Source organism: Argopecten irradians, chromosome 5, assembly GCF_041381155.1.
Source record: "Argopecten irradians isolate NY chromosome 5, Ai_NY, whole genome shotgun sequence".
NCBI classification, from domain to species: domain Eukaryota; kingdom Metazoa; phylum Mollusca; class Bivalvia; order Pectinida; family Pectinidae; genus Argopecten; species Argopecten irradians.
The window spans coordinates 31145477-31289655 of record NC_091138.1 but is presented as its reverse complement, the minus strand read 5'-3'; the positions used below and the strand labels follow the sequence as shown (position 1 = coordinate 31289655).

The following is a 144179-nucleotide window of genomic DNA, read 5'->3' as shown; positions in this document are numbered from 1 at the left end:
AAATATTCAAAATCATTGAATAAATTCTTGAAAGACTGACAGCGAAAGTTTTGCGGGTCATTGCTATAAAGGGTAAAACTAGAAGTGTGAAATATTAAAAATTGTTGAATAAATTCTTGAAAGACTGACAGCGAAAATTTTAAAATGGTTATAATATTATTTCCTTGATTTTAGTTTAAATTGCGAAAATATTGACCCACGTAAGTAAATAAACATACGGTATATTGATGTTTTTTATTGGCACGGTCGTGTTTCCTCTAACCCTCTTGGAATAACAGGGACCTGGCACGAATTTCTAACCAACATTATTTATATATATTATAGTATAATATTTAAACAAATTTGCCTTCATTAATTTAACATAATTGAATATTTTCTTTTTTTTTCATATTTGATTCCATCACAAGGACATACAACATTTATTTGCGTATATATGTTATAGTATCTATAGTATAATTTATATATATATTTATATATATACAAAATATATATCAATGCTGAGGTTAGAAATTCGAGTCAGTTCCTGTGCATGGAATGTGATTGGGCAAAAGTCATCAAGCGCTTGGTCAAAAGTTTGTACTGATTAGGTAAACGTCTTCGATGATTTCTAAAGAAACACATCAAAGATATGATTGAAGAATATAATTCAAACAGTACATATGTCCCTTCTTATACAAATTTTTGGCCTCTTGGCGACTCTCAGTCAGAAGAGGCATTTATACAGTTTGAATTCTATATATCTCCCTCTGGATGACGGTTGTTTAGAAATAAAAGAATATAAAACATTTTGTATATGATTATAGACAAGAAAATTATATGTAGACCTAATCTGTTTCTAAATTCTTTTGTTTGCTCTATAAAATTGACTGAAATGAAAAATATTTTATTAACTCTTATTCTATTGTCTGGGTATAACATTAGATTAATGTTTTACTACTTCCGTTATTCTGGAGTCCAATGAGGACCTTATACCAAGTATTTATATCTTCTGATATTTACCTAAGCTTATAGATGCCATAGCTGAGCGAGTTATCCTTTCAGTTGTCTATTGAGAACCATACAGTTTGATGAATTGTTATGGAAATAATTCAAAGGTATAGACAAAATATATGGTGCCTTATAAACTTTAGTTACAGTACATGTTTGCACTGTAAAAGTCCTTGTTTTATACTTAATACATATATGTATGTGTGTGTGAAGATGAAAATATTCACATAAGTCACTTTATAATTATAAATATAACTAGAAATTGTCACCGGGACAATTTGACGGGCTTTTCACCTAAAAGCTAGTTCGTTCAAGGTCATTTATAAAACACTTGGTAGCGCTTAGTTTCAACGTACCAAAAGTCCAATGCCAGGTCTTAGGCCTTTCAGAACTTTACAATAAGTCATTTGAAGATTTTAGGATTGTTAGCCCGAGTGCCCTTTGGTATAGGTCAAGGTCAATCAAATTAACAAACTTGGTAGGCATTTATGTCAGCATGCTTTTTTGCTTAATATTAGGTCTCTAGGCCTTCTAGAAATTGAGAAGAAGATTTTTTAATGATTTTGTCGAAAAATTGCACTTTTGAACTTTGTCCCTTATTTCCAACCTGAAGTTGACGTTTTACAGAAAAGTTGTAACGAAATGAATTGTTTCATTTTTGATTCTACATAACATATCCAAAAATGAAAGTAATTGGCTCTGTGGTTAACGAGCTACGGCTGTCTCAATAAGCTGAATTTTTACAGGATTATTTTCAGAACTCTACAATCACACGCACTCTGTGACCTTGGATGAAGGGCAAGCTCGTTTATTTTTTCAAACCCGATAGTCAACTACCTAAGCTTACTGCATGCAAAACATGAAGCCTTTATACTATGTAGAACTTGACAAGAAGATTTTTTTCGTGATTTTCACCGAAAAGGGCGATTTTGCACTATGAGTCAATAAACAACCAGAAGTTGACATTTTAGAGAAAAATGTACGATTACAAAGTTTTTCAGTATGCTATTCTACATCACATATAAAAAAATAAAAGAAATTGGCTCAGTGGTTAACGAGTTATGGCTGTCTAGGCTAAACCGGAAGTGACGTCATTGCGGCCATATTTGAATTTGAATCAACACCATATTAACAAGAATTAGTCACGGTAATAAATGGAATATCTTGTGTGTGTTTGGGCTTGATCGGACTGGTGGAATCAGAGGAGATGTTTAAAATATAATTGTCGAAATTTGCAAAAAATTCTTAGTTAAATATTAATTACGTCATAAAAAATTAATTAGTTGACCAATTTTATTTTTGAAGACATCAAAACCTTCAAAATAACATCCTGAATCGATGTATTGAAAAAAGTTGGGGACAAAATGAATAATAAAAAAATTTTTAAATATAGTCATTTTTGGTAAACTTTGACCTAATAGCGAGCTTTTTAACGAGATATATTTTGTGGAAACATGTATTGAGTAAAAGTTAGATATTTCCATTTCCTACAATAAAATACCTTCAGATTTGAAATAGCTTTCATACTTTTCGAATTATAGCAGATTTTGTGTTTTTAGGTTTTACGTCATGGCGGCCATTTTGGAAATTTTGACCTACTTAATTTTGTTCATGGATCACCTTCTGATACACAGTTTTAACATACTGAAATCTTTTTTATCCTATGTCTTACCGTTTGACCGATAGAGCGTTCACAAAAACAGGAAGAAGAATAATAATAATAATAAGAACTAGAAATTGTCACCGGGACAATTTGACGGGCTTTTCACCTAAAAGCTACTCCGTTCAAGGTCATTCATAACACACTTGGTAGTGCTTATAAGTTTCAACATACCAAAAGTCTAATACCAGGTCTTAGGCCTTTCAGAACTTTACAATAAGTCATTTGAAGATTTTAGGATTGTTAGCCCGAGTGCCCTTTGATATAGGTCAAGGTCAATCACATTAACAAACTTGGTAGGCATTTATGTCAGCATGCTCCATGCTTAATATTAGGTCTCTAGGCCTTCTAGAAATTGAGGAGAAGATTTTTTAATGATTTTGTCAAAAAATTGCATTTTTGAACTTTGTCCCTTATTTCCAACCGGAAGTTGACGTTTAACAGAAAAATGATACAAAACTAATTGTTTCATTTTTGATTCTACATAACATATCCAAAAATGAAAGTAATTGGCTGTGTGGTTAACGAGCTACGGCTGTCTCAATGAGCTGAATTTTCACAGGATTATTTTCATAACTCTACAATCACACGCACTCTGTGACCTTGGATGACGGTCAAGCTCGTTTATTTTTTCAAACCCGATAGTCAACTACCTAAGCTTACTTCATGCTAATCATGAAGCCTCTATACTATGTAGAACTTGACAAGAAGATTTTTTTCGTGATTTTCACCGAAAATGGCGAATTTCCATTATGAGTCAATGATCATTCGGAAGTTGACATTTTAGAGAAAAATCTACAATTACAAAGTTTCTCAGTATGCTATTCTACATAACATACAAAAACATGAAAGGAATTGGCTCAGTGGTTAACGAGTTATGGATGTCTAGGTTAAACCGGAAGTGCCGTCATTGCGGCCATATTTGAATTTGAATCAACACCATATTAACAAGAATTGGTCACGGTGACAAGTGGAAGATTTGTAGTGCGTTTGGGCTTGATTGCACTGGTGGAATCAGAGGAGATGTTTAAAATATAATTGTCGAAATTTGAAAAAAAAATCTTAGTTAAATATTAATTACGTCATAAAAAATTATTTAGTGGACTAATTTTTAATTTGAAGACATCAAAGCCTTCAGAATGAGATACTGCATCGATGCAATGGAAAAAATTTGGAAAAAATTGAATAATAAAAAAAATTCTAAAAATAGTCACTTTTTTGTAAACTTTGACCTCTAGCGAGCTTTTTAACAAGACATATTTTGTGGAAACATGTCATGGGTAAAAGTTAGATATGTTCATTCCCTACAATAAAATACCTTCAGATTTGCAATAGCTTTCATATTTTTTGAGTTAAAGCAGTTTTTGTGGTTTTAAGGTTTTACGTCATGGCGGCCATTTTGGAATTTTTGACCTACTTAATTTTGTTCATGGAACACCTTCAGATGTTTGGTTAAAACATACTGAAATCATTTTTAACCTGTGTGTTACCGTTTGACCGAGAGAGCGTTCACAAAAACAGGAAGAAGAATAATAAGAATAATAATAATAAGAAGAATAAGAAACTTAACGAAAACAATAGGTCTTTTCACCAAAAAGTGAAAAGCCCTAATAAGAAACTTAACGAAAACAATAGGTCTTTTCACAAATAGTGAAAAGCCCTAAAAATCATAAATATCACCGCAAAACATTTAAAAATGAAATTGAAGACACCTGTTTGTAATTGGCTTCATGGTCTGACCATACGTATTCAAAATGTGTTTTGGCATTTTTTTCATTTTGAGCTCTTATTTGAGTTATTTCTGTAAAATTTAACCTTTCGCACCGTTAGTATTCCGATTCTAAAAATGCTGGTAATTTCTAGGGGTGAAAAACATATGAAATGCTTTTCTTGATTCGTCTTTATGGAAATTATGACACACAATATAAATTTAATATCAAATAAATATACTTTTGCATGTCGAAAACTAGATAGGTTGTTCATATAACATATCATCTTGAATTAGAGCTAAGTCGTATTATTTACTATAGTGTTTATAAAGGAAACTAATTGCTATTGAACCGTTAATCCCACTGTCACATTCCACAATATGCTATTGTGCATTATATAAGATTGGGCAAGAATCACGCGGTTGAACTTAATGTGAGGTCATTTACGACAATGTATAGTTACGCATGGACTCTCAGTTCTTTTGGTAATACCATACCACTTATGACAGATTCAATGCCCTATAATCCACCTGTACATAGGCTCAGCTGTAATTTCATGAAGATTTAAACTCATCCGAGCATGCTAAACCGTAATACTATATACAGTATTGTTACACAACTCAATGAAAATGGATGTTGTCATACATTTTTTGTATATACATGTAAGTCATATGATTTTTTTCCAGAAATACGAGATTTGAAAAATTATTTAAAAATCGGGATATTTACTATAAAACAAAGATTTAAATATCCCGATTTTTTGATAATTTTTCAAATCTCGTTTTTTCTGAAAAATAACATGTTTTACATATTCATCAGTCCATCCACAAAATACGAAAAATGTATGAAAAATCCATTTTCATTGAGTTGGCCCCCTGTTTTTGTTACTGTTATTTTTTATTCTTATAGCACTTATGAAAACTATAAGATCTACGAGAAAGCCTTATTTGTTATAATAAGAAATGTTGTATTGTAAGTGTAAGTAATCCCTGCATATATTTTCCTATCGTAAAAATAAAAAAAAAATAAAAATTGAAATCAGTGAAGTGGCACCATAAACCATCACCCATAGCAAAATTGTCACGTTGGTTTCTCAGAAAATCACGCTGGGTCATTAAGGGTGTGCCCGAACAACGCTATTGACAGTGCATTTTTGCCTCAAAGTACGGCGTATAAAACGTAACCCATTAAACCATGGATCAACTACAGGGGCGTGTTCCTTCGCAGACACGATCAGGACTGTCTTTAGAATGTTTTAATGCTCCACCCATACCGACAGTGACTTAAGTCAGTACATATATGCGGAATAACAATAGACACACACGTTTATATAAGCAACAGTGTAAACATTACGTTCCGGTTGAATGAACACACTTGCCTCTATTCTACCACACGTTAGGATATCCCAATGGTTAGGACGACTGATTTGAACATTTTCGTATTGTTTACTTATCTTATCCAACGTCAAGATCTGTCACAAGCAACCTTTGCCTTAATCTATGCACAGAAGACGTTAGTTGTAAAGTGAGGCATCACTAATTTATCATTGAAGAAGCACTAGGGTATCCGTTACAGGTGTTCCATATACCTGAGCATCAAACCTGTTACCAAATCGATTACTACGAAGTAAAATAGGCAGTCTAGTATATAGCCATATGACAAGGCCATTGTAATAATTGTCAAATATGCAAAAATCGTTTTAATGATTGTCATCACCGGAGTCCTTTGCTAAGAAAGAAATAATAGATCTTTGACACACCCATAAGAAAAAAAATTATTAGAGTGAAAGTAGGCTGTGAATATCATGCAATCTTTAAGCAAATTCATTTTTCATCAACATCAGAAAAAAATATCAACAAAAATAAAATATTACAAAATAAACTAAATATAATGTTTTATAACCAGGAAGCCATATCCAAATGCACACGTGATATTGACCCCACCCATATATATGTTAGCTTAATTAGATCGATGCAATTACACACCTTTTCTCGAATACAACTTGATTAAAGCATTTTGTCAACTTACCTGCAGTGCCAGAAGCCCTGACCATGACATTGTGGTCAGCATCAATGGAATGGTCTATATGTCCACACCCGTTACTAACACAAGGAAGAGAAATTCTGCCACCGACCCACACTCACCGTGGCTTAGTAAGACGTACGGGTGACTGCCTACGAAACTATATAGCATTAACTGGGTGTCAATGACAAGCATACCGCCCGGTGTCGGGGCAAATTGTGTCTAGGCGTGACAGAACCATGATTGACTGAATATCTATTACCGGGTGGTATATAACAATCGTATGCAACACACTTGGTTTGCACTCTTTCTATAATGTAATTCCCGAAGGTTGATGAGGTAGATTTACCAACTCCCCTTTTAACGCAGACATACGGAATCTGTAGCTGATATGCCATCAGACTTACAAGCATTCAACGATGGACATCTTATAACAATATATACTTTATTTTAGAGTATTTCCAGCCATTGGCATCTGATTATTATCACTCATTATTTCAGCACACACATGCAGATATGAAAGCATCAACGAAATGGTTTATCGTACGCTGATTGTTAGGTGAAAGGAGATATGTAGAAGTAAATGTTGACATCTGGCTGATTATTTGCTTTTAAGCCTTTCCTTTCTACACACTAACAGGTTAAATATAACTTCGTTCGTTTGGTCTATTTCTAAGTTTGACCCGTCTTTAAACTTGCCATTACGGACCACGTTGCATCACTGACGAATTTACTTGGCGCATCAACTTATTTCGACAAATGAAGTTCCATACAGCATTGATTAAAGGGTATATCATGATTTCAAAACTTCATGTATCATGGTCTTTATGAAAGAAATGTTATTGAATTGTGTACCCTTACTCCATTTAAGGGAAACATATTTAATTTTGATGCATTTGGTTGTATTTGATATATACATTGGGTTCGGGAGCAAGTTGTCAACTTATAGAAAGCCAATTTCCGATAAGCCACATATTAAGTATGGCAATATTGCTTCATTTTTGTTGCTGTTGTTTGATTTTTGTCATTGTATATGCCCTAATGTGATTTCATATCTACCGATGTGTACCCACACTATTATCTTTACTTACGGTTTGATGGATAGTATTATGGGTAAAGAATTGATTGACTTTATCAAATGTTAATGTCTTTCATAACATACAGGCGAAAAGGTCTGATATCTAAAACTTTCTACAAGTATAAGAATATTTTACTCAGCTTGCACGAGCGCATCTTGAATACTGTGCATCTGATTGATTCCTGTCTTCAAGAAAGACAGAGATGTATATATGTACAACGCCGTGCCACCAGAATTGTGTCAGAACTTTGGGATCTTAACAACAAGGAATGTCTTAAAAGCCTTAGTTTACCATCTTCAGAGTAAAGACGTGAAATAGCCGACACTTATTCAAGATCTACAATGGAACAATAAACAATATTCCAGATAAAGTCTTATAGCTGACACTTTTTCAAGATCTACAACGGAATATTAAACAATATTCCAGATAATGTTTTATAGCTGACACTTATTCAAGATCTACAACGGAATATTAAACAATATTCCAGATAAAGTCTTATAGCTGACACTTATTCAATATCTACAACGGAACAGTAAACAATATTCCAGATAAAGTCTTATAGCTGACACTTATTCAAGATCTACAACGGAATATTAAACAATATTCCAGATAAAGTCTTATAGCTGACACTTATTCAAGATCTACAACGGAACAGAAAACAATATTCCAGATAAAGTCTTATAGCTGACACTTATTCAAGATCTACAAAGGAACAGTAAACAATATTCCAGATAAAGTCTTATAGCTGACACTTATTCAATATCTACAACGGAACAGAAAACAATATTCCAGATAAAGTCTTATAGCCGACACTTATTCAAGATCTACAACGGAACAGTAAACAATATTCCAGATAAAGTCTTATAGCTGACACTTATTCAATATCTACAACGGAACAGAAAACAATATTCCAGATAAAGTCTTATAGCCGACACTTCTTCAAGATCTACAACGGAACAATAAACAATATTCCAGATAAAGTCTTATAGCTGACACTTATTCAAGATCTACAACGGAACAGTAAACAATATTCCAGATAAAGTCTTATAGCTGACACTTATTCAAGATCTACAACGGAACAATAAACAATATTCCAGATAAAGTCTTATAGCTGACACTTATTCAAGATCTGCAACGGAACAGTAAACAATATTTTAGATAAAGTCTTATAGCTGACACTTATTCAATATCTACAACGGAACAGAAAACAATATTCCAGATAAAGTCTTATAGCCGACACTTATTCAAGATCTACAACGGAACAGTAAACAATATTCCAGATAAAGTCTTATAGCTGACACTTATTCAAGATCTACAACGGAACAGTAAACAATATTCCAGATAAAGTCTTATAGCTGACACTTATTCAATATCTACAACGGAACAGAAAACAATATTCCAGATAAAGTCTTATAGCCGACACTTATTCAAGATCTACAACGGAACAGTAAACAATATTCCAGATAAAGTCTTATAGCTGACACTTATTCAAGATCTACAACGGAACAGTAAACAATATTCCAGATAAAGTCTTATAGCTGACACTTATTCAAGATCTACAAAGGAACAGTAAACAATATTCCAGATAAAGTCTTATAGCTGACACTTATTCAAGATCTACAACGGAACAGTAAACAATATTCCAGATAAAGTCTTATAGCTGACACTTATTCAATATCTACAACGGAACAGAAAACAATATTCCAGATAAAGTCTTATAGCCGACACTTATTCAAGATCTACAACGGAACAGTAAACAATATTCCAGATAAAGTCTTATAGCTGACACTTATTCAAGATCTACAACGGAACAGTAAACAATATTCCAGATAAAGTCTTATAGCTGACACTTATTCAAGATCTACAAAGGAACAGTAAACAATATTCCAGATAAAGTCTTATAGCTGACACTTATTCAATATCTACAACGGAACAGAAAACAATATTCCAGATAAAGTCTTATAGCCGACACTTATTCAAGATCTACAACGGAACAGTAAACAATATTCCAGATAAAGTCTTATAGCTGACACTTATTCAATATCTACAACGGAACAGAAAACAATATTCCAGATAAAGTCTTATAGCCGACACTTCTTCAAGATCTACAACGGAACAGTAAACAATATTCCAGATAAAGTCGTATAGCTGACACTTATTCAAGATCTACAACGGAACAGTAAACAATATTCCAGATAAAGTCTTATAGCTGACACTTATTCAAGATCTACAACGGAACAATAAACAATATTCCAGATAAAGTCTTATAGCTGACACTTATTCAAGATCTGCAACGGAACAGTAAACAATATTCCAGATAAAGTCTTATAGCTGACACTTATTCAAGATCTACAAAGGAACAGAAAACAATATTCCAGATAAAGTCGTATAGCCGACACTTATTCAAGATCTACAACGGAACAGTAAACAATATTCCAGATAAAGTCTTATAGCTGACACTTATTCAATATCTACAACGGAACAGAAAACAATATTCCAGATAAAGTCTTATAGCCGACACTTATTCAAGATCTACAACGGAACAGTAAACAATATTCCAGATAAAGTCTTATAGCTGACACTTATTCAAGATCTACAACGGAACAGTAAACAATATTCCAGATAAAGTCTTATAGCTGACACTTATTCAAGATCTACAACGGAACAATAAACAATATTCCAGATAAAGTCTTATAGCTGACACTTATTCAAGATCTGCAACGGAACAGTAAACAATATTCCAGATAAAGTCTTAAGACGAAATGATAAAAATACTAGAGGACATGGAAGCAAGCTAATACAAAAAAAAGTTTTAGAAACAGATAAAGGTGTGTGAAAATTCGTTTTCGAACCGTGTCATTGAAAACTGCATCAATCTATCATCTACGGTGATCAACGCGAAAACTTTGGACTCTTTCAAGTCACGACAGAATACAACCTGGAAAAGCACACTTCCCTAATTCAGTCTGTCCTGTTAAAACGCAGGAAATCGCAGAGTAACCATACCGTTACAACCAGCTACACAAGAAGAAGCGTCCATTGTATCTCAGTAATCTCCGACGAACGGTATGACCACCAACCATCAGAGAATGGTGAGTTTTAAAGACTGAAATTATATGTGGAGGAAAACTACAAGCGGATCAAAGAGATGCATATTTAATAAGACATCGTTACCCTTTAAGGATGACAAACATTTTTTTCTCATTTCGGTCTGTTGACCTGTTACATGAACAATGAAGCTTTCGCTATTATGTTATTTTTTCTAAGAGAACATGGTTATATTACTTTTGTACCTTTCATTTATTTTTTTTCTCTCAATTGTGATTGAAGATGTTGTTATTATGGCGGTAGAACAGCGACCGGTAAGAGTTAAAGTTGCTCCACTGCCGATAGAGAATAAATGATACCAATTATTTGTACAATAATTGGTGTTAATTATTTGTACAATAATTGGTGTTTAATGGTGTAAATATGTCTGATTAACACAAAAAATAATATACTTGTAAAATAGTTTATTTTGCTTTCGGTGCATGCACAATTAGTATTGCATTCCATATAGGACATAGTGCCACGGATTTTTTCGGGATGCAATTAATTATTTTTTTAAATTTTATCTTGAAGTAAAATAAAAAGATCAAACTTTTCAATGTTGGTAATGGTGTAAAATAAGTAACTTAACTAAATGAAGAAAATTCTTAATGGTCTGCTCTTGTTTTTGATAGAGAAAAAATACCATTTGTCAGTGTTGGAGCATCTTAAATCTTTGTATTCCTTCATGATTACAGTACATTACGATTTGTATGACAATCGATAACAGTATATGCATGAACCGCCATAAAAGGTTCGTACACCGCAATTTTATTTGCATATAATGTAACTCGGTGTGTTATCGCGTATACTATTTCACGTCTTCGTTAATGTCAACATATTCGTGAATATATGAATTGCGATCAAGGATTCATTCTGACATTCATGCATTCATATACATTTTCACATTCATTCAATTATGTGCGCAAAAATTTGAATTCACGTTCGCGCGATATTTCGTTTGAATCTCGCCTAAATTGAGTGGATTACAGTAGATATTAGAGTGATCTGACCATAATCCTTTATTGGTCACTATCAGATCCCCATTTAAAACAGTGCATCGTTGTATAGAATTATGATCTTTATTATTAATCAGTCACAAAACTATGGAATCAAAAGACTTAAATAACGGTACACTGTACTGTACATAACCTAGGGCGTCGCTCTCTGAAAATCGCTGAATGAAGTCTATGTAGGCCTATCATTGGCAAGATGTTTTCGTTTGAAATGCTTTTAATAATACTATGCTATAGTTCAGGGGTGGGTATAACGGCATTGATAGTAACCTCTGGAACTCCGAGTAAGCAATGAGAGCAGGCAACTACATTGTACGTACGCCTATATGATGCATTGAGGACGTGTATAATTCGTCACATTAAGCCACCAAAAATTCCTCATTTAGGACTTTCATAATTCAATTTTGGTTGTAATTGGAACATGTAATGGCTTCAGAATTTACTTTATCATCCTATCAAGATAATTATTCAATATATTTCAATAGATTGTGTATAGAATGCGTCGTAACTATTATCTTGTTGTTATTAAACGTTATAATTATACCGTTGAAATCATAAAGCAATTTTGTCATAAAAATAACCATGATCTGACCTGAATATGGATGAATGTTACATTGAGCAGACGACACTCTTTTGAAACACAAAGCAAATTATCTTGTAACATTTTAAAGTTATCCAAGTTATCTTTTAACCAGATACTCTACCTACACGTGTAAGATCAAAGAACAGCAATGGAGCGTAACGTAGGGTATCGTAGTGGAGCGGAATAACAAGTCTAATTTTAATTAGATTGAAAGAACAGTGCATGTGTATACCGAGTAGTTTATAGAGTTTACACATATGCAACTTAAATGACCCTTGCTTTGTAAACTTGTGACAAACACCTTATATAATGAACTTAACAGTTCTAAACAATACAAGTTATCAGTTTGTCATCTTTACACCGCGCTTCACCTTGAGCCCGAGACCAACTTCAACATATGTTACAATATATGGTTTCATAAGTGGTACACAATAATCCTGGTGCAGAAATCGGCCCAACACCGTCCTGCAGGCACAATAGCTTTAAACAGGCCGGTGAATAACAAAAGGAAAGGAATTTGAATAGTTTCAAGGTTCGGTAGTTGTGTATTTGTCTGGCTGGTCTGGGTGATCTTTTACTTTCTAGGGATCATGTCGGGTCAATCTGCAAGGAAACATGGCCGTATTTACAATGAATTACTTGTGTATGTAATGGATCTGTAACCCCTTGGACGCCTATCCATGAAATACCTTCCTGTGGAATCCAAGAAATAATTTGTGTCTGTATTAGCGATTATTTTTTTCGCGATGTTAATTAAAGTGTAACATTATGATTGTAATAAATTGACTGCATAAAAATCTTTATACCATGTATTTGCATTTCTGTTTTTTTTTAATTATTATTATTATTTTTACGAATCATCTTCGTGACCTTATGAAATCGCAAATATCTTCTCCGCGTAAAATAAGTCGATAATAGCATAGCTATTTATTTTATATCGCTCTGAATCAAACGCAGTGAAGATGTATGTACATGATATAATATATCGGGCGAGGCTGTGTTACGGTTTGCTGAACTAGCAGTCAATCAAGGTATGCGTTATTTCGGTGTGATAAAGATCCTATTTCTAAATGAAGGTTATAAGTTATATGAAGGATGTAAATTTGGGCTATTACTGGTATCGCTAGGACAGGGAGAAGTTATCATCAATACGCCAGGGACTTTCCAATGTAGCCATGCATGTCGAGAAAATCTCACAAAATCAACAGAGCGGAGCCGCGAAGCAATTATTGCATTGAACTGGGTTAAAAATACAAACGCCGCGCATGACTTTTAGAACATAACCATCCTCGATACTCCAGGGGTTCCGATCACTTGCGATCTCTACACCCCTGGACTATCTCATAGTGAAATTGAAGGCAGCTCAGTGGAAAACATTTGACCAATCACAGGCTAGCAAAAATTTCCTTTGAAGACTACAGAGAGAGCGACGCCTAACATCAAAGCCACACAGTCAACCACAGTGTACCGTTATACGGCTCTTTTGATGTTCATCAAAGGACTAAATTACCTGTTCTATTCTGTTGCCTCCAGTTTTACTATGAGATAGTCCAGGGGTGTAGAGATCGTAAGTGATCGGAACCCCTGGAATATCGAGGATGGAACATAACATAATGTAAAGAAATTCCTTCACTTAAAATCCTTCATCGGTAAGCATTTCAGAAGTTTAGGGTAAGGTTTTGGAATGATCCTTACTAGAAAAATGGATTGTAATGCTTCCCTATTGGGAAATTTATATAGGAAAGCATTACAGAAATTTAGGGAAGAAACTGGAATGTAATAATACTTCCTTAAAAAGAAGGGATATCACTTTGGGCCGTTTTACGGCCACTCAGTGATAAGCAAAATATTTTGCATGAAGATACATTAGGGTCAGCTGCATATTGTATGCTATTCAGAATATCCAATGTTTTCTGCGCTCATGGTAATTTCAGAGGTCAAAGGTCAAAGGGTGAAAATTCAAATTTTTATTGTCCTTATTACTTAAATATTAGAACAGAGATGACACTTTTTGCAGATGTTGCCTGTTAGTATTGGGTTTGTGAAGTTCAGCTAAGAAAACTGATGAAAAGTTCAAAAAGTAGATCACAGTGACCTAGTTAAGCATGTATTCAATTTTAGCATTAAAAACTTTAATATTTTTGCTGAAAACTAGGATTTTTCAAGATTTGATAGCCTACAATTCATGTTTAGTACTGCATAAGGATCTTGACATGACCTGCTTAAGATGATTACATCCTAGGTTCACAATGGCTAGATCACATGCATAGATTTGGTCATATTCAATGAATGGTATCATTTGTCCACTAAGCATATGCTGTTTTCCCATTCTTAAAGTAGAATTTTAAATTATTTAGACTTGTTTTATGATCTTAATTTCAAGCAACGCCTTAACTGAGGTAAGGTTTTAGAATTATGCCAAAGTTTTACCCCTCCTTTAGTTACGGAGTGCATCAACACCACCATGTTAAAGAATCTTCAGGAAATCTTTTATAGAGCAATTAGAAATATGTTGTCGAAGGTTCATGTTGTAAAATAATAGGCGACTAGTTTCAGATTATTGTAATTTGTAAGCGTTAGTATAATACTAAATTTTCAACGTTTGTAATTGAAAACTACCTGTTTCAAGTAGCACACATTAATTATCGAATCTATTTCGTATTAGAAAAATGTTGACAAAAAATGAGAACTAAACATACAAATCGACATTGATCTAGTTGATTGTGGGTCCACTGGTTATTTTACATAGATTGGTGACCGACTCGTGTGATATTCTCTTTTACATTTTTTAAACAATTTTTTGTTGTATTACGGTTGTTTGGCTATATAGATTTTTTTCTCATATACAGCTTATGAGAAATGTGTATACTACAGAAAAAACATATAGCATGTAGTATACGCTTGTTGTTTGGATTCTGAATTAAGTACAGTATAAACAAAATCCGTTGGGAGTAAATGGCAAGTGATTGTACAGCACTCACTATATTGACTATTTTTAGTTAATAATTGTTTTATCGATTGTCTCGCTGACTAATGTCAGTGTTCTGTCGGCGTCAATGTTATAAATTATTTGTGTTAAAGTGCTAGGGTAGGAAAGAAAAAGGGTACAGAGATAGAGTTTATTTTTCAATCATATAAAGGTTAAGATTGTTGAAAAAAACGAAATCGACAATAGTTTGATCATTGAAATTAAGGCTACCACAGAGTAAAATGTTAATATCATAGTCAGGGGACAGGTTTCTAAAACATAACTTATCCTTATCTGTTGGTAAGTTGGAAAATTAAAAAGAAATGTTCTGAAGTTTCATTAGATTTGTTACATGAACAAAGTACATCGTATAGGTGAGTTAAGGTTTAAGACCATTTTTAAACTAGTGATTTTTGTATGCTTATATATAACTTCTAAGGTGAACTTGAACATAACTTAGTTGATATACATGTAGTGTCTAAGCATCCTTCTTAGATATCACTGTTGACTCGTAGATTGTTGTGTTGCTTGTAAATATATAGTCAAAACATGCTAAAAATGTACATTTTTGTTTGTAAGTCCAGTTCAGTACATATTCATGTCATCAAATAACCATGCCATTATGTTTTCTGGTGTTTTTAGCATGTAGTAGGAGCGCTGGTTTGACCGGATTCGACTTTACATAGGCATACACATGGAGTCCTTTTTGAACTGTAATGCATTCTAAGACAGGCGTAGTAAAACTGGCGACAATAATAATAGAATAGAAAAGGGGACAGCTGGGATATGATTAGACTGGTCACCAAGCCCCAAGTTGCCTATACAGTGTAAGACAATCTCAGCAGATTTATAATACTGGATTATCTCCCCCTAGTTTGAAACTCGGGGTCTGGCCAAATCTGGACATCACTCCCCAGAATTTTGGTGAGTACAGAAATGCCAAGTTCGCTATTACATTACTATGACTGTGAGGAGTTGATAAAGTGATTAGGCCTGTGGTAGATTTTATAGCCCCTTACACACACAGATTGAGTGACCAGTGTCCTAGGCTCGGTTTTAATCGGAACAAGGACGTAAAGTACCATCAATCAATCAGGCTTGAGTGACCAGGCTCTAGAATCAGAAATATAGCGAAAAACAAAGCCAAACATATTAAGTACCAATGAGTTATATAAGTCAGACGGTAGGCAGGAATCTTTGAAGAGGTTAGTACATCGCTAGTATGGAGGTTGATAGAAAATGTTAGTTAGTTAAGAGGCCAGCTAGGGGCACTGACCATGAACAATCTGGTGGAATTAAATGATTTTGTGCTTTTGCCTTTTACTGATAAGCGTGTCTAATACAGATTCTAATTTTTGGGTGAAGGATAATTTTATCTACTATGTACGGCTGCCACAGAGGGTTGGGGTATAATCGTCGCACAAAAAAACCCCAAAAGGCACTCTGGCATTATGATTTTTCTTTTAGTCCACATACATCTGCCAACTTCTGTTCTGTCTTAATTGTCTAATGCTTTCTTTTATACGACCATCATTATTTCCACACACCTCTTTGGGCAAGTAATACCCCCCCCCCCCCCGTATTTTACGGATACCCAGTCGAATTTCTAACGTGAGGTGGTAAACCATTACCAAGCCACAACTGAAACGCTTGCTGATGTTACAAAATGTCTAAATAAATAGTTTGGACATTTTGCATCCTGAATGTCTTCTGGCCACAGGCATTTGATTCTATAGATACATGTATATGGATACCTCTTATATATGTAATACCGGGTCAGTATAACATACATAAGATGTATCGTGTATCTTGAGCCAAAAGCCTGCGCTCTTACAGTTCACCATGACCTCCATCAATATTACCAGAATTTTCACCACATGCTAGACTAGCTTCTGCACAGCTGTCCAACATAGTATAATTTTCCTCGGTTATCACATGTTCGCCTTGATCAAAGTTCAATTTTATGTCCAACGTAACTTACGTAAGCTAAAATAACGTATTACTGTTCTTATGTAAGTAAAAATTCCACATCTCACCTTTACTGCATCCTCCATAGTTCTCTGATAAATTTGGGGGAGTGTCGAAGTGCTATATCCTTATACTGGAAACCACAAAGCAAAAACTAGAGCGGACAGTGTGACTGGACTGTGGGTCGGCTTGTCAGTGGGGGTTGGGGGAGGTTGACCAGGCAGTATTACCTAAACTGGAATTCTAAACTTTAATCTTCAGATACTCCACCGCCGACAGAACATAAACGATGGATCTTTTTTTTCGGGAGACAATTGATTATTCTTAATGTTGTATCTGGAAGTAAAACAAGTTGCGCAAATTTTTCAATGATGGTAATGGAGTAAAGTAAGTAACTTTTGAAAATGAAGAAAAATATCGATTCGTTTGCTCCTGTTTTTGATATAGAAACAATTCTATTTGTCAGCGGTGTAACATCTTTAATAATATGAAATCATCTTACCTTGTACATGTATTTCCAAACTCTTGGAGATGCATCAGCTTTTTCCTCTTATTCTTTATATTGACCTTTCATGGAATATAAATTATTACTTTAGTTATCATTAAAAAACTATTTAAAGCTATGTTGTACTCCTATAATGTGGCAGAAATGGAATCAACCAGGATATTTAACTTTTCAAGATGAATGTAGACGGGTTCCTGAAGTAAATAAAACTATCGTTATTTGGAAATTTATAAAAACAAATACGTCCAAAGCAGTGTAACTAATGCTTTTATTCAGGAATGCTCTTTATCATATCTTATGTCACAATGCAATATGCAGATAAACTACAATGTACATGTAAATATCCAAAAACAGATAGACATATGATACCTTTTGTAGCCCGAGATACTCTGGCCCCGGCGCCAGACTTAGACATAATTTCTTAGACTTCAATTTCCCTCTTCGCCATCGTCATTTTTCGGATAATATATAAATTGCTTTAAATTTCCACGTCCTTTTATGAGTAGATAAATTATTCATTTGTTGAAAATTCAAAGGTAATTGGCGCTTCTCGGTGGTATTATTTTGTATGCAGTCTTAATTAGAGATGGTCTTACTCGATACCAAACGGTGTCGGCGAATTCCAAGTTTTCATATAGCAGTGCGCTCTGGGCCCTACACCAGACATCTATCTGTCATATTGTCTAAGACTAATGTCAAAGCCAGAGAATCTCGGGCTACCTTTTTGGTACAATGGATAGTTTCATGGAACTAAATCAAGAGCCTTTTGCAGAAAATTAATTAAACAAATTATTTCTAAAACATTAATGACCACCAATTACATCAAAAACAGAAAAGAGAATCCCAAGGAAAAAGTGAATCAAGTGACAGAAAACATGAAAGGAAAAAACCCCGATAAACCTGTTCTTGAAATTTCTTGTGTAATCGTATAAGAAAAAGCGTTCTGTACAATGAGATCGATAAAGCAAACTTACTTTTGAACAACAAAATATCCAATGTCTGTAAAATGTGACCGGGTGGGATGTGTTGCTTGGTGTCTTCGGCAGCATGGGAGGTCGTCTTTGCTATCTGTTTATGGGACGTTAATTAATCAAACAAACAAACACAAATACTTATCTTTTGTCCTTGCAACTGCTGCATGACTTGTAGTTTGGCCCTAAATGACCTCAGTTGTCTATGGGCCGTAAAACACAAACAGACAAACAAATACAGAGCTTCGTAACCAAGTCTTAGACTTATGTCCCAGACCCTACGAAGACAAGGGATCAGAAGACCGTGAAATAATAAGTTTTACACAGTACCTACATTGTGACAAAGATGCTATATAAGAGCCAAGTTATCTTTATTGTCTCAGAATCGGAAATTAGAACATGTGCATGGGATCATTTAGTTCATGTTAAAAACATTCAATGGAGTGGTCATGAAGATTAATTTACCTTTTTTAATGATGAAATGCATTCTTTTAAATGTGACATATCGCCTCATATTGAAGGTGGGGAATACCTACCCAATTTTAGGATGATGCACTCATCATTACACCAGGTAATCGAATTGTGAATAATCTAATATCGGAGTAGCAGGCAATATTTAAATATCGTAAAGTGATATATGTAAATTAAGAAGATAGAGGGAGATGTTTTTTATTATTATTATTTCCATTCAAAATAAAGATAAAACACATGTTATACGACAGATAGATTCAGAAAAGATGTTGGTATAATGTACACGTCATACATTTGTAGACCAGTCATGATCAAGGATTTAGTGAAGTAAGTTACTTAACACGTTATGTCGTTGTAATATTTACGCATAATCATTCATGTTCCTTCACCTTATGCACGAAATTTGTCACGGATTCTTTGTTCATGTCAAAATACCTAGCCAAACACAATTGTGTTTACTCACGAAACGAATATAAATTCCTTCAGGTTGAATGATCATGATGTTTCACAATGATGTATATTGGATTACAATGAGAAGTAGATTTTTTATCACCTGTTACTGTAGTTGTGATTCAAACATATTAAAAGATGTCAAAAGTTAGGCATGGATTAGTTTAAATCCAGGGGCAGATTCAGGTTTTGAGGTTAGATGGGGCGTGTGACCAAGCAAATCAGGCGAGGGGTCTGGGAACCGCCTAGGCCCCCAGAAGCTCTAGAATAAATGGTGCAAAATCCTGCATTCTGAGGATTTCATGAACACATTTTCCAGAAAATAATTGAAGCCATTTAATGATGTTTATTTATGGTTTTCGTGTCAAGTGTCATATTTTTTATTTGAAGTTTTGATTTAATTTTTTACTTACAGAATTGCAATATCAAAATCTTAATATTTATATGGACATAAAGCGAAGAAGGGTGGGGGTCTGGGGGCCGCCTAGGCCCCCAGAAGCCCTCGAATAAATGCTAATAAATCCTGCTTTCTGAGGACTTCATGTACACTTTTTCCAAAAAATAATTGAAGCCATGTAAAAATGTTCGTTTATTATTTTTGACGTCTAATGTCACATTTTGAATATAAAGTTACAGAATTGCACTGCCTAAAATCTATATATTTATAGAGGCACGAAGCAAAGAAAAGGATGGGGGTCTGGGGGCCGCCTAGAACGAATATACATACCCGGCCTACTATGCATTTACATATTATTTTTGTCCAAAACAAACATAAATACAATGCTTACTATCTACCGTACCGCTCACAAAACGTCAAAATCACATTTTGTGAACTTGCCGTATAAATTCCCTTCTGAAAGACCTTATGTATAATGTAAACAAATAATGCCTCGATGAGAATTTTATATTTTATGTGGTTCGTTTTTATTGCCTAGTAGGTAAGCTATATCAAACAAGTACGATAAAATGTAAAACAAACGTTTTATAATGGTTTACATAATCATCACTTTGCTCCATTTGCAGTAATAAGGAACAATTGTAGCTCTAAAGAAGACACCATTTTCAGTCTAAAATACTTTTGAGCTACAATATTGCAGCTAGGGGTCGCCTATTGAAGGTTTTTATAGGAATAATAAAAATGTATGTGAACTTTTTTAACGATATAAGCTTTTACTTTTATACATTATCTGTCAGATTAGATAATTTATTTTCACTAACATACACAATCTTCATAATTCGTGTATTGGACAATGACAGAAAAGTAGGCTAATGGTCTGTCTATGGCCAGACGCTGCCTGGAATTATTACTATCATCCTGTTTTCTAATAGGGAGCCTTTTGTCATGTGCATTAATTTTTTAACATCTTTTGTCCCATCTTATAACATTATCGGTAAGATATGTTTTTGTTGAAACAAAAAAGGAAGGCATCTGGCCATGGTGTGCACCCAGACCCATTGGTTCTCCATTTGGTTTGATTTTCCACTTTTTTCTTTACACACGTTTTCTTAGGACAAATAAAAAGCTTCTAGAAGCATTCGACGTCAGTAGTAATCTTGTAACTGGCGTTTTGAAAGTACGCACACATTTGTGAATTGATAGTCGGGTTTAATACAGGACTTTAATGCTGAATCAAAAATGTGTAATATGTCATTTACAACCTGGAGAACGAAGGGCATGGCATATAGTCAACCAGCGAAGACTCATGGCCAGCTACAATTCCTTATACCCACCCCCTCCCCCTTTTCTTTTATTTGCTAAGGATATCGAGATATAACCTGTCAATATTGAATATTAATGACAATAAATTATCTAATATATTGGGATTTTATCGTTTTTTTAGGAAAAAGTAAATACTTGAAGGGATTTACATTGTACCTTTTAAGCGATGGAGATAAAATCTGATGTTCATGCCGGGTACGCCGGGTCCGCCCCCCCTTGGATCCGCGCCTGAAATCAGCGTAAGATTTTGTTTAGAAAGTATTGAATGTTTTTTTTATACCGACACATATCTATTTTTCTATTTGTTGGAATCTCAAGAATGAGAATGAGCAACCATTGTTGTCTCCGGGAAATTTCAGAGCAGATAAAATCCGTCTTCTATCAATCAATCAATGGCGATGAATCGTCGAAAGCCAGTTCAGGCTTATGATTTAGATACATTAAGTTAGTTCATTATGACCTAGATATAGTTATATATTTCCATTCCAGTTGTGCTTAGGTACATCACAAACAATAATAATAATAATTCCTTCGGGAATAATAAAACAAACAACTCAGTGACAATGGATATATACAGTTAATATGGACAATAACTGATGTCTTATTGTGTGTATTTATCTTTACCGGTGTCTGTCATATACTGATATTCTGAAAAGAAAGTTACTTACTTTATATTGAAAATAAAGTTGGATCATTATAATTGACACTTAATTTTATACCTGAAACATGGTTATCATACATTATATCCTGTCAGGCGCGTATGTGGAAGTTTTTGTGATATACGCAAAATGTTAGGTCCCATTGATGTTTACGGTGATCTAATGTTATATGCGTACGCAACGGGCGGGCAGATACTCCCCTGCCTGCAATGTTGGGAAAAACTTACGAATGCTACTTTAACAAATGTTAAACTGTTGCATAAACATTGGGTTATTTTTACATTTAATTCAACTATTTAATGACGGCAAGATTGAAAAATAATAAATAATGTCATAATTACGCTGTACATTTCTGGCATATCTAAATGTTTATAATGAAATCAAATAAGTTCTCCTAGATTTGTGTGTAAACTTAATCAGTATTAACGAACAGGAAAATGGCGTGGATGCACGCGGGTACGGGACTCTATGGTTGCTTGCATTTGGCTACGCGCCTGTATACTAAGTTAGCTATCACTGCACGTAAGCTACAGAAAAATAGCAATATGATGCTTCATAGTTACCTCTATTTACACGCGGAATCTTTTGTTTGATATTTTAATTTTATCTTGTCATCGATCATTTACAGGTGTTTTTGCTTCTGAAAGGTAGTGTTTTAAACATCATATTACACGACAGTTAAGAAAGGTATATACCTTCTAAAGCGGTACAGGTGAAATACGCGCCATACGTTTTGTAGGTCAGTCCACAGGGACCTGGCACGAATTTTTAACCAACAGTATTTATACATATATTATAAATACTATACTATATATATTCATATCCTGTTGGTTAGAAATTCGTGCCTGGCTCCTATGGGTCAGTCTAGAATGTGTAAGTCACCACTTAACACGTAACAACACGTATATACGTAATTTCCTGTAATATACACACAATTAGGAAATTACTTTACAGTATATACAAGGAATTTGTCAAGGATTCAATACCTAGCCAAATACAATTGTGTTTACTCACGAAGCGAACATCTTTTTTGCGGTAGGGTGATTTTTACTAGAAAGAGGTGAAGTAAATTGTCATGACGAGCAGATGTAGCTGTTGTATTAACTATTTGATATGATTCAAACATTAAAAGGAATGTCAAAAGTTAGGCATGAGCGATAGTGTATGCTTTTGTTTAGGAGTTATGTCGTGTTTTATATTGACACAGGCTATATCCCTGTTCTTCTCTTTTTTTGGAATCTCAAAAATGGGAATGAGCAACTCTACAGGGAGCACAGAAAATTCAATCAAACAATCAATCAATCAATGGAATACGTAGATACAGTTAGTTAGTTCATTAACTTGGATAAATAAATTTCCATTCCAGCTGTGAAAAAAAAAAATCGATTAGGTACATCACAAACATTAATAATTTCCTTCGGGAAGAACAAAACTCCGTGACAATGGAGCTATAAAGTTAATTTGGACAATAACTGATGCTTTATTTTGAATACAGAGAGAGAATATATATGTCTATTTAACACAAATATGCATATAGAATAATTTGTTTTGCTTTTGTTGTCAGCGCAATCAGTATATAGTGTCATGGATTTTTTTTCGGGATTAATTAATCATTATATATACTTTTACAATAGTAAGCAGGAACTTTTCAATAGTGGTAACTTTTGTTACGGCAGAAAAATGTAAATTCGTCTGCTCCTATTTTTTAAATACAAACCAATTACCATTAACGGGTGTATTATCCTTGAAGTGAATTACCCGGTAGTCCTTTTATGTATGCAAGTGTGACTCATCAAGTTTTTTGAGTCGTGAGAATGTATACTATTTTTAAGATTGACATATTAAGTTGCATGTACTAAAGATATTGAATACGCTGGATGATGTTACGCACCAAAAAATAAAGTAATTTAAATAAATGTAGGCTATGGTGTTTTTGATAGTTCAGAACATCGCTCTAATATTTAGTATTCTTACTGGCAAACAATGGTCATCTGATGTGGGTCTCAATATATACCCGGTTTATAGCATATCGGCTCGGTTTTTAAATGACATCATCTGGTCGACGTTAGCTTGTGAATCCATTTGCCTTTTATACGTTGAGTTCTCCAAGGTGCCGTCCTATGGGCGTTGCTTTTCTTGTAATTGCACATCAGACATTTGTCCAATTTTTTATATCTAATATACAAATGTAACAAGAGGCCCAGAGGGCCTTTATCGCTCACCTGGTTTTTTTAGTATTTATCACAAATACTCTGACAATTAGAACAAGAGGCCCAAGGGCCTTACCGGTCATCTGACTATTAGCACAATACAACGTAGTCGTTTAAAAATTATAGCATATTTGACCCTTGTGATCTTGAATGAAGATCAAGGTCATTCATTTGAACAAACTTGGTAGCCCTTCATCCCAGCATGATACAGGCCCAATATCAGGTCTCTATAGGCCTCCTAGTTATTCTCAAGAAGTCGTTTAAAGATTTTAACCTATTTGACTCCTGTGACCTTGAATGAAGGTCATGGTCATTCATTTGAACAAACTTGGTAGCCCTTCATCTCAGCATGCTGCATGCCCAATATGAGTATCCCGGGCATTTCGGTTCTTGAGAAGAAGTCGTTTAATGATTTTAGCCTATTTGACCTCAGTGACCTTGAATGAAGATCAAGGTCATTGATTTGAACAAACTTGATAGCCCTTTATCCCAGCATGTCACAGGCCAAATATGAGTATCTTGGGCCTTTTGGTTCTTGAGAAGAAATCGTTTAAAGATTTAAGCCTACTTGACCCCTGTGACCTTGAATGAAGGTGATGGTCTTTCATTTGAACAAACTTTGTAGCCCTTCATCCCAGCATGCTACACGCCTAATATCAGTATCCTGGGCCTTTCGGTTCTTGAAAAGAAGTCGTTTAAAAATTCAAGCCTATATGACCCCTGTGACCTTGAATGATGATTAAGGTCATTGATTTGATAAATCTTGATAGCCCTTTATCCCAGCATGTCACAGGCCTAATATCAGGTCTCTAGGCCTCTTAGTTATTCACAAGAAGTTGTTTAATTTTTTTAGCCTATTTGACCCCTGTGACCTTGAATGAAGGTCAAGGTCATTTATTTGAACAAACTTGATAGCCCTTCATCCCAGCATGCTGCAGACTCAATATGAGTATCCTGGGCCTTTTGGTTCTTGAGAAGAAGTCATTTAAAGATTTTAGCCTATTTGACATCTGTGACCTTGAATGATTATCAAGGTCATTGTCTTGAACAAACTTAGTAGCCCTTCATCCCAGTATGCTACAGGCCAAAAATCAGTACCCTGGGCCTTCTGGGTCTTGAGAGAAGAAGTTGTTTAAAGATTTTAGCCTTTTTGACCCCTTCGACCTTGAATAAAGATCAAGGTCATTCATTTAATCACACTTGATAGCCCTTCATCCATGCATGTTACAGGTCTAATATCAGGTCTCCAGGCCTCTTAGTTATTCACAAGAAGTTGTTTAAAGGATTTTTAGCCTATTTGACCCCTGTGACCTTAAATGAAGGTCAAGATCATTGACTTGAACAAACTTAGTAGCCCTTCATCCTGGCATGCTACAGGCCAAATATCAGTACTCTGGGTTATTTTGATTCCCAAACCTATAAGGATGTTACCATTGCATTATGAGCCTAATCCCATGTTTAGTTGCAGAGAAGAAGTCATTTATATGGAAATAGTCAAATTGACCACTTTTGACCCCATCCCTCAGGCCCCTGGGGGTCAGCCCCATCATTTGTACAATTTTGAATCCCCACCCTATAAGGATGCTACCATTGCATTATGGGTGCTATCTCATGCTTGGTTTCAGAGAAGAAGTTGTTTATATGGAAATAGCCAAATTGACCCCTTTTGACCCCACCCCTCAGGCCCTGGGGGGTCAGCCCGATCATTTGTACAATTTTGAATCCCAACCCTATAAGGATGCTACCATTGCATTATGGGTGCTATCCCATGCTTGGTTTCAGAGAAGAAGTTGTTTATATGGAAATAGCCAAATTGATCCCTTTGACCCCGCCCCTCAGGCCCCACGGGGGTCAGCCCTATCTTTTGTACAATTTGAATCCCCACCCTATAACGATACTACCATTGCATTATGAGTGCTATCTCATGCTTAGCTTCAGAGAAGAAGTCATTTATATGGAAATAGCCAAATTGACCCCTTTTGGCCCCGCCACTCAGGCCCCATCATTTGTACAATTTCAGTTAGTAGCCCATAAGGATGCTACCAGTCACTTGTTGACGGATGCCGGACGCTGCGGTATCCCATAAGCTCACCTCGGTCCTTCAGACCAGGTGAGCTAACAAGAAACTCAGAGGGCCTGAATTGCTCACCTTGTTTAATGTCATAAATACAGGTTAATTTCAACCAAACTTATCACAAGTACATCTGGCCCAACCTTCAGCTGATTGAACTAGGCATCTGAACAATATATGAATAAGAATATCACACAAGAAGTCATCTACAATATTGTATATGAATATAGTCAAATTAAATTCCTCAGGCCCCCGGGTAGTCAGCCCAACCATTTGTACAATTTTGAACCCCCACCCAATAAGTATGCTACGTATACCGATGCAATATGAGTGTTATTCAGTGCTTACTTTCAGAAAAGTCATTTACATGGAAAAATTCAAATTGATTTCAATTGGCCTTGCTTTTCAGGCCCCCAAAGGTTGGCCTCACCATTTGTACAATTTTGAAATTCCCTCCCCATAAGGATGCTACCAATGCAATGAGTTTTATCCAATGCTTGGTTTCAGAGAAGTGTTTTATATTGAAATATAGGCAAATTGACATTTTTGGCCCACCTCCTAGGCCCCTGAAGCGGAACGTAGAGGGTCAGCTCCACCATTTGAGTTTGAGTGGCCATCCCAAAAGGATGCTATCGGGAAACTTTTGTTAAATTCCAACCAGCGGTTATGAATAAGTTGATTGTTTACGGTGAGACATCGCAGTATTCTTTAAAAGGACCAAATAATAAAAATTTTTGTAGGTTGTAAATTTGTTGATTTCTGTCTAAAAAAGATATGCCATGGAAATTAAACTCCCATGAAAGTGAATAATGGGGCAAAGGAAGGCTGAAGTCGGTAAAAATGGTGGTAATATACCCAGTATAATTTCTGATGATATAGAAAAATACAATTTCTTGTCAAAATCACTCTGCATGTGAAGAAATTAATTTATATTAAAGGAATCTTAAAATGTCCTCCCTGCTGGCTATGTCCGTGTTGGCATTTCCACACAGTCTCGCTTCCAAAGAATTATTTTTGAAATGTTCGAAATTTACATGGAACTTTTTTTGGTCAAAACCGGACAGTCGTTTTGATATGCAAGAACATTTGGAAGGCCAATGAACGCATTTAGACTGGTTTTCTTTCCCCGGCTATTCACTTTAACAATTTCCCAGGATAAAAGAAACATAATCACAAGAAACAATCAATTTAAGTCACATTTTAATTGCTTCTTAAATGCAACATTTTACAAGTACTTACAATATAATTTAAGAAATGTTTCCCAAAAGGGTAAGAGTATGAAAAAGTCTGTGTACTATAATATACACTTATATAGCTCATCTTGATTGTTGTTTTGATACAATTAATTCTCTCAAGTTGTCCTGGCTTTCCTTTAAATTCCTCTCTAAGTAAGATTTGTTTGTCTGAAACAGATCAAGCAGATTCGTGTTCATAAATACCCGCATCAAATACATCATTCACAATTTCATAAGATCTCAATCTCAATATTTTGCTGGTCCTGATCATGACCATAATGTCTCAGGTACATTACATTACTGAATACATACTTGAATAATTTGAAGAGTTTCCATGGCCAGGTTGATTAAGTTCAATAGAAACTTTAACAAGGTATGCCTATGCCTACTGATGTCCGTTTTACTTGTAACATAAGTTTGGACAAAAAAAATGTCTTTGTTCTTTATTTTATTTTTTCTTTCCCTCCTCCCTTTCTTTCAAAAAACCCAAACAATGTAATTATACTGATGAATGAAAGAATAGCAAAGTGAAAGATGTGCATGGAAGATAACTATATTCATATTTCACGATTATGTGATTATTGTAAAATTGATATATTGTTTGACAAAAAATAAAAAATTATAAGAAAATAGTTTGGACAAGAAATAAATTTAATCATTTAGATAAGAAGCATGTTCAGTTCAAAATTAAAATTAAAATGCATCAATATTGAAATACCAAAACAACATGGGTGAAATATTATTTACTGCATCCTCGATACTCCAGGGATTACTACCGCTGACGTTATATCCACCCCTGGACTATCTCATAGCAAAACTGGAGACAAAACAGGTAATTTAGCCCTTTGATGTACATCAAAAGAGCCGTATAACGGTACACTATGGTTGACTGTGTGGATTTGAAGTTTGGCGACACTCTTTCTGTAGTCTAGTAAGGAAATCTTTGCAGGCCTGTGATTGGTTCAGATTGTTTCTCCTGAACTGCCGCCAGTTTTACGATGAGATAGTCTAGGGGTGCATATAACAACTGGAGTATCGAGGATGAATTTACTGTAGATTAGCTAGATATATAGTCCCATCTCCTAGTAATTGTGAAATTATAGTTTGAAGTGATTTTTGAATCAGCGAAAGGTGAAACAAATCAACAGTAAATTGTACTTTTCATGTCATTTTGGTATCTCGAAAGTGAAGGACCCTTTCAAAACGTCTGGTAAAATTATTTACTTCTAAAACATTTCACCTAAATAACCAGATACAGTATAACATATTTATAACAGACACATTTACAACAAAGTCATGCTTAAAGTACTTTTTTTGTACTTCTCAACCCCATCAAGATTTCTATACAGTTATTTCTAGTTATAACAAACTAAGATGATATTGAAGTAATTTCATTGGTCCCCAGGGTTTCATTATGACCTTGTTTTACTTTACAAAACACTAAATATTATACCTCAGGAGATTTCATCTTACTGTATAAAACACTAAATATTATATACATTTTGAGATTTCATCTTACAGTATAAAACACTAAATATCTTATACCTTTAGAGATTTCATCTTACTGTATAAAACACTAAATATTATACCTCATGATATTTCATCTTACTGTATAAAACACTAAATATCTTATACCTTTAGAGATTTCATCTCACTGTATAAAACACTAAATATCATATACCTTTAGAGATTTCATCTTACTGTATAAAACACTAAATATTAGATACATTTAGAGATTTCATTTCACTGTATAAAACACTATAAATACTATATACCTCCAGAGATTTCATCTTACTGTATAAAATCTTAATATTATACCTCTAGAGATTTCATCTTGTCCTCTGAAGCCTTCACTTTAAGCTGTAAATTCTTTTGAATATCTGGAATTGACTGCAAAATGAACCTGTAAACAAAAAGAAATGTGTAGGTTTTACTTCCATCTTTCCTCAATATCATGCTGTTATTTAATGGATTCGTCAGTCTCTTTACACTACTAAACACCATGAGAGACGCCTATGAACCGGGAATAAAAACCATTTTTCTCAACAAATACTTGTATTATCTTGTCAAATGTAAAGTTTATTAAATTTCACAATGTTTATTACTTGCTTTAAGGAAGGAAGATTAAGAAGACATGTCTTAAATTTTCGTTCAAAAATATGACAGCTCATAAAATGATGTTCCGCTTCAGAATGTAAGACGGTAACCCTCGCATCCGCAAGCTACATCAAAGGCTGCACCAGGGAATATCAAAGGAAAATCAGTCGTTGCCCAACGTCATGGTCAGTGCACAAACACAAAAGCTCCTAGGTTGTACGTCCCCAAAACCCTTCATGACTACTAATAATACTACACTTCAATGGCTTCAGTTCAGAATTTCCCATCATATTCTAACAACTAATACATATCTTTGTAAAATTGGTCTTTCAAATAATCCTCACTGTATGTTATGTGCATTAGAAAGGGAGACAATCACACATCTTTTTTGGGAATGCTCTGAAGTTCAGAACTTTTTAGTCAATTTTGAAAATTTTTTGGATATTCTTTTTATTCCTTTTGCTATTAATAAAGAAACTATGCTTTTTGGGAAACTAGATCAAAATTGTATATATCATAGGATTGATAATGAAATTGTTCTTTATATTAAACATTATATTTACAAAACTAGATGCTTACATGGTTCATTAAATGTGACAGCTTTTTTAAACTCTATTAAAGAGTATTACTATGTTCAAAAGTATATAGCTTTTGGTAAAGGAGAAAAAGAAATTAATAGATTCAATAAAGATTGGCAAAAATGGTTAAAACTAGTGGAACTTGCAAACCCCTGACAGTTTGTCCATATTTTAAATTGAAATAAAATAGTTATTTATACATGTTTTTTTCCATGTGTCATGCTTGCACTATGTATACATTTGTATAGATCTGTGAAGTGATATCCATCTCTGTCCTTTATTTCCCCCTTTTCTATCTCTTACGTTAATTGTTTATTTACTAGTTTATATACCATCCCTCTTCATACCTTTATCCCCCTTTACCTCCTTCCCCCCTCCCCATCTGTTTTTTTTTCTCTTACCCCCTGCCCCCTTTTCATAAATAATAATAAATAACAATGTAATTTCTAGTGTATGAGAGGAAAATGCCAGAATGGAAGGAAATGGAAGTAATGTGCATGTATATGTGGCAAATGTAGTCTTTGTTAAAACATTGTTTGGAAAAAAAAAAAAAAAAAAAAGCCCAGTGTGACTTATCCTTCTCATATACGTCCTTGATATAAGTTTGGAGATAATTTACATGCGATTTCCTTTCATATACTTTAAACCAATGTTCTTTCGTGGCTACTAAATTTTGCGAATTTCATTTCAAAACAAGTTTGTGAAGATTAATATTTGCGGATTTAAAAATTGTTCGAAAATTACTATCAGAATCAATTAGGTAAATATCAATATGTAGAGATAAACTGGGAATTTTGGAATTTACTTCAATCACAAAATTTGTGAAAATAAATTGCACACAAAAGAATATTGGTTTACAGTACCTCATTTTCTCATGATACCTTACACATAATGGGTTTAGTACATGTAAATGGTTTGACATCTTATGAGTTAAAAAAAAAAATCATCAGTATATAGTTTGCACTTTTGATATTGGTTGAACACTAAAAATGTACATGAAAGTTTGTGGACTAAAATATATTGTCCTGAACAGATTGGTAATACTGATTATTATAAGACCTCAAGTGAGAATCCTGCATTCTGATTGGTCGAGAGATATTTGGTATTTTACACTATCACACGGCAGTTAGCATTATAACAATAGGAGACAATAGACACGTTCATAGCAATCCCCTAGCAAAGGGTGATGTGTATTTTTGACAGTGCAAAATATTAACCGCCAGAAAAAGATGCGCACTCGTTTCTTTTCACGACGCCATCTTTGTTTTTTGAAGCAACGCTTCAAAACGTATCCGGAGCTATAGCGTAATCGTTTTGCCAAATTAGTCTGTTTATTAATTAATTTTTTTTCAAATTAAGTGCGGAGCTTTCCGTTTACATCTTTTCGCTTACCATCCAAGCACTATATATATGTTGGTTTTTATTAATGCCGTCGGTGATTAGGTGAACGGAAAACATGCCATTACAAGTGTCTTCGTGACGTTGCTAATGTAAACAGACAACGGGACGAAACCAAAATTCATTGAGATTTACAAAAACGGTTAAATTCTAACAAACGCAGGAGACATGATGACAAGGATATTTCACAGAATGTTTATTGTGATTATTCATTTTACAATACAATGGTAATAAGCGCTTCTGAGTATAAGCTAATATGTGTTATTTTACTACCAACGGGGAGTTTTCGACTTGTGCTAAAACAAGTAAAATGTTTCAAGAATAGATAACTATTTTGTGTCAAGACTTTTGTTATATTAAAATAAATATTACCTACATTAGAGGGTGACAGTACCCAGTGTCACCCCTCGGAATATCACTGTCACCCTAGACTTCGCCTCGGGTGACAGTGATATCCTCACGGCGACACTGGGCGCTGTCACCCTCTAATGCAGGTAGTATTTATATAATAATACTGATGTATGTAAGGTATGTGGATGTATGTATAAAGTACCGTGTTTGACCCAATAAGTGCCCAGGGCATTTGAAACTAGTCTGTTAGACATTAAATGCTCGCTAAATACTTCCTAACCTTAATTTAGGCTATGAAATCATCCTCTACAACTGGCTTACGTAGCACTTTCACTCATTATCCTTGGGACTATTGCACGGAGATGGTTTACGCCCTTGGTGCATTGCAATACATACTTTCCTTTACTTCATCAGAACTTAAAATGTGAAATTACTTTGAAGTTCTTTGTTACATAAAAGTGTGTTTATTATCATATTGATACGATAAAATTGTTTCGTTGTTCAAAATAGTCGTCCGCTAGAACACCGTCCAGTCTCTGTGCACGTGGTGACTTACTTGTGTCATGCTTGAATGCCTTTCTGGGGTACATAAGATCTAGACCTCAGACTGATATTTTATAATGTGTTTCTTTTTTATTCTGTTTCTCTCACGCAAAGCTGTGTTATTTTATAAGTATTAATTAGAACTGCAGCAAATGCGGTCTATGGTCACAGGGTTTAGTAAGCGATAGTGCAATGTACACCTAGGATCTTGGATGATGTGAAATAAATAAAATATGTGGCCAGTACTAAAAGTTATCCGTTTCGTCACTTTCTTTTATTGACTATATAAACCTGAATTGCATTGTATTGATCCGGAAGTTTCCAAAGTCGATCAGATGTTTAGAATATCGTGACCGATGCAAGAGTTTGTATGATATGCCGCTTGAAATTTACACAAAACAAATGCATATAGCACTGTGAAATGTCACTGTTGTTAATGTATAGTAGATTATCGCTGACAAGTATATCTTAATATATGTTTTTGAAAGTTTGGTGTCACTAAATTACCATGGCGAAATCTATTAAACACTATAAGACACTGACTTCCGGTATCGCGTGCGCAGTTGGAATCTGCACATAGCGGTTGTACACAGACTCTACACCCGACAAGGAAAACAATAGTATGAGTACATTTGCACTAAAAATGAAAAGGTGCTAACAAAATGAAATTATTGCAATTCTATAAAGTTTTGTGTAGTTTTGGTCTTTATTTATGCCTGGGCAATTGAAATCGAGGCCTCAAAAAAGGGGAGGGGTGTTTATAGGGACATAAGCAATTATTGAGTCGAATACAGTAATACTTTTTCAAATAATAACAGAAAACACATGGGTCACATGTAAACTATGTTTGTGATAATTCCTATGAAAAGAAACATAAGGACAGAAATGCTACAAGTTTTATTATCTGACAATATTTATAAGTATTAATGAACTTACATTCTGCCGACACCCTCGTATGTACGTGTACTTGGCGGGAGAGACGTGATTTCCTGGTCCACCAGCTTTGAATGTTGCACAGTCCTTTTCAAGGTGTCTATTTGTGCATTAGACAGTTTAATCTGTTGTGTTGTGTTGATCATTTTCGTTTGGAGTTCTTGGAACGCCTTTAAAACAAATGTTAATATATATATGTACAATAATAATATCAGCTTTTAGTATTTGAAACAACTAAATCCACGTGTATAAATAACTTTTGGAACACCTCAGGTGGACATGTGCTAGTTATATATATAGACAATTCAGCTAGATGAATTGTCTATATGTATAGCTAGCACATGTCCACCTGAGGTCAGGTGTTCCATACGAGGAGTTCAGAGTGAATCACGATGTACAAAGTCAAACAATAAAGAACTTTGCAAACCCACATTCAAATTCCCTACCCAACCCTAAGACTGTATTCGACCCAATAAGCGTACAGTGCGCCTAAATATTTTATTTGAGGTAATTTGCAATGGAAGCCTCAAAAAGGAGTAGGGACACCTTTATATAGTGATGGGGACGATTATTGGGTCGAATATGGTATCAATGCTGTGTTTTCATGTTCAAATCAATATAGTGCCAATTCAAGCTTAAAATCTTTATATGATAAAGTTCCAATTCTGTGATTTTGTTATTTATTATACAAGAAAACTCAGACCGTAAAAAGGTGACCTTAATTTAAGTGGTGGTATAGAAATAATAATCCCCTAAAATATCCCCAAGCACATATATACTTTAGGTTTTTTTATATTTAATTGTTATTACATGTATATATAATTAGTTTAACCTCCTATTAACAGCCAGGGTAATTTAAGGACGTGCCAGGTTTGATCGTGGAGAAAAGCTGGTGTACCTGGAGAAAAATCACAGACCAGCGGTCAGTACCTAGCAACTGCCCCACATGGAATTCGAACTTGTAATCCCAAGGTGGAGGGCTTTTGGTCATATGCCGAGACATCTTAACCCCTCGGCCACTGCGGCCTCTCACATATTTATATAAATATATACAGATAAATTTTGTTTTCATTGTCTTCATCCTGTTGGGGATGTATTCCCTATTTGCATATTACAGTCCTCGCGGGTAGGTATTAATTGTGACATCAATGTTTGCAAACGTAATGTCATACTTTTCAGAGAAAATGATGCAAGTTTTGCTCGCAAAATAATGACGACACAATTGACACCTTCTGTGTCCATTGTGTCGACAGAGGTACTCTGTAATATTGCAAAAACATCTATTTTTATGTGATTCAAAGGTACTTTAAAAAGCCATGTCCAATAAAATATATAATAGAAAAAATGAACAAGTAAATTAACACAAACTAAAATTGTCAAATGACTTAATTTTGCAACAGTATAATCATGGATAAATCAAACTGACTCATCAAACAATCAATCAATATGCAAGGAAATGGCAATCAATTTCAAAAGTTTCACTCAATCAGTCGGGCGCAAAACTTTTTAACAGTATACTGATATATTATAATTACATATAATTTAATAAATAATACACTTACTAAAATGTACTGGGTGTACATTGGGAATTGGTTGTAAAATCATAATCGATACTCAGTAACGTTGAAGACAACCTACTAAATTATCAACTTTATAATTGCTTACTATCTACATATACTTTTTTTTCACATAAGGATTTTAGGAAGGTGAACTAAGAATATACCTGGTAAAGATGGTGTTTTGTTTGTTTTTTATGTAATTTAATGTATTGTGTATTATTATTCAAGATATTTTGACATAAATTTTACATCTTAAAGATTCAGAACACTTCAACAGTGTAAGAAAAGCATCATCAATTACAGTAAAACCCCCATAACTCAAACAGCAGGGGACCAGATCAATAGTTCGAGGAATACAGGGTATTTGACTCATCCGAGGATGGTCAAGATCTTCATCAACAGTTAAAATGTCTGGTCTCAAGCTATGGCAAACAATGCTTATCAATGATATTTTGATTACTGTGATTTTGAGCATTTTGAATTTTTATGAAAGTGGTTTTTGATAGTAGTATCAAGTTGAAAAAAAATATGTATTAGATTTACAAAAAGATGAACGTCTGAGGTAAAAATTTCTCAAGGGCTTAATACCTGTTCGTGGTTTAATACTATGTATTTGATGAAACAGTTATACATTTCTGTTCGAGGAATAAGGGGTCTTCGACGAATAGCTGTTCAATTGCAAGCTATCCGGTGTTTTATTACATATATTAATAAGGACATGGTCGGGACCAGGTTCCAGAATCCAGGTTCGAGTTATAGGGGTTATACTGTACATATCTCCCATTTAATAACCAATAATTACCTAGCTTTCATTATTGATATATAGTTTTTAGTAAGATCTGACAATCGATTGATTATCAATTCAAATTAAAAATCTGTCCAACACTACTTAAGACAGACGAAAACTAGAATTTCCTTTAAGAAATTTTGACATATAGTGATGCAGAATCATGAAAGCTAGCTAAATACAAGTACACTTGCAATTGGTTGGACTAGTATTGTGAATCCTTACATCAAACGTATTTCTGACCGAGTCCTGGTTCAGGACAATGTCAACCATGAAAGTCAAACATTTCAAAAACAGCTTCCCTCTACAAGCACTCTCAAAATTATCAAAAAGAAAAAACTTAAAAACAAGGACAAAATCATCTTGTGAGACACTTCATCGTCTTCTTACATCTACCAACTGGTAGTTGTTGTTTCTGAGCATGCCCTTGAAACAGCATATTAAATAAAAGTTTTGCCACGTTTGAGGGTCTTATATACACTGATTATAGGGACCAAGAACTGATATATGAAGTAAAAGGAATCAATATATCCTTACACCTTTTCACAATTCACTCATGAACGGTTAAATGTTGTGTCACTGTGTTGGTGACGTGAGTGATGTAATTCCACACCACCACTACATATAAATGTATATAGCTACATTTTGTAGCCTAAATTAGATTTAGGAATTATTCAAAATATGTATGGATACTGGCCAAATAAATAGCTCCTATATTGTATTGAATTGACATAAATAATAATACTGTTAATTATAATAAAACTTAATCAAACCAACATAATTAGATTGAAGGAAAGCAAGAATTTGGTTTTTTGATGCGACAATGTTGAACAGTATGAACTTCAAAAGTTTCTATTTTGTTAATGTAAAATATACCTGGGGATATTTTGTAGCCTGAAAAAAATGAAGAAATAAATTTATGAATGTTAATTTAAAGATTATGTCAGAAACTTTGGACTTCCTGATTGCATACATATGACACCAAAAAAATGCAAGTTTAAACCAAATGCTATATACAGCCATATATATAGAATAAATAAATGTAGTACATGTATGTCCTTGTGATGGAACAAAATATGAAAAAACAAATATTAAAACAATAAATTACCTTCCTTAGTGCTTTCGCAGCTACTGCTGCTCTTCAGAAACAAATAAACATCCCCCGAGGAGCTGTGGTAGCTGCGGAAGCATTAGGGAAGGCAGATTTGTTTTAATAGTTGTTTTTTCCATATTTTGTTCCATCACAAGGACATACTACATTTATTTATTCTATATATATATATGACTATATATATCGCTACAATCAATCATGCATGGCATCAAAATCTTTACAACAATAAAAAGTGCCGAGGCCACCAACAGGGGAACCTTTTGCATTAAATAAATATAAGGGTATGTTGTTGTTTCATTCAATGAACCGATGGAAGTGTACTATTTGAATTTCTTGCTGTGTCCGTACCATGACTTCAGGTAAAAATGACATGGCGCAGCACCATGCTAATCAGGGCTGTGGGAAACACTATGGTTTGTAAATGCCAAATAATGTTCTGAATACAGGTTCATTGCTTTCTTTCTGAAGAAATTTAAATACTTACCTCTAATTTCCCTATTGGGCCCCACCCCTGGGGTATTAGAGCCAAAATTTATACCAATTCTGTTCCCCTTCACCCAAGGATGTTTGTGGTCAAATTTGGTTTCAGTCCATACAGAACTCTATGACAAGACATGTAGTGATTTAAAGAATTTACCTCTATTTCCCCTATTGGGCCCCGCCCCTCCTGCCCCTGGGGGGTCAGAGCCAAAATTTATACAAATTCTGTTCCCCTTCCCCTATGGACATTTATGGGTAAATTTGGGTTACAATCCATGCAGAAGTTTATGGCTAGTAGTGAATTAAAAGAAATGTTGACAGACAGACGCCACACCCTTCGGGCCAGGTGATCAGCTAAAATTATGTCTGATTTCAGCTCTGAGCGAGTGCTTTACTTTTCTCATATATTATGTACTTTTATTGTTTTCATTTTTTTTAAAAACGAATCATGTACCCATCAGCATTGTATCCCATAAAATGGACCATATTACATGAACTTGCAAGCCTTTTACATGTGAATCAAAACATAATAATTTCAATAGATTCCAATACATTCCAGTACCCCATGAAGTACCCGCAAGAAAAGTCTCGTGCCTCCATGCAGGCAGCCATGTTTTAATTCTCATTATCAGCATGACGAAATTTGAAATTTTCTCTAAAGACAAAATGTGTCATCAGAATATACTTTGAAATTACTGTAAGTAGTTTTAGATAACTACATAAAGACAAGAACGACACAATAAATGTACTGGTCAAAATGATATACTTTTTGTTAGGGCTGCAACGATACACCAGTATTCCGATACGATACGTATCACGATACATGCCTCTTGATTCGATTATTTTCGATATGATACTTCTGTTTTGTGCAATCTTGTGTTTTAACAGTTGTTTTTTACATCAGGATTTTGAAATGTACAACTAATGCATTAATAAATCATACCTAAAAGAGAAAAAATAAAAAGTAGAGCATTTTTTATGTTTGATGTAAACAAACATCAATAACTCAAATTACAAAAAGGGTTAAAAAACCATAACATAAATAATCAATTAATAAAGAGAGATGAAAAACAATTAATGACTTAATGTAACTGTATTAAACCAAAAAAATAATAAAACTAGGTTCATATATTTTTATATACCTATACTTATTTAAAGTGAACAGTCGGGCAAGGATGGCTAAAGTCGGTAAAAATGGTGTGAATGTATCCAGTATAATTTCTTATGAAATGGAAAAATAAAATCTCTCGCCAAAATCTGTCTGCGTACAAAGAAATTAATTTAAAGTATAGGAATCCTAAAACGTCCTCCCATCTGACTATGTCCGTGGTTACATTTCCACGCAGCCTCGCTTTCAATGCTTTCAACTTTTCTTTATTTCAATGGTCAGAACTGGGAAACTAAGCAGAACTTGACCGTCGTATTAATATGTGAGAACTTTTGGAAGGCCAATGAACGCATTTAGACTGGTTATCTTTGCCCGACTATTCACTTTAAATTGATTGAACATGGTTCAAAATTGTACATAATAATCATTCTATTATGGACTTGTTCTCATAACAACTAGCCTAAAAGTACCAATAAAATATTTTTTTGACCTACTAATTAAATTATTACATTTGATTATATGTTTAGATGTTTAGAGAAAAAAAATCTTTGTGTTCATAAAATTTCTGTACAATTTTTTTTATACTTGTACAATTTATTGACATTTGCTATCATTAGTATATGATTAATATCATCAAATGTAATTAAATCCGGATTTGTTATACCTATCCGACTCCTTTATTATAATTGCCAATGCCAAAATGGCAGCCATTACGATTGCAAACTTTATGACTATACCTTCAGACAGTGTAGGCCTATTTAACACTGAAAACGTGCTTAATCATTACAATTATGAAAAGTGTTTGCTTTTGATGTGGTTCTTACTAGCTGTAGTCAAAACATTTCTTATAAAGTCTTTAAAAGTTGGTAGCTTGTTTCCAAAGTCGGCCTCGACCGGCTGGCTGACTTCTGCAACAGACACATGTGAATAGTGACACAAGCTCACTACAAGACTTAATAGGCTCAGAATGTTAATCAAAACAGGTGGGGAGATGATCAGAGTGTTTACACTTCTTTTTGGTGTGATCCCAGTGTCTGATTATCTTGGCTAAGATTTATTGCTACAAGCGGTAGTCTAAAGACTGCATTGTTTCGAACCGAAACGTGAAGGCTGTATCGTAAAATCGTATTGACATACAAATATCGCGATTCGATGTGTATCGCGATGAATCGTTTCAGCCCTACTGTGTGTGTGTTAATTGTCAAGCGCACCGTCACCCGTGATGTCAGGAAGCTTGGTGCCAAAGATGACGGGATATATACATGCACTTTTTTGATTCATGGCATGTTTCCAAGTTTTCAGCCTTCGAAAGAAAACAAGATCAAAAGGAAATTGAAAAATTCCAGTTGAATATTTCTTTCTGGCCTGTATATATGACGACTGTCAATATATTGCTAGACATAAATCAAAACATCCATCATTTCGCAGGTATTCGGCCTCATTGAAAGTCATGGGACTTGTTGAGAGGCATTGATGAGGCTCTGTGCTTGCGATGTCTGAATCAATAGTATTGAAGAACAGCATTTAATAAAAATCAATGATCCGGCTCAAGGACTATAAGTTAAAACAGTTTTTATCTCGTTCTGAGGTTGCAATCCTAACATAACATTTTTAACAAGTAGCTGCGCTCTAATGAGGCTTTGCCTTAAATTCATATTAACAATGTATGATTATTGACGGGTCGTATCGACCTAAATCACGTTCGAATTCGCCCAGAGTTGTTTCAAATCAATATTCTAATTTAGGGCGAACCATCAGTGTTTATTTCGATCACATTTCATGTGGTTTCAATCCTAAAATGAAAATCAAATTGGCCTTTCTATCCCCATTTCTCTGCGAAAAATTATAAGCAGAAATCACTTGCTTGTGGATCACTGAGGCTTGTTTCTCATGTTTACTGTTCAATGGAGATTGCACCGAGGTAAGTAAATAACGAAAGCTTTTCATTCTTAAACAAGAAAATGGCTTTTTTTCATTTTGATAAAACGAAGTCGAAGAAGAAGGTCAAGAAACAAACCTTTCGGAGTTCCATATCAACAGGCAGCGTGCCTTTAGCCATCTTGGAATTTTCTAAGTTATCGTCAACGTCACGACATGTTTTAAAACATTCGTAATTGTTAAGCGCACGTCTGATCATGAACTATACTAGAGCTTCTAAATTGAGAAACATAATATTCCGGATATTATTTCCTTCATTCATCACAACATAAATTAATTCATAGGTACACGTCTACGTGTAAATCTCCAGTGACATATTTTTTACACCAGAGACGATGAGGTACAGTCGTATCAGAAACATTTATTTTCGTTACTCGCTACTTTTAAACGCACAGACATTTGTGTACAGCACAAACTATCTAGATCTCTCCATTTTCAGGGTCAAAACTGGAAAAAATGATCTGAAATTTTGAGTTTTACTCAATGATATGCAAAATCTGTCAATTGATATGTTTCTTAAGCACATTAATCTCTGGGTCTATGTATTTTCATAACTGAAACATTCGGGTATTTCCGTGTTTCCCCGGATCTTGTCGATACTTTCCGTAGAATCAAGCGCTTTGCTGAAAATCTTTTGAAGCGTTTTCATTACACAGATTATCTGCCAATCAAATCGCGATATTTTCCTAGCAACTAAATAGCCCGGATGCTGCTTATGAAAATGGAGGACCGTGCTAGTATTACAATGTGAAAATAGGCACTATGGAAATATAAATTTGAAATAGTGATCCTAAGCGACAGTCTCCTATATTATTTCTGGGAGTTTTCAGCTGTCTGATATTTCAATGATATTGGCATTCCGGATATAGCTTGTTTGGATTTCAGACCTGAAACAATCCGTTCCGAGAAACGCTCAAAATGGCAATGGAAAGAGCAAAGGTATCTTATTTAATAACCTAGTTTAATTTGCATATGTCTCCAACTACCAATTCCATTTTCTTTCATCTTACTATCGACTTTGATAATTTTCTATTTGATGTGTTGCTATCGCCACCGATGCCCTAAGGTATTTATCATTAGGCCTAGTTACAACTTCGTAGCTATATATAGAAGTCGTTTACATTGCATTTTAGAGGATTGATTCTCTGACAAAGGTAAACAAACATATTGGATACAAGTTGAAAAGTTTAATTTGGTTAGAGGACTAGTTTCATCTAAGTTTAGTTATGATTCATCAAGCATATACAATGTATATATTGAGACTAAAATTTTAAGTAAGACATGACCAGATGTGTCAAAGTCTTGAAGTACTAATCATTGCATACACAACCCATAGCCAGGTTTGCCTGCACATGGGTATCCTAGCTCACTTCAATTATTCTCCTCTATTGAAACAAATAAGTTACAGCAAGATTTGGTCGTGGCATCAAATGAAATGAATGTGGAAAATGTGCATTGCCAACTGAGTTTTGAATCTGATTTAATGACTATAAGAAAGTTGTGTCTGAAATGGCTATAGGATGAACTTTCTTTCCAGATAATTCTTTGTTCTAAAATATTGTACTTTAGTATGCATGTAAGGTGTTTATAGTTCAAGAGCCAAGGTTGAAGGAGCTGTATTTTTTTTAATAAGTTGAAAATATGAATCTGGTTGCTCTCTTGTGCATATTCTCCAAGCTGTCATATGGTGATTACATATGTGGTCTTTTGGATTGGGGTCCTGATGATGATATACAAACTTTTCGTTTACTCATATTATTAATTTAATTCTTTATTTATTTCACGAGGATTACAAACTGCCCGAAGGCTACTAGATATTCTCCTCAACATATATCAAACAAAAAATATGTACAATTACACAAAAGACATACAAATGTCGCACACGCTCACACTCACACATACATACTTTAGAGAGAGAGAGAGATAGAGAAAGAGAGAGGGGGGGGACTGAGAGAGAGAGAGAGAGAGAGAGGAAGGGGGGGGGGGGTCAGAATCTGTTTGAATTTACTATATATTTAAATACATGGTCAAATAATGCTTTGTTCTCAATTTCGTTTAGAGTAAGCCAAATGAAATTATTTTGACAAGAACATTTGGCATGAGCTCTACAATGAGGTTTGAATTGATGTTTGGAGCGAATATATGACAAATAGTGCGGAGCATATTGGAACAGATTCTGTTATATTTTTGACAACGTAAAAAGAAATGAATTTCATCTTCGGAGGAGTTCATGCAAAGGTCACAGAATTTGTTATTGGTTAAGTTATAAGAATGTCTATGTTTGTTTAAAGCACTTAATCCCATTCTTATTCTAGTGTGATTAATTTTACCTTTCCCGTGTCCATATGTATATAAAAAGATTTTTTGTGAAGTGGATATATTTGACAGTGCAAGAGAGAAGGACTTAGTGAAGAGATATTTCTTAATGTGTCAGGTAGATTGTTCCAGTCGTGTATTGATTTTGGAAAGAAGGATTGATGATAGAAAGATTTTCTTGACAGGATAGGGAGAATAGTATTTGAATTTCTAAAGTTGTAGTTTTGTGTTCTATGAGTCTGAATTGGACAGATAGTTTTCAAATATGGTGGACACAGATCATGCTTAATTTTAAATAACATTTTTAGTCTGCAATTTTTTCGTCTATCACTTAGTTTTTCCCATCCCAATTCAACCAACAGTTTAGTATATTTGGTTACCTTATAACCACCTGTGCATATTAATGCCGCCCTACGCTGAACACTTTCAATAAGGTCAGACTCTTGCTGACGACAATTATCAAATAAAATATTGCCATATTCCATAACCGATCTTACAATAGTTTTATATAGTGTTTCTAGGCATGAACGCGGGATAATATAAGCTAATGCTTGTAAGATATTTAATATTCTGTTGGCTTTGGCTACAATTTCTGAGATGTGAGAATGCTAGCTAAGTTTACCAGATAGAAATATGCCCAGATGTTTATGGTTATTACATGTTTAATCGGAATGTTATTAAGTAGAAGGTTAGGTTTATTAAAGATGCTCCACCGCTGACAGAGAATGAATGATATTCATTATTTGAACAATAATTGGTGTTCAATCGTGTGTATGTATGTCTAATTAACACAAAAATAATATATATATCTTCATTTTGCCTTTGGTGCATACGCAATCTATACTTCATTCCATATAGAATATAGTGTGTTGGAATTTTTTCGGGATGCAATTAAATATTTTTCATATTTTTAACTTGACGTAGAATTAGAAGCTCCAACTTTTCAATGGTGGTAATGGTGTAAAGTAAGTAATTTTTGTAACTGAAGAAAAATACTAAATCGTCTGCTCCTGTTTTTGATAGTGAAAAAATACTATTTGTCGGCGGTGGAGCATCTTTAACAAATCTTGTTTTAGAGATAATTACAAATTCAGGTTTTTGTGCGTTGAATGTGACAAGCCATCGTTTTGCCCACTGAGACAGAGAAATTAAATCGTTGTTAAGTGTATTTACTGATTCGTTTACTAATGATTGTTCATTTTCAGAAACATATGAAGATGATGTAAAATTCCTTTTTTTTTTATATATATGTGTTACAATTATAGATCAGTTTATGTATTACGTATAACAAGAAAAAAATAAAATTAAGTTGATTGTCTGTTCAATCTTGGATATATGTGTAGTTAACTGTATTTATAGATGTGCAGAAATCTATCTTGAGCTATTGTGAATTCACTTTTGCTATTTTTCAGTATGTTGAAACTCCAGTGCAAAGTTGCAGTAAAACAAGGGGCCTTCCGGGCTTGCCCCCACTACCATCCACCATGAAGGAGCCCTCAGATCTATACAAGGTAATTGATCTTATAGCAGTTAGGACAATATTAAACAAAATATTTAATTGTAACAGCTGAAATGGAGAGAATTGTAGAGGCCAGACTGGGCTTAACTCTGGTCATACTAACACTAGGCGGATGTTATACCGATTGAGCTATCTGGTCACTGATATTTCCTGTTATACTCTTCCCTTCTTTTTTAAAGTATTCTCCTTCAATGACATATATGAAACCCTTAAAATCTCCTTCAAAGACGTATATAAGACCCTTCAATCTCTTTCAAAGACATATATATGTATGTAAGACCCTTACAGTGTCTTATATATGTCTTGTAAGGAGATTATATACCACTGTGGGTAATTTTTGGATGCCAATTCTGTAACAATTTGAACTTTATATCAGTAATTAAATAATATCAGGTGAAATATATAGATCTGAAAGTATACAGTTGACTATAAACTATACAGTTGACTATTGAATATTGATAATCCAGTCACTGGTTTCTCCAGCCACAATAGTCAGGGTTGCAAATTTTCTGGATTGTGAATTCCATCAATTTCAGAGTTTATAATCAAATCCATTCCCTACATTACTGTCTAGATTTTCACTTTTCTTGACTACAGGCATCTGTATTAAAATAAGTCTATTGTATTACTTATTTTAATTATCATACAACAAACATAATTTTAATTATCATACAACAAACATTATTATGTACAAAATGACATCAGTTTATTAAAATAAGATTTTGATCAGTTTTAACTTAATATGCAATATTATATGAAGTAAAATTTTGTGGTTTTTTTTTACCAGATTGTCCTTCGTAACAGTGAGCATCCACCAATTATGAAAGGAACATCTTGGACATTAGCTGCTCCATATAAGGAGCAGAAATACCACAGGACGCCGAGTGAATCAATAGCTAATAATTACACTCCGACAGCCAGTGACCTAAAACTACGAGATCTACCAAAGCTTAATAGATCCAAAACTAGAAGTAAGTCCTTCAATCAGAATTTAAATGCTAATTTAGGTTTTTAATTATACATTTAATAATTAAGCTCAGATACAAGAATTTTATTATTTAGATGCGCACTGTCAGATTTCTATCAATTCATTTAGACATATCAGCCATATCTAAACCTTTAACATCTGCTGAATGTGAAATTAGCTGCAGTATGTCTGTCGAGAAACATTAAGTAATTCCTTCACAACAACATGCATGTGAATATTTGGAACATTTTACTCGAGACAATACATGTTTTTAAATATGTTTTACAAAATTTAATGTTTCAGTTTCCAAAGGATCTATGGGGAGTCCTCGCTCCAATGCCATAGCTAGGGCTAAAACCATAGTGGAGGAAAGTAAAGGCAAAGAAGAAAATGGAGTAAATGGAGTGAATGGGTAAGTTTTGGTATTTTTGATAAGTCCTAAGATACAATAACATGTAAAAGAACAGCGCTGGTCGGTGGTTTTTATCCAGGTACTTATACTATCCTTAGCCATCAAAATCTGGAATGTTCTTTAAAATAAGCCTCATGACTGTTGATAGGACATTAGATTAATCAAACCAAAACAAATCTTCATTATACTAACCATGCAGTTATTAGAATCTGAAACAAAATGATTTTCCATAGGTCCTTTTCATGTTTATTACAAAATCAGGTCTCACAGAGTTGAAGTTTACTGTTTCCAGTGGTTCCTTAAATTTCATGATTATGTAGAATTACAGAATTGGATTAACCATTATTGTATGTGCATGTAAATTTAACTTAAGATATATCTATCCCTGTTAGCTTTAATCTAAATTTGAATGTGACATATTATGATAATACTTTGTGATTTCTGAATGGGATGCCAGTTCTATGTTTGAGACTTGCTTGTTAATAACTGAAATTGTATCAAAACGAATTTTAAATTTAAAAACCAATTTCTTATTTGCTTATTTAATAGTGAACATAAAAATGGAATGAATGGATATGAAGTATTGCCGGACATACAGGATCTACCTCCTAGTCGACCCATGACCCCAACAGAACAAATGGATATAATGTTGGCTATAGAGGAAGAAACTAGACAACAGACAGGGGAACCCACAGAGAGGGATGAAGCTGTAAGTTTGTAAAGATAAATATTATTTCTATTGGATAACATATCAGTGATGTACAGTTGAAATCTATAGAAAAGAGCAAATTTAAACTCTCATCACTTAATAATTTAATTCCGTATATTACACTTATTTCTATTGGTTAGATCTTTGAGGTTATTTTCCCATAGGCCGTAAGAGTTGTATGTAATATATTATGACGTCATAAATACAAAACATTTTCGCGGGGAATTTTATAAGCGGCACCGTCATTGGCCAAACTGAGTTATTGGATAAGACATTAATGCGCCACAATTCAATTTGTTTTATTGTAATAGTAAGTAAATTTACGGAAATTTATGCCTAATTAGTACCTGATTGAGTTATCTAAAATGATAAGCATTATTCTCAATATCTCATTTATGAAGCGTCTATGAAGAATGTCCTTCTGTTTTTTGTCTATACCCCCAAAAGATATTGAGAATAATGCTTAAATAAACAGTGCCTTGAATGGGTGGGTGGGACAAGGAAAATTAATGAAGATATTTAATCATTCATGTACACATATGGTGGCCCAGCAGTGTGAAGTCTTGAGATTCCACCACATTGACCACAGTTGTTAAGTTGTCCCAACATATTACCACAAGTCTTCCACCACTGAGTTGCATGTTTGAATCTCATGTGGGGCAGTTGCCAGTTACTGACCGATACTGGATGGTGATTTTCCTCTACCAATAAACAGGCATATCCTTAATTGATACTGACCGTTATAAGGACGTTAAACTAATTAAAAATTAAAAAATAACTAAAGACTAATTCACTTTAATGGTATAATTGCATCTGTTAATAGAAATACTTTATCATAAAGTATCTTGTAATAAAAATTTTATTTATCCTTTAGCTACTCTAGGGCTTGATAGAGGTTTATTAGCTCCCCTGGCCCTTGTGTCAAACTTAAAATGAAAAAGCAGAGGCATCATATGTCATCATCAGGACTTAAAGATGTGTAGAGACTGCCATATTATCCTGCCATTGCCAGTTCTTACTTCTAATAACTTTTGGTTGCTGCGACAATCAAGACCAGGGAAAGAGAGTTGCTAGTTAATGGCCCTCTGTGGACCTAATATGATGCAATATAAAAAAGACATCTGTACATGATGACTTTTTTTTTTTTGAAAGGAAAGAATGATGATACCCATTTAGAAATGGATACCTATGTTTGATAAATTCTGGTATTAATTGGTATTAATAAAATACATACTTAATTCCATAATTTGTTTGATAGATAATTAATTTTCTGGTATCATTTTAAGCTTGTAAAATCTCTGTAGACATTTAGTGTTTTTATTTCTTAAGAAAAGAGAGACAGGTATCTGTGTATACAAACACTATAGGAAGGATATACCGGTATACCATATCGTGTCCTAACAGAAAGACATTAAGCAGATTAGAGTAACTTATCACCTGTTTTAATCTGTTGATTGAACTTCAGTTCTGGTCTTTTTACCCTTTTGCCAAGTTTTGGATCCTGTCCAAAACGTGTTGTTATTCAACATGTATAGATGGCAAGAACTCAAGTCTTTACAAAAGTATGATCAATCAGTCTAGAAAGAAATCGTATTGAAATATAAACGGCTTGACTTAAATCTGGATTGCTTATATACAGAAAACATATTCACAATGAAAATTTCCAAAAAAAATTCATCATTGGAAATTTTGACACTTTTTACCTGGTTATTCCTGTTAGGTGATATTCAAAATTCCATCTGTAGTACCTGTTTTGGATCATCAACAATTAATTAACTTTATGCATATTATCATAACTTAATTTTTTTTAAGCCATATATCAATTATTGATACAGTTTTATCATATCAAAATAATGATTTTTATATTTCAAATGTCTGATAGTCTCTGGGCTGTGAATTTGAATCCCATGTAGGGCAGGTGCCAGGCCTATGGTCAGTGGTTTTTCTCTTGGTACTCTTGGCCCTTAAATGACCTTGGTTGTTTATTAATAGGACGTAAAACCAACAGCTTTTTATTTCTTTTTTTTTTTAAAAAAATCGCTTCTTTGTATTTAAGGAAATAAAAATGTCATTAATTTACTGTAGTTGCATTTAAAGATTCTCCACTGCTGACAAATGGTATTTTTTCACTATCAAAAACAGGATCAGATGATTTGGAATTTTTCTTCAGTTACAAAAGTTACTTACTTTACACCATTACCACCATTGAAAAGTTTGAGCTTCTAATTATTACTTCAAGATAAAAATATTAGAAATAATTAATTGCATCCCGAAAAAATTCTGTAGCACTATGTTCTATATAGAATGAAGTCCTGACTGCGCATGCACCGAAAGCAAAATAAATTATTTCATATTATTTTTTGTGTTAATTAGACATACATAAACATGATTAAACACCAATTATTGTACAAATAATGAGTATCGTGTATGGTCTGTCGGCGGTGGAGCATCTTTAACTGTCTACCTATGTTTATTATGTAGTTTAACAAATGTTTCGTTCTCCACTTATGTAACTGCAAAATTGGCTTTATCTCAGATATGATTTACATGTCCCGGTAGTTTAAATACAAATTGGGTGTAGATCAGCTAATCTGGGTGTTAACTCATTCGCTCCTGAAGACACATTTAGGCTCTTCTGAATCAAAGACTAGACCAGTCCATTATGAAATTTCAGGGGTGAATGAGTTAACACCGTCAAACTACCTAGACTAATCTGTACAAAAATCTGTACAATCAAATATACTAATACAAACATTTTACAACTAACTGATCTACCTGACAGTGTAGAAATTGGTACAATACATGAGTTTCAAAATGACATTGCAGGTGAAGTACAATTTATTGCCAATTTGTCCGATCACCAGGGGATTGTAACGTCACAAAAAGCACATCAAAATATGACATTACAATCACCGGAAGTTGGGACTAATTGATAATAAATCACATTTTACCCATATCGTTTTGCTGTCTTGAAACTGATGTATTAAACTGCCATGTACATATTTATGCAATCATATTGATTGTACTATGAATGCAAATGTAGAAACAATATAACTGTATGTACAACTAAATCGAATTACTGTACAAACTGATGAGTATGTTTTGTTTGTTTTAGCGGTACTACTACTACATAGAGAAGGGGATTCGTCGCGAGATGCTGGCGATGCCCCACCCTGACACCATGAAGAATATCTGCCAACTTGTACCTGGCCAATTATTGTCCAGTATAGAACTGAAAGGCATGGTAGAGGACCTGGCAAAGGAAGTCAACAGCGACTATGAGTTCAGCATTCGTAAGACCATAGGTCAGTTAATTAAACATAATATTAAAATTGATATAACTTACTGAGAAAATATGTCTTAAATGAAAACATTTATTGTGCACTTAGCAATGTTGTATTTTCCCTCATTTCTAATAGTTATTTTTAAACATTTTTTTGTATTTCTTTTATATACACATATGTTTTCATTGAAACCAAAAAATATGCTTTGATGGTAAGACTTTTCTATTTTGTTATCTTATTATTTTTTCTCCAGTGGACTATATCCTAAAAGATCCTACAGAAAAAGAGAGATTGCACATTGCATGGACCCCGAAACCATTTCAGAAAAGGTACCGTTCAATATTGATTTCTTTGTTATCCTGATACTTGTTATTGGGGCATTATGCAATGAAGTCGTTATTAATGACTTCATTACATAAGAGATTTTTGATTTTATCATCACATTTCGGCTTTTGTAGAATTTCAGCTTTTGTAGAATTTAACCTACTAGTAAAGTGTTCCATCTCAACATTTTACTGAAAGACCCATAACTCTGGTTCATATATAGGTTTGACATATTCAACACAGTAAGCATCCTGTCCATATACGTACCCCTTCCATTTCTTTATGCCTCAAGTTCACTTGCTTAGAATCTTAAAATTTTATGAAATGCAGAAGGAAAATATGAACATCATGAAGTTTCTGTTATTCATTGCTTTCATATTGATTTGTTATAGACTCTCTTTATGGAAATAAAAAATTGTGAAAGGTCTTAATTTTAGGAATGTGATGTTCTTTGTGTAAAAAATCTTGTGAAATATTTGTCCATTTATATATCCTGGCCATTTAGTTGGTCAAATATGTAGTATCTTATTCTTTCACTCATATCATATTGACCTCCAGTGATTTTGTAATGTGATTTTGTAATAATTCAATTTTGCTTGTTACGAGCATTTTCATTGGCTTAAAAATTTACTTTATCAGCCCATAAAGGAAAAAACAATGTCGCCTTTTGTGACATTGCTTCTGATTGGCTGAGATGACGGCGTAATGATTTCATAGACTAAAGAGTCCCTAAATGAATTTTGAATATTGAAGAAATTATCTTTAGTAAATTGAATTATAAGGATTAATTTGAATAAATTTTTTATGTTTTGGAGATATAACACAAAATGCTTGCTAAATGAATGCATGAGTTGTCATATTTGGAATTAGGATGTGCATAAAATTTTTTTTCTATTGTTATCTATAGAATCATCCGGGCACCAGTTCCATGGCACACGACCTACAAGGACATGAAGACTTATAACACAGAACATCTGTTTATCACGAATCCTATCATGTTGGAGCTTCAAAACGTCTGGTTTGATCAGTAAGTATGTCAACTATCAATGAAGGAATGTTATTTAGAAGGCAATTTAATTGGTCCTCAAACATTTATGATTGTATGACATTGTTTTTATTGAGCTTTTTTAATCCCAACAAAAATTTTCACAATTAATGTTTGAGTAAACTTAACACAAATACTCCAAATGCTCACAAAATTATTTTCTTTGTATGTAAAATTTTACTATAAGGATCACGTCTTTATAATCTGATTAAATCTATTTTGTTTTTAGTTCTCTAACCTCAATATAGACATATGTAATAAACAGCATTTTTTTGTTTGGATATTTAGAAATATGGAATATTTACTTGTTACTAAAGGTTTAGCCATCTGAGATTTGTGAACCTGAAGGAATTGAGAGAGGCAGACCTTCCGCTTCTACCTAATGAGTTTGAGTCTCTTGTAAAGAAACAGTGCTGGGAGGCACATGAAGTTCTTCGTAAAAGGTAATTGAATTAATGCTACTCTTCAGGCTTAGTATCAGGTGACGCAAATTTTTCTGATATAAACCAGCTAATTTTGATACGCCAATTCCAGGATACAAGGAACTCTTCTGGGTATGTGGAAGAAAATGTTGATTTGATCATGTGACCGCAAAAAAATTTAAGGCACATTTTTCCTTCTGGCGGTGACACTAATAGGCAGACAATACCAATGTCCAAATAAAGGTCATTGTCGATAATACTTACTCGTTAATGGAACAAAGTGTTTTTTTGTAGCTTCTTGATTTTCATTTCAAAACAAGGTCGCAACTATTAAATTTATTAGCAGAGTGAAAATTTTCCTCGCAAATTTTCTGGATTTTAATTTGATAACCTTTCTTAAATATACTATCATTGCAAAAACAGCAAAATGAAATAGCATGCAAAAGAAAGTTGCAAGGTTAACAGAATTCATATTTATTTATTCATCAAAAATTTCTTGGTAGTCTTAAATATGCCTGTTGTTTTGTTGGAATATTTGAAATTTGTGCACTGTTTATCAAATAGTTGTGACTGTTGTATGAACTTGTGGTGATAAGCTGGTCTTGTTTTCAGCTGGATACCAACTTGCGCCAAGATATTTGTGGACAAGAACGACCTTTGGCAGGACCTGGTGCCTCCCAACGACACAGACTCCACTCAGTTAGTGGAGGAGTTCTTTGCCTGTGTCGCAGCTCTCATGTCAATACAGCTACGCTCCATGGTCATCAATTCGCTCATCGACTTCCTCGAGTTTTTTGAAACTCACAAGGTAAACAAATATGTCTCTCTAGACCCTTTAAGTCCCCAACTGTTACTAAAGGGAACTTAAATGTTTTTTGAATTTTGTATGTCGGCCCTTTTCTTTTTCAAGGTATTATTTTATCTGTATGGCTTCTATTTCAAGAATCATATACTTTGGTTATGGGATATGTTGAAGTGAGCTGATTATTTAATAAAAGAAGCAATGCTTAGGTATGCCCATATAAAATGGTATGGGTTTGGTGTGGAGGTGACATAGGGGGTCACGAGGTTAATTGCCCATGTCCATCCTGATAGATTGCAAATAATTTTAAATAGATTGTTTATAACAAAATAGCTGCTTTGAAGAGAATTAATATAACCTGAATGCTAAATTCCTAAATCAATCGTCTATAACAAATATTGGCTGTAATTAGGAAAAAGTGATAGTCTGCTCAGTCTTATTATTTGTGGAGTTCACTTTATAAACAGTTGAATAACAGTTTCACAAAGCATATACATGTATTGGTTTTCATTGTACCGGTAATGAGAACATTCTCAATTGTCAAGTCGCAAATCACACCAAATTATTTCATGTGTATGCAGGAATATAGATATGTTATAATGTTTTATAGGGAGGGAATGATTTTGGTGACACTTTTGACGAGCTCCAGTACGTGATGGACCAAGTAATGATTATCAAACTGCGAGTTGATGAACCAAGGATTCAGTTTGATCCTCCATTTAGGGAGATTAGAGACATCATTCTCAGATGTTTCTCAGAAATCATTGCCAGTGGTGAAGGCCTCACTAGGGTAGGTTTATTTTAACTGATTTATTTTGACTTCAGAGAACAAGTTAATTTCATGTTACCATGTATAAAAACGTTTTTACAGGGATTTAGTTTTGTGATTTAGATAACGTTTTTCCACAATGACTGTATCTGTGCTGAATTAGCTTAATTTTCTATGTTGCTAATCACCCAAAAATACACACATTTTAATGTCATGCTAAAATAAGTAGGTTAACAGTTACCTTTTTTCATCAATGCCAAGCTAGTCATTGGAACCTATTTGAACAGATAAAAATGCATACTTCTGGCATGTAAGCTAGCCTATCTTAGATGTACCTTATCATCTCAACTTGTTTAGTGTGTTGGTTGTGGCCGTAGTTGCTCCACATATTATTACAAGCCCTCCACCTCTAGGTTGCAAGTTCAATCCCTTGTGGAGCAGTTGCCAGGTACTGACCACAGGTTGGTGGTTTTTCTCTGGGAACTCCACCATCAAACCTTGCACATCCTTACATAGCCCTGGCTGCTAATAGGATGTAAAAGTAAACAAACCAAAATAGAATCTTTGACAGTGATAGATTATGTCAAAATCTTTTTATCTTTAAGTTGTTGTGGATTCAGATTTCATTTTACAAAAGAAAAGCTGTCATGATTATTTGAAGTATGTTTGATGTGTTTTTGTGTTATTTAGGTGGAATGCGAGTTGTTCCCAGATATGCGTGCACAGAGACTGCTCCTGAGGAGTGTAAAGATTGAGGAAACGCTTGTCACAGACTATGTAGACAAGGCCATGGACATCTTCAAAATCAATACTACGGGACCACAGAAGTAAGTCATTGTCTAAACTTTCCGCTCCATACTTGTTCTTTACAGCTGGGGCATTATAAGAGAATGTTAAACAATGTGTTGGTGTTATATGGTGAGGACATGTTTTTAATTTGGCTTCAAAGTCAACTTATTCATGTATATACCAGTAGCTTGTGATAACCTCCATTCTGGTATTGACAAATTATATATCATTTTTCTCCCCGAGGGACCTTTTGGATTTCTCCTACATATGGCACAAAGAAGAAAGTACAATGATAGAATTGTTCATGCAATTGTTCCATATGATGGGATTGTACAACTCTTTCTGCTATTGAGAGTGTAATTTGACTTCATCATGTGTTCCTGTAATGGAATGGGGTTGGCATATAGTGTTGACTCTTATTCTATCAGGTCTTGATTTTGTGTTCCTTACTTTTTGCATCTGTCCAGTCATATTGCATGCCATTCCATTGTGTCCTGTTATATTAAATCCAGATTTCTTATAGTATAGGGGCATTTTATATATATGCCTTAGAGACATTTCTAGTTTAGGTTATGATGATGGTTCGGGAGATCATAAAATGACTTTTGTGGATGGTATTCATTTTTCTTTTTTTTTTTCTATTTTTACTAGATACCTGAACACCTACAAAAAGTACTCTGACCTGCTGGACAACAAGGCAGAACAGGACGTAGCATCCTTCCTTCGGGAAAAGCACTCCATTGAGGCTTTCAAAAAGGTATACCTACTTATTATGAAAGAATATTTTGTTTGAAGTGGGATAGATGCATTATCAAGTTATCTTTTTAGCATCTTATCATGTACTATAAACTAGTACGATAAATTTGTGAAAAGCAGAATAGTGATAATTTCTTTTATTTTGCCGCAGAAAATCATCAGTTTCCAGGACCTGAAGGATGAGATCAGCCTGCTGCGTATCACTGTGCCACTAAGCATGTTCTGTTTGGACTGTGTCAACCTCAACAATGATCTGGGCGCCCGGGCAATGAGGCTCAAAGAGAAATTGGTCACTCACCAAGTGGACGAGAACAGGGAGCTCAACAGAGGGTAGGTCGCCAATATCTGTCTCGAGAGCAGACGTTGACTATCAAAATGTCTTAGTTGTCTAGTGATGGGTGACTTGGCTAGATACCATAGGGTTAATATTGTGGTTTCGAGATCTAAAAATGATGTGGGTAAAGTATGATTTACCATTGATTATAGTCCCACCTTCTGGTGATTGTGATATCATTTTTTGACATGAATTTGAGACGTCATATTCGCAGGAAGGTGGGAAACAAGTCATTGACTGCTAGTAAGACACAGGTCTACTAGCTATTGACCGACATTATGAGACATTACTGGTAGGCTTGTGATTTAGAGTAGCTAGAGACAAATTGTCAAAGTATAGGATTATCAGTGAAGACTATAGTTATTATTATTTATTCATAACTAATTATATAGAATCAGCTTATAAAACTGAGATAAACTGGAGCACTTTAAAAAACAAAACAAAAAAACTTGTTGTACTTTTCTTCAATTCCCTTTCATTGTTTTCTATAAATGATGATTACAGAATCTGTAAGCGGTATGATGAGATGGCTGACAAGGTCAGTGAGATTCCAGAGACAACCAAAGAACTGGTGGATACCCAAGAGTACCTGAAAACGGTCAGTGCTATAACAGTTATAAACATATTGTTATCTGATAATATCTGTACATAAAATAATTATTGATGATTTATTGTAAAGATTAGTATAAATAGAGACGACTCATTTTTTTTTTCATTCCAATCAAAGATTCCAATGTTAAAAATAAATACTTTTCAATGAATACTTTTTAATCCTTTTTATGTCTCACTGATTTAAGTTAAAAACTTAGTTAGTTTGTAAATGATGTTTTTTGTTTGTTTTTGCTTTATTTTTTATTTTTTCTGAAGTTTGCATAATCATGATTTTCTTTATTTATCTAGTCGTCAGATGTAACCGTGTACAAACTGAAGGATGAGATAGAAGATGCTACAAGCCGTCTTATGTTCCTGTTAGACTATGCTATATTCCCATGTATGTACCTTTTGTCTAAATCATGTATACTCCAAGCTTCCATTGATTAAATGTTTATGAATTTCTTGATTTGAGTAAATTAAGTTGAGTATTTTTCCATATCATCAGGTTATTTAGTAACCCATAACTTTTAAAATTTCCTTATAATGATTAAAACAAGTCTTCATATCATGAACTTTTCTTGATTTCAGTCAACCCCAATCTTGATTTGATATCTTTTAAAATCTTCCCTTTCTATCTTTTTTTATCATGTTGAATAAGATATCTCAATATCTATAGATCTTGTTGATTTCACTATAAGTAAAGTATATAATAAACAAGTGTTGTTGTTGTTTGTTAATTACACTATAACCTTTTGTTTATGAAGTGGAGGATACCAAGTTGAACAGCCTTGTGTTCCTGTGGCCGGATCATATCAAGTCTGTGTTTGAGTTGTCTCAGTCGAGAATTGTCAACAAGAGGGACCACATTGAGGATGAGCTGAAGAGAAGAACTCAGGCCTATGAAGAAAAACTCAATGACATGGTTAAGGAAGTCGAGTCATTCAGGAAGAAGGAGGTACATAACATTTTTATTCCTATTACATCCTAATTATTTGTTAACCTTTCCAACCTAAAATCAAATATCCCGTATTAAGCCTTTATTTAATAAAGTTTTAAGGCTCATTAGCAGTTTATTTTAATTCAAGATTCGGAAAGTCTCTCCATACATTTAAATAAATTCTACTCAGACACTCAGATAACTCAGTGAGAGTGTGATTCTGTCGACTTTGAGTTCACAAGCAATTAGTTTGAGTGTATTCTGTATTTGCATATTACAGAGTTATTTGCCCTTGCTGGTAGGTATTAATTGTGACGCCAGTTTTTGTGAGCGAAACATTATAGAGTTTAGAGAAAACGATGTGGATTTCTCTCACAAAATTATGACATCCTAATGCATATATACCTACTCATAGGGGAGGTAACTCTGTAATCCGCAAAGACGTAAAATACCCTTCAATTGCAATCATGTATAGTAAATTAGCGTGTGCTTTGAAGCTCTGCATCTTATAAGATATATGTATATGTAAATGAAACATATATTGCTTTATGGGAAATGTGTTACTTACAGTTCTTAAGTGAGGAAGCCATGAGAACCAACACTGAACAGCTAGCAGCTCTCACTACCAACTTGGAATCTGCCCGCGAGGAGCTGGAAGGCATCAATGAGGAAGAACGTCTGCTCGAATGGGAGACCAGCGAATTCCCTCAACTGAAAACCATGTTCACCGCCAAGGAACCATATGAAAAACTATGGAACACTGCATACACCTTCCATCAGAAACACGAGAAGTGGCTTACTGGTAAAGTGATCTTGTCTGTTTTCAAAAATGAAGTATAATGTATAATTATCCTATAGGTTATAATTAAAAAAACTCAAAAAGTCTTCTGAATTTAATATGAGATTTTGCTAGCATTTTTATTTTGATATAGTTTACACAAGATTTGGATGCCTTGGTGGCCAGGCAGTCGAGGTGTTCTAACATTATATCACTATTCATATTTATATGGTTGCACTTTCATTGAGAATTTGCCACAAACTGTCCACAGTTACCATAAAATGTCCATAGGTTGAGTTTTCTCAAGTACCTCTGGTTTCACATCTTCCCCTAAAACTTGCATGTCCTTAAATGACTCTGGGACTTAGACATTAGGAAAAAAAATGGGAAGTGACTTAAGTTTTGACTAGTCAGTGGGTTTTTTTCCCAAGAAACTGGAGCCAGATCCACAAAAGCATTAACAGCAACATATGAAAATGTTCATATTTAATTTCCTGGGGAGTAAAACAACAGATATGGTCTGTGTTGACAGGTGCTTTCCAGGGCTTGAATGCCGAGGAGATTGAACAAGAGGTATCAGACATGTGGAGAACCATGTACAAGCTGACCAAATCATTCAATGACCAAGCTGGACCAAGGAGAATTGCTGACAACACGAAAAACAAGATTGATAAATTCAAACAGCATCTTCCTATTCTACAGACAATCTGTAACCCTGGTATACGTGATCGTCACTGGGAGTCGGTAAGTCGGTTCAGTTTTACCTTATATATACTCAATTTAATTTGTTCATCTTATACAACATAATAAGATTGTTTTATTAGTTGTTCTTTATGTTAAACAATTGCAACTGTTAAGATGTTAAACTTTTTAGTAATTTATAGTTAACTGTGCTGGTGAGTGGGAATTGATGATAATGTTTTTAGTTTCACAATTTGATGAAATTAAACCTCAAAAACAATAATGTAACCATTAATACATTTTTGTTGAATTGAAATATAATCAAATCAAATTATGATTTGAATGTCATAAAAAATGTTTTATTCAAGGACAATTTTGTGGATAAAACGTTTTTTTTTTTTTTTGCACAGATGAGCAAGATTGTTGGATTTGATCTGAAACCTCAGCCAGAAACTTCCCTCAGTAACATGCTGGAATATGGCCTCAGCAAACACCTCCAGAAGTAAGTGGCTTGGATTCCTTGAGTTTGGTAGATACGACTTTGTCTGGCAAACTCCTCCTGAACTACTTGACAGATTTTGATTATGTTTGGTAGACAGAACCATGACATAAAGAGAAGTTGAGTAAATTATGTAGGGTTCTGCAATATCCCCTTTTACTGGAGTTATTACAAAATGTGTGCAGCGAGGGATATTAGTCGTCCACTCAGGCGACAGTTCTAGTTTGTTCAGCCACAATTACCAATCAAATAAAATGTAACTTAAAGTGTATTATGAGAGAAATAAGTTGTTAAAGTCAATATTAAAGTTGCTTATCTATTTGTTACAGACTGGAGGAGATAGGAGCTGCCGCAGCTAAGGAACACTCTCTAGAAAAGGCTCTGGAGAAGATGAAGTTTGAGTGGAAGGACCAGTGCTTTGAGCTCATTCCGTACAGAGAAACAGTAAGATCTGCGATATCAAGACATTACTCAAGCTGTGCATATTTATTATGAAATGAGTGAATTTAAACAAAATATTCTCCAATATCTTGAAGCTTTAACCCTTTTATTATGATAACAGATATTTTGGTCAGTAAATAGTCCCTCAATAACGAACCAAATAGTGTAGAATCTGAAAATAATTCATTGGTGGAGTCTGAAATGTCTTAGTCCCAGGGATTCTGAAAATGCTTCATTGATGGATTGGTCTGAAAATCCCTCTTCTAAATATTGATATTTACCCTCAATTTCCTGCTCTTTTGATTTGTGGTATAAACTCTGTTTCAGTTGTTTTATGAAAGGCTACATAAGAACAACAATATTTATTTAATATTTAGACATTAATGTGTGTCTTTGTTTCCAGGGTGTGTGCATCCTCACCGCTCCAGATGAAATCCAGGTGCTACTTGACGACCATATCGTTAAATCCCAGACAATGAGGGGCTCACCTTTCATCAAGCCATTTGAGACTGAAATGAGAGAATGGGAGGAGAAACTTGTCACGATGCAAGACATCCTTGATGAGTGGCTGAAGGTATGGCAAGCGTTGTTCCATTAAAGTATAAATTTTGCTGCTTTCTTTTCTTTAAAGGTGTATTTAGATTTAGTGACAGAACCCAGCATAGATAAGTGCTAGATTTTGCAGTCATGACATTTGAACATTATACCATAAAAATGGTTATTTTTTGCGTTTCAGTTTTAATGCATTAAAGAATTAAATGAAAATACACAATACAACTATGAGAGGATATATTTCCATTTTGTCTTATCATTAAATGAATTAAAGAAAATGGCCGACATGAAAATTGGAATCCCTATACAATCAGTTATTAAGATTATCTCTTTATATTATGTTAAATTAATACTACGCATTTGGTTTCCAGTGCCAAGCCACTTGGCTCTATTTGGAGCCCATCTTCAGTTCTGAGGATATTCTGGCCCAGATGCCTGAAGAAGGCCGCAAATTTGGCATTGTGGACAATATTTGGAGAGATGTGATGGGTGAGGCTATCAAGGACAACCACTGTCTTGTAGCTACTGGCCAGAACAATATGTTGGGACGATTGCGAGAATCAAACCGTCTACTGGAAGAAATCCAGAAGGGACTGAATGCTTACCTGGAGAAAAAACGTCTTTACTTCCCAAGGTACATGGAATATCATTTAACAAAATTTAATGCTCTTAGTTTCTTTTCAAAGCAAAACAGATTTCATCCAAAGCATGAATAATTTAAATTAAGCAAGTTTGCCTTTTAGGCCATGAGTTATGTTTACTTAATGCTTATTAAATTTTGCTTGTGAAATGAGGATTGTTTTTTTTCTTGGATAAGAACCAATATCTTCTCTACTCTGATGGATTGATGTTGTATAGATCTGTTATAAATGACTTTATTTTTCTATGTCACATGTTTGTTTTTCTCTCCAGGTTTTTCTTCTTGTCCAATGACGAGTTGTTAGAAATCCTGTCCGAGACCAAGGATCCATTGAGAGTGCAGCCTCATTTGAAGAAATGTTTCGAGGGCATCAGTCGTTTGGACTTCTCAGAGACCCAAGAAATCCTTGGAATGATTTCATCAGAGAATGAAACTGTTCCCTTCAACACCAAAATCATCCCTGCAAAAGCAAAGGTATTGTTGCATTCAAATATGGATTGAACTAAATGAAGCATTCAGATTCTTTCTAGATCATCTGCCATGACTATTGTTCTGTGTCACAAATTCATTGTGATATCATTTATTAACTCATTATCCCCCTAAAGACCTGTTTGAACTCTTCTTATTCCAAGACTGGAATAGTCCATTATGAATCTTCATGGGTCAATGAGTTGGAATATTTTGTACCTGTATTGACATTTCCATTCTACAGGGTATGGTTGAGAAATGGTTGCTACAAGTTGAAGATGTCATGATTAGCAGTCTAAGGAAAGTCATCATAGAGTCTTTGGAGGCATACAAAACCACATCCAGAAATAATTGGGTGCTAGAGTGGGCAGGACAGGTGGTTATTTGTGTGTCGTCAATCTACTGGACATCAGAGGTGTCCGAGGCTATGTTGGAGCAAGGAGGACTGAAGGTAAGATTGTATCTTATGTCTATTTATCAGTGAAACTTTGTCAGAGAAATCTGTGCATCAGTGAAACTTTGTCAGTGAGAGAAAACCTGTTTATCAGTAAAACTTTTGTCAGTGAAAACCTGAATACATTAAATTGAGTTTTATTTTAATGATTTTGTGTACATGAATGAATGCTGTAACCATTTGTGATATCATGGTTAAGCTTTGTTTGCCTCTGTGTAAGTGTGGTTGTCAACATTCTGGATGCTTAATTTTGTTGTACTCTGCAACAAGCAGATGACATATGGTTATCACTATATTTAAGAGATTTTGATCAAACTTCCCACAATAATAAGTTTATATAACTGTATTGTTTACTTGATATTTGTTGGTTGTCTCAAACTTATTATTTCTGCATTACAGAAATATCATCTCAAATGTAACGATCAGATCGCTGACATTGTACAACTTGTGAGAGGCAAATTGGAGACAGGGCACAGAGTCACACTTGGTGCTCTCACTGTCATAGATGTACATGGTAAGACTTAAACAATATACTGTATAGCTGGTAATGTTTGCAGTGAGGATATTTTTGTGGTTTCTCAGAATGTTGGTGTGGTCACAGAAATTTTATATGGTAAAAAACATTCTAGTCCTGTCACTTAATGACATCTATACCAGTTTTATTATTAGTGTGATGTTTAAGTATGTTTATTATTAAAATGTTAAAATATTCAATCAAGTTAAATGTATTTTACAGAATTAATTCCTCTAGTATTTTGACTGTATACCTGTTGAAAATTCAACTTCTTTGTCAGAAATAACTAATGCTTCTTTTATTTTCTTTCAGCTCGAGATGTTGTGGCAAAGCTAGCCGAGGACAATGTTTCCAGCCCGAATGATTTTGATTGGCTGGCTCAGTTACGTTACTACTGGGATAAAGATGATGTGATCGTACGGATGATCACCACTGACACGGCCTACGGCTACGAGTACCTGGGCAACAGTGGGCGTCTTGTGATCACACCACTCACAGACAGATGTTACAGGTATGTATACTGAATTCACACGATTTCCACCTGTTCTTTGAATTTCTATAGGATTATATACAAAGTTTTTTTTATTCTGAGATATCATATGCAGTTTTGGTTAATCACACACAGTTAGTATATTAATCTGTCATCATTTTGAAAATATTTATTTCTTTAACTCAAATCATATTTACAGCATTGAACATGATCATCGGGCCAGATATTTGCTCTGATTTAAACAGCTTTGTCTGAAGAACGTAATGAGTAAAATGGAAAAGATGATAGTGAAATGATGTCAACAGTAGGGTCAAGAGCATGTTGACAAGATTCAATTTTACTATTATTTTGTCAACAACAGTTCAAAATCATTAAAGCAGATAAAATAAAGTGTTTCAAATATGGACATGACACTTGTGTTTCCAGAACATTAATGGGAGCTCTGAAGCTGAACCTTGGAGGTGCCCCAGAGGGACCAGCAGGAACAGGAAAAACAGAGACCTGCAAAGATTTGGCCAAAGCTGTGGCAAAACAGGTCAGTAGTTAGTATAACTGTACACTAATCCAGTAACTGTAGAATGATTTTAGTAAAGCTACGATAGGTAGACATTGTCAAGTGGTACAGTGGTAACATACATTTCCTTCATATGTACAGGTGTAATACTGGTTTATCCCTTGCAATACACTCATGTCGTCTGATGTTGTATTACATAAACTAGTAGCTAGGCTGGTTTTACTGTTTAAAAATGTAAATAATGAGATTTGTGTTGAAAATATCACATTATAATTTTTCTGTATGGAGAATTAATTTGCAGTCATGGTTTTCTTCTAACTTATTACAAAATGATGTGATAATATAATTGTAAAATCGTATTAGATTGTTGAGGTATGAGAGAAAAAAAACCCTTTTTCATATGTGGATATGAAGGATAGAGATATTCTACCCCCAGGATCACAAAATGTTGTAAATGATAAAAGAGTTTTTATGACAATTTTACTAACATTTTTCAGTGTGTGGTGTTCAACTGCTCTGATGGCTTGGACTTCAAAGCTATGGGGAAATTCTTCAAGGGTTTGGCCCAGGCTGGTGCATGGGCTTGCTTCGACGAGTTCAACCGTATTGAACTAGAGGTGTTGTCTGTAGTGGCTCAACAGATTGCCAGTATTCAGAATGCTATTGCTGCTCAACTGAAACGCTTCATATTTGAGGGAACTGAGCTATCACTGAATCCTACCTGTACAATGTTCATCACCATGAACCCTGGGTACGCTGGACGACAGGAGTTACCTGACAACCTGAAGGTGATTAGAAAAGACAATCAATAGTTTTATCATTGGTACAATTTTACGAATGTATTTGATTTTAGTTATTCTGCATTTGTTATTACTTTTGAGAACTTAAAGGTATTTGTGAATGAGGATTTGAGTGAGGTGAGAGAGAAATTTTTGTGTGAATTTTGTACAGAAGAACATGTAGTGCATTGAAATGTTTTGATTAAATTGGGTGTTTCGAGTCTATTCCTACATGACAGACAGTTGGTAAACATTTAAAATAAATTAATTCATCTTGGTGTTATATAAGTTTGAACAGTATGAACAGTATGTTGTCTGTAATAACTTTCATCTCATAATCTTTGATCAAAACTTGGTAAAGTTACTGAGTTGTAAATCATTTTATAAGTACATATCTCCACACATGTTAAGGATTTAGAAGACCAAGTCTATATTTTAATGTGAAACCTCTATTACAGGTGTTGTTCCGAACTGTGGCTATGATGGTCCCCGACTACGGAATGATTGGCGAGATCTCTTTATACTCCATGGGCTTTGTCAATGCTAGAAGGTAATCTCTCATACAAGAAAGAATTGTAATGAGTGTGCAAATTTTATTTTATTTTATTAATAAAATTGAAAAAAAATCTTATGGAGCAAAAATTTAAAAATTGAGATCACTTCCATGTCATGATATTAAGTAAATACTTCTGTCTATAACCTTCTAAAATTACTTCAAAATCGAAATGCATTTACTAGAATCATTGGTCAGCATTTGTGTTATTGCAATTTTCTGTAAATAATATAGCTTTAAATTAAAATTTGTTGTAAAATTGTGATTTTAAAACTAAAACCTTGACATCTTTTTCCAGTCTTGCCAACAAAATTGTGGCAACATACAAACTCTGTTCTGAGCAGTTGTCGTCTCAGCACCATTATGATTACGGAATGAGGGCTGTGAAATCTGTCCTCACCGCAGCTGGAAACCTAAAGCTAAAATACCTAGACCAGGATGAAGCCATTCTCCTTCTCAAAGCTATCATGGATGTTAATCTGCCCAAGTTTTTGGCCCAGGTCAGTTTCTACCTTAACAGCTTGGCTTTAGGCATCTCTTCTGTCATTTTTACATTTTTGCCATGCCTTTTGGCATTGAAAATGGGCCACTGTGCTAAAGTATGTATGGGCGAGATGTTTGACATTTTGCATGAACCATTGACAGCTGGTTAGCATATTCAAGTCATGCTAAATATAGGCTGCGAGTGCTGATGATTTCTTTTAATATCATACACTCTAGTTTTTCTTTTAACTACTTCAACCTAACAATTTCCTAAAAGACTATGAAAAATATGATGTTGCTGATTTTGCACTTTTTGGTAAAATTTTTCAAAATTGAAATGCCATACTATTTTGTTTACAGGACGTGCCCCTGTTTGAGGGTATTATTTCTGACTTGTTCCCCGGTGTTGAATGTCCAAAGCCTGATTACGGCCCCTTTATGGATGCTCTGAAAGAAAACACAGAGAAGATGAAGTTACAAACCGTCCCCTGGTTCTTGGAGAAGATTATACAGGTAACGCACATGAAATAACAGATAGAAAAAAAAACGATTAAGATGATAGAAAGAGATTGATTTTTCTTGTTATTATAAAGTTTTTAGTAAAAAGTGAAATTCTAATATTAAATTAAAATAAATGTGATATTTATATTTTGTAAGGATATGTTAATGTGTTTCGATTTTCCTCCTGCAACTTTGATATGTTTTTTTTTTGCTGGTTCAATAGAGATTTTAATTTGTAGATTGAATCCTAAGATTGACTTTACTTGTTTATCAAAATTTATACTTTTTTTTTTTTTTGTGGCTTTATTTCTGGGGTTTGCTCTGGTTCTAGTTTGATACTATCTGGATCTGAGAGCAAGTGGCTTGTAAAACTGAATTCATACTCGAGTATATTTCATTCCCAGATCTATGAAATGATCCTTGTGCGACACGGTTTGATGGTGGTTGGAGAGCCTCTTGGCGGAAAGACCAAAGGCTGGCAGGTTCTAGCCGGGGCCCTGTGTGACCTTCAAGCTATTGGGGCATTTGACGAGTTCAAAACAGTGTACAGAATTATCAACCCAAAGGCCATTACTATGGGCCAACTGTATGGCTGCTTTGACCCTGTGTCTCATGAATGGACAGACGGTAAAGCTCAGATTATTATAAATTTGGTGTCATTTTATGCTGTTTGTTAATTTATCTTCTTTTTTTTGTTTTTGATATCAATTGACAACTTATATCTTATTTATTTATCAGCACCAGTGTTTTGTTATTCAATATGGCTATGGACCTCATTCATTGTGAATATCTAGTTCTTGGCTTCAGCATGTTCACTGAGGAATGAAATGGTCTTTGCTGATGTGGTTGTGCCATTTAGAATGACACTGAATAATTTTCATTCAAAATAGTATTTGACATGTTCTCTAATGAAAAGTTCAGAGACATATCTTTGGTTTGATTTTCCACTAAAATTCAATAAAAAAACCCACACAAAAAAAAAACAAAAAAAACCCACAAAACAAAAAACAACCGACAACATTGAGTTAACTCACCAACTAAACTTAGCAATCATTTTGTATTTGTATCTATACAGGTGTTCTGGCCAACACCTTTAGAGAATATGCCAGTAATCCCAACACAGACAGGAAGTGGATTCTCTTTGACGGCCCCGTGGACGCTGTCTGGATCGAGAACATGAACACTGTACTGGATGATAACAAGAAGGTGAGACTTTAAACGACTGTGGTAATTAGTTCATATAATACATATAGGATCTTAAATGAGTGTTCATTTCATATGAGATTTTATGAAACAAGTGTGAGAAGTTTTTATTTTTTCGAGCCTTGGTGAGCAAAAATTAAAACTTCAGGACGAGTTTCATAAAATCTCATATGAAATGAACACAAATGTAAGATACTTTTTATCACATATGCCTATGCAAATGCCTACATAACAAAGAATTTCACGTCAGACTGTATTCCGAAAATCCAACAGATGCTGCTATTTTTTCCCGCCGTCCTTGTAATCCAGAGGTGACATCATTTTTCCCAACGTCATTTTATTTTTTCTGTCTGACGTCACAATGAATTTCCAGCCAATGAAAATCGCTCCAGGTCATATTACACTAGTGACATATGCAAAAATATAATACGGGTGAAATCACTTGATATCAGGCGGATTATGTGATAATATTAATTAAATATTATTATAATAAGTTTGATTTTTTTTCTGAGATTTTGCAATACAAGTCTCATAGGTTTGTGAAATGAAGTTTGATAAATCACACTAGTTCATCAAGACAACCACTTAATTTTTACAGCTAGGATTTCATTAAATTTTATATAATTTCTATCAGCCCTACATTTCCATTATCATCAACACAAAAGATGCATTTATAATTTATGTCATTCAGAAAATTTTATGCAAAGTATTGTCCGCACAAAATCACTGAATAGCAGGTAAATTTTGATTTAGTTCATTCACTCCTGAAGACACATTTAGACTCTTCTAAATCAAAGACTAGACCAGCCCATAATGAATTTTTAGGGGTGAATGAGTTAATCAAATGGTAACAATAAGATTTGTTAAATGATACTTTATTTTTATCTCTTAGAAATAATCTATTACCAATACAAGATTAACTAATAGTTGGTTTTGAACTTTCCCACAGTTGTGTCTGATGAGCGGAGAGATTATTCAGATGAGCAACAAGATGAACCTGATCTTTGAGCCTGCCGATCTGGAGCAAGCTTCCCCTGCCACTGTCAGTAGATGTGGTATGATCTACCTCGAGCCTCATCAGATGGGCTGGCGGCCTTTCAAGGACTCATACATGCAGCATGAACTTCCAGAAAAACTGTCGCAAGAAAACAAAGATCTTGTGAATGACTTGTTTGAATGGCTCATTGAGCCTTGTCTGTATTTCATCAACAAACAGTGTAAACTGTTTCTACAAACATCAGATATGCATCTAGTACAGTCACTGATGAGATTGTACACATGTCTGTTGGATGAAATTGCAGACTCAGTCAACAACCCGCCAGTAGAAGGAGAGGAAAATTCTCGGGACATTCTGTCCAATCAGCAGGTAATACTCCTTATCACATTGAGTAACAGGGGAAGTGATTTCATCGGGAGTTGTCGTTTAATGACTTGCTAATATATAACGCTTGCATTCTTTCATTAAATTTTAACTTTTGTTATGAATGTTAACTCAAAAGTTATTCAGAGTTTAGTTACTGGCTATCTGTATTAATTTTCAACTTACTCCGTGACTGTTTATAAATTACTCACTATCTTACTTTATTTCAGATTACTTCTGATTATTCACTCATTATTTGACTATATTTTAGAATACTGTGAGATTTTCACTCATTATTTGACTATATTTCACATAACTTCTTAATAATTCACTCATTATTTGACTATATTTTAGAATAGTGTGAGATTTTCACTCATTATTTGGCTATATTTCAGATAACTTTGTAATTATTTACTCATTATTTGACTATATTTTAGATTACCTTGTGACTATTTACCCATCATTTGACTATATTTCAGATTACCTTCTGGCTACAAGGTCTGTTTGTGTTTTCCCTGATCTGGACCGTTGGCGGCACCCTCACAGGGGACAGCAGAAAGAAGTTTGATCAGTACTTCAGAAACATCCTAAGTGGCACTGATGCAGACCATCCCAAACCAAAGAGCATCAAGATCACAAAGGTATATCTTCTCAGTGATCATTTGTTGTTAAGTCTGACAAAGAAATTGTTGAAATGCTTATAATGACATTGGCAGCAGAACGTAAGTATGTCTTTGTACTAATGTGTCTCAATTAGGGCACAGCCCACCATAGTCACAAGACAAACGTAACAAAGGTAAAGACATTATGTGATGTTTGATTTTAAACGGGTTGTTCTGTTTTCAGAGTAACATGATTCCAGAGAGGGCCACCATCTACGATTTCTGTTTTGAGAAGAAGGGCAGTGGAAACTGGGTCGACTGGCTGGACACCATTGACCGTGCTTCTATGACCATTCCTAATGATGCCAAGGTAGGCTTCTATTTTCTGAAGGCAGTGTTCTGGACCTCAAAATAAAACACAGGCCTTTTTATTTTCTGAAGGCAGTGTTCTGGACCTCAAAATAAAACACAGGCCTTTTTATTGTGTAATTTTATATAGAATTCAATCTAATAAGTGCCCCTGCCCATGTAAGTGCCTTTTCTATTTTAAGGGCACAAGTTCACTCGCCCTGATTCAAATAGACTAAAACTATGACATCAGTAGTCTATCTATATGATTTCTTTTGCAAGTTGACTAATTGTGCAAAATAAATTATGAAAAGTAATAGTCCAGATTTGGTCTTTTTAAACACCCTCATTTTTTAAGTACCCTGGGCACATAGTGGGTCGATATGATTTCTTTTGCAAGTTGACTAATTGTGCAAAATAAATTATGAAAAGTAATAGTCCAGATTTGGTATTCAATTTTTAAACACCCTCATTTTTTAAGTACCCTTTGCACATAGTGGGTCGAATATGGTATGAACACAAGAATATCAATGCAAAATACTATTAGAAAAGAATATTGACAGTATCATCTTTAACCATTAAACCATATTACTCTATTTCTAGGTGAGCGAGATTACTGTACCCACGTCTGAGACAGCACGGCAGTCATTTTTCCTCGAGACATATCTCAAGCACGAGCAAGCTATGCTGTTTATTGGTCCAACTGGTACTGGTAAATCTGCCATCACCAACAACTATCTCCTCAGTCTACCTAAAGATGTGTAAGTAAATGCAAATAACCATTCACAAATTAAGTGTATAAAATTTGATGTATTCTATATATTATGTATATTAAGCATACTGATCAGAGGAAAATAAGATTTATAATTTTGATTTTTTAAAGGAGTCAGTGACGTTTTCAAAGACTAAAATGTGTGAAATGTTGATTTGATTCTTTAACAATAGCCAATAACTTCTAGTTATAACTTATACTTTCTTCAGATGACCAACATTTTAGATTTATCAGCTAGGTTACATTGAATGAATCATGTTTTTAACTATATGAGGAAGACTTCTAAATCTTTCCTGTTGCTTAATTACAGGTACGTGGCTAACTGCATTAACTTCTCAGCTAGAACTTCAGCCAATCAGACACAGGATATTGTTATGTCTAAGCTTGACAGGTGGGTTTCATTGTGATTTTGTTTTTATTGAAGACATATAATATACTGCAAATCACTTATATTTTGTAAGTTATTCATTTTCATGTTAATTTAAACTAGAAATTCAAATCCCGTTTGATTATCCATTTGATGATGAAGTCTTAATACAACAATCATGTTGAATTCATCATTATCACCAAGACTTTTTGAGAAATTACACCGCTTCATGATTAAATTTGAAGCCAAAAACAAAGTTTTAACAAAAGCAACATTAATAAACAGTATCCATTATTAGAATAATCGTTATGTGTAAAGTTAAGTTTACTTTCTTAGCTAACGGTGCCACCAGGATCATGAAACAGTCTTAGACTGAAGTTTTTACTTAGACAATCAAAAATGGCGTAATTTTTTGTAACATCATTTATGATTGGCTATATAAGTCTAAACTTAAGACTATTTTAGACTTAAGATTGTTTCATGATCTTTGAGCTAGAACAATGACTTAGACTAACAGCCTTCAACTTGGTTAGGGACACATGAAATATAAAATTTGATTATTCATTGATCAGGCGAAGGAAAGGTGTTTTTGGTCCTCCTATGGGGAAGAAGTCAGTGGTGTTTGTTGATGACTTGAATATGCCTGGCAAGGAGAAGTATGGAGCACAGCCTCCTATTGAGTTACTACGACAATGGCTTGACCACGGTCATTGGTACGATAGGAAGGACACAACCAAAGTCTTCCTCACCGATGTGGTAAGACTCTCTCTTCAAAATTCACGCTGGATGATTTCATAAGATATCACTGTATATCAGGAAAATATGTTTTTGCATGTAACTTTTTTCGCAGATTTTTAACCCTGTGAATATTGCAAGAAAAAAACCAAGCAGTCATGATCTGGTTAATTAGATATTTTCCCTTTTTCACAGTTAACATTTTTATTGACAAGTATGACAAGTATTTTGATTATTTTTGGTATGCCTATTATATAAAAATTCTTGAAATCACAAATACTACATGTAAGAAAGATTTCAAGGACACATTTTGATATTTGACCACATTTTAAAGACGACTTCTACCATGTCACATTACTTTCACCGTGGTCTCAAAGTTATCTGTTTTCTTCAAAGCTGTTTGTGGCGGCCATGGGACCCCCTGGAGGAGGCCGTAATGACATCACCAGTCGGTTCACACGTCATCTAAATATCACATCAATCGATGAGTTTGATGACAACACTATGACCAGGATATTTACCAATATTACTGACTGGCATTTTGGACGAGGCTTTGATGGAGCTTTTGTCAGAAATGGCAAGGTTTGTATTTCAGTTAGTTGTGAATCTGTTTACAGATGTGTAAGTATCAGATGTTATCTATTGACATTTGAAAGGATCTATAAATCCAGTTATGATATACAGCCTTAGTAGTTAACAGAAGGAGTCATTGATGTGAATTAAACTCTTAATTACCTTGATAATGTCCATATTTGTTTTGTCATCATTGTCCTTTCTTGATAATCTTTCATCAAATCATATATTACTGTATAACATATGAATTTTTTTTTCTTTCGAACCACAAATATGAAAACAACAAATTGTGATTGATATATTTTTGTTCTTGTTGTTTCCACTGCTAAGCATATCATATTTCTACCCACAAAATTATTTGAGCACTCCAAACCACAAAAAAAAAGTACCCACAAATATTTCATGGTATACAGTATTCATAAAGATGCAAAATTTTAAATTCAGAAATATGTTTGTGAATAGATAAGCTTGCATACATATATTCAAAGGCTTAGTGCAAAATTTTGTGCCATGTAACAAGTGATTTTTTTGTGAGTTATATGATAATTAAGCTATCTTCACCCATTTATTAGAGAAGGAAGCACTCCTTAAATTACTTATTGGTAATTTTCTGGGTTTTTTTTTTACAGCTGGTTGTAGCAGCAACAATGGGCGTATATAAATCTGCTATTCAGAACTTCCTTCCAACACCATCTAAGAGTCACTACGTGTTCAACTTGCGAGATTTTGCTCGTGTGATTCGTGGAGTATTGTTAGTACCCCATACCAACATGGACGAGACTGATAAACTGTTCCGTCTGTGGATACATGAAGTGTACAGGGTGTTCTACGATCGTCTAATTGACAATGAAGATCGGTAAGGTGTATGATTGGATAATATCAACTCATAATCTGAAATTAAAAAAATATATATATACTTGATGGACACGATTTAGCATAATTTTATTATTCTGTTTGATATTTATATCATGTTCAGAAAGAAATTTATGTATATTTTAACTCCATTTTTTATGATTATCCTACTTATATTTCATTATTGAATATTATATTGTATATGTTCACATTAATAATATTGTATTTGTTCACATATATTCATAAAATTATCATAACTCTGTGTACTGTGTAAATATGATTTTGCAATATCCTGAAAAAAATGAATTTCTGTTCTAAGATAAGAAGTATATATTTTTTTTGTCAATTAAAAGACATGTGTTTTTACCACAGTGAGATGTTCTTCAACATTGTGAAGGAGCAGTGTTCCAACCATTTCAAGACCAATATTGACAAGCTCCTCGGCCATTTGTCACAGAGCGGAACAGTAAAAGATGACAACATCAGAAATCTCTTTTTCGGTGACTTCATGATTCAGGAAAACAAAATTTATGATGAGATCTCCGACTTCAAGCAGCTTTCATCCATGATGGAATAGTAAGTGTTAATGTAAACTCAATACATTATAAATGTATATGGGTGAATGAGTTAATTTGATTTTTTCAATGTTACTTAGGTATTGTTTATTGTAGTTTTTTCAGCAACAAAATATTGTTACAATACATGTATTTATTTCTTCATTGAAAAGTGATGAATTTCACTGAGAAGTTGAATCATAGAACAAGTATTTTAGAATACATCAAGAGGTTGGTTTTTTCCCTGCATGTTGTCATGGGATGTTATGTGGTATTGCATGGCATGTACTGTGTTTTCCCCCTATGAGTTCTACAACAATGAGATTTTTTAGTTCTGTAGCCATGTTATTGCCATAGTAATATGATTGTTAGCATTTGATTTAGAAACAAGCTTTGAATTCTGAGGTTTTTATTTCATTTTTATTCAATCTTTATTTTTAAATAATATTGTCTTTTTTGTTTGTATTAAATATTGTTTAAATTTGAAATCCTTTGTTCACAGATTTAATATTTTGGATTAAGGGGAAGCTGTAGATATAGTTTAAGATGAGATGCAATTAGTAAATTACTATTAGGTTCTTAGTTTTATGTCTACAATAGCTTGATAGGAAATTGGGAATTTATGTATTTTAGCTAGCTAAAATGAATGCTTTACCTGATATGAGAAGGTCAGCTTAAACTTGATGTAGTTAAGCATTTAACCAAATTTGCTACTTACAGAAACTTATCAGTTGAATCTTTCTGAGTGCTTTCAGCCGGAATTTAAGTGCTTTCATCAGGAAAATACTTTATTTAGATAGTTCTACCACTTCATATAAAATGATTTTGTGAAAAATACCCTGTATAAATAAGTGGAATTTTCCGTAGTATGCAAATTTCAATGTGATTATAATTTTATAGTAAATATGTGTTGAATACTGTATAGTTTGCAATTTACTGTTTTTGACCGATTTGTGGGGGTTTATTTTCACGAATTATCCTTCTAGCTTTTTAAAGTCCCATTTTTATGACAGACTCTAATACGCAAAACCATGATTTTGATAAATTTTGCCTGGTATTAAATTTCACGATTTTGGATGGTTCTGCATATTTAGCAAAATCAAAACCCTCATGAATATAAGCAACTATACAGTAATGCTTCAATGTGGAAACTGCTAAAATAATTGCCCACTAAGATATTGATATTTGCGGTATATTGTTGGTAATGAGATGTTGTTGTGCCACTGAATGCTTCACTGTGTCCCCATTTCACCGTCACTTTTACTTTGTGTAGTTATTTGGATGAGTACAACATGATCAGTAAGGCACCCATGCATCTTGTAATGTTCAAGTTTGCCATTGAACACATCTCCCGTGTAAGCAGAGTCCTGTTACAGGACAGTGGAAATGCTCTCTTAGTCGGTAAGTCACGTCAGGGCTTAAATTTTTTACTAATTCACCCCTGAATACACATTTAGACTTTTCAAAATCAAATTTAGACCAGTCAATTACAAAATTTCGGGGGGGGGGGAATGAGTCATACTTTCATTATATTATATATATTATGTGATGAAAAAAAATTGTGAGCAATTAATTTTCATATGATACTATGCTGTTAGCAATATTTTTGTGAGTAATGAATTTTCATGTGTTTTGTCAGCTGAAATTCAATTGATCAAAAACTTTTCAATCACAAGGTCATAAAAAACTTTTCAATCACAAGGTCATAAGAAGCCTCCATTTTATAACAGATATTATTATTATTGTAAGAAATCAATGCATACGATTCAAGGCAACTGATCAATAAATGAGATCATCAAGTCTCAAACCAATATCAGCTGTAACTGTTTAACTGGTAAAAAAGCTTCTACTTCGGAATGATTCAAGTCAACATCAAATCAGTTGAGTCAGTGTGGTGTATTCCTTAAGTTGATCAAATGACTTTTAATTAAGAACTTTTCATGAAGACAATTGTTTCTGTTTATGTGTCAAAAATATGCTTTAATTTGACTTTTGATATAAGAAGAAAATTTCACTTACAGTTGTAATCTAGAAGTGTGGTTTGTATGTGTTATTGATTATTGGTTATTGATGATTCATTGATTGGTTATTCAACAGGAATTGGAGGTAGCGGCAGACAGAGTGCAGCTAAACTTGCCACCTTCATGGCTGATTACGATATTTTTATGATTGAAATCACCAAGAATTACTCAAACAATGAGTGGAGAGAGGACATCAAAAAGGTGGGATCAAAATAAATGATAATATAACGCTTCTTAACTACAATTGTCTACGGTGATATTTCTATCATCATAGAAGGAATCAAATGTAACTGTGATATAAAAACTTCAAGTAATCTCAACTGTTTGAGGAATCCAATTGAAACACAACATATTTTTTATGTTTCATATTTACTAACTGTGAACAACTTTTGTGGCAACTAAATTCCGTGATTTCTGTTTCAAACCGTTTTCGTGAAAATCAAGTTTTGCAAATGTAAGATTGAATGGAATACCTTTGAATAGAAAAGTGCAAAACTTGTGGAAAAATCCATTCGTGAAAATCAAGTTTTGCAAATGTAAGATTGAATGGAATACCTTTGAATAGAAAAGTGCAAAACTTGTGGAAAAATCCATTCATGGAGACAAACTTTCGCAAATTTATCTTAATTGTAAAATTCGTGAAAATAAATCCAGATTTTCAAATGTGTTGCTATGGCAATTTATTATTGTTTTATTTTCTACTACCAGGTAAATAAGACTTCTTGCCTTATAATCATGATTGTTTCGCTGTTCCAGCTTCTGTTGAAGGCAGGTTGTGAGAACAAGCCCATCACTTTCCTGTTTGCCGACACACAAATCAAAGATGAGTCCTTCATGGAGGATATTAGTATGATCCTGAACACTGGAGATGTACCCAACCTGTTTGCTTCAGACGAGAAGGCCGAGCTCATAGAGAAAATGCAAGCTGTTGCTAGGACTGAGGTAAGTTGTGAAACCCAATTAAAAATAATCAATGCAAGCTTTGATTTATAACTTTTTGCATTTTTTTCCCAACGCTATGCTTTGAAAGCATCTGCAGGTTATTAAAATTTTCATTCTTTGTTATATAGGGAAAGAAGATGGATTCTACCCCTCTGGCCATGTATAACTACTTCATTGAGAAGGTGATGCAGAACTTGCATATCGTACTGGCAATGAGTCCAATTGGTGATGCTTTCAGAAACAGACTGAGGATGTTTCCCTCCCTCATCAATTGTTGTACCATAGATTGGTTCCAGGTATGTAGCTCTGTCTACAAGAATCCTGTTGACTGCAGAGGCTTTGCTACCAATAGTATGGTCAAAGGCTAAGGCATTGTTTAGCTAACAACAACAATGTTAAGTTGAAATCAGGAAAAGCATTTGATTGGTCAATAGTGGCATAATCTCATTTTTGATACAATCAAACCTATAGAGGAGCTACTGCTCAGGGTCAACATTTCTTAATTGGCATACATTAGAAAAAGTAATTGTACACTTGATCATGAAGGATGGTGTAATTGATTTTGGTTTGAGGGTAGAAAGGCATGAACATTAATTGTTGGTGGTCTATTCTAGCCCTGGCCGTCTGATGCCCTGGAAATGGTGGCTAATAAATTCCTGGAGGACGTTGAGCTAGAGGATCATATGCGCAAGGCATGTGTAGTCATGTGTAAACACTTCCATGAAAGTGTCCATCAATTATCAACAAGGTAATAAAACAAGCAAGAGGAAAGAAAATACACAATTCACACATTCCACACACAGACAATTTAGGACTACATTCCACACACAGACAAGTCAGGACTACATTCCACACACAGACAATTTAGGACTGTATTCCGCACAAAGACAATTCAGGTCTTCATTCCACACACAGACAATTCAGGTCTTCATTCCACACACAGACAAGTCAGGACTACATTCCACACACAGACAATTCAGGACTGTATTCCGCACAAAGACAATTCAGGTCTTCATTCCACACACAGACAATTCAGGATAACATTTCACACACAGACAAGTCAGGACTACATTCCACACACAGACAATTCAGGACTACATTCCACACACAGACAATTCAGGTCTTCATTCCACACACAGACAATTCAGGACTATATTCCACACAATGACAGATAATTCAGGTCTGTCCACACAAGGACATACAATTCAGGTTAAAAGTATGAAATCTGCTTACTTTCTTGAATAATTGAATGATTTTTTTCCACATCACATGATGTAAAGTTATAATGATAAACTGATAAGAAGTTCAGGCTTTGAGTTTTGGTAAAATCACTGCTCAAGTCTTTATTAAGCATATGCAGTAAATAAATGGAGAGTCTTTCTATATTTACTGTCAATCTTTGTTTCAGTTTCTTTGAGCAGTTGAGGAGACATAACTATGTAACCCCTACATCTTATCTAGAGTTGATCATGACATTTAAAGCTCTGCTGGGTCTGAAGCGTGACGAGATCAGCACCCTTCGTAACCGTTATCTTGTTGGTTTGGAGAAGCTTGACTTTGCTGCCTCACAGGTAGCCGTTATGCAACAGGAGCTGCGAGAACTGCAGCCTGAGCTCATTAAAACATCAGCAGAAACAGAAAAACTGATGATCAAAATTGAGCAGGATACAGTCGAAGTGGAAGCCAAGAAAGAGGTATATTTTCTTCCAAATTTGTTTTTCCTTTTCCGTCGCTTTAATTTTCATTAATTGATGTGTAGATACAAAAAATGATATAATTTAAGTTTTAGTGTCTCATGAATTTGATTAAATGCTGAGTTATAAAGTGAATTTTGGATTAATTGCCCACTGACAATAACTCATTCACCCCTGACATTTTATAATAGACTGGTCTGCTCTTTGATTTAGAAGAATCTAAATGCATCTTTAGGGGTGAATGAGTTAAAAATACAATGTATACAATGTATATGTTTATCCAATTGAATGACAATAACAAACTGCAGCGCATTTCTGAAAAGTTGATGACACAATGTCATCTGTGACATGGACTCTTAGTTATTGTTCTTCACCAACAAATTCGAAATTAATTCAACAGTAGATGAAAACCAATTTTAATCTCTGTCTTTCATTACAGGTTGTAGCTGCTGACGAGGCTGTAGCTAACGAAGCTGCGGCTGCTGCTCAGGCCATCAAGGACGAGTGTGAGAGTGAGTTAGCTGAAGCCATCCCAGCGCTGGAGGCCGCTATTTCTGCTCTGAACACACTCAAACCCTCAGATATCACATTAGTCAAGTCTATGAAGGTAAAGTTTTGAATTTGTCTTACATTCTGCACCAGTGCTGTGTTTTTAAATGGTCAAAATTCAAAGTAAACATTACTGATTTTCAACTGAATTTTATGGAATGTGGGCCAATTAATTTCACAAAGACCAAAATGAAAAAAAAAAGTTTAAACCATAGGCATTATAGATCTTTTATAATGACATCAGTCCTAAATATCAACATTTTTAGCTTTTGGTATTTATTACCTAATTGAAATGTTCCATTAAACCTGCTTCTATGTTCAATTGATCTTTCTTTGGGATGGAAAACAACTTGTTGAGAACTTTTAAACTTTTAGTTTCCAATGGTATGTTCTATTTGACAGAATCCACCTCCTCCAGTTAAGTTGGTGATGGAGTCAATCTGTGTCATGTTGGGCATGAAATCTGAGCGAAAACCTGACCCAAGTGGTTCAGGTAAAATGATTGAGGACTACTGGGGGCCATCTCAGAAGGTTCTCAGCGACTTCAAGTTCCTAGACAGGCTTAAAACCTACGACAAAGATAATATACCACCTGCTATTATCAAAAAGATCCGAGAAAAGTAAGCTGGCACTGTTTTATCTTGTAATAGCAATGAAAAGAAATATTTTAATAGCTAAAAATGCATGAGCAATTTCTAATTAGCTAAAAAGCTATGAGTAATATCAGAATAAAAAAAGAATAATATAATTGTATTAAAAAACACAAAATTAAATACTTTTAGGTTCTTAATTTGACAAATCAATCACTTTTTAGATAAATTACTGTGACAGATTTACTTGTACTTTAATTTGCATTTTTTTGACAAATTAGTTGCTAATTAGTATACTTTCTATAAATTCAGTAACCCGCAGGCTGAAATTTAATTGTACCAGAAATTAACCAGTCTTTAAAGAATGTATATGACCTATGTTTTTGTGTAGGTACATGACCAATCCAGACTTCGACCCTAACCTGATTAAGAACGCCTCAACGGCCTGTGAAGGCCTGTGTAAGTGGGTCAAGGCCATGGATATCTATGACAGAGTGGCCAAAGTTGTTGCTCCGAAGAAGATTAAGCTGCAGGGTGCTGAAGCAGAACTTGCTGTCCAGATGGACAAACTCAATGAGAAGCGTGCACAACTCAAACAGGTAACAGGAATCACCTTTCTTTTCAACATTAATTTTAACATACCGTATAGCTGGCTATTTTCAGTGGGATGATATTTTCACAATATCGCGGAACATTGATATGATCACAATGATAACCGGCTATAAAAAAAAACGTTTTATTTGAATTTCTTAAGAAAATTTTTGTTTGAAGTGTAATCATAAAGATATGATTCTGGTTTAAAGGTAACAGACAAGTTGCAAGCACTTAATGATGAATTTGAGGAGATGACCCAAAAGAAAAAGGACTTGGAGACAAATATTGATGTTTGTGAGAAAAAACTTGACCGTGCTGAGAAGCTGATCGGAGGTCTTGGAGGAGAAAAGGACAGATGGACGGAAGCTGCTCGCCTGTTGGGTGAAAAGTTCATCAATATCACTGGTGATGTCTTACTGTCATCAGGCGTGGTGGCCTATCTTGGTGCCTTTACTGTCTCCTTCAGAAATGTAAGATATATTAAATTTCTTTAAAAACCTAGTATATATGATGAGCCATTTAGAGTGCTTATAATAGTTCCCAGTATATAAAAGACTAATGGACTAGGTGCAATTTAAAATTGTTGGATATCTTCTGGTAAAAGATTGTAGTAGAGATAGACAGTAAAACATGGTAATAGCGAAGCTCAGGGGACCAACAAAATCACTTCGTTGTAAGCATTGTTCGTTATAGACATATTGCAGATATCATATAGGAACATTGAATGGGAATTCAAAATACTATGTTTTAACCATGTTAGCGTGTTCTGTGAAGGAAAAGAGTTCATAAGGCGTCATCCAAAAACCCAACTTTATTTTAGTTATTATTATAAGTCATTAAATCTATTCTTTGCCAACAGGAAATCATTAAAGATTGGCATGGTGCATCAAAGACCAATGAAATTCCTTGTTCTGAGATTTTCTCACTTAATGCAATTCTTGGAGATCCTGTCAAGATTCGAGCCTGGAATATCGCTGGTTTGCCAGTGGACTCTTTCAGTGTTGATAACGGTATTGTCGTCAACAACTCACGTAGATGGCCTCTGATGATTGATCCACAAGGTAAGTCTTACATTACATTGTATATGCCCGATACCCTCTAGCTGGTAATTTTGGTGGAGATAATATTGGTGTAATTTTATGGGACATCTGTTAAATCAAATCTTAGTTTTAAAAATCAAATAAAATGATATAAATGCTTTCAGCAGGATAGTGAAATATCTTAATTTACGCAGTACTGTAACATTCTTATTTTACCGATTAGTTGTTTTAATTTTTATGTAATTAGTGCTCTTCGTGCTGTCTTTGAATGGCTAATTCATGTACAGCACTAAATTTTGTAACCAGCATTTATATTCCTGCTAATAAATCATAATTTACAGTATAGTTATTTTTTGCATAACTGTGCAAAAACAAGTAAGTTTACAGTAATAGTTTTAATTTTTGATTTTTTTTCTAATTTTCTGATCATTTGCCCAAAAAGTATATAGGTTTTCTCAGCAAAATCCAACCAGTTTTGAACCTTATGAAGGCCACCTATGGTACTTGTTTAATATGATAACATTTATTGGCTGTTACAGGTCAGGCTAACAAATGGGTAAAGGCCATGGAGAAAGACAATAAACTTGGTATCATCAAATTGTCTGACGCCAATTATCTAAGGACCCTGGAGAATGCTATCCAGTTCGGCACCCCGATCCTTCTGGAGAACGTTGCTGAGGAACTGGATCCCATCCTGGACTCTATCTTACAGAAGCTAACATTTAAACAACAGGGTGTAGAGTATATCCGTCTTGGGGACAGTGTTATTGAATATTCACATGACTTCAAACTCTACATCACATCCAGACTCAGGAACCCACACTATCTGCCGGAAGTGTCTGTTAAGGTAAATAGCTGATTTAGATTATCCTGTAGGTGAATAATTAGCTCCAAACATATTGTTAAGGAGAGAAGATAAGGACGCAATATTGGGGCGAGTATCAGCAGGGATGTGAGTCTTCCCCTTTTCAGATTTCCTCTGATTGAACAATATTGATGAGTAATAAATCATGTCAGGTGCCATCCAGAACATCATAAAAAGGCCTTTTTAAACACAAGGAGGAGGGGTTCTTGTCATTAGTCGAAAGTTTCCATCCCTAATTTGATCAATCACATCCCTGTATCTATACCCTTGGAGTGTGGTGGTGAATGCATATATGGCCCAAGAGTTCTCACAAAGAAAGAAAATCAAAGAGCTCAATCTATGGGATGTCTGTAATTCTGATAGGTAACTATCTATCCTCTTTCCCATGGCCAAGTGAATAGGTGTTTTGTGATCATATAACGTACAGGTATAGAAAGTTGATGAGTTATTCCCTACCTCCTCTTCCATCTGCAAGTAACTGCAAGATCCTACAAGTGTCACCGTGTGGTGAGTTAATACCTGGCCAAGAGATGTCCATTTATTAGTTAAATTTTTTATGTTATGTTTTTTTAAACAAAATTGGTTTTGTCTTCAGCTGATATTTGATTTTGTGTACAGGTATGTCTGGTCAACTTCATGATCACACCTCAAGGTTTGGAGGACCAGCTTCTGGGTATTGTGGCAGCCAAGGAGAAACCACAGCTAGAGGAGAAAAAGAATGTTCTTATCCTCGAGAGTGCTCAAAATAAGAAACAGCTCAAGGAAATTGAAGACAAGATTCTAGAAGTTTTGTCATCTTCACAGGTAAACATTAAAAATAACTTATTTACCCCTGAAATATGATAATGGACTGGTCTGGTCTTTGATATAGAAGAGCCTAAACGTGTCATTAGTGGTGGTTATGAAAGTTTATTTGGTGTATTTGTATACGAAATGTAAATTCTGAATAAAAAAAGATAACTAAAAAAATCTAGAGAGTTTTAATTCATTTAATTCTATTAAAATTTAGTACACTGTATAACTTGATTAAAAATCTTTCTGTCATTTGAAAATTCCAATAATTCCAATGAAGAAAGACAAATAACATACATACTGAACTGTTATACTTCATAAACAATTGTACCTGACTTGCTATATATATTTTCTCGTTTAGGGTAACATCCTTGAGGATGAAACAGCCATTAAGGTTCTGTCGCACTCCAAAGTGTTATCAGAAGAAATCTCCGCTAAACAGGAGATCGCTGCTAAGACTGAGCTGGAGATTGACCAGACAAGAAATGGCTACAAACCCGTGGCTGTACACTCCTCCATTCTCTTCTTCTGTATATCAGACCTCGCCAACATTGAGCCTATGTACCAGTACTCCCTGACATGGTTCATCAACCTTTATATACAGGTAATATACAGCTGATCAAAAAGTTGAAAAGATATTTTGATAATGAAAAGTATTTGGATGGGATGTTTTACATAGCACAAAGGTTAATCTGTGGGTATAAATTTGAATGGCATGGAATCTGCGTGTCAATCAAGTCAGGGAGTGAAGCAAATTATTTTAAACATTAGGTGAATTACTCGACCAAAATATGGTAAGTAAATTGTTTATGATCTATCAGAGAAAGTTGGGAAAAAAAACCCCAAAAAAACCCACTCAAGCTTACAAATTTGTAAATGATAATGATAGGTCTATCTCGTTTTGCATTTAACACCACCAAATTTGATATATTGGTATAAAATACTTATTGAAAAAGTAATTCATTTATTTGTTAGATACATAAATTAATACATACCTATCATATCACCAAAATCGATATGATTCATTGTAAAATACTTGATAAAGAAATACTGGATTTATTATTCAATCTTTCATTCCAGTCCATTATCAACAGTTCGCCCTCCAATGAGCTAGATGAGCGTATTTTCAATCTGAATGACCACTTTACCAACAGTATATATCGTAATGTGTGTCGGTCACTGTTTGAGAAGGACAAACTACTCTTTTCCTTTGTCCTGTGTGTTGGCATCATGAAGGGCCAGTAAGTATTGTGCTAATAATGTTCACTGTTTTTTTTTGTTTTTTTTGTTAAAAATCATTTAACTATCCATTGTTCTTGCAGGTGCATTCATAAGGATTATATAAAATATACAATTATCATCTGCGTTATATTACAAAATTTTTGATGACAAAAGATTTCATATATTTCTTTTACAAGAGTAAAACAATGAAAGGAAAATAATTAAATGATGAGCCATAGAATCTCGACGTTTTTTCTTCTTCAAAATAACATTTTAAATCATACACAGATAATTTTTATGAGAACATTTTCAATAATGTATTTTACATAAATGTCTATTATGTATAATTTGCTTTGAACATTCCTTAGATACACATACATATGTATTAATTTTTCCAGAAGAAAAGAATGCAATAACAAAATATAAATGGGGCTATGATGAAACAAAACCTACCAATAGACAGAGTGGTGTACATTATGAAAGAGTTAACATGTTACTAAGACATGAAAATACAAATGGTGTTACGTTGTTCATTCAAAATTTAATAAAGTACATGAAATTTCAAGCAAATTATGACAAGTACAAGATAACTATAATAAATCAAATTTAATGTAAAAGTTTAAGTTAAATTTACTGTAAACCAACTTTCGTTCGCGTGCCATTTATTTTCGCGATCAAGGTAAATTTGCGAACGTTTTTCTCGGTGAATCATTCATAAATCTTGCGCCATTAAATTCAAAGGTATTTGCATTAAATTTTAAATCCGCAATTTCTAATCTCTGCGAAAATGTTTTGAAAAGAAAATGGTGAGATTTAGTTGCCGCGAAAGAAAATTGGTTTACAGTAGTTCTCTTTTTTTATCATATATACCATTTGATTTTGCATTAATGATGTCCATATCACACGTTATATTGTTGATGTACTTGTTACAGGTATAATCCCAGAGTGTAAGCACAATGTATATAGACAACTCTAATGGGTTCAAATCTGCAAGATAATCAGTGCAGTTGTACTCTAGATATCCTCAATCAAATGTCTGGTTATACAGTAAATAAGTTACTGAATCATTTTAATTAGCAAATAAGTTCACTGATTCAATTTATTCAGTAAATCAATTTTACTGAGTCATTTTAATCAGCAAATAAATTAACTGATTCATTTCATTAATTCAATTTATTTAGCAAATACGTTTTACTGATTCAATTTATTCAGCAAAAAAATTTACTAATTCAATTTGTGCAGCAAATAAATACATTGATGTCTACCAGTTTTATTGCTGTTCAAATTAATCAAGTTTATATAATTAGTCACATTGCATGTGAATCAAGGTAGAAGCACAGACATTTGGTTGAAAATATTGCTACTCGAGTAATATTCTACATTGACATAGTTCTTTCTTCAATATTAGAAACTATATTTCGTTATGAAAATAGCACAATGTATCTCATTGCATGAATAAGCTGGCTTTATTAAATGATAATTGCATAGTCTTATTAAATGATAATGCATAGACTAAACCTATCTATATAGGCTGAACCTTGTTATTTTGAGTTTGGTTGGGAAAAAACACCAGTTGTCAGAATTGAAGAGACTTTCAACTGGACATAACTTAGTATCAAACAAAGGCAAGTTTGATCTAGAAACATTTTATGCTTATTCAATTCAATATAAATGAATTCAAAAGTTCTCCATAATAACTTTAAGCTTAAACTCAAAATTATAGGGTTCAACTCTGATTCAGTGACCAGATCATTTTATATTATATTAAATATCTTAATATCATCAGCTTCATAAAGCTGATTTACTGCAATGAGATGATAGATATGTGTAGACAGAGAGGCGGGTATTGGTTCTTGAATGTTAGCCATTCTGTCATATGTAGAGTAAGTTGAGATCTTTAGTAACTTTTAGCCCCATGCCAGATTAGCTTGGTTTTCCGGTTTTGAGATCATGACTAAAACATATGCTGATGATATACATTTAACAGATGAAGTCATATAGATGTTGCCTGTATAATTATGTTTCATAAAAAAATTAATTAATGGGAATTTATGATTTTATGATTGTTTTATTCAAAGAATATCAAAACTTGAAAACCAAATTTAAACATAGACTAGAAAATAATCGCGACTAGATATGTACTTTTGATAATTGTATGACCAATAAAATGATGTGATTATCAAACAGGTGATTAGCTGTGTGAGTATTTGTTAGTAAATCTGAACTTTCCAAAGAGTTTCAATGATCCATGAAAAGATTCCAAATTTTTAATTACCACCCGGTAATACATTACTTTTCTTCATTTTTGACAGTTTATAAAAGTCATGACTTCACGAGAAAAATATATATATTAAAACACTCGGTTCTTCCGTAAGATTGCAATTTTCCTGTTGATAATCACATGGTTCTGCGGAATCGATGTTAGAAGTCTTTTTGATATTCAAATGGTTTATTCTACTATAAGACTCGGTGTCTTTGATAGTAGGAAGACTGGAATCAGCAACGTTTTTAGGTATAAGTTTAAATCCTAGTTTTGATATCTTTAGAAGTAGATACTGTCAGTACTTATATTTATTTACTTTTTTTTCAATCTTTAAAATGTGATCAACTTCTGAATCAATTGAAGATTTGATAACTGTGCATTTTTTATAGTTTATTAACACCTTTCTGCAAAAGATTTTTTAAGTTGGGATTTCACTAGTCTTACACTTTGGTTCATATTTGAAATTATTTGTTGTAATTTAAATAAAACATTTTTACATAAATAAAAAAAAATACCAGTAGCTGAATTTTAAGATGATTTCATTCGTTGAATCATCATGCAAACTAAATTTTACCATAACTAAATAGTTATTTATTTACCAATGAAAGAACTGATTGTTAGGGCTTTATAATAAGGTCAATATTTAAATGGATGTTTTTGTAATATAAAGGACAATTATTTATATAACGTTAATCATTTTTATAACTGTAAATATTTTTATAACATGTTTGACGTGAAAACATGAAAAAAATAGAAAAGATAAACTTAGAATCGTCTAGCCAGTTATCGTGTACAGAAGGAGAGAAATGATTGCTTATGTATATTGTTGTATGCAGAAAGTCACATTCTCCTTATCTAACATGACTTTCCATTAGATCTCTTGTCCCTATAAATACAATCGATCAACCTGCTCATAAATTGGATAGTATCATTAATTATTGCTGTATATAGTTTCAAATGTAAATCTTTAGATAGTTTTTATTTAAAGCCAAGTATGAATAAATACATCATATAGTTGTTTCATGTACATGAGCATGGCATGAGTTGGACTTAGGGCTAAAAAATGTGTCATTGGAATAATAGCCTATGACTGAACTGAAAGTTTTCATTTATTTCAGTACTGATGTTGAAGAATAATGAATTAAAATGTTAAAGATGCTCCACTGCCGACAGAGCATAGTTACTGAAGAAAAGTACTAAATCGTCTGCTCAAGTTTTTGATAAAGAAAAAATACCATTTGTTAGCAGTGGGGCATCTTTAACTCATTCATCCCTGAAGACATATTTAGACTTTTCCAAAACAAAATTTAGGACAGTCCATTATGAAATTTCAGCTTGAATGAGTTAATGCCATAAAAATTATTCTAGACTTGATTACTAAGCACCTTTCATTATTATTTACAATAACAGAGGTCGTATAGACGAGGATGTATGGCGTTTCCTGTTGACTGGAGGTGTAGCGCTGGAGAACCCGCACCCGAACCCCGCACCAGAGTGGCTCGGTGACAAATCATGGGGAGAGTTAGTACGTGCTAGCAACCTACCCAACATGAAAGGACTCTACCAACGTACGTATCTAGCAATGCAGAACAACAAAACATGATCAGTCTCCAGGGAAGGGGCTTGTGATAGAAAAACAAAAGATGTCAATTATAAGTATTTATAACGTATTGGCTTCATCTGTGCTTTACTTTATTTCGTTCTTATTAATTTAAACTGAATATAATATTTAGAGAATAATATTAGTTTCTATGACATTTACATTAAGTTCAAATGTTAAATAAGATTTAATCATTGAACAAATTCTTCTGCTTTAAAAGCAAATTGAATCTACAGTGTCAGTAAAGGATTGTTTTCACTTCAGATGTGCAAGATAACATTGGAGAATGGAAGAAGATGTACGACTCACCAACACCTCAGACTCACAAATACCCCAGTCCCTTTGACACCCTTAGGGGCATGTTTAAGATGGTGGTACTGAGATGTCTAAGACCAGACAAAATCATCCCTGCTGTGCAGAATTTCATTGTGGAAAATCTAGGTCAGTCCTACATTGAACCTCCGACCTTTGACCTGGCAGGGTCATTCAGAGACTCCAACTGCTGTGCTCCGTTGATCTTCGTACTGTCTCCTGGAGCCGATCCCATGATGGCCCTGCTCAAGTTTGGTGAGAGTAAAGGATACTCAACTGCGGCTGGAACGATCCAGACCATTTCACTTGGTCAGGGACAGGTAAGGGAGATCACTCAAATATTGATTAAGAAATGCTCAGTTGAGATATTTGTATGCTTTAACAAATATATAGATGGAAGAACACACGATCTATCAAAATTTGTTAATGTCCTATTATCCATATGATTAATTGTGAAGAATTTTTGAGCAAAAGTTTTGTACAATGTATGTTAAAGTTGGCTGTCGTGTTCGTATAATCTTTAGAATTACGTTAAAATGACTGACTGTTTACTACCATGATAAAATGTCAGAAATGATAAACAAGTACATATAATTTCCAGTACCCACTGAACTTTATCTGTTAATTGAAACATTTTAAGAACAATATGGAAAAAAAATGTATAAAGACTTCATTATTAAGATTTTTGCAATAAAAAGGAACATATTAAGAACAATATGGAATACTTGCTTTCATGGAAATAATGACATACCAAGATGACACAGACCTTAATATTGTGTTCCAGGGTCCGATAGCAGCAGGTATGATAGACAAAGCCATACAGAACGGCTCGTGGGTGGTGCTACAGAACTGTCACTTGGCTACCAGCTGGATGCCAAAGCTTGAGAAGATCTGTGAGGAAGTAAGTGACAGACAAAGAATCATAATAATAGCAGCAAAGTTAAATGCAAAAACCTAGTAGATAATTATACTATTAGGAAAACTAAATGTCAAAACCTAGTATATAATTATACTATTAGGGAAATGTCAAAAACCTAGTAGATAATTATAATATTAGCAAATTTGAATGTGAAAAACCTAGTAGATAACTATAATATAAGCAAAGTTGAATATCAAAAACCTAGTAGAGAATTACAATAGAGATATTTATGTCAACTTCTGTGAAATACAAAGAGATAATGAAGTAAGTTACAATACAAGAAAAAGTGACCAAGGAAATTTTATGAATACAGTAAAACACGTTTATACGTTTATGCTTACAATGGATTCCTGGTTATAACGTAGTGATTTTGATTACCTGTCAATGTTCCTATAAAATATCTGTTATATAGTGTATAACGAATTAGGCTTATTACGAAGCAATCTTATTTGTCCTTGGAGCTTCCTTTTAACCAGCGTTTACTGTAACAATATATAATATTGATATTTTGTTTAATGAACTATTAATGCAAGTTTTTCATTACCACTTTTTTCTGTTTTAGGTAATTGTACCTGAAGTTACTAACACAGAATTCCGTTTGTGGCTGACCAGCTACCCATCAGAACAATTTCCAGTATCTATACTTCAGAACGGTAACTATATTATTATGCACGTGATATAAAGATATTATGTTAACTAAATATATACTGCCATAAGTTCATTGTAGAAAACATGCAATTTTTTCTATTTATTCTGCTTATTTACAACTTTTGAGCAGTTATTTCAAAATAATTAATTAATTGATGAAATTAGGAAATATACTTGAAACATTTGTAGACAAGTGCAGTCCAATATGAAAGAGCGATTTTGACGTTGGCCTTCATAAAGGTCATAGGTCAAAATGACTTTTTTAAACGTTATTCTGTACACCAACATGATAAGATTATTTTACTGAATTGTATTTATAATGTTTCAGTTCGTTAAATATCCCGGATTGTATAACTTAAATTTCATCATTCCTTTTTAGGCGTGAAGATGACAAACGAACCCCCAAAAGGTCTGAGAGCCAACCTTCTACGGTCATACCTCAACGATCCTATATCAGATGAGTCGTTCTTTGGTGGTTGTAACAAGGTGGGTGTTATGTTGACAAGTCTAACCATTTTCGTCGTCTATGAAATATGATAGATCTAGGTTGCTATTTAGTTTCGGTAACTACATATTATATGAGATATATGTTTATGTTGTTATTTAGTTTCGAATGTTTTATACATACCTGTTCGTTGTTCATTACAGCCTGTAATTTTGTAATATTGTTCTTGTTCATTGCACCTGTTCATTGTTGTATATACTGTTCATTGTTCATTACAGCCTGTAAATTGTTGTAATACTGTCATTGTTCATTACAGCTGTAATTGTTGTATATACTGTTCATGTTCATTACAGCCTGTAAATTGTTGTATATACCTGTTCATTGTTCATTACAGCCTGTAAATTGTTGTATATACTTGTCCATTGTTCATTACAGCCTGTAAATTGTTGTATATCCTGTTCATTGTTCATTACAGCCTGTAAATTGTTGTATATACCTGTTCATTGTTCATTACAGCCTGTAAATTGTTGTATATACTTGTCATTGTTCATTACAGCCTGTAAATTGTTGTATATACTTGTCCATTGTTCATTACAGCCTGTAAATTGTTGTATATACTTGTTCATTGTTCATTACAGCCTGTAAATTGTTGTATATACCTGTTCATTGTTCATTACAGCCTGTAAATTGTTGTATATATTGTTCATTACAGCCTGTAAATTGTTGTATATACCTGTTCGTTGTTCATTACAGCCTGTAAATTGTTGTACATACCTGTTCGTTGTTCATTACAGCCTGTAAATTGTTGTACATACCTGTTCATTGTTCATTACAGCCTGTAAATTGTTGTACATACCTGTTCATTGTTCATTACAGCCTGTAAATTGTTGTACATACCTGTTCATTGTTCATTACAGCCTGTAAATTGTTGTACATACTTGTCCATTGTTCATTACAGCTTGTAAATTGTTGTACATACTTGTCCATTGTTCATTACAGCCTGTAAATTGTTGTATATGCCTGTTCATTGTTCATTACAGCCTGTAAATTGTTGTATATACCTGTTCATTGTTCATTACAGCCTGTAAATTGTTGTATATACCTGTTCATTGTTCATTACAGCCTGTAAATTGTTGTGTACATACTGCTTGTTCATTACCTGTTGTTGTCATACGCCTGTTATAATTGTTGTACATACTTGTCCATTGTTCATTACAGCCTGTAAATTGTTGTATATGCCTGTTCATTGTTCATTACAGCCTGTAAATTGTTGTATATGCCTGTTCATTGTTCATTACAGCCTGTAAATTTTGTATATACCTGTTGTTCATTACAGCCTGTAAATTGTTGTATATACCTGTTCATTACAGCCTGTAAATTGTTGTACATACTTGTCCATTGTTCATTACAGCCTGTAAATTGCCTGTTCATTGTTCATTACAGCCTGTAAATTGTTGTATATACCTGTTCATTGTTCATTACAGCCTGCCTGTATTTTCATTACAGCCTGTAAATTGTTGTATATACCTGTTCATTGTTCATTACAGCCTGTAAATTGTTGTACATACTTGTCCATTGTTCATTACAGCCTGTAAATTGTTGTATATGTTCTTGTTCATTCAGCCTGTAATTGTGTAACTGTTCATTGTTCATGTTTTTGTATATACATTGTTCATTACAGCCTTGTTGTATATACCTGTTCATTGTTCATTACAGCCTGTAAATTGTTGTATATACCTGTCATTGTTCATTACAGCCTGTAAATTGTTGTATATACCTGTTCATTGTTCATTACAGCCTGTAAATTGTTGTACATACCTGTTCGTTGTTCATTACAGCCTGTAAATTGTTGTACATACCTGTTCATTGTTCATTACAGCCTGTAAATTGTTGTACATACCTGTTCATTGTTCATTACAGCCTGTAAATTGTTGTACATACCTGTTCATTGTTCATTACAGCCTGTAAATTCCATAAGATGTTGTTATACCTGTTCATTGTTCATTACAGCCTGTAAATTGTTGTATATACCTGTTCATTGTTCATTACAGCCTGTAAATTGTTGTATATACCTGTTCATTGTTCATTACAGCCTGTAAATTGCTGTATATACCTGTTCATTGTTCATTACAGCCTGTAAATTGTTGTACATACCTGTTCTTGTTCATTGCAGCCTGTAAATTGTTGTATATACCTGTTCATTGTTCATTACAGCCTGTAAATTGTTGTATATACCTGTTCATTGTTCATTACAGCCTGTAAATTGTTGTATATACCTGTTCATTGTTCATTACAGCATGTAAATTGCTGTATATACCTGTTCATTGTTCATTACAGCCTGTAAATTGCTGTATATACCTGTTCATTGTTCATTACAGCCTGTAAATTGTTGTACATACCTGTCCATTGTTCATTACAGCCTGTGAAATTCCATAAGATGTTGTTTGGACTGTCATTCTTCCATGCCATGGTGCAAGAGCGCAGGAAATTTGGTCCCCTAGGATGGAATATTCCTTATGAGTTCAACGAATCAGATCTCCGTATCAGTCTTAGACAGATGTTGGTATGTATTATAGAGAATATTAATAAAGGAGGGGAGCCTCATCATTTAGATGTTTGAACTACATGTACACGATGTTGATTGTATCATGCTGACATATATATTGTCTATGTAACATTTCGGTAACTGACTTCATAGGTAAAATGCTTTTGACCACGTCTTCTTATGAAGTTATATGTTATGTCGAAAAGGAGGCCTGATTTTATTCCACGTTTTATTATTGAGCTGTAGAAGGCTGTATTTATATTTGTTTGTTGATATTGTAGATGTTCCTGAACGATTACGAGGAACTGCCCCTGCCTGCTCTCACCTATCTCACTGGCCAGTGTAACTATGGTGGTCGTGTAACTGATGATAAAGATCGACGACTCCTTGTCTCTATCCTCTCTATCTTCTTCACAGAGGAAATCATCACAAACAAGGATTACAAGTATGTGTGTTATACTCCTTCTGAAACAACAATCAGAAACAAGTTATCATTATTATTAGCCCAGCACCAGGAAAGGATGGACATTCACAATTTTGCTAATTGCTTGTCCTACTTCATTTTGTCCATGCTGTATCTCATACCAAATTTAGATGTAACAGATTAATGTAGACAGGCTATTTAATTCAGGATATTTTTTGTGTATCAAAATAATTTCACTGTATTCTACATTTTAAACTTTGTAAAAATTGTTATGTAATTTCATCTCTTGTTTGTTTGAATTTTGTTAAGAGCTCGTCATTTGAGATTTTACTTTGTGTTTCCAGTATCACATGTTTTGAAATATTAAATAAATTGAATTTTAATGTTAATGTTTCTTTTTTTAAATGATCTACGTTGCATAGCTGTTTAGTAATTTGTCAATTGAAGCCAGAGTAGAATGTTTAGTAACCTGAAATATTGTTGCTATGAGTTCTTCAGAAGGGCAGTAAAAATGAGTTGTTTTTTTTGTAGGTTTTCCCCTAGTGGACTTTATTATGCTCCTGAGGAGGGCGAGCACCAGACTTACATTGACTACATCAGAACCCTGCCCATCAACCCTAACCCAGAGGTGTTTGGACTGCACGAGAACGCGGACATCAGCAAAGACAATCAGGAAACACAACTGGTAAGTATTCATCAGTGTTTAAATGTGTCATATTCGAAATGAATGTTTCCAATGAAAATTATGTAAAGAACAGACTTATGTATACATGTATATTATTTTATCTTTTGTTATCAATTTTCCTTATTATTCTTGTGTTTTGTAAATGAAGTAATGAGTTATATTGTTTGCTTCCTTTCCAGCTATTTGATAACATCCTGCTTACACTGCCAAGGCAGCAGAGCAAGGGAGGTAAATCTACTGCCTCAGTCATCCAAGATCTCTCTGTTGATATTCTCGGCAAGTTGCCTGCCGACTTTGATTTGGAACATGTAAGTAAACATTAAATGTATTTTGTGTAATATTCTGAATTACTATAAATGTAGTACTACTTATTTTAGAATTTTTCGCTCTGTCTGTGAAATGCTAATTCCTGCACAGCACTAAATTTTGCAAGAGGGCATTTTCAAAATGCGCTAATCTTTATCCGTGCTAATAAATCATAATTTACAGTTATTTACTTTTGCGCTAATATAAGTACAGTTTATATTATAATTTCATAATGTTTGGTATTCTAATTTGATATTTTGATGTTATACACTTCTTGGAATTGCCTTGTTTGATTTTGTTATCAAAGTCTGCATGCCATATGGACTAAATATGATTATCATTAATGTGTTTTTGGTTGACAGGTGATCAAAAAGTACCCAGTTGTGTACAACGAATCCATGAACACTGTGCTTCGTCAGGAACTTATCCGATTTAATCGCCTGACTAAAGTGGTACGAATCTCCCTCATCAATCTTCAAAAGGCCATTAAGGGATTGGTGCTCATGTCCTCAGACCTAGAAGAGGTGTTCCAGAGCATGCTCAATGGCAAAGTGCCAGCAGTTTGGGCATCAAAGTCCTACCCCTCTCTGAAACCATTGGGAAGCTACATCAATGATCTCCTGGCGCGGTAAGAATCTGTTTCCTCTTCATTATAGAGGAATAATTTATTTTGCATTTTGCATACTGTTAAGAGCTAGGATGATTCGAGGAGATATGTAATGTTTTGTGGTGGAGGAAAGCTGCATTGAGTACTTTGAGTAAAATCAGAGACCTACACCCAGTACATGGTTAATTGCTCCACATGGGTTATGAACTCGCGACCTAAAGGTGGGGTACTAATGGCAGACTTTCAAAAACAGTGAACACACAGCCATTGATTCACCATCTATACCTTTGAATCAGGGTTCTGCCTTTTAGGCTTTGATTATTTTGATTATAAAAGATCTGCAACTCCTCAGGATATATATATGATTTGCAATTCGAAATTTTATAAATCAGTACGTTTATATGATGGAAAATTTCCCTTTGTTATTTCTACAGTTTGAAGTTCTTCAGTGAATGGATAGAAGTGGGTATACCACCTACATTCTGGCTGTCCGGATTCTACTTCACCCAGTCCTTCCTCACAGGTATACTATTTTCAGGGTTTGTTGATATTCTAATGTAATGTTACCTTGATTTACAACACGCGAATTTAACTGAAGAATCATTGAACATTTATTATACTAGATAAAAAAGACAAATCTGTATTGACTTTTTCTCAGTTCTGAACTGTTCTTTGTCCTGGACTGTTTCCGTGTCCTGGAGTTTCCCATTGTCGTGGACAGTTTCCCTTGTCTTGGATTGTTTCCCAGTTGTCTGTTGTTGTTTTTGTATACGTTTCACGGAATGTTACTGATTCTCTTTGTTTTAGGTGTATCTCAGAATTATGCCAGGAAATACACCATCCCTATTGATGCTGTTGGCTTTGAGTTTGAAGTGACAAAAGAAGAGAAAGAAATGTCAGAAAAGCCAGAGGATGGAGCTTTTGTTTATGTAAGATTTTAACGATTCTTATTCACAAACATTGGTTTCAAAGTATTATTTCTTTTATTGATAGTAAATTCTGAACATTACCGTCAAGTTTATATTTACAATGAAAAAGGTTAATGATAAATGTTCTGTTCTGATTTCAGGGATTGTTCTTAGAAGGCTCTCGCTGGGACCGTGAAAAAATGGTGTTAGGAGAATCATTACCCAAGATTCTTTTCGACCCTATGCCTGTGGTATCCTTTTTAAAGTCAAATGATCGTGCTTTTAACTTTCACTCAATATTTTATGAGATTTTTGTGAAGATTAATTTAAAGTTCTCACTTTTCAGCAGTAATGGTTCAAATTACTGTATTTATAATTACCTTGATGTTCATTGCCGGTGAATTGTAACCTTGGGCTTGAAGAAGACAAATATTCTGAGAATTGAAAAATAGTCCTAGATTTGAACAACTATCTTTGCCTTTGAGTTGAATGATAGAATGGTATTGGAATTGAGAGATACTAGAAGTTAAAATGGATAAATGGTGTATGTTTGATTTCAGTCTTTAAAAGCACTTTTGTGTCACTTAATACCACAGTTCTGTTTTAGACCTTGTTTTGAGAAGGCTTAACTAAAACGACAAATGAACTGTAGTATTGAAGACCTTGGAGGTGACAGAAGCTTTTTTTAACATGACTAAGGGTAGTATAAGCTTTTATTTACGTAAGATTTGATAATTTACCCAGTATATTTATCACGAAAATGTATTTCCTTAACCCAAACTTCCAGATCTGGCTAAAACCAAATCGTATGGACAAATTTGCCAAGAAGAATTCTTACTCCTGTCCTGTGTACAAGACGAGTGCCAGACGTGGTGTACTATCAACTACTGGTCATTCCACTAACTTTGTCCTGTTTATAGAGCTTGAGTCAGACCAGACTCCAGACCACTGGATCAACCGAGGCGTGGCCGCTCTATGTCAACTGGATGACTAATGGACAATTCTTGTGTGTTTCCCTGACGTGGTTTGTGTAGACCTTGTATTTACATATATATACTACTGAAGTCGAACTATTTGCCTGATCATTTTGAGAACTGTCTTCTTGGATCTGCTACTTTTATACTGCTGAAAGCATACCATATGGCGGTAACCGAGATAAATATAATTTTGATAACTGTCTCCATGGATTTTATGCCTTCATACTGCTGAAAGTATACCATACGTTGGTAACCGAGGTTTGTGTGAAAAGTTCCTATACATATTTACTGCTGAATTCAAACCTACTGATGGTTATTTTAAAATCCGTCCATAATTTGTTCATACACATATATATACTGCTGAATTCATTCCATATACTGCTGTTAACTTTATTGATAACTTTTATATCATTGATATATTGAACACCAAACATTCCATATGAGTATTATTAGATGTTATTTATTTTGTATGCAATACTTGCTGTTTAATAATCTATGAAGGAAAGAAGCTGAACTGTGATATAACTGAAAGATTTTTTTTATTTGTGAATTAGACCAGGCAAATTATAAATTTTGTGATTTAAGTCGAAGAAGCTTTAAATAAACTGTGATGTAATAAGTTCAGAGTGAGGCTTTTTGAACTGAGAAAGAGGCTAAAGTGTGATGTAATCCAATACAAGGGGCCAATACATTAAAAAGGGGCCAAGACAAAAAGGGGGCCAAGACAAGTGTTTAAGTAATGTTTTATTGTATAGCCAATCGTACAAATATAATAAGTCATAATGATAGGGGATAGCAGATTACATTCTGTATATGAAGGAAACATTGTATACGTTAAAAAAACAATGATTAGTTTCTTTTATATTTATTTTGTCTACATCATGTCTCAATATTTGGCTTTCTTATTTACAAGAAGCAGTCTTTTAACATATTTTAAAGAAAAATGTGTTATTTCATTGATACAATTTGTATATTTTTTGTATTTATTTTTACAGATAATTATGATAATGTGCATTGACTTGTAGCATTCCAATTTCTGTTGTTTTTGCCCGTTTTGTAAGCATTTTTGTGATGTTTCTTTTATAGCATGCCATAATATATAGCTCTTCGAGCATGCCATATATCCTCATGTGTTGTCTAAGTAAACGACGTAGTTACGTGTGTAATAGCGGTGTAAGTCTAGCAGAAAACTAGCTACACAAGACTACCACACTTGTATAGTAGCATACTTATTGTTAATACATGTTAATTTCTGTGAATAACTTTATTAAGACAAATGAATCCGTCCATTAATCAAGTTGAACTCAAAATTGTTATCTTTATATATTTATCGTTTTTGACAATGATATAATTGTTAAGGTCATTGTTTTAAAAAGTCAGTCATTTTGTATATATTCATGTAAACATCTGATGATGTTTAAAAGGGGAGGGAGGGTCGTGTGTTGAGTTTGCCAGTATGTAGTGTACGTGTAGATATTGTTTAATGTATATTCCAACTTGTGATAACAGATTGTTAACTCAATCCTTTGAATTTTCAATGTACGTTAATACTTAACCCAAGTTTACAATACCAAGATATCCATATCAGCATCTATCTAATGTCTAATACATGTGTATCTATATCCTACAATATCTAAACGGCATCAGAGGTGTGTGCCTCATTTCAATAAATACTTATTTTGAAGTGTTTAGTGCAGGGTTTGATACATAAAAATATTTCCAGCAGGTTCATAAATACAGATATAACAGGGTTTTGCTTAAGACTATATTTGAGCCATATTAAACAAAAATATTGACTAAAGATAAAAAAAACAATTAAGTTTAAGAAACGGAATTGGAAAGTGTAAAACATAATGAAACCTTGCTGAAGAAATTTTATTTTTTGTTTGCATTGTGTGCCAAACGTAGGGATATTTTTGTCCCCAAAAGGTCTTTATGCTGAAACAGGAAGTGGCCAAATTGAACCATGCTGCTGCAGATATATAATCCACTACCAACACTTACTTGTGTATATTATTGTTGACTGTGTATCACAATAAATTATTTTGTATGTTTGATTTTCTCTGAAGTTGTTTGTATGCTATATAAACATGATAGTTTGGTTAATTTCACGAGGTATTAAATTTCGCGAATTTGGACGAATCCGCGAATTTAGCAAAATTAAAAACCTCGCTGATATCGGTAACTAGACAGAAATGGAACGGGTATTCATGATCTCATTCAAATTCTATGAACGTTTCATATAATCCCATTGTCATATGAGATTTATAAAATATCAAATGTTTGTCATAGCCCGAAATTTAAAAAAAAAGTAAATAAATAAAAAAATCCTTTACTCAATATATTTTATAATGATATTCTGTGTTTAAAAATATTTTTGCGTTTCGTCTTTATTGCTACCATGCGCTAGATCGTTTCGTTATAATGGCCTAATAGATAGCACAATTGGGTCAACGAGATGCTCTGTACATCGATAGCATATATATGTAGTAATAAACAAATATATTTTATAATCTACTCTTAAAATTATAATGCTATCCTAAAGGAAAAATGGAATGCGTTTTGCTATCCTAAAGGAAAAATGGAATGCGTTTTAAGACAAGCTATACACTGCAAGCATCTGATAGTTTATCCAGAACTGTCTGTACACACGATTGGACATGGAAGTGTCGGAGTCGACAAAAGCTGGTGTGTGGAGACAGTGAAATCAAGAAGGCGGGTACAACGATAACATTTGAAGTATATCGCAGGCCTAGGGATACCAATTTTCATTCAAACGAAAGGACGCCTTTCAGCTTGCACACTGGTAACTCTTAGATGGGATGATTCCTTCTTTAACGTTGTCATCAGTAACTGAAAAAAATCAGCATTTGACACACATCTAAGCCTCTTCAGATTCAACACCACAACCTTCGTATAAGCAGCACAGCGAAAATGTTTGAGTAAATATGTTTCTACACTGTACTTTGTAAGGAAATTGAATACAGTTTGAAGTTTACAATTTGTTATTCATGTGCCCAAATCGCTACAACCAGCTCCAGGCACTACATCGTGCCATCCACCAATATTCCACTTTCTTATGTTGTAAGGTCAACGATGATTGTAGATACTATCTTTTTTATTATAAAACATGGATCATCAACACTGTCTGGTTTGAATGCAAACAAAGCGGACTTGGTTTAGTTTCAAAACTTTGCTGAGTAGCTCGCGGAGAAACATTTGTAATTTTCGATAACCCATCCAAATAATGTACTGAATAAATGGATTGTAAATAAAAATTTACAATACAAAAAAATCTTTTTGTGTGAAACGACCACATATTTTCCTATACTCCTGAAACCTATAGTTATGCTTAAAATCTGGAGATCCATAAAACCCGAGAACATTTAAATAAATATGTCGGGATCTTTACGGGAAAAGTAAAAAAAAGAAAAATAGAACCATTTATCATCTCCTTGACGTATTTCCCCTAGTAACACGAAATAGCAAATGAGTTAAACAAAGATACGAAAGTACCAAAAAATTCCGAAGATGTTAGCCAATGGATATTATGGTAAAGTAATGAAATAATAACAAATGTTATTCAATGGAAAATTTGAATGCCTTAAAATTCAGAAATGTCCTTCTTTAACCTCCTCAAATAACATCACATTTGAATCACAAATGCTTTGTATTTCTGTAACCTTCACAATTCCCGATAACGTATGGTTTGTACAGATGTATGTCAGAGGTTATGACCTCAGTGAGTTTGTATGATAAGCAACTCCAGGGTTTACGTAACCGACACCAGTGTTTCCACAGGTCTGTGACAACAATGGGCGTCTGTCTGTGCTTTATCATCCTAGTCTCACTAGGTCATGGTATGGATATATAATAACTTTTTGTTTGAAACAGTAACATATGTTATGATACTAAGTAATCTGAATATGTAGATTCATTTCAATAAGTTTTCAACTCTTGCTTATATTGCAAAACTGTATTGCTTCCTCTAAAACGGCGATCAAAACTAACCCATATGTTATTTATCTTGTCAATGGTCCACGAAAACGTCATTTAATTCCGATAAGATAGACAGCATATGAAAGATAAAATTCAGTTGCACATTAGGACTATCATGTGCAAATTTACTTTTATCATGGTTACCTTATTAAACACAAACGTTTTACATTTTACCGAAAACCACCTGGCATGTCTATGCAGTGTGCGAGTCGACCTTCACATTTGCTACAAGCTTCACCGATCACATGGTCCTCCAAAAGGGTCCACGCGGAGCGATAATCTGGGGCAAATCCAGTAAACTGGGAGATATACTGTCCATTTGACACTGAATGGGGAACCAGCCGCTCAAACCAATGTGACCCATGACAGTTATGGCGGTTACATGTGGATGGCGAAGGTGGTCATGAATTCCAACAACTATGGCCCATACAATCTCACAGCGCGGTCAAGTCTAGGCTCTCTGACCTTACATGACGTCATGTTTGGTGACGTATGGGTGTGCTCTGGTCAAAGTAACATGCAGTTTGCATTGAAGTGGGTATGTTTTTATACAGAGGATTCCGCTTATTAACATGGACTATTTTCTATAAAAATATGCAAATAACCAGAGTATTCATATAAGCGGAGATTGACTTTTTTATCGCCCTTTGTATACCATAAATCCAGAAAAAATAATGTTATTCATATATATAGGTGCCCTTCGAAAGAAAGTGAAAATGATAGGATACATTTTGGTAATGCTTTATGATATATGAAAAGCGCATTAAATATTCTGATTTACCTCAAAACATTTGATATTGCATTAGCATATTACTTCTTTAAGAATGTAGTCTCATGGTAAGGGAGACAGATCATGATTTTTTCATACAGACGCTTGAGTTATGACAGTGCCCCAAGCTCTTCAAACATTTGAATGACCGCGATTTGATTAAAAACCCCTTTTCTGAAGTTTGAATTTATGAATAAATTATTTTATTATTTTTAAAAATAACAACACAAATAATCCTATGAATCTTAAATTACAATTTTATGGTAAATATATATTGATTAAACATTGTTAATTATTTTAAAACTAAAACTATTGACATCTAGGCTATATTGTAACAGAAAATTCTGTAGTGAATGTATAAAAAGTATATATTATAGGGGAGATAACTCTATTGTGAATCCCATCTTTTTCAATGAAAAATGAAGGTTTTTTGGTTCTAAAAATGCTCTATCTTGACAAATTGTGGTTAAATTTTCTTGAAAATTGACTGATTAAAAGCAACTTTGTCACTTTTTAGTCTGTTATTTTTCTATAAAAATTGAACTTCACAATTTCGATTTATTTTCATTTTGGTGAGAATGTTTTAGGTGATTTACTTGCGTCTTTTTTACCTAATTTCCTCCAAAAATGATCACTAGAAATTAATTATGACGAGAAGTAAAGCATTTTTTTTAAAAAAAGGACTGATATATATCACGTCAATTAAACAATATATATATCGTAGAACATTTTGTTAATTAATTTCATTTACTGGGCGGATTTAGTACAGACTAATGCTGTTTTTTCATGTGCAGAATCTACTCAAAAATGGCAAATTTGAATATTTATTTAGAAAAAATAGATGGTTCAATTTCTTCGAAACTTTGACAGAAGATGCATAACAACATATTTACTTCATAAATCAAATATGAAAAATATTGAACGACAGGAAAATTTTGGGGGATGTGAGACTACCACCTTAAAGCAAGAGAATCAAGTGAATTGAAAATTATGACGCATTATATGAACTTTGAGAGACTAGCGTATATTTGAGTATTCATATCCATATATTTGGCATCAAGTACATGTGTATTGTCTGTTACAAATTAATATATATATCTATTCATTAGTTGATAAATGCAACAGAGGAGTTTGCGGATGCCTCTAACTACATGAACGTACGAGTATTTAGGGAACATTTCCTACAGTCCAATACGTCTCTGGAGGATTACAGGCCTTATCTACCTTGGTCAACACCAAGTCAGGGTAAGTTCATCCTCGGTACTCCAGGGGTTACTCTCACTGTCATTATATCCACCCCTGAAATATGCCATGCCTTCAAAACTGAATGCAACAAATAATATAGGTAATTGTGTCCTTTGATGTACACCAAAATAATCGAAAAACAGTAGATTTTGGTTACTGCGTGGCTATAAAGTTGGGCGTCGCTCTCCCTGTATTTTCCGAAAGAAGTCTGCAGACCTGTGATTTGTCATTTTTTATCTTCTGAACTATATGACAGTGAAAGTAAGTTAACCCTTGGAGTATCGAGGTCGGTCTTCTGTGTTATGGCTAGCTTTCATTATACTTTTCGTATAGGGAATAACCAACCAACTTAAACTTTGAAATCTCCCCTGTGTACATGTATAGGAGATGGTGAGTTTTGGATTGATTTATGACGATCCAATGAATAAATTTCCAAGTTAAGAAATCGCCTGATAGTGAATCGTTTCCAGACAATGTAAATATATAAATCCGGTAAGTGTACTTAAACTTTATAATTAAATTATAGATATAGGTCATAGAAATCAATAGGTGAAATTTGAGAATTTTCAGAGGTTTTTGCAGCGAATTTAACCAAATTTCAAAACATAATGGTTATATTTTTAAAGGTTATAACAATAGGTTATACTTTCAAAATTGAAATCAAGCGTTGCATTGATTGACATAAAACACTGGCACTAGAGACTATGGAGGCCGAGCATTGGTTGGTCTCTTACGTGACGACGCTACATAAATTGGAATACTTTTAAAATAAGTGATACAGAATTTTCATTTTACAATCTAAACCAACAACAATTGTCCTGAACAAAAATGAAGGTCCTGAATACAAACTGTGCTAATTTTCATGTGTTATTTTCTTTCCTGTTGCTTATTATCCATATGAAAAAAAAAAAAAAAATAGGGAAATTGTGAAAAAAAAAATCATCCGGGAAACAACGTCGCGCAACAACCCTTTATACACCATATATTTTAAAACAAGAAAAACAAGTGCTGAATGGAATATTTTGACAGATATATGACTTAAATAAATGGAAAACAAGTTTGAACTTTCTTTAAATAAATTCAAAAACATATTTTTATTATGTCTAGACATTTATTAGTCAAAATATATTTAGTAGGTGTTCCATTTTGGGTACTCGTAACCTGCTGAAACACAGGGCTGGACCGAGCATGCTTCATAACTCTGTATTTATAAATACACAAGTGTATATGTACTGATGACAAGACATTTTTTTAGTGTTAAGAAAAAAATCTGGATTCAAGCATACGTTAGATTTTTTTTACGATGTGTTCCAATTTGGATAGCGTCATGTTAAATACTCTTTACTTCGTAACAGTCATGAATAAAATAGAATTCTGGTAAATGTGAGATCAGGATAGATTAAAAGCCATACACAAACATAATTTATTATACATCAGATATGGGCCGAAGTTATTCGATTTACACTTACATTATGGAAATTAAATGGTTAAATTGTTGATTTTGGTTTTGTTTAAAACAAAATGATTTGAATGTACCGAAACAAAACATACTGTATGGCTATTGTGTTATTGTGTAAAGACGTATTTTGATTTTTTTTTTTCTTCAGGAGCAGAAAAAAATAATTTTTGATTCCCAAATAGACTATATGTGAATGCGTATAGATGACTGTCAATGGTTGTGACACTGGTTCTTATTCAACATACTGCATGGCATGGTTATTTTTCGAGAGGATGATATTTTCACGATTTGCAGAATATTGCTATTATCGCGAATATTCGATCTACGAATAAATGGTTGAATTATAATATAATCATAATGCCAGATTGCGAAAGTTTAAACCGCTAAAATTTCAATTTCTCGTTTTTAGTTCAAATCGCGAAAATCTTGACTCGCGAAAATAACAAGCTATAAGCACAGGCGTCTGCTTCTGGTTTGATAAAAATATAATAAGTAGGGGTAGGATATTTTATTTTTCCAAAAACAGATGCAGACGCCTGTGCTATAAGGTATTATATGTAATTAAAACTTACTTACCAATACGAGTTTGTCCAATTTTCACAGCATTCCTCTTCTCGGTCGATGTTAATGCGGTAACTGGTATACTTTGAAGACAAATGTAGTACGTATTGCAGGTTCACTCGACCTATTTTCCGCGGTTTGTTGGTTGTTTGGCAAACGTCTTTCGTCCCAGTTCGGTTATCCTATAGGCCTGATGGAGACAAATGTCGGAGGAACAAAAATCGGAGTCGTGGTCTTCACCTGACGCATTGAATGCATGTCCATCAACTAGAAGGTTAGTGAATATTTTGATGAAAATAATTTTGTGTTTTACTGGGATGCCAATTATATATTTCATTGTTTTTGTTGATGTGATTATTCTTGGAGATTGTTTCATCCATTTCACTATCGTGGACACGACGTATTCGTGTGATACCATTATAATATATAAAACAAGCGATGAAAAATGGGAAAAAAATCTTGACAACTTGTAATGATATAGGAAATAAGTAAGAGAGCGAAAGACAGAGGGGGGAGAGAGAGTGTGAAAGAGAGAGAGATAGAAAGAGCGAAAAAGATAGATGAAGAGAGAGAGAGTCGATCAATCAAATCTACCCGTTCTTACCAGGAATTGCTGTACAGCTTTTGCAATTTTCATGTTATTAATGATTGAAATGTTAAGATCACCTTTGCATAGAATATCAATGTTAATGGCGCCTTCGTACCACGATAAATCAGTGTTGAGAAGTGCTCGATGATTGGCATACAAAGGGCAAACAATAAAGAAGTGATAGCTGTCCTCACAGGGATGTCCACACTGACAATATGCAGAATCGGTAAGATTTGCTCGAAAAAGATCATATTTTAGGAAACTTGCTCGGTTTCTTAGACGACAATGGAGGATATTAAGTTTTCTTGGTCCATATGTTGCAAAAGGAAAATTAAAGTTTGTATTTGTTTTCAGGGATTTCATTATATTGAGTTTAAAAGAATTTATGGAAGGAGAATTTCTAATGTTATGGTCTAAAACATTCCAAAGATGTATAGTAGAGGGAAAAAATGAACTTTGAGATAATTGTAACCGATAGTAGTGTTCTCTTATTTGATATGCATTTCGTAAGTTATAAGGGGTTAAATTACCAACATCATCAGGAGGGCTGAAGTTGGTTGCGAGTTCCTAGTTCCTAGTTCCGTTTAATAAACGGAACTAGGAACCAGACCCGAGTTCCGTTTAACTTAAACGGAACTAGGAACCAGACCCGAGTTCCGTTTAAGCTTATACGGAACTAGGAACCAGACCCGAGTTCCGTTTAACAAAAATACTGGTCAACGAGCCGAGTTCCGTTTATTAGGATTCCTATCTCTAACTGCATGTTCAATTACCTATTATATACTACAGGAATCGAACTTAGAGCTTCCATGAATAATACAGAACAGAATTAATATCTATAACACAGATTTCCTTAAACGGATCTGATACCTAGACCTCAGTTCCGTTTAACTTAAACGGAACTAGGAACCAGACCCGAGTTCCGTTTAAGCTTATACGGAACTAGGAACCAGACCCGAGTTCCGTTTAACAAACATACTGGCCAACGAGCGGAGTTCCGTATATTAGGATTCCTATCTCTAACTGCATGTTCAATTACCTATTATATACAGGAATCGAACTTAGAGCTTCCATGAATAATACAGCACAGAATTAATCTCATTAACACAAATTCCCTTAAACGGATCTGACACCTAGACTCCAGTTCCGTTTAACTTAAACGGAACTAGGAACCAGACCCGAGTTCCGTTTAAGCTTATACGGAACTAGGAACCAGACCCGAGTTCCGTTTAACAAAAATACTGGTCAACGAGCCGAGTTCCGTTTATTAGGATTCCTATCTCTAACTGCATGTTCAATTACCTATTATATACTACAGGAATCGAACTTAGAGCTTCCATGAATAATACAGAACAGAATTAATATCTATAACACAGATTTCCTTAAACGGATCTGATACCTAGACCTCAGTTCCGTTTAACTTAAACGGAACTAGGAACCAGACCCGAGTTCCGTTTAAGCTTATACGGAACTAGGAACCAGACCCGAGTTCCGTTTAACAAACATACTGGCCAACGAGCGGAGTTCCGTTTATTAGGATTCCTATCTCTAACTGCATGTTCAATTACCTATTATATACAGGAATCGAACTTAGAGCTTCCATGAATAATACAGCACAGAATTAATCTCATTAACACAAATTCCCTTAAACGGATCTGACACCTAGACTCCAGTTCCGTTTAACTTAAACGGAACTAGGAACCAGACCCGAGTTCCGTTTAAGCTTATACGGAACTAGGAACCAGACCCGAGTTCCGTTTAACAAAAATACTGGTCAACGAGCCGAGTTCCGTTTATTAGGATTCCTATCTCTAACTGCATGTTCAATTACCTATTATATACAGGAATCGAACTTAGAGCTTCCATGAATAATACAGAACAGAATTAATATCTATAACACAGATTTCCTTAAACGGATCTGATACCTAGACCTCAGTTCCGTTTAACTTAAACGGAACTAGGAACCAGACCCGAGTTCCGTTTAAGCTTATACGGAACTAGGAACCAGACCCGAGTTCCGTTTAACAAACATACTGGCCAACGAGCGGAGTTCCGTTTATTAGGATTCCTATCTCTAACTGCATGTTCAATTACCTATTATATACAGGAATCGAACTTAGAGCTTCCATGAATAATACAGCACAGAATTAATCTCATTAACACAAATTCCCTTAAACGGATCTGACACCTAGACTCCAGTTCCGTTTAACTTAAACGGAACTAGGAACCAGACCCGAGTTCCGTTTAAGCTTATACGGAACTAGGAACCAGACCCGAGTTCCGTTTAACAAAAATACTGGTCAACGAGCCGAGTTCCGTTTATTAGGATTCCTATCTCTAACTGCATGTTCAATTACCTATTATATACAGGAATCGAACTTAGAGCTTCCATGAATAATACAGAACAAAATTAATATCTATAACACAGATTTCCTTAAACGGATCTGATACCTAGACCTCAGTTCCGTTTAACTTAAACGGAACTAGGAACCAGACCCGAGTTCCGTTTAAGCTTATACGGAACTAGGAACCAGACCCGAGTTCCGTTTAACAAAAATACTGGCCAACGAGCGGAGTTCCGTTTATTAGGATTCCTATCTCTAACTGCATGTTCAATTACCTATTATATACAGGAATCGAACTTAGAGCTTCCATGAATAATACAGCACAGAATTAATCTCATTAACACAAATTCCCTTAAACGGATCTGACACCTAGACTCCAGTTCCGTTTAACTTAAACGGAACTAGGAACCAGACCCGAGTTCCGTTTAAGCTTATACGGAACTAGGAACCAGACCCGAGTTCCGTTTAACAAAAATACTGGTCAACGAGCCGAGTTCCGTTTATTAGGATTCCTATCTCTAACTGCATGTTCAATTACCTATTATATACTACAGGAATCGAACTTAGAGCTTCCATGAATAATACAGAACAGAATTAATATCTATAACACAGATTTCCTTAAACGGATCTGATACCTAGACCTGAGTTCCGTTTAACTTAAACGGAACTAGGAACCAGACCCGAGTTCCGTTTAAGCTTATACGGAACTAGGAACCAGACCCGAGTTCCGTTTAACAAACATACTGGCCAACGAGCGGAGTTCCGTTTATTAGGATTCCTATCTCTAACTGCATGTTCAATTACCTATTATATACAGGAATCGAACTTAGAGCTTCCATGAATAATACAGCACAGAATTAATCTCATTAACACAAATTCCCTTAAACGGATCTGACACCTAGACTCCAGTTCCGTTTAACTTAAACGGAACTAGGAACCAGACCCGAGTTCCGTTTAAGCTTATACGGAACTAGGAACCAGACCCGAGTTCCGTTTAACAAAAATACTGGTCAACGAGCCGAGTTCCGTTTATTAGGATTCCTATCTCTAACTGCATGTTCAATTACCTATTATATACTACAGGAATCGAACTTAGAGCTTCCATGAATAATACAGAACAGAATTAATATCTATAACACAGATTTCCTTAAACGGATCTGATACCTAGACCTCATTCCGTTTAACTTAAACGGAACTAGGAACCAGACCCGAGTTCCGTTTAAGCTTATACGGAACTAGGAACCAGACCCGAGTTCCGTTTAACAAACATACTGGCCAACGAGCGGAGTTCCGTTTATTAGGATTCCTATCTCTAACTGCATGTTCAATTACCTATTATATACAGGAATCGAACTTAGAGCTTCCATGAATAATACAGCACAGAATTAATCTCATTAACACAAATTCCCTTAAACGGATCTGACACCTAGACTCCAGTTCCGTTTAACTTAAACGGAACTAGGAACCAGACCCGAGTTCCGTTTAAGCTTATACGGAACTAGGAACCAGACCCGAGTTCCGTTTAACAAAAATACTGGTCAACGAGCCGAGTTCCGTTTATTAGGATTCCTATCTCTAACTGCATGTTCAATTACCTATTATATACAGGAATCGAACTTAGAGCTTCCATGAATAATACAACACAGAATCAATATATTTAACACAGAATTTCATCAGCGGGTTTGACACCTAGACCCCGGTTCCGTTTAACTTAAACGGAACTAGGAACCAGACCCGGGTTCTTTTTAAGCTCAAACAGAACTAGGAACCATATTCGACTTCCGTTTATTTGATCGAATCTAGGAACCAGACCCGAGGTCAGTTTAGAGCTGACGCTCGAAAGCTGTTCTGTTCTGTTTAATAGTATACGGATCTAGGAACTATGATGTTTATAATCTTGTGTATTTTCGTAGGTTGTTGTAGTGTGTATAGATGTAGAACTCCAACGCAGATTCAGTGAATGGTACGATACGTTTATTGGAGTCTTAGGAATCGACTCTGTACAGAGATTATTGGCGAGTTAATATAGCAGTACATCGGGATAACATATGTCAATATTTGGGTATGAAATCCAATACCTGGAACAGTTGACCCGACGCAGATGCTGTATTACATAGGGAAACATGTTTACTCATTAGAACTTATCATGTAACATAATTAATAACATGGCTATGTAATTAGTAGCAATACAATGACCCTAACAGAGGTTGGTTTCCAATAGACTTTACATATACTATTGTAAATATGAAACACATGTGCTTGACCTACACAGTGTAACATACCTGAAAGATATATGTAGATAATTATATATTAGTCCAAATTTCAAAGTCTAAAATCCTTATCATTTATATATATTATACTACAGAACAAGATCCTAGTTCTGTTTAAGCCGATGTTGGCCTATACATTGCCTTTAAAGACTTTAATGAATATCCTGATGCTTAATAGGGCCCCGTATCGCAATACGGGTGCCTTATAGTAATCAGGTTGTCGATCTATCTGACCGTCCGTCTGTACGTCCGTCCGTCCGCCTGTCCTTTTTTAGTTGTTTTTTTTTTGTTGTTACCAAGAAGTCTTAAATTGCAGATGTAGGTTACCTTAGTGCCCCTGTTCTGCATATTACATTTTAGGGCCAATCGACATGATGGCCGATAGAGAAACAACTTTGATTTTGGAAGTTGAAGATGTTTATCTCTATTTCTCAGAAAGCACCAAAGGGATCTGTCTGAATAGAGGTTGGTTTCCCCTAGGTTCCTAGTTCCGTATAATGCATTTTTGAACCGATCTATCAATAAGATAGCCCCAAATGGGCCATACAACTCAATGAAACAAAATCAACAAGATGGCCAAGAGGCAGCCATCTTGGATTTTAATATTTATAGTTTAAAAAGCAGAGAAAATATTCCTCTTTCGTCAGACATACATCATTCTTTCGTAGGCGCCAAGGATCCTCTAAGATCTCTTGTACTATACTGTCATCAAACATTTCGAAATCAGAGCTTCAATTGTACATTTCATTGTCAAGATATTACTTTTTCTAATCGCAAAGCACCTTGAGCGGTTCCTTTTTTGACGTGTCAGTGTTCTAGCATTTTACAGTAATCGTCTTCGGAACCTTTAGGAACATATAGGACAATTTGACGGGTGTTTATCTAACAAGGAAAAGTGGTCAATGACATTCATATCTTAACTTGAGTTATGAAGAAGAATTTTTCCTCATCTCGCACGCTTAGGTTAGCCCTGTTGCACCTCAGTTTTGGTCAAAGGTTCAAGCCCCTGGTTATGCAATACATGATAGACTGCCGTCCTCTTTGCCAGCTAAGCTTGAGTGTTGAACTCGGGAAACTTGGTCAGGGAACCAGGTAGTGTTCGGCTCCAAGGAGCACCACAAGATGGAGAGGCTGTTGCGTCTCTCTATCCAGAATGTCATATATAAACTTGAATACTTCTGCCCTGAACAGGACATTGAGATCATTGGCTTCTTTGAAGGTGCCATTGCTCGTCAATGTCTTGTTGGCTAGGAGTTTTTCTCTGTTTTGAAAACATAGAAAAAATTCAGAGGTTGGAGGCCATTACCTCACAGAGGTCAGCACCACCAAAGAAGAAGGCTAGAAATTTTGCTCCCACTGTTATATGCGACCGAAGTCAAAGCCTTATTTCAAGAGTAACATTGGGAAGGGTAGGAAGAGTACAAACCCTCATTGGGACAAGACGAAAAGTTCCTGATTCGTTTCTCCGTCCTTGATCGTTTCATACGAAAGGTTTGTTCTTGAGAATTCAGCCAGTCTGAGATTCAAGTCCTCCTCTCGTAAATTAGGGTTTGGGTTAGGCAACAATTCTCCATCTGTGGAGGTCTCGATATTCCTCGTTTTCATCTTCCTGTAGGAGATCGTCAGTCCACCTTCTTTCTAGAGTCAATGGAAGAATATCACACAGGACTCTTGAGCCTTTTCTGTAGTGAAGGAGCGGTTTGGCATTCCATACTTGCGGCATCCACACTTTGTGTCAAAGTATGTATTTTTCCCTCCTTCGGGGGATCCGGAGAAGGCAGTTTCCATCCGGGAGGAAGTAAGGACCATGCTTTTAAAGGGCGTGGTCGAGGGGTGCCTATTATGGACTACACACTCGGCTTCTATTCCAGAATATTTCTGATCCGCAAGAGGTTGGGAGCTTGGTGTCCCATCAACTGCTGTTGGTTGTAGTGTGATTTCTGCACTCTAGGAAAGATATGTTCACAACTATGTCGACGAATTGCTAATGGTACATCTAGTTCGGGAATCTGTGGATCGGAACACCCGATCCACAGGGTCTCTGCAGACTTTTTAGAGGATTCTGCATTCCAATGCGGTTTGAATGGCTACGGACAACTCTACAGTGGTCGCTTATCTGGAGAGACAGGGACATCAGCTTACCTCCTTTGTGCCCTCGCTGTCCGTATTTCCGTATTATTCCTATCTATAAGGAAATGCAGTTAACAATTTTAGTCAAGCATTTTCCAGGAAGGGCAAATGCTCTGGCGGATAATCTCCAGGCAGCGCCAGCTGGTTATGACAGAACGGCATCTATATCCCTCGACCTTTTTGCCTCTTTTCTCAATAGTCAGTTGTCAACCTTTGTGTCTCCGTGCCAAACCAAATGGCTTGGGCCGTGGACGCAGGGTTCTACAGAAGTTTCCGGGGTATTATTGCTCCCTCTTTCCGATAGCGCCACTGTTGCCGCGATAACCCTGGTTTTCGGAGCTCTTGTCGTTTCTGGTGGCTCGTCCTCTGGTTCTCCCACCAAAAGCAAATGTCTTTCGCTAGAATCGGCCCCAGACGTTACCTTCACGCTTGGACATGATTTCAGGAGTCCTAGCTCAGACAGGCTTTTCTTCGGATATGTCAGCTCGCATCGCCCGATCAATTAGGTCTTTCTCCTCTGCCGTCTACCAGTCACGCTGGAAGATCTTCTTTGATTGGTGTATCGTCAGGAGGATTGATCCGGTCATGGCCTCTGCCCAGCTGATTGCGAGTTTCATTCTCCTTGTTGTTTAGGGAGCGCAATAATGTACTATTGCAGGCTATCGCACAGCTATTGTCAGTGTATTTACTTTCCGTGGTAGACCAGAGGTATGATCTTCATTTCTTTGTCTGTCTTGATTCGGGGGTTCAATCTGGACAGGCCTAACGTCAGCCCACAGTGGAACCTAGAACTCGTGTTAAAGTCACAAATGGGGGCTTCGGCTTCTAATGTGCCTTTAGGATCGGTCTCCATAAAGTTTTTAACTTTAAAGACTGTCTTCCTGCTTGCTGTTGCCTCAGGCCACAGGAGAAGTGATATTCATGCATTGTCTTTTCGCTCTTCGCGTATTTCTAGCGACTTCTTTGGCTCTCCGCAATAGGTCCTTGTACCAGGACATGATGTCTTCTGCCGTTTGGCGTGGTCAGTCTACTTTCACCTCCGGTCTCTGTCCTTCCACTCTGATGGACTGTTTTCCTTGGGCCCAGTTGTAATGATTCAGTCTGTGACTGTTCTTCCTCAGTAGACATAAAATATACATATATGGTCTTTTAACATTATGCGAGCAGGTTTCACAATGGTGCACCTCTTTCCACGGGGAGGTATATTCGTTTTTTCCTTTGTTCATTCAACCCTGTTTTATATTCTCTGCCTGGGGCCTGTCCCCTACATTTGCCATTTGACTGGGCTGCCTGGCTTCGGACTCTCCATTACGGTAAGACAAATTTGCGTACTAAAGTTATGGTAGCGTATTACTGAAAAGAAATTGAGGTTTTTCAATGTAAAACCAATTTACATGATGTAAAACTAACAATAACTTTATGGGGTTCCACCCTTCTGTCCTCATTCCCTTTCCTCCTCAGTCATTTGTCCTCGTGGCTACATAGAGGTTTTTAGAAAGGGACACCATTCTATATACTCTCGTCGAGTACGAAATAAAGTACGGTAGGGAGACGGGATTCTCAAATATAATGTTTTCAGGGCTATAAAAATTGGTGTATGTAGTGTATTTGAATTCTAAAGTTATGGTAAGTATTATATCATGAAAAGTGGCTTAGCATTGAAAAAACTCTAATTTCCTTATAAAAGACTTCTTCTCTAAAACTTAGCACGATATATAACAAAAAATATTGCAAAGGTAGTATCTGTATGGGATGTGGATACAAAATTATACAAAGGGTGTGGCTTATCCCCTTGGGCCTGAGGGGCGGGGCCAAAAGGGGTCAATGTGTTTATTTCCATATAAACGACTTTTCTCTGAAATTAAGTATGGGATAGTGCTCATATTGCGATGGTAGCATCCTTAGTGGGAATTCAAAATTGTAAAAATACTGGGACTGACTCTCTACCGTACGGCGGCGTATTAGGGCCACTGCAAAATTTGATTTATCTTGTACGTACAAGTTATAATCTTGTACGTACAAGTTAATATCTTGTACGTACAACTTAGTATCTTGTACGTACAAGTTACTATCTTGTACGTACAACTTAGTTTCTTGTACGTACAAGTTAGTATCTTGTACGTACAAGATACTGCAAGATAGTATCTTGTACGTACAACTTAGTATCTTGTACGTACAAGATAGTATCTTGTACGTACAAGTTAATATCTTGTACGTTCACGTTATTATCTTGTACGTACAAGATAGTATAATGTTGAAACTCTCGGTATTAAAGAATGTGACTGGTTTACTGTCACAATCGCATCGCATGAAGCTATACGTATATTACGTACCCTTTGTTTAAGCCAAATGGAAAAAAAAAGAATACCTTGCGACATTTTGTGGAGTTGTGATGCTTTGATAAGTTTCCGAACATATACAGGGTGTCCCAAAAAACATGTCCCGACTTTGACGGATAATAAATTTTGCAATACTAAACTTTTTTTGAAAATTCAAAATGATTTGGAAAGCAGGAGTATCCAAATTTAACTTAATTGGGTACAAATTTACAGATTACATCGCCATTATGTGTGATGACGTCATAATAGAAATGATGATATCATCGATTATGTCATATTTTGATGACTTTCTAGCACCATGAAGATTCATGCTGAAGTTATTAAAATCTACAATGCGGTCGGAAAATCCCATACTTACATTAATGAAATTTTATGAAAATGTCACCCAGGTATGCTGTCCATCTGCATCATCATTCATCTTGTTATCGAAAAGAAGGGCGGACACCTCGTGCCCATTCTTTAAATGAAAGTTATTGATTTTCTGAACAAAACGCAAAATTAGCGAAATATGACTTTCTCTCGATTTTCAATATAAGTCTTCACAAAAAGATATTTGTCCGGATTGTTATATATCGTTGTACAGAGCAGATTACTACCTTTCTAATGGTAAATAGATCAAATTCCTCTGTCTACCAAAACCATTTTTATAAAGCGTCAAACTCGGGACATGTTTTTTGGGACACCCTGTACATGTAAATGTTTATAACGGAGTAATAAATATGATCATCATTTGGACAATAATTGATGTGTGTATATATGTCTAATAAACACAAAAAAAACCATATGAAATAATTTGTTTTGCTTTTGTTGTCTGTGCAATCAGTGCAATCAGTAACTCGTTCGAATTAGGGCATAATGCTTAGGATTTTTTTCGGAGGCAGTTAATTATTTTCAATACTAATATTCTGATGTAAAATAAATGCTCCAACATTTCCAATAATGGCACCAGTGTGAAGTATTTAACTTTAATTACTGAAGAAAATTACGAATTTGTTTTCTCCTCTTTTTAATAGATAAAACTTATCATTCATCGGAGATGTATCATATATACATTTTATCACTAAATATAACTTATCTATAAAACAAGCGACTATACAGTTTCCTCGAAAGGAACTATACAGTGTCAGTTTCAAAATAATGCAAGTGACTATACAGTTTCAACTCATAATCCGGCAATTTCAAATTATGATTGTGAAAAAGATATTGTCCTCATTAATATATATTTATATTTTGAATATTGTCAAATAAGTTAATAAACCTGTGATCGTGCTTGAAGCAATGAAAAGTAGACAGACTATCTTTAATTACGAAAAATATCAGGCAGAGGACTCAATTCTGCGGTGATGAACAGCAGTTCAACTCAACTTGTATGTACAAGTACTAAGTTTTACGTACAAGATACTATCTTGTACGTACAAGATACTAACTTGTACGTACAAGATACTATCTTGTAAGTACAAGATACTAAGTTGTACGTACAAGATACTAACTTGTACGTACAAGAAAATAACTTGTACGTACAAGATAAATTAAATTATATAGTGGCCCTAATACGCCGCCGTACTACCGCTATTGAATAGCACTCATAATCATATAATATTGAAAGCATCATTATATGATGGAGATTTAAAATTAAGCAAATCGTGGAGCCTGTTTTACTATTTCCAATTGTTTTTGTGACAATTACTTCATAAAACAGATGATTCTTTGTGATCTATTTTGTTGACTCATGGAAGGATATTCTTAACCAAGATCAATAGGTACAATATACATGTATATTTCAAAGGCAGTTTTGGTTTATGCTTGAAGTTCGATAAAATGCACATCAATTTAACAGAATATTAAAATATCAGAAAAATATAAATTTGAAATACTCTTTCACATAAAAATAAAAATAAAAATAAATGGAGAAACATAATCTGGAAATCTGAATATTTCGAGAAAAACGTTGTTAGATTTAAATTTTAAAATAAAATCCTTTTACCATGGGGATTAGATAAAGATATCTGTAAAAATCGTATGTACTGGGCTTAAACGGTCTGTTGCCTAGAATTTCCATTTAATTTCAACGGAATTCCGGTCTCATTCATAAACGCCGCACGTCGCGCTATCGCATAACTTAACTCGGTCCTTTGGACCAGTTGAGCTAAAATGAGTAAATGCTATGGCAAGCCAATTTAAAATTTATTGAAGGAGCAAGGTCCATCCAGAATTTAATCGCATTATATAAGATATCTTATATTATTATATTCGATATCGGGCCCTTCGGGTCAGGTGAGCTTTACAAATGTCTATGCAAGCGATGGGTTATACGGAACTCGGGTCTGGTTCCTAGTTCCGTATAAGCTTAAACGGAACTCGGGTCTGGTTCCTAGTTCCGTTTAAGTTAAACGGAACTGAGGTCTAGGTATCAGATCCGTTTAAGGAAATCTGTGTTATAGAGATTAATTCTGTGTTGTATCGTTGCTGAAAGCTCAGAGTTCAATTCCTATATATAATTTGTAATTGAACATGCAATTAGAGGTAGAAATCCTAATAAACGGAACTCGGCTCGTTGACCAGTATTTTTGTTAAACGGAACTCGGGTCTGGTTCCTAGTTCCGTTTAAGTTAAACGGAACTCGGGTCTGGTTCCTAGTTCCGTTTAAGTTAAACGGAACTGAGGTCTAGGTATCAGATCCGTTTAAGAAAATCTGTGTTATAGAGATAAATTATATAAGTTGTATCGTTCCTGAAGCTCAGAGCTAGATTCCTTTATAACATATGTAATTTATTATCTTATAAGAGGTAGAAATCCTAATAAACGGAACTCCGCTCGTTGACCAGTATTTTTCTTAAACGGAACTCGGGTCTGGTTCCTAGTTCCGTATAAGCTTAAACGGAACTCGGGTCTGGTTCCTAGTTCCGTTTAAGTTAAACGGAACTGAGGTCTAGGTATCAGATCCGTTTAAGGAAATCTGTGTTATAGAGATTAATTCTGTGTTGTATCGTTGCTGAAAGCTCAGAGTTCGATTCCTATATATCATATGTAATTGAACATACAATTAGAGGTAGAAATCCTAATAAACGGAACTCGGCTCGTTGACCAGTACTTTTCTTAAACGGAACTCGGGTCTGGTTCCTAGTTCCGTATAAGCTTAAACGGAACTCGGGTCTGGTTCCTAGTTCCGTTTAAGTTAAACGGAACTGAGGTCTAGGTATCAGATCCGTTTAAGGAAATCTGTGTTATAGAGATTAATTCTGTGTTGTATCGTTGCTGAAAGCTCAGAGTTCAATTCCTATATATAATTTGTAATTGAACATGCAATTAGAGGTAGAAATCCTAATAAACGGAACTCGGCTCGTTGACCAGTATTTTTGTTAAACGGAACTCGGGTCTGGTTCCTAGTTCCGTTTAAGTTAAACGGAACTCGGGTCTGGTTCCTAGTTCCGTTTAAGTTAAACGGAACTGAGGTCTAGGTATCAGATCCGTTTAAGAAAATCTGTGTTATAGAGATAAATTATATAAGTTGTATCGTTCCTGAAGCTCAGAGCTAGATTCCTTTATAACATATGTAATTTATTATCTTATAAGAGGTAGAAATCCTAATAAACGGAACTCGGCTCGTTGACCAGTATTTTTCTTAAACGGAACTCGGGTCTGGTTCCTAGTTCCGTATAAGCTTAAACGGAACTCGGGTCTGGTTCCTAGTTCCGTTTAAGTTAAACGGAACTGAGGTCTAGGTATCAGATCCGTTTAAGGAAATCTGTGTTATAGAGATTAATTCTGTGTTGTATCGTTGCTGAAAGCTCAGAGTTCGATTCCTATATATCATATGTAATTGAACATACAATTAGAGGTAGAAATCCTAATAAACGGAACTCGGCTCGTTGACCAGTACTTTTCTTAAACGGAACTCGGGTCTGGTTCCTAGTTCCGTATAAGCTTAAACGGAACTCGGGTCTGGTTCCTAGTTCCGTTTAAGTTAAACGGAACTGAGGTCTAGGTATCAGATCCGTTTAAGGAAATCTGTGTTATAGAGATTAATTCTGTGTTGTATCGTTGCTGAAAGCTCAGAGTTCAATTCCTATATATAATTTATAATTGAACATGCAATTAGAGGTAGAAATCCTAATAAACGGAACTCGGCTCGTTGACCAGTATTTTTGTTAAACGGAAATCGGGTCTGGTTCCTAGTTCCGTTTAAGTTAAACGGAACTGAGGTCTAGGTATCAGATCCGTTTAAGAAAATCTGTGTTATAGAGATAAATTATATAAGTTGTATCGTTCCTGAAGCTCAGAGCTAGATTCCTTTATAACATATGTAATTTATTATCTTATAAGAGGTAGAAATCCTAATAAACGGAACTCCGCTCGTTGGCCAGTATGTTTGTTAAACGGAACTCGGGTCTGGTTCCTAGTTCCGTATAAGCTTAAACGGAACTCGGGTCTGGTTCCTAGTTCCGTTTAAGTTAAACGGAACTCGGGTCTGGTTCCTAGTTCCGTTTAAGTTAAACGGAACTCGGGTCTGGTTCCTAGTTCCGTTTATTAAACGGAACTAGGAACTAGGAACTCGCAACCAACTTCAGCCCTCCACATCATCAGGCAATATATCTATGAGGAAACTTGGTGCCATACCATGGACTATTGAATATAACATCGAAAGTTTACAAGCTTCTCGTCTCTTAGAAAGTGGCAGCCAACCGGTTTCGCGGTATAAAAACTCAGTTTTAGTAAAAACTGGAAGCCCTGTAACAATCCTTGCCGCTTCTAACTGAATATATTCAAGTTTTAAAGAATTATTTACTCCGCAGTTGTCCCATACTTCACACGCATACTCAAGCAAAGGTCTTATATAAGTGAGATACAGTTTTTCCAAGTTATTTCTTTTTAGAATTAGTTTAAGTTTGCGTAGGGTTGCTATGTATTTAGTTACTTTACTTGTGATATATTCTATATGGATATTCCACTTACAGTCGTTAGTTATAATAACGCCGAGGTGTTTGTGATTATTAGTAAAATGAATGGGAGTGTCATCAAAAGTAAGGGACGGGTTATACGGTAACTGACGATTAGATATGACTAGAGCCTCTGTTTTAATGGGATTGAATTTTATCAACCAATTTTTCGACCAAATTTCTAGTTTCCTTAAGTCCGATTGTGCTTCGTTCTCGATTAGAAGTAAGTTCGAGGATGAGTAAGAGAGTGAGGTATCGTCTGCAAAAAGCCTAGTTAGAGAAGCAAGATTACAAGAGATATCATTTATGTATATCAGGAAAAACAAGGGTCCGAGAACAGAACCTTGAGGAACACCAGCAAGTATTGTTTTAAAAGAAGATAATGATTGTTTTACAAAAACCGCTTGTTTTCTGTTACACAAGTAGTTACTTATCCATCGAAGAAGTTGACCTGATATACCGTAATTGTTCAGCTTATGTATGAGACCCTTATGCCATACCCTGTCGAAAGCCTTCGAAAAATCACAAAATATTAAAATGGAATGTTCATACTTTTCTAAGGAGGTAATTATTGAGTGGTAGATTTCAATAAGCTGATGTGAGGTAGAATGCATGGATAAAAATCCTGCCTGGTATTTATAGATTAAGTCATTATCAATCATGAAATTATAGATGTATTTATATACTACACGCTCAAATAATTTACCTATACAGCTTTGAAGAGATATTGGTATGTAATTAGACACAATGCTGGGGTCATTAGATTTAAAAATAGGCATAACATGAGCAATTTTCCATGCGTCAGGATATACACCAGACGAAAGGGAAAAATTAAATATAATCGACAGAGGCACACAAACTTCATTTGAGGCCAACTTCAACATCTTATGACTTATACCGTCAGGGCCTGACGCTTTTTTAACATTTAATATATCTAAGATGTCTAAGATTTCACTGGGAGCAATATTTATTTCGGATAAAACAGAGCCAGTACGACTATCAAATAATGGTAAATCTTTATCTAATTCATTTGCCGGTAAGTTGGAAACAGGGCTAAAATTAGATGTGGTGTTAGTTTCATCAAAATATCTTTATTAGTTTGGAAAGTTAAATGAAATTAAAGAATTTGATGCAATAAAAACAACTTTGAATAAACTTCTGACATGCAGAACAATAACAAAATAGCGACCCAATGTCGTGTTAAACTCAACTATTCTATGAAGACACAAATGAAAGAGCATATTTAGTTTTCGACAATTATGGTTGTGTTATATGATGATGATGCAATCAAAATCCTAAGATCCTATGAATATGTGTTTAACATTGACATGTATAATTTGAACTGAGAGAGATTCTACCGAGCTTACTTGGTTTTGCTATCTTTTCATATAATAAGACCTATGCTTTCTTGCCTGATGCGCCATCAGTTTGCACAATGTTTAAAAAGTAAAATCTACCGTGGTTAAAAGAACATCATAAAACTTTACAAAAAAATCTTATCTTTAATGCATATACATGTATACCGACTGTTAATTTGTTTTCACTGTCAGCTTGCTGCAAACAGGAATGTCTCTGTAGCTGTCGGTTTCCCATCGTTGCGATGGTCCCAGACGGCTGGCTATGGGACGGTTCCCAACGCAAAGATGCCGAATACATTCATGGCCGTCGCAATGGATCTCCCCGACTTTGATTCTCCACGTGGAAAGTAAAGCGTTAATTTATTGCCATGTCGTAATGTTTGTGAAAAGGCAATCTGCATGGTATATAACATCAGAAACACATATACATAACCAATCGTCTCACTTCCTTTATGCTGAGCATTAGGAGGAACAGATATGAGAAAATTGAACAGCCAGTCGTGTACCCAAACATGGGAATATATGTTTCTGACAACATGAAATGATCGTTGGTATTTTCATTGGTTATTTGATTGATAAAATTATTCCGAGGTGGTTGGTTATTGGGCATATAATCTTGCATTAAAGAAATGGGACGACTGGTTTCCAGGTGGGCTTTGTGACTAGCACTATAAAAAGGGTAATAGTTTCAGAATTACAATGATCTATAGTTAGTCCTTCGACAATAATTACTGTTTTACTATAAGATGCCAATGGTATCGAATAAATCGCCTTTTATGACAAAGTGATTTTTATCCGGGTTCATGCAGTTTGCATACGCTATTCACATCCCTATGAATTGTAAATTGTAGTGACATCGAAATGAACCATGTCGTGTTTAATTTCTGCAGCATTCATCCACGATATAAACATGACGTAGCCTCCAGACTAGCCCTGTCAGCCCTGGGCGTGGCCTACCATCAATCAGGACTGGACTATGAAGGTCCGTACCCGTCTGAATACCAAGTGACTGGTCATTCTGTAAATATAGAATATGGCCATGGACGGTCACCCATAACGCTGACCGTTAACGCTACCAGGACAGGAGTTGGTGCTGAATTTGAGGTAAAATTTAGAACCGTTAAATAATTTCTATACGATAAGTGATTTTAAAACTGATTGTACATTTTCCTTATTTTTTTAATATGATTAATACTAGATCGTAAGTATTTAACCCGAAACTATATTTCTTCACTGCTGCAGCATAAATGTGCATGTATCAGGCTATGTCCGACACCTCGAAACCCTTGGCAGGTGCCATTGGTTGATACTTTTATATGAAAACTTTACTTTCTCCACTTGTATTTTGCTTAAACTTCAATGACCACAAGCTGTTCACAGGACAAAGAAAAACAAGCATATGTACATATAGCAGTATTTTGCGATTTTTTTTCTTAATCTGCTGAAATATATGGAGATATTCATAATGAGTATTTTTTCATTTATTAAATTCATATTAAGATGTCGGAATTTGTGCTTGATCACAATAATGAGAAAGATACTATTAGGTGGTTATTTTCGCGATCCATTTTTTCGCGATTTTGACCTAAAACTAGAAAATTAAATTTTAGTTCGTAAAAATTACGCGATTTGGCTTCAAGAATATCTCACGGAAAAAAATAGCGGTCAAAGCGATAGCCTGCAAAACTGCGAAAATATCATTCCCCGCGAAATTAACCGGTTTTATGGTATTGCTTGATATTATATCTATTTTTTCTCTTCACTCCTATTTATTACAGGTGTGCTGTTCGGCTCATCACTGTCCATCTACGTATCGATACTGGAAATCTGCGCCAATATCATCACATGGCGTCTCGACCGTCACGCTTGATGTAAGCCAGTGTGGCAGTGTGCCTGTTGCCGCGGTCCGATACGCATGGAGGGAAAGTCCATGTGAATTCAAACAATGCGCAGTTTACGGAAGGGACAACGATCTTCCTGCTCCGCCATTTTACCACAGCTTCCACTAAAATCTTAATTTCGTCTTCTCCTGCTATCGAAGTTCTGTTTTATTCTACAACGTATATTGATAACCAAGCTCCACCATTTTGCCACAACTTATACTCATAGCCGAGCTCCATTATTTTATCACTGCTTCATCGAATGCCCAAACTCTACTAGTTTCCACAACTTCTACTATTACCTTATTTCATTTATCCCCAGCTTCTCCAATTATGCAAGCTCAACCTTATTCCAAATTTTTCAGAATTATGTTGGTCAACTTAAGTCAAGTTGTCACCGAAGTCTCTATTTTCGTCCTTGAATCGCTATTAATAATCTTATGTTATGCCATGTGAAATAACATAACATGCTAATAAAATGATTATTAAAACAACATTTTCGTTATATATTTGTAAAAGAAAAAGGAAAATAGACATTCCTGTCTAGTACCCCGACTAGGAATCGAACCCGGTCGCCGGTGTAACAACTACGTATACGGCTCTACAAAACAGATCCGCGCGCGACTGAACCAGTTCCAAAAAGTAGAAGAATGAATTTTTAAACTAACAACTGATACAAATGTAAATGCATGTAAATTACAAACGGTAGCAATAGATATCAGTACGTCGTTAGCCTTAAAGGCCCACTACCTTTCCGGAGTAAAATTTAAAGGTTTCTTAAAAACATTAATAACAAAAGAAAATATATATCGATGTCTTAAGATGAGGTTACAGCACCAAACATATGCAAGATTTCCTGTCTAATGTACGATAACAGTGGAGATTCATTTCGCTGTTTTGCCGTCTGGCGCAGTGATAGTCAACTACCGCGCGGCATTTAGGACGACGGCGGGAAACATAAAACGACCCGCGTTATGAAAATTAACATTTTATTTATTCTAATTAAACAATTCTGAAGGTGATGATAAGTGTGCTAGTAAACGTATAGTTAATAACTTCTGCGACTCTACAAAATTATTGATCTCGTTTTACATTCCTATTTTAAAAATTAAAAGCCGTTTCGGAAAGGTAGTGGCCCTTTAATAATATAGACCGAGTGTCAATTTTAAATTTGAATATTTTGTACAGGGACTTTATTGTCTTATGTAAATTTACATGTGGCTCTTTTACATATTTCTTAATATAAATGCTATAAAGTAATTATTAGAAGTTTTAAATCTTGCATTTAGTTATATACGTAATAAATTGTTTGTTTGGGTAGATTAACGTCCTATTAACAGCCAGTGTCATGTAAGGACGGCCTACAATGTATGCGGTGTGTAGCGTGTGTGTAGTGCGGGCGTGTTTGTTGGGAGACTGCGGTATGTGCACACAATCTACAGAAAGTTTTGTAAAGGCAGAAAGCTTTGCAGATTGTAAGTAAGACGCACCCCAGACAAAGAACTGGGATTAAATCGAAAAGTTGATTGCCTTTAACGAAATGGGGCAACATGAATTGATGTTTAATTTAGAACTATGCTGAATGATGCACCCATTTACCAGAATAGATAATACTGGAGGTATACGTCAGGGAGGAGCAATTCAACTGATTTTGTCCATATCTTTCGACACAATTTGCACACAAATGGTATTTTCCCCGGCGTTTATTAAATACCTCTTTTGCAATCTCTTTTGCTATTGTACGTAGGTAAACAAATGTGATTATCACTTTCCTACATTTTGAAATATAAATAAATGGGTGAATTTATTTCTTTTTTAAAATTGTAAATTCTTTTTATTTGGATATTTATACTGCGTTTTACTTCTGTTATAAGCATGGCAAGGCGATTGCGTTATCCCTAATAGATAAAATATTAAAGATAATTACGAGTATAATGAGATGGGGCCACCGTGATCATCTATAGACCATAACACAACCCTATTATAATTTGGTAATTTCAATTATTTATTATGCATCAAAAGAAAAAAGAATTAATTAAAAAAAAGGGATTTGTGCTAGTTGGTAATAAAAGAAATTTGAACCTCTATATTACCCACATTTGTGTCATATTATAACAACACGATATCTTTATGGGGGAAAATCGATAGCCATTAGAGGCCAAAATTCATATTTGTTTGCAATTCAATTTGGATGTGGTGATGCCGAAATGTTAGATTTATTTCCCTTTGCACATCTTTTCTTTTCTGGCCACACAGAAAAGGCCACTCATCATGCACTGAATTCAATATAATCTGTATCAAAATAATTGTGCCTTGTCTGTTGTTTTATCATTTCCCTTTATAGTAAAGTATTTTTTGTTGAAATTGAAAATAACAAACTAGATTTGTATCAGATACAAGTACGAACGTATAATGAACAGCACCAGACTACATACACTGTAACACGCAATTATAGCTCCATTGTTTCATACAATTAGTTAAATTTGTTAATCACTTAACATAAACAATAACAACTTTATTATGTAAATCATTCTCCATATATCTGATAAAGCGATTGGACAATACTTATGTAACATTTATGTGTTGTAAATGTAAATCGTTGATTGAATCCGAGGTCTATCGCCGTTAGGAGCTAGTCCCGTGCCTTGCTGTGCAAAACTGATAAGATGTCATTAATGAAACAAACAACACAAACATGGTTGTTTATAACAAAACAAATATAATGGAAATAAAAGAAATATTCAAAACAGATTAAATAGTCTAGAAATCGAAATAATGGACTAGTGAAGTCTGGTCCTTCACCCTTTGAACCACGTGTTCCGTCGTAACTAAACACCCTGCTGGCGAAACCCTTCTTCCTGTCTCCTGTGCGCCTGGTTCTTGGCGTGAAGCACAACAATATCAAGCATCGTTTCATCGTACCAACGATTCAGTCGACGGAAAATCTTTGCCACTCTTTCTTTAGTTCTGACAAATATGTTAGGCTGTTTGTTCAAGTTGACCCACTTTCCGTTTATCCGTACGGCACAGGGAGGACAGGTCGGCCTCGGACGTCCGGGAGAGGGGCGACTTGTTGGTGCTTTGGTCGGAACGCCAATGTGTCGGACCAAGTCTGTCTTGTCATGTCCTTCGTTCGTCGTCGAACCAACATTATTGATGACAATTTCTTTGTTGTCTCCTGTTTCTGGAGATACTGGGATATTGTTATATTGTCCCTGGGCAGGTTTTGAATTTAGGTGAGTTATACCTGTAAAATGGGAACATAACTTTCATTCAAAAGATAAGGCATCCATAGAATAAAATGAATGATGAATGATAGCGTTAATTCATATGCGTATTTAGTTATATTCACCCGCTTGCTTGAATAATAAGAGATTTCTCTTTTTCTTTTTTTTCAGACAGGCGGAAACTTGGCAAATTAAAACGACCTCAAGGACAGGTAACAAGTATCATATTATTATTAATAAATACATAAAAAGAAAATGTTAAAATAAGCTAACCTTTGATTTGGTCAAATTGTTCTCCATAAACTGTAAGACAGTCAGAACTTGAGACATCTCCTTGTGATTGTTTGATCTGAAAGAAGTTAATAAATACAATGTGAGTAAAACGACAAAGAATCCAAGGTATACACTCAGAATCGCACCTAGTCTAATATCACATAGCCGTTAAATGTTTAAATAGTTAAATGTACTAAACACTGTTTAACTGTTTAATTTTGTGAGAGAAGAAAATTTCGCGATGTTTCCCTTTATACATATTTACTAATTCGTGGGTAGAATTTTCTCATATTGTCAATTTTAACATTAATACGCTATAAAAGTTGTCCATCATTCTTGTCAATTTTCCCATTGTATCCACGAGTATTTCAGCTCGCTTGACTGCGAACAAAAACAACTATAAAGAAATGAACTCCAATCCTCAACGGAAAAAGAAAAGAAACAGAAATAAAAAAGGATGAACAAACTACCTGGTAATATCCCGTCCCTGTGACCTCCGGTTTCTCTCCTTCTTCTGGTAAATTGGAACTCTGTCTAGAGTCTTGGAGTGCTACACAACTCTCCGATTTAGACATGATAACTGAATGTTGTTTAGTATGCGTATGTTGTATAATTTTCCGCCAACAACAAGACAGAACAATGGAACGTCACGTGGTTAGCAACGTCACGTGATTAGCAACGCCACGTCACGTGATTTAGATCGGCCACGTGATTTGATAGTTATGTCTAGACTGGATTACCTGCCTTAGTACCAAAAATACTGGTATTTTCGGAGCAAAACTTAGCAGACAGTAGGAAAACTTCGACAGTCAAGTTCTCGATCTCTAGCCTGTGTCGGGTTCATGTTTTTATCCTCTCTCTCCCCTGTGTTATAAAAACACGAGTCAGTGATAAAGGGAGGAGCAAATGTGCCTAACAAAGTGCTTTAAATTCTAACAAAGTGATTAAATTGGTCGACATGAACGAAATATTTAGAGTTTCTGTTCCATTGTGAGGCATAGGTGGATGTAACGAGAATGGTTAGGCGTCAAACAGGGAGACTGTGTTTCACATCCGTAACTAAATTTAGTTCCATTCTAATTCAAACCCGACTTACGAGTATGTACGATTTTCAGTACACCACAGGGATATGACACATTAATTAGTTTAGACATTCTATATACTGTTAACGTACTTATTTTATCTGCAGAATAATTTTAGCGGTAGTCTAATTTTAACGCTATTCGCGCTGTCTTTGAATCGCTAATTCATGGACAGAGCTAAATTTAAGACATACAACAAATCGAATACTTTGAACATTAGGCAGCGGTACAACACACTAAATACATATTCAGGTAAATCTGATACAGTTTACAGAGGCCAAATTTAAAATTTTCACCACTACTGTACATTATTTTTTATGTATGACAATTTTTAAATATTTCATTGAAATAAAGAATAAATGAATTTCTATATGATATTATGGTTTTTATTATTGATATAGCTATACTGAAAATGTTTGAGTTAGTCCCCTTTCTGTCCAGAAAGAAAATGCTACTTATTATTGTACATTACACGACTTCCTAAATCAGGGGCGTAGCCAGGGTTAAAACAATGTGGATGCAATGACATAAATCCCTCCAATGCAAGTTACGAATTTGAATCATCATCTCTGCTGTAGGGATTTTCTGTATTACTAGATTGAAATTACTTCGATTAGTTTTAAAAATATACTTGATATGTAATTGGATCATTCCAAATGAAACGTTATCATTTCTTTGTAAATTCAATTGAACTCTGCGTATACATGATATATATTGTATGCATCGATGCGAAAACAGTGCACAACTTTCAAATATTGTAATAGATAATAGTAATGTTTCAAAAATGGGTGCATATATCAATTACATGTAAAACGGACCTTTAATTTGACGATGTCAATACTGCCAGGGTAGTATAAAACCTTATTAATCGAATGGATGGTCCCTAAATTTACATTAGATATGAAATATCTTTGAAAATATGCATATTTTATTTTAAAATACCTACAAGAAAAACGATGGCCATAGGACAACACCCTGATGGACTCAACGATTGGATTTGATATTCACGAGGGCAATATCGACGTGACTATGACATCACGATAGTTCATGATTATGTCATTTTGAACTTGAAGTTTCTAAAATTAGAATCACAGTGGATATGTTGTAACTACCTCCACGTGACAGTGTATTAGCCAATGACAATGGAGGCGATGGAGGAGATATAACTATTTAATGTGATAGCAAAGCTAACGTTTAGATAAGATAGAGTGTTGAAAGCTCGCCAAAATACTGTAAACACACTTATTTTAGCACTGTCAAATTTCAGCACAAAGACGAAAAAAAAAATGTAAATAATGATTTACTAGTGCGGTTAATCTGATTTAATACAGATCACTATTATAATGGTGATCTGTATTAATTTGCGCAATTCGACCAGAAATACGGATATCTAAATTTAGATCTGTACATGAATTAGCGCTTCAAAGACTACACCAAAAGCTCTAAAATTAAACTCTCGCTAAAATAAGTACGTTAACAGTATATAGACATGTCTTAACAGTGGCGTAGGAAGATGAAACGTAATGGGGGCGGGGGGGGCAAAAGGTGCTCAATATTTCGTAACAATCCCCCTCGCGCGCTCCGCACCCACAGGAGATACTTAATATATTTTTTTTCCAAATATCATTACATATAATCCTTGTTCACATTTATAGACCGTGGCGTCGCTCACAGAAAATTATAAGCAAAATAGCGTGCGAGTTTGGGGGTCCGGAGTATCCCCTGGGAACATATTACGATATAGAATGACTGAGATGAGATTTACGATGTATTTTGATGTTTTTTGATTGTTTGGGGGGTGGGAGGGGGTTGGGGGGTTGGGAGAATTTGCGAGCGCCAAAGTGGGGGGGGGGGTATTTTTAGAACAATTCACTCGGCGAAAATGGGGGGGGGGGCAAAAAGACATGTTTGCCCCCCCCCCGTCCTGGGGAACGGGGGGGGGGGGGGGGGGGGCGCTTCCTACGCCCCTGCTTAACATGACTATTTTTTCATATTCCTGTGATGTTACTTAACCTCGCGTCCTTATAATCTGACGCGAACACACTCGTGAGTCGAGTTTGAATTAGAATGGAACCAAATTAAGGTACGGATGTGATTTTATGACCTGGAAACGTAGACTCTAACTATTCTCGTTACATCCACTTAGGCTTCACAATTGCAGAGGAACTCTTAATATTTCATCGATGTCGACGAATTCATTCACTTTGTTAGAAAGAATGTTGTTAGTCGTATTTGTTCCTTCAGACACAGGGACCTGGCACGAATTTCCAGCAAAATAGTTTATATAAACATTAAACATAGAATCAAATGCGTGCAAGGTTCTTGTGTCCTCAGCTGCAGATATGTCACTTAGCTAGTTCTATTATTTACATAAGTTGAATTTCAAAGATTATACATGAAATGTGTGCCTTTTGTACAAGACAAATGTGTTTAGACATCAACCATGACAAGTATAATCTAGATATCACTAATACCACAGAGTGAAAGACATAGTACATAGTATGAAAAAAAAAGAGACGTGCAAGCGAAATAAAGATGATCCATACGCTAGTCGGTAACCTGATCCTTATACAGTTAACCACTTTCTGCTTAAGCGCATGAATTATGAAAAATAGCAATACATATTTTATCCGGATTCACTATAGCGTTTGCCTAGAATACTTCAAGAGTCGAATCAATTTTATAATTAAATTAACAAGAGAGAGGTTATCGAAATACACCGTAGATGGTACTACATGTTTATACATTATGGTTACAGTGTAATATTTACCTTTCCGTTTTCACCTTTCTATATAACCTTACTAACCGGGCAATCGTTTACACTTGCGTAAACGCAGTGGTTGCCGCGCAAGAATACACACACCGGAACACTGACTTCAGCAAGTAGTGTGAATGAGCATCCGATTAGGCCTATTGTACATATCTATATGCAAATCTTCAATATACTGCATATATTAATGTAACGTTAATCTAAAATTAAATATCAACAAATACAATATTTAACAAATATTGTAATATTGTATAAATAGGATGAAACAAAATCAAGTTAATGTGGAATTTTAATTGTGTACTCTCAGAATTTGACAACATTTCCCGCCAAATTGAAGCCAGCTGTTCCGGGATTCCATCAATTGACCGACTGTTCTAACAATCGTATAACAAAGTTTTATTTTATTTGAACACAAAATTTTAATGAAAGGGTCGGTCGAAATGTAAATATAAGGAATGATTGTTATTGTTTGTTGTTTACTGGTGTGTAAACTGCATTTTTTTGTAAAGATATTTCAACATAACGCGCTAACTTTCTGTACAAAAATGCAGTTCACACATCAGTAAACAACAAACAACGAAAATCATTCCTGAATTAATTTAAGCCTTTTTTTCTACATCCAACACGCAGAGCGCCAGCTGACACATGCAAAAGAGCTTAGACAATGAGCCAATCAAAACTTGCTGACAAGATGACTGCCATACATGTAGTTTTCCTGCTGCCCGTTTAGTTTTGATCCTAAAAATACCACTATTTACGAGCGCCGCCTAGAGTATAATTATTTGGTACTAAGGCAGATAATCCGTGCTATCGTGGGATTGCAATACTTGCCGTAGTTTTTTACCCTCCGCTAGGTTTCGCTCCGAAAATATAATTGATGGTACATCCTTATGTATTTATGAGCGAAGCCTAGCGGAGATAATTGGTACAAAGGCAGGTAATGCAGTCTATAACGCAACAATTACTAACCACGTGGCGTTGCTAATCATGTGGCGTTGCTAATCACGTGACGTTGCTAACCATGTGACGTTCCATTGTTCTGTGTTGTTGTTGGCGGCAAAGTATACAACATACGCATACTCATCAACATTCATCATGTCTAAATCGGAGAGTTATGTAGCACACACAGACGCAAGAAGGAATAGACTGGTTCCCGCCTCAGTTACCTCCCTTGCGTACGCTTCACTGAGGACCGGTAGCGAGTAGCCATCTTGAGTGGGAATTCCAACTCCAGAGTAGTGCGCATCATTTCTGCGCATGATATGTCATCATGGAGACGGCTACTTCCGTTAAGAGAAAATAACGTCATTAACGTCGTTCCTATGAACACTCTAAACTCTGTTAGCACGAAATGATTTCAAAACTTAAGATCTTATTTACTTTTGTTTATATATCGTTCAAATAAATTATTTATTCTTTACGTTAAGATCCGTCGCTTCGTGCGTAAAGGGGTTTCCCACGCCTAAAAAAGTGATGCCAGCGAACCGGATATGTAGATTGACCAATCAAAAAAATCATCATGGTTACCCGCTACCGGTCCCTAGTGAGCGGAGCGTAGCCTGGCGGAGAGTAGAGAACTAAGGGAATGGAACCAGTCTAAAGAAGGAATTCCTGTATACAAGAAGAAAGAGAGAAACCGGATGGTACAGGAAGGAAACAATATCAGGTAATTTGTTTGTATTTTTTTTTCGCCGTCAAGTGAACTGAAATACTCGCGAATTCAATAGAAAATTGACAAGAATCCTTGACAAATTTTATAGCGTATTATTGTTAAAATTGTCAACGTGAGAAATATCTACCCAAAACTAAGTAAATACATGTATCATGTATAAAGGGGATATCGTGAAATTTTCGTCTCTCCCAAAATTAAACAATTATACAGTACAGTATTGAGTACATTTAACTATGGCTTTGTGATATTTCTGTGATTCTGACAGGAAACTTTGGTTTATTTGTCGTTTTAATTAAATTGTATTTATTCACTTGTTTCAGATCAAATTATCACAGGGAGATGTCCCAAGTTCTGCCTGTAACACAGTTGATGGAGAACAATTTGGCAAAATTGAAGGCAAGTCTATTAAACAATTTATCTTAACGCTTACTATTTAATGAAAAGTACGGTGGCTGAAATATGCCATTTCGTCTTTTCATCTTTTCGCCCCGAAAAGACGAAAATTGATTATCTCAATTGTCGTCTTTTCGCCCCGAAAAGACGAAAATTAACAAACCTTAATTTTCGTCTTTTCGTCTTTTCGTCTTTTCGCCCCAAGTGACTTGGTGCAAAATGTAATCAAAAACGAAGATTTAGACCTAGGCAAGCTTAGATAATATTTGTCGGTAAAATCAAATACTATCAATATCAATTTGATATGCTTTTACAAAGTAATTTCAATAACGGGGTTCTCCCTTGACTATTATGATAAGCAAGCATGTTTTATGACCTACTAACCTAGATTCTATGTGAATTTTTTTATCCTGAATTATTACTAAATGGGTATTTATTGCTCATGTCCCCCAACAAACCGTCTACATTACAAATATAAGTTGTCATCTTTCATATACGACGGAGATTATAATGTAATTTCTAATGTACAATTATGATGAAGACCATATCATGTATGTAGGCAAAATGTCTTTTCAGATAATACACAGTACATTGTTCTTACTGACTGATTGTGATGATGAACTGTATTTGAGCATATCTTGGTACAAGTCTTTCCATTATAATCAAAGTCGTCACGAGTTGTCTTTCATAATTATTTTGTTTAACAAGTTGATACGAGGTTCAAACGCTTTCAAATATTACCGGCCGACAACTTTTTTTTTTCAATTTGTGTAGGGGAGGCAACTCCTATAAGTGCTTTTTGTGGTACGTATGAGAAGTATACGTAACTGCTGTAAACAACCATGTTTACTCCTGTTTTAATACTTCTAATCCTAGTTATTGACGACGAACCTAGTAATACTTATCAATTTAATACATCGATTGTTATCATAAACTACTTTGATGCTTCCATATTGAACAATTAAGTCAATAAGATAAAAAGATTTCAAAATTGCTTCCACATCGGACCAAAAGACGAAAATACGAAAATTAAGGTTTACTAATTTTCATCTTTTCGGGGCGAAAAGACGAAATTTAGGGTTTCTAAAATCTGGTCTTTTCGAGGCGAAAAGACGAAAAAAACGAAAATTGAGGTTTGTTAATTTTCGTCTTTTCGGGGCGAAAAGACGAGACTTTTCGGGGCGAAAAGACGAGACATTGAAGGCGAAAAGAGCAGAATCAAAGTCGCTAATTAACGTGCATCACTTTCGTCTTTTCGTGTTTTATTTTCCGTCTTTTTGCCTCGGAAACACGAGATACAAAGATGGTTAAATCTCGTCTTTTCGGGGCGAAAATATGAAAAGACGAAATTTAAGGTTTCTTTATTCTCGTCTTTTCGGGGCGAAAAGAAGAAAAGATGAAATAGCACAAATTATCCACCGTAAAAAAAGAGAAAATGTAACTAGAAATATGTATTATTTATACTCTTAAAAGTTAACACTATCATTTACCCTTCCTTTTATTTTACACTATAGATGTTTTATCTTTTGACTGAAAGCTATGTTCCCATTTTTCAGGAGTAACTCACCTAAATTCAAAACCTGGCCGAGAACAATTTATCATGGAAGAACGTATCCCTAAATCTACAGAAGCTGGAGACAAAAAAGAAATTGTCATTGTTGATTCAATGACGAAAGAAGGACATGACAAAACAGCCTTGGTCCGACACACTGGCGTTCCGACAGCCTTGGTCCGACACATTGGCATTCCGACCATAGCACCAACAAGTCGTCCCTCTCCCGGATGTCCGAGACCGACCTGTCCTCCATGTGCCGTACGGATAAACGGAAAGTGGGTCAACTTGAACAAACAGCCTAATATATTTGTCAGAATCCAAGAAAGAGTGGCAAAGATTTTCCGTCGACTGAATCGTTGGTACGACGAAACGATGCTTGATATTGTTGTGCTTTACGCCAAGAACCAGGTGCACAGGAGACAAGAAGAAGGGTTTCGCCAGCAGGGTGTGTAGTTACGACATATCGTGTTGTACAAAGAGTGAAGGATCAGACGTCACCAAATCCAAATTTCTATTAATAGACTATTAATCTGTTTTCAATATTTCTTTTATTTTCATTACATTCGTTTTGTTGTCAACAACTTGGTTTGTGTTCTTTGTTTCATTAATGACATCTGTTTTTGCACAGCTAGGCCGGGTTTCGAACACTGGACCTCCCGAACGCCGGTAGACCCGATCTAGCACAGTTACAGACGTATACATGTCCCAATATATAGCTAAGATGGCATTTTTTACAATGATTTAAATTCATTGTACATAAGTTAACAATATTTAACTTAAACTTTCAGAATTCTAGAAATAGATATTTTACAGAAGGTGAAGGACGTTTTCAGAACCCTCGTATTTGAAGAGTTAAAATGGCGGAACGAGGCTGGCCGTTTTCATTTATTCGGAACAACCGGTTCGGCTGTATGCTTAAGTTATTATTTCAGTTATAAATCATCACTCATCTGTAGTTTTTGATACAAGTTTTTGAGAGCTTTGTCAAAGCTTGTTTGATATAATATATAAAACTATCAGATCCGTAAACGAACAAACAGTCAAAACGTATATACAAAAACGGCTTTACTCTCCCAGTTAAATATTAACTGACAGAGAGTTCGACATTTCTATAACTAACCTCGAGCTCACTAATACTCGAGAATTGCCAGTCGAAGGCAGCCTAAATGAATTATTTTAAAACATCGCGATAAAGTATATAATATTATTTAACACTGTAAGTGAACTTTTCTTAGTGTTCAAATTACTTGCATTTGCTTGCCGTTGACGATATTGTAAGCAGTATCAACTGCACCATCAAACTGCTGACGACATACCATTGGTTGTTTACAGTGGAATCCCCGGATCTAAGAGATAATCTACTAAATAATAACCATAGGAAAATCAATGAATGTTCTAATACATGGCTTGTAAAATTCAATTCTTCTGAAGCAGTAACAATGATCGCCAGCAGAAAAAATCAACAGAACGTTTAACCAGTCTTATTTGTTAGTATATAGAATCTGGATTAAATAAACTTATTGATAAAAGGAGAAAACGTACAGTTAATGAAATTCCATTAGATTGTTCATGGTCAGTATCCCTTTTATCTTACTATACAATGCTCCCGGAAGTTTGTCGTCGTAATATTCATAGAGAAAACATGAACAAACTAAAAAAAAATCTGGAAATACCCTTTTGGACAGAATACTTCATTGTGAGGTGAATGTTTCGGAGCCTGCAGTATGGATATTCAGGTTGCATCGGTTTCAAAGATTTAATGCGCATATTGGGCAATACATGAAGATGTATAATGTGTAAAGACATAATTACCTCAATACAGATGTTTGTGTTGCTGCTCAACCGTCGTCGTCATCAGCCAGATCCATCCATCTTCGAGGGTTTCAACCCTTATCTTGAGACTCTCTCCAGATGGTCAACAGCCAGTGGGATGCTCTCTTTGCCTCCTTCCCTAACTCTTTAATGGCAGTCTTCATCGACTTCCTCGTGATGCTGAGTGCTCCTTACATCCTCTAGCATGATTAACTGAGGAATCCTCGACAGCCTACCTCCACTGGGAAGTTCCATGCCTGCCAGCCTTTTCTTCCGCACTCGTCGGCTAACTCTGCATACTTTGTCCTTTTCCGCTCGTGCGCCGATTCACATCTTGTCTCCCATGGCACAGTCAGTTCCACCACTACCAGTTACTTCTTGCTAGAAGATACTAGCACCATATGTGGTCTAAGTGCTGTCTCCACCACCTCTGGGAAGGCCAACTTTTCCCCCAGGTCCACACGCACCTCCCGATCCTCCTGCACATCCTAAGATGCCTAGGTTGGTCTTTCTAGTTAATTTCGTTGATATTTGCCCCTCATTTTGAAACTGGATGAATGTTGGTCCTTTCTGTCCTTTCTGTATTCCCTTTGCATTCTCTCTATTTCCAAGGTGTCCACAAGCTGTCTGAGCACCTGGTCATGTCTCCATGTGTATCGCCCTTGGGCCAGTACCAATTCACACGAAGAGAGAATGTGTTTTAGGCTTCCAGCCCTATCACACTGTTGACATGTTGGATCTTCCACCAGTCCCCATCTGTGAAGGTTGGTAGGTGTTGGAGGTTATCGTTTACTGTTCTCAAGATGAACTGGAGCTGCCATAGTGTGTCCAGATCTCTGCCCAGGACAATTTCCTCTCTTCTGTTTCCCACAGGGTCCATCCCCCCTGACTCCCCATTTCTACTGCTTTCACTCTCCTTGCCTCTTCTTCTTGTTGCTAAAGTTCTATCAATTATGTTTGTGACAGGAGGATATAATGAAGAGCACAATGTTATGAAAATTTTGGTCAATTTTTGGTGAGGATATCATCACAAAATGACAGTCCCGACGTAAAAATGTAGCAAAATTTTCAATTAACAGCTGTATGAGATGACCTGCTTCGAAATCAATATATATATATACAGTGGGACCTCCCAAAACCGAACATTCTCAAAACCGATCACCTCTAGAAACCGAACATGGATGTCATGTACGGAATGAATTCTCTTTATTAATAGTATATAAAACTTCCCAAAACCGATGTATATAAAAAAAAGAAAGATCAGACTTGAAAAGCTGGACGGTGGCAAACGTTTACATTGTCGTCACAGTCAATTAAAGTAATAAAAAAAGGACAGACATTCTTTTTCATAGACGCAAAGAATGTCCTTTTGTTTTTGCCTATAACTTCATAAACCCAAAGGATATTGAGAATAATTATTAAATATTCACTACTGACAAAGGACAATTACTACTCACTAAAATCGGAAAAAAATCTAATTGCGATGACATAAAAGATATATAATAACATTTTGTGCCCCCACAAAGCCGTGTCTTCTGGTCTTTGGTCGATCTGTTCTACCAGTACCAGTCTCCGCAAACTCTTAATAACTATAGGAAGGACAAAGGTATGGTTATGTTAACGTCTGATTTCAAATGCACCGATTTGCCAAGAATATAGTATTAATGTCGGTAATTGTCAAACATCAGCTTTTTATGATCGCCATTTAAACTCATGGGATTAAACACAGAAACAAATCGATATTGTCAACGACTTCATTCATTGACTCGACCAAATGCCTTGGTGAGGGTAATACAATCTGACAGGTTAAAATATGTGGGTATACTCGATGATCACAGAGTTATCTCCCCTGGCAACTCAGTACTGATTGTTATATATGTATTGTTTGTATTATTATATTGTAAACATATAATCTTATTCACAAAATGATACATTTTTATGAAGGATGTATGTTATATATTCATTATTTATAATATCCAACCGCCATTTGCATCATTATGAAATGGTCAGGAAGGACTCGATATGTATGTTTTTGTATGTCGAATCCTGTCAAACATCACGGCATGGCTATCATAGGTTGACAGAAATATGTACCTAGCCGTATTGACTTGTTTTTCTAAAATATTCCTTTTTTTCGCATACCTATGGTGGCTGATTACGGCCATCTCGTGTTGTTGTGTTGTCGCCTTGTCGAGTTGTCGCGGTCTCAAACTGCGACAACCCGAGATTTAACAGTTAAAATGTCGACTTGTCGCGTTTTCGAACCGCGACAAGTCGACAACACGACAAGACGACAAGTCGACAACACGACAAGTCGACATTTCAAACACGCTAATTAGCGCGTACAGAATATCGTGTTGTCGCGGTAAAATGTCGACTTGTCGTGTTGTCGAGTTGTCGTGTTGTCGACTTGTCGTGTTGTCGAGTTGTCGACTTGTCGCCTTCCTGTTACTCATGCGCAAATCATTTGAAATAGCCACTATCTTTGAATATAGAAAACTGAAGTCAGTGCTTGTACCATAGACCATATTGGTGGCATATTTCTGCCATCGAGTTACCGACTTACGACTTAATGATGTCGACATAATTAAGGCATTAAGTCGACATCATATCGGAAGATGTCGACATAAACAGAAGAATATGTCGACTTACCACATGAACCTGCCCACATAATGATTCCAAGATAATTATGTAGAAAGTCGGTAACTCGGCGATTAATCGTGTTTATGCTCGGGTGTGACACCGACTTGTCAGTTATTGATGTCGACATCTAAACTAAAAGATGTCGACATCTGGTCATGAAAGTGGAATTCAAAGGCCATCCTTTCATAGGGCACTGTGTATATGCAGCAAGGCGCCATACAGCAGAGTTCGACGTTGATTTTGTTAATTCAGAAAAGTTTTTATATATTTGATTACAAAATTAAAAATTGTGATCCTGCATATCCCGGCCATGCAGCTGTAGCCTGCGTGTACGTACACATTGTAGCTGTTAGTCCGAGCTGAGGAAGTTAGAGTGCAAAAGGACTCTGCTTTGTACAACGAATTTCCATCCTCTTGGCCATAATCATTTATCAATATATATAACCGTGGGTTGAAAATTCGTTTAAAAAAGCTGTGTGTGTGCTTTGTGGATTAGCATTCGTACTAAGTCCATGTGGTACATACCGTACTATACTATATTACAATTATTTTTTCAAGATTTCATTTTTTTGAATCACGAAAAATACCAGTTACGTTACGTAATTTAAAAGCCAAAAAGGTCACAGTACAGATACACAATACCCATTTGGAAACCAGCTTTACTTGTTAGCTTGCCCTGTCCATATATATACATAAATATTTACATCCCTCGATACACTTATATAAAGGCACAACGAATTTTTGTTACGGTCTTAATGGCCAGATTCAACCTTTGGGCTAAAAATCCTCCCGCGGGACGCGGTTTTAGCTCCAAACTCGGGATATATCTGCATCTATTTTTTGTAGTAAAAACGTAGTAAAAAATGTCACGTGCTTATACCTCATTCATGCCATTGGCCGGAATATACAATTGTATTATGGGTAACTAGTGATCACGTGATTGTGTGTTTACTTCCAAATATGGTGATAGTTTGCTTGCCATTTCTTCGGAGAAATTGATTTATTTGAAAATATTTAGACTCCAAAATGTTATTAATATTGCATGCATATCATTTTGACTTGCACATATGTATTATTTTACTATAAATAATGATCTGAAATGAGTTATAAAACTGTCATTTTCACGTTTTGTAAATAAATGATATAATGCGAATTGACCAATTCAATAGGTCTAACCGTCTAATCTAGGATCAGCGAAGATCGGCTACTCCCGGCTAAATTCGTAGAATTCTAAATTTATATTTATATATATTATTACCTGCTTTAGGTTTCAGAACATATACATGTACATATAACACAGAGAAAATAAGATCTTCTTCAAAAGGCCTAATTATGTATAAATACCAGGTCAGAGAAATCACTCTATTTGGAAGTAAACACACACTCATGTGACCACTAGTTACCCACTAATACAATTCCATATTTATTTCGGCCAATGGCATGAATGAGGTATAATCACGTGACTTGTTTTACTACGTTTGACTACAAAGAACGCGTGTTTTGTGCCATTATTGGGAAAATCCCCCGCGGATCGTGGTTTCATTTCCACCATTTGAAACAGAAGGCTTAGAGTAGACTTTGATTGTGAAACATTGATAAATTGAAGATTACATGTTGTGCCATGGCAGATGTCAAAGTTCATGTATATATACTCGACAATTACTTGAAACATCATCTAATAAATTTGTGTTGAAATTATAATTGATGTTGACCAGGAAATGTACCAGTCTAAATTTTGGTTGAATAATGCATGGAAAGTGAATTATTCAAACACTCTGGATATCGAATTTTTAATCATTAATTTCTTTTGAACTCGGGACTTTTTGGGTGTGTAATTAGGGGAAAGTTGATAACTTTTTATAATATATGTACCCTAATTTTCTTTTGTTGATTTACGGACCCTGAAAGATACGGATTATGCGGCTTTAACTTTTCCACTTTGTGGAAAATCCTTCAAATCGGATTTATCTCCCTTGATTAAAATGACAAACCATGTACCTTTGCTATGTTATAAAGTTTTTTTTTATTTTTTTTTTAAATTCAATAATGAATGCAGATCAAATATATTAATCAAATATGTGTATTAATTTAATTTGAAACATGTTTGTTTTGCTGAAAATTTGCAAAAAAAAAAAAAAATAAAAATCAATACAAAATATTCATGATTGTAATTTGTTGTTGTTTTTTTGTACTTGCTGTAAAATGAGAAAAACCGTGTTGTGGAGAAGAAGTTTGTTAAAATTTGAATTTTTTACAAATGGATGAGAGTTGAGAATGTCTAACAGTCACCTGAATTCCGATATGCACAGTTATGAATAATGTTTTGCTTTTAAACAAACAAATAAATATGTCTCCTATATAAACTACATTGTATGGTAAAGACCCTATCCCCTGGGGAAAATTCCGAGACCCCAGGGCCATGAAATTCACAATATTGGTAGAGGGCCTTGAGACCTGCCATGTAAGCACATAAGCCCGTGTTTCTTAGTATATGTGTACATATGTATTAGATTCCCAAAAAGCTAAGTGGGCTATGCGGAAGCTTATAACTATTTGTTTGGAAATAATATGGAAAATAAACTATGATATGATAGTATTGCTAACAATTTCAAATGGTGGAAATGAAACCACGATCCGCGGAGGATTTTCCCCATAATTGTACAAAACACAACGCGTTCTTTTAACTTTGTAGTAAAACGTAGTAAAACAAGTCACGTGATTATACCTCATTCATGCCATTGGCCGAAATAAATATGGAATTGTATTAGTGGGTAACTAGTGATCACATGAGTGTGTGTTTACTTCCAAATAGAGTGATTTCTCTGACCTGGTATTTATACATACTTTGGCCTTATTTTCTCTGTGTTATATGTATATGTTCTGAGCCCTAAAGCAGGTAATAATATATATAAATATATAAATTTAGAATTCTACGAATTTAGCCGGGAGTAGCCGATCTTCGCTGATTTTAGATTAGACGGTTAGACCTATTGAATTGGTCAATTCGTATTATATCATTTATTTACAAAACGTGAAAATGGCAGTTTTACAACTCATTTCAGTTCATTATTTATAGTAAAACAGTGCATATGTGCAAGTCAAAATGATAAGCATGCAATATTAATAATATTTTGGAGTCTAAATATTTTCAAATAAATCAATTTCTCCGAAGAAATGGCAAGCAAACTATCACCATATTTGGAAGTAAACACAAAATCACGTGATCACTAGTTACCCATAATACAATTGTATATTCCGGCCAATGGCATGAATGAGGTATAAGCACGTGACTTTTTTTACTACGTTTGACTACAAAGAACGCATGTTTTTACTACGAAAAATAGATGCAGATGTATCGCGAGTTGGGAGTTTAAAACCGCGTCCCTGGAGGATTTTTAGCCCAAAGTTTGAATCTGACCATTAAGACCGTAACAAAAATTCGTTGTGCCTTTATATAAGTGTATCGAGGCAGAGATTTACATTTAAATCTGTAGGCCAAGCTAACAAGTAAAGCTGGTTTCCCAACGTGTATTGTGTACCTGTACTGTGACCTTTATGGCTTTTAAATTACGTAACTGGTTTTTTTTTCGGGATTCACAAGAAAATACAACATAAAAAAATCTTTTTTTATTTTTTTTTTTAAATTTTTATTTTCATTCATTCTTTTAATATAGTATAGTACGGTATGTACTACATGGACTTGGTACGAATGCCAATCAACAAAACACACACACAGCTTTGAAACGAATTTTCAACCCACGGTTATATATATTTATAATTCGTTGTACACTTCCTTAGCTCGGGCTAACAACTACGTACACGCAGGCTACAGTTTCATGGCCGGGATGTGCAGGATCACATTTTTTTTTTTTGAAATCAAATGAATAAAAACTTGAATTAACAAAATCAACGTCGATCTCTGCTGTATGGCTTTTGCTGCATATACACAGTGCTCTATGAAAGGGTGGCCTTTGATTTCCACTTTCAAGACCAGATGTCGACATCTTTTAGTTTAGATGTCGACATCAATAACTGACAAGTCGGTGTCACACCCGAGCATAAACACATTAATCGCCGAGTTACCGACTGTCTACATAAATATCTTGGATTCATTATGTGGGCATGTACATGTGGTAAGTCGACATATTCTTCTGTTTATGTCGACATATTCCGATATGATTTCGACTTAATGCCTTAACGATGTCGACATTATTAAGTCGTAAGTCGGCAAATCGATAGCAGAAATATGCCACCATAAAATTGCAATATTTTCCAATTTTCGGATTAACGGGCCTTCGAACTATTAGGCCTTAGCGGTTCAAGTGACCTTAAAATTAACAGATGACGATTACTGCGTACTAATCAGACGGCGTGACCAGACCATTATTACACGATTATCATATAATAAACAAATTATTGAAATTCATAGTTCAGAGAAAAATACTTTGACAACTCTCGGTAAAGAAATTGCTATCAAATTTCTTCATCTAGGTACAAACACATGCACACAATTATTTTCATTAGCAATCCAATATGGCGAGTGTTATCCATTGTTTGCGCATGTGTACAGGAAGGCGACAAGTCGACAACTCGACAACACGACAAGTCGACAAGGCGACAACAGGACAAGTCGATAACTCGACAACACGACAAGTCGACATTTTACCGCGACAACACGATATTCTGTACGCGCTAATTAGCGTGTTTGAAATGTCGACTTGTCGTGTTGTCGATCGTCTTGTTGTCGACTTGTCGCGGTTCGAAAACGCGACAAGTCGACATTTTAACTGTTAAATCTCGGGTTGTCGCAGTTTGAGACCGCGACAACTCGACAAGGCGACAACACGACAAGGCGACAACACAACAACACGAGATGGCCGTAATCAGCCACCATAACATACCGGAAACATTTATTTTGTTAAAATTTATATTTTAATTGATACCGTTGTAACTTACATGTTGATCAATACGATTTACGGTAGTCAACGCGGTAATACTCAGCCAAAGTCACGCACGTAAACAATGCTACATAACCACTGTGGAGGTGATATAATGATTTTTTAGGCAAAACAATTCACCTAATAAGGTAAACACACTTCTGTCAGAGCGATTTGAGCAGTTCTAGACAAAAGTAGCATTACTCTACGAGCAAGGGACTGGGTTCGGCATACAAGATACGACCACAATGTAATGGCGGACAGCGAGTAGTTTGAACATTTCACACGCATTTCGCCACCATGGGATTTTCTGAATATCACAGTAAAACCGACATCTAATTTCCATTAGAACTGCGGTTTTCCGATATATTTACAAATTTTAATGTTCTCGTAGAATGAATTGTCCCTTTAAAGAGGGGCTATCGTGCATATTCGCTAACCGGAAGTTCAAAAATGAAATGTTAGGGACGACTACCTACATAGCCTTGAAAAGTCATCGGATTTCGATGCAGTCATAAATATCTATGCTCGTCAAAAGAAGGTATGTCGGGAAAATGGTAGTGAAATTTAAATCCCTTTGAAATGGAGAAGATATCCTAAACTCCTTCTATATTTAAACATCAAACATGCGCTGTTAAGTGTTACCACGTGCTATCTACACGTGTAAGTTCACCAAGTAAATGATTTCAATCATTTGGAAAAATACCTGTAGTTTCGTCCGTATTTGACATACTTCTTCAGTTTAACACTTAAGGAAAATTCCATCGATATTGACAATTTTTTTAATGTTTTTGCCCATTTTATTACAGAAAATATGACCAATTATTTCCCAGATGAAATGCGTGCATCACATGCGTGAAACCGCTATAGGCTTAATCACGGATATTGTCGGCACAGCTGTATGGGAATTTGATGGACCGCTTGGCCTATCAGAAAACAATAACTTATATATATTTTCACAAAGCAAGTATCGACTTTCACAGATCAAAACTTTCAAACTTTATTTCAGTTTCTTAACCTTGCAAGGCACAGCGTAATAACGAAACATTTATTTACAACATTCAACAAATGCTTTAATTTAAAGGAGGAAAACAAAATATATAATTAATTTTTAATGCCAGAAGAATTCGAAAAACATGAACAAATCTTTAAAAGATGATGATGTAAATATAGCTTTAAGATACAATTTTATGTGCATATTTGTGATAGGGTCGCCAATTCGGCAGTGCGACAAGGCCGAAATTCACCATTTATTATATACACGTACATGACTATGACGTCGACAAAATGTGCTGTTCTTTTCGTTGACTGTAATATCATGTGACACTGCTAATTGTCGTTGCTGAATCACGTGACGTTGCTAACCACGCGACGTTGTTAATCACGTGATGTTTATTGTTCTGTGCTGTTGTTGGCGGCATTACTACAAAATTCGCGAATTCTTCAAAATTAATATATATCATGTCTAAATCAGACAGTTGTCTAGAACATCTTGACTCGAGACGGAATTCCGGTATGGAAGGGGAAACAGGGAAACCGAGTGTCACATGGACGGGTCATTATCAGGTAAGTTGTTTACTTAATTTCTATCAGTGATAAAAAAGCAGATTTTACTTAGGTATATAACACGTTTCTTTGTTACTTAGGTATCTTTGCCATATATGTAGTTGTATCCTAATTACACATTTATCATTAATTGTTTTGTTTCAGGTCAAACAATCAAATGGAGATGTGCAAAATCCCCTCCGTCAGACGGTTGGTGACGACAATGTGGATCAAATAAAAGGTACATCGGTTATATTTGTTCTTATGTAAAGCTTATACAAAACATATCCTTGTATGCATAAATTCCCTTTTCTGATTATGTTCATGTACTATCAGTTTGGAAAATTATATAACTGATTTATGGATTCACGCGCAAATAAATAAACCCTATTTCTATTTTTCGAACAAAAAATATTATAAGAACTAGTTTCATGCTATAAATACATTGTCTTTCTTCGAACCATCAATCGTACAAAATTCTAGAAGAACATGTCTTGGGCTTCTAGAAGAACATGTCTTGGGCTTTACTGAGACTGTGTACCATGTACAAGTCATATTGGCCCGCTCCTTTTCGAGAATGATTTAAAATTACATATCATATTTCTATTTTCAAGGTTTAACTAACCTGGGACCAAGACGTGCTTGGGAAGAATTAAACAACAGTGAAGACTACAAAGAAGTGATGACCAATTTTGCTGATTCAATGACGAAAGAAGAACATGACAAGACAACCTTGATCCGACACATTGGCGTTCCGACCAAAACACCAACAAGCCGTCCTTCTCCCGGACGTTCGAGACCGACCTGTCCTCCCTGTGCCGTACGGATAAACGGGAAGTGGGTCAACTTGAACACACAGCCTAATATATTTGTCAGAATCCAAGAAAGAGTGGCACGGTTTTTTCGTCGACTGAATCGTTGGTACGACGACGCGATGCTGGATTTTGTCGTTATTCACGCCAAGAACCAGGTCCACAGGAGACAGGAAAAAGGGTTTCGCCAGTAGGGCGTTTAGTTACGACGGAACATCTGACATAGAAATGGAGGTCCTATTTATGAACAATGATTAAGAGAATGTTATAAATATTGTTTTTTACCTTTTTATTTCTATTACAAATTTCATATTTTTCGACTATAAAAAATTGTTTGTTGTTTTCTCAATGTTAACGTTACATAAACTCAGAAACTATGAAAGTTTGGTGGATGTGAAATGAATGAGTTCTTCTGCAGAACGTAGTGAATTTGACAAGGTTACCTTGAGGAAATTTTACTTAAGCTCCGTCGATAGAGTGCATGTGACGGACCAGTTAGTCTGAGGTAGTAGAATCGAGTCCGGCTAGTAGCACGTGCCGGAACGAACGATGTCAGACGCTGGATACGACAAAAACTAAAATAGCAGCTAGCCGTTTGGGCAGAAAGTCGAATGCCATATGCTTTCATAAATTTCAGCAAAAAGTTTTTATGACTGAATTACAAGGTAACACAGACACATAAAG

The 144179-nt window shown here is 34.9% G+C and overlaps 6 protein-coding genes and 1 pseudogene across 8 annotated transcripts in view; 4 read left to right on the top strand and 3 right to left on the bottom strand.

Moving 5' to 3' along the window:
* Positions 1-6543, bottom strand: part of LOC138323521 (perlucin-like protein) — a 20309-nt gene extending 13766 nt beyond the window's left edge. Inside the window, exon 1 of the mRNA XM_069268177.1 lies at positions 6385-6543. Coding sequence (XP_069124278.1) covers positions 6385-6426 — 42 coding nt within the window. The 5' untranslated portion in view covers positions 6427-6543. The remainder of the gene's footprint in view (positions 1-6384) is intronic.
* A 20776-nt stretch (positions 6544-27319) lies between these two features.
* Positions 27320-40481, bottom strand: LOC138323519 (prefoldin subunit 1-like). 2 transcript variants are annotated; one of them, XM_069268173.1, is made up of 5 exons: positions 40334-40439; positions 36494-36511; positions 33275-33441; positions 29190-29274; positions 27320-27539 (listed from the first exon to the last, which is right to left on the bottom strand). In XM_069268173.1, exons 1-5 carry the CDS (start codon positions 40373-40375, stop codon positions 27453-27455), a joined length of 399 nt encoding a protein of 132 aa, XP_069124274.1. In that variant the 5' UTR covers positions 40376-40439; the 3' UTR covers positions 27320-27452. The 2 variants fall into 2 exon arrangements, with proteins under 2 accessions (XP_069124274.1, XP_069124276.1); XM_069268175.1 differs by lacking the exon at positions 36494-36511 and having other exon boundaries at positions 40334-40481.
* A 471-nt stretch (positions 40482-40952) lies between these two features.
* LOC138323518 (dynein axonemal heavy chain 3-like) lies at positions 40953-96948 on the top strand. Of its 2 annotated transcripts, XM_069268171.1 has the most exons (73): positions 40953-41193; positions 43983-44081; positions 44877-45060; positions 45360-45468; positions 46018-46177; positions 49293-49482; positions 49715-49790; positions 50693-50812; positions 51148-51273; positions 51865-52060; positions 52665-52844; positions 53514-53650; positions 54264-54369; positions 54520-54698; positions 55207-55300; positions 55603-55693; positions 56061-56251; positions 56804-57035; positions 57544-57755; positions 58103-58194; positions 58521-58635; positions 59036-59206; positions 59556-59818; positions 60097-60298; positions 60537-60743; positions 61146-61260; positions 61573-61771; positions 62177-62285; positions 62762-63052; positions 63502-63593; positions 63895-64096; positions 64440-64592; positions 64985-65207; positions 65656-65786; positions 66733-67149; positions 67623-67784; positions 67990-68115; positions 68697-68854; positions 69176-69256; positions 69805-69988; positions 70364-70549; positions 71170-71396; positions 71765-71968; positions 73220-73347; positions 74044-74168; positions 74724-74909; positions 75038-75205; positions 75524-75657; positions 76318-76603; positions 77043-77210; positions 77555-77772; positions 78134-78341; positions 78546-78806; positions 79196-79397; positions 79916-80223; positions 80860-81045; positions 81395-81637; positions 82114-82274; positions 83187-83201; positions 85928-86085; positions 86382-86749; positions 87214-87330; positions 87911-88001; positions 88376-88482; positions 90861-91004; positions 91268-91431; positions 91942-92095; positions 92275-92403; positions 92764-93029; positions 93443-93531; positions 93816-93937; positions 94078-94167; positions 94704-96948. In XM_069268171.1, the coding sequence occupies exons 1-73, from the start codon at positions 41173-41175 to the stop codon at positions 94908-94910; spliced, it is 12216 nt and encodes a 4071-aa protein (XP_069124272.1). In that variant the 5' UTR covers positions 40953-41172; the 3' UTR covers positions 94911-96948. The 2 variants fall into 2 exon arrangements, with proteins under 2 accessions (XP_069124272.1, XP_069124273.1); XM_069268172.1 differs by lacking the exon at positions 83187-83201.
* A 1759-nt stretch (positions 96949-98707) lies between these two features.
* Positions 98708-121262, top strand: LOC138324378 (sialate O-acetylesterase-like; annotated as a pseudogene).
* Positions 121263-123310: 2048 nt separating this feature from the next.
* On the bottom strand, positions 123311-125224 carry LOC138323516 (uncharacterized). The gene is made up of 3 exons (XM_069268170.1): positions 124745-125224; positions 124275-124350; positions 123311-124021 (listed from the first exon to the last, which is right to left on the bottom strand). The coding sequence occupies exons 1-3, from the start codon at positions 124847-124849 to the stop codon at positions 123603-123605; spliced, it is 600 nt and encodes a 199-aa protein (XP_069124271.1). The 5' UTR covers positions 124850-125224; the 3' UTR covers positions 123311-123602.
* Positions 125225-129154: 3930 nt separating this feature from the next.
* On the top strand, positions 129155-132261 carry LOC138323515 (uncharacterized). The gene is made up of 4 exons (XM_069268169.1): positions 129155-129269; positions 129736-129792; positions 130119-130194; positions 131748-132261. Exons 1-4 carry the CDS (start codon positions 129222-129224, stop codon positions 132197-132199), a joined length of 633 nt encoding a protein of 210 aa, XP_069124270.1. The 5' UTR covers positions 129155-129221; the 3' UTR covers positions 132200-132261.
* Positions 132262-142513: 10252 nt separating this feature from the next.
* On the top strand, positions 142514-143750 carry LOC138324543 (uncharacterized). Its single transcript, XM_069269596.1, has 3 exons — positions 142514-142704; positions 142849-142924; positions 143298-143750. Exons 1-3 carry the CDS (start codon positions 142600-142602, stop codon positions 143687-143689), a joined length of 573 nt encoding a protein of 190 aa, XP_069125697.1. The 5' UTR covers positions 142514-142599; the 3' UTR covers positions 143690-143750.
* The last annotated feature ends 429 nt before the right edge of the window (positions 143751-144179 follow it).

Excerpts from the sequence above, each read along its gene's own strand:
- LOC138323519 (XM_069268175.1), bottom strand. The coding sequence starts at position 40,453 with ATGATCAGACGTGCGCTTAACAATTACGAATGTTTTAAAACATGTCGT. Across the intron at positions 33,442-40,333 it reads TTGATATGGAACTCCGAAAG|GCGTTCCAAGAACTCCAAAC; the intron begins GTTTGTTTCTTG and ends TTTGTTTTAAAG. Across the intron at positions 29,275-33,274 it reads TACGAGGGTGTCGGCAGAAT|GTTCATTTTGCAGTCAATTC; the intron begins GTAAGTTCATTA and ends TTTTGTTTACAG.
- LOC138323518 (XM_069268171.1), top strand. The coding sequence starts at position 41,173 with ATGGCAATGGAAAGAGCAAAG. Across the intron at positions 51,274-51,864 it reads CATGAAGTTCTTCGTAAAAG|CTGGATACCAACTTGCGCCA; the intron begins GTAATTGAATTA and ends TCTTGTTTTCAG. Across the intron at positions 65,208-65,655 it reads GTCTCATGAATGGACAGACG|GTGTTCTGGCCAACACCTTT; the intron begins GTAAAGCTCAGA and ends GTATCTATACAG.
- LOC138323516 (XM_069268170.1), bottom strand. The coding sequence starts at position 124,849 with ATGTCTAAATCGGAGAGTTGTGTAGCACTCCAAGACTCTAGACAGAGT. Across the intron at positions 124,351-124,744 it reads CAGGGACGGGATATTACCAG|ATCAAACAATCACAAGGAGA; the intron begins GTAGTTTGTTCA and ends AACTTCTTTCAG. Across the intron at positions 124,022-124,274 it reads ACAATTTGACCAAATCAAAG|GTATAACTCACCTAAATTCA; the intron begins GTTAGCTTATTT and ends CCCATTTTACAG.
- LOC138323515 (XM_069268169.1), top strand. The coding sequence starts at position 129,222 with ATGTCTAAATCGGAGAGTTATGTAGCACACACAGACGCAAGAAGGAAT. Across the intron at positions 129,270-129,735 it reads ACACAGACGCAAGAAGGAAT|TCCTGTATACAAGAAGAAAG; the intron begins AGACTGGTTCCC and ends TAAAGAAGGAAT. Across the intron at positions 129,793-130,118 it reads CAGGAAGGAAACAATATCAG|ATCAAATTATCACAGGGAGA; the intron begins GTAATTTGTTTG and ends CACTTGTTTCAG.
- LOC138324543 (XM_069269596.1), top strand. The coding sequence starts at position 142,600 with ATGTCTAAATCAGACAGTTGTCTAGAACATCTTGACTCGAGACGGAAT. Across the intron at positions 142,705-142,848 it reads CATGGACGGGTCATTATCAG|GTCAAACAATCAAATGGAGA; the intron begins GTAAGTTGTTTA and ends GTTTTGTTTCAG. Across the intron at positions 142,925-143,297 it reads CAATGTGGATCAAATAAAAG|GTTTAACTAACCTGGGACCA; the intron begins GTACATCGGTTA and ends TCTATTTTCAAG.